The following is a 144,179-nucleotide window of genomic DNA, read 5'->3' as shown; positions in this document are numbered from 1 at the left end:
CAGTTGCAAGGGGCATCTTGGTTTTCCAAGATCGATTTGAGATCAGGGTACCATCAGGTAAGAGTACGGGATGAGGACGTTCAGAAGACAGCATTCAGGACGCGGTATGGGCATTATGAGTTCGTGGTGATGCCTTTCGGGCTCACTAATGCCCCGACAGTGTTCATGGACCTCATGAACAGGGTATGCAGGCCGATGCTGGATCGGTCTGTGATTGTATTTATCGACGACATCCTAGTGTATTCGCGAACTAGAGAGCAGCATGAGGGACATTTGAGAGAGGTCCTCGAGGTACTGAGGTCGGAGAAGCTATATGCAAAATTCTCCAAATGTGACTTCTGGTTGCGGGAGGTCCAATTTCTTGGACATGTTGTTAATCAGTCAGGGATATTGGTCGATCCGGCCAAGGTGGAAGCAGTGATGAGTTGGGAAGCACCGAAGTCACCTTCCGAGATCAAGAGTTTCCTTGGGTTGGCGGGGTACTATCGGAGGTTTATTAAGGACTTCTCCAAGATCGCAGTACCACTCACCAGATTGACCCGGAAGGGTGTTACATTCTCATGGGGACCCGAGCAACAGACTTCCTTCGAGACACTACGCCAGAGACTGTGTGAAGCCCCGGTATTAGCCCTCCCGGAAGGGATGGAAAATTTTGTTGTATATTGCGACGCATCGATTTCGGGACTGGGTGCAGTGTTGATGCAGAGGGGCCATGTGATAGCTTATGCATCGAGGCAATTAAAGCCTCACGAGGCGAGATATCCCACGCATGACTTGGAGTTGGGGGCAGTAGTGTTCGCTCTCAAGATTTGGCGTCACTACCTGTATGGGGTTCGTTGTACTATATACACGGACCATAAGAGTTTGAAGTACTTGATGGATCAACCCAACCTAAATATGCGTCAGAGGAGATGGTTGGACGTGGTTAAGGATTATGACTGTGAGATCCTATACCACCCAGGCAAGGCTAATGTGGTAGCCGATGCATTGAGTCGTAGGGCGGAGAGCACTCCGTTGCGAGATGTATGCCTGAGACTGACGGTGATGACTCCGTTATTGGATGCTATTCGTGGGGCGCAGGCCGAGGTTGTGAGATCCGAGATGCAGAAGAAAGAGCGGGTCGTTGGGTTAATTTCAGAGTTCGTTAAGGATGGACGAGGACTTCTGACGTTTCAGGGTCGGATTTGGGTACCATTCGTGGGCGGTACGCGTGCTACTTTGATGGAGGAGGCTCATAGATCAAAATTCTCGATGCATCCCGGTGCTACAAAGATGTATTTGGATTTGAGGAAGGAATATTGGTGGCCTTGTATGAAGAGAGACGTTGCTTGGTTCGTTGAGAGGTGTTTGACCTGCCGTAGGGTTAAGGCCGAGCACCAGAGACCGCATGGTAAGTTGCAGCCCTTGGAGATTCCTGAGTGGAAGTGGGAACAGATCACTATGGATTTCATCACCAAATTGCCGAGGACTGCCAGGGGAGTCGATGCAATTTGGGTGATTGTGGATAGATTGACGAAGAGCGCTCACTTCCTGGCCATTAGCGAGAGTTCATCAGCGGAGAAGTTGGCGGAGTTATACGTGAGAGAAGTGGTATCTCGGCATGGAGTGCCAATCTCGATTGTTTCAGACCGTGATGTACGTTTCACTTCCAGGTTCTGGAAGAAATTCCATGAGGAGCTGGGTACTAAACTGCATTTTAGTACCGCACACCATCCCCAGACAGACGGTCAGAGCGAGCGGACGATTCAGACATTGGAAGACATGCTTAGAGCGTGTGTGTTAGACTTCGGGGGTAGCTGGGATGCGCATTTACCCTTGGCTGAGTTTTCCTACAACAACAGCCATCATTCGAGCATTGGTATGCCACCTTTTGAGTTGTTGTATGGTAGGAGGTGTCGGACTCCCATTTGCTGGGGAGAGGTGGGACAGAGAGTGATGGGCAGTACAGAGATCGTACTCCAAACGACAGAGCAGATTCAGCAGGTTAGGCAGAGGTTATTGACCGCCCAGAGCCGACAGAAGAGTTATGCGGACAGACGCCGGTCCGAGCTTGAATTTCAGGTTGCCGACTTCGTTCTCCTGAAGGTCTCTCCTTGGAAAGGAGTGATCCAGTTCAGAAAGAGGGGCAAGTTGGGACCCCGGTTCATAGGTCCATTTCGGGTAATTACAAGAGTAGGTCGGGTAGCTTATCGGCTAGAGTTGCCAGCAGAGTTGGGTCAGATTCACAATACCTTTCACGTATCACAGTTGAGGAAGTGTATAGCCGATGAATCGGCAGTGGTTCCGTTAGAGGATATTAAGGTGGATGCGAGTCTGAATTACGCCGAGAGACCAGTAGCTATCAGAGATCGGAAGATCAAGGTTCTGCGAAACAAGGAGGTGCCTCTGGTGTTGGTTCAGTGGCAACACCGGAAGGGATCGGAGATGACTTGGGAGCCGGAACGTGAGATGCGGGTGCAGCATCCGGAGTTATTCGCAGAGTGAGACTTCGAGGGCGAAGTCTAGTTCTAGTGGGGGAGAGTTGTAACAGCCCGGAATTTCAGGTATTGCTTTAAAGCTATTTTTGGGGGCATTTTAGGAAGGGACTCGGCGAGTTGGAGCCAGACTCGCCGAGTAGGACCGCAGACTTGGTCACGGGTTCGCGACTGGACTCGACGAGTCCAGATATGGACTCGGCGAGTCGACGCTGTTCAGCAGAAACCCTATCCGTTTGGTTTTGGATCGTATATAACGTCCCATATGCCGTCATTGTCCGTCTTTTGGCCGATTGAGAAGAACCCTAAGCGTTTGTGGACATCTAGAGCAGGAGTGAAGGCTATTAGGACCTTGAAGAATTTGTTAGGCAAGAAGAAGAAGAGTTTTGGCCAAAGGAATATCAAGGGGATCGAGTTCTGAGGTTTGGGGACACAGAGAGGGTGCTATTCAGGTAATATTTCGGATCATTTCTGCTATATTGAGGTGTGCACGAATTTAGGGTTTATGAAACCCATTTGGTGATTAGATGGATTATTATATTGTTACCCAAACGTTTGTAACCCAGTAATAGGATGTTTAGAGGTCCAGAAGGTCCCATGATTGTGTATTTCGGGACCATACGTATTTCAGGAAGCAGTTTGATCGACTGCATGGCATGGACTCGCCGAGTCCAATGAACAGACTCGGCGAGTAGCTTGAAGATTGTCTGGGACTCGCCGAGTTGTTCTTCAGACTCGGCGAGTGGAGTCGGGGTGGCCCCGCGATTCTTCCACGAGGATCTCGTCGAGTCAAGAGGGATACTCGACGAGTAGAAATGGAACAACAGGGAAAGTTGGGGAGGACGTCTAGACTCGTCGAGTCGCCTTTGCACTCGACGAGTCCGGTCAAGTTGACCGTTGACCAGAGTTGACCTGCATGTAATTTCTTAGGGTCAGTTGTCTTGGATGATAAGAGTATTAATAAGGGTATATGGTATTATAGGGAGTCTGCGGATCGGCGGATCGAGTGCGAGTGGTTTCAAGAGTTGATAGTTTTCATTACCACGAGGTGAGTCTTCTCACTATACTACACCCGGAAGGGTTTGACTGTGTGACCGGAAGGTCGGATATGATATTCGTTATTTATGCTATAAATAGAAAGGTGGATGCTATGCATGTTATGTATGTTTATGGGCCGGAAGGCGATATGTTATGTGATAGAAAGGTCAGGTATGATGTATGATATATGTGCTATGTGTGCTAGATTAAATGTATTATGTTATGTAAATGTTATGTGCCGGAAGGCAATGTGTTACGGGCCGGAAGGCAATATGTTACGGGCCGGAAGGCGATTACGTTACGGGCCGGAAGGCAATGTATTGTGGACCGGAAGGTCAGGGCCTGGAAAGGCGTGTATGTGTAAGTCGTATACTGGGGAACTCACTAAGCATTTATTCTTACAAGTTGTTATGTATGTGTTTCAGGTACTAGCGAGGACCGTGGGAAGGCGCCGGCATGATGCATACACACTGCTGCTATTTGAGATCTTGGGGATTTTATATATGTATTTGATATGAAACACGAAATAAATGTTATTGGTTGAGTAAAATCACTTTATTTTAAATGAAAATTTTGTTTGAAAATTTGCGTTGTTACAGATATTCTTGGGCCGTAAACTCCCCAATTTTCATGCCAAATTGTCCCAAAACTCATCTTAAGGCCTTATAGGATTTATCTAAGGTGAATGAGAACATGTTGTACCATTTAAACAACTATTTGGATGGATTAAATGGAGTTTACGGCCTAAGAACAAGCCTTGGCCGTAAACTCCCCAAAATGTCACCAAAATAAGAGTTTAATCCCTCCATGTTGGTCCAAGACACATACCATTAAAGTAGGGAAGTGAAATAAGGCCTTAAACATACAATTAGGAGGACCACATGAGTTTACGGCCAAGCCTAGGGGGATTACGGCCGTAAACTCCCAAGGAGTGGCCTTTGGGCCGTAAACTCCAAGGGAGTGAGCTCATGGACCCTCCCGTAAATCATTCTTGGCCTTGTACCACTCCCGGGAACCCCTTCTAGGCCCTAAAACCCCGAAAACGATGCTAGAATGTCCAAATACTATAATGAAAAGCATAGGATGATTAACTTCTTGTAAAATACATATTTCATATGGAATTAGGGTCCTAAAAGGTGCTCAAGTGGTTATTTGGTACCAAACGCTCAACCGACACTTTTACCCGATTCACCCGAATTACGCGATTTCAGGTGAGTTCATACCCCTTTAATGAACCTTTCAAATGTTTTAAATGTTTTAGGGGGGAGATACAAGTTGCTTATAAATGTTTATGGAAAGTTTTACAAAACGATTTCCGCGTTACAAGGATTAATCACATGTGATTCACTATCCTTAGTTCAAATCACATGTGATTTATCACTATGCCTTATAAACAGGTTTTACATTTTTAAAACTATTTTTGGACAGCAAGCCAGATTTTAAATGTTCTTTTGGAAAATGCTTTTACTAAATCAATTTACTTATATAATGTAACCATTCTGATATAGTTATATAAGTAAGACTTGGAGGACTTAGGACCGATATCTCGCCTTATTTCCTGTTCTTGTTTGATTGTGGGCTTAGGGTAGTAGTTATCTGTCCGACTGTCGTTGATTTCTTAGTTATATAACTTGTATATTAGTATGGGATACGAATAATTCTCTTTTCACTAAAATACTAAAGTCACTAACATGCCAAGAACCATCCCCACTAAGATAACTATAATAGGTATAGTTACGGTTGCTACTGCTACTACTCGCTAAAGTCACTACTCTCTACACTATAATACTCACTATTACCAGACAATACACTAGTAAGAGAATACACTATGCTCAATACTATAGGATTTCTACACTATAACAAAAGAGAAACACTAAACAAACAATAATACACTAATACACCTACGAGATACTCTATTCGCTATCCACTACGCCCGAAGTTTTCCAGCAAGGAGACGACTCTACGTGTATAGATCTATACAGGGCAGACGCTATTACATCCCGACTGTTAATTTCAGTCCGCGCCGTGCAGGCCCAGGGATGCCACTACTTCACTATACTGTGCATGACTGGGAAGGTCATGGGATCCTCTATTATCCTCACTATTTGTAATATACAAGGAATACACTACAACTACTCTAAAATACTACACTAAATGCGAAAACTACATCCCGAAGTAAGTAAGTATCTATCACTAAAGGAAGCTTGCACCTCTATCACTGATTACAGGCTTAACCTATTCTATCACATTTACTATTTGGAGATTTGCTAATATACTTTTACAACAAACTGTTTCAAAAATGAAGAATGCATACTTTTCACAGATTTTCACTTACAATGTATTTTCTGGAAAATATGGGATTTTCTTGGGTTTCTACTACCTATGAATATAAATGACACATTTTTCGCACTAATGCTTTGTATACAAAAACTCACACTAAACTCTTATGAACTCACCAGCTTTATGCTGATATTCGTTTTCAAAATAACTTGTATCTTCAGGTCAAAGATAGACAGGTACAGACGCAGCATTTTTGGAGAAGGTGGAGCACACAAGACCCATCTCTTATTTTTGATTTACTTTTGGGTGATTGTTAAACATTACGAAACACACTTGTAATTAAATTCACTATGTAATGCAATGGTTGTATGTTTCTTGTTTTTACTATTATGCAATTGTGATGATACCGTACACTACGTCATCCACCCCGAAACGTATTCCGCCGTTATCGGTTTTGGGGTGTGACAGATATACACAATAATGTATAAAATCCGAAAAAAAGTCGTGAAAATTTGACGTTATCATGAAAAACGACTTTCCGAACCGCCAAGACTTGATGGAATCTTTATTTTTATGTTCACGAAAAAATGTGTGCGATAAAAAATTCAAAGCTGTTCATCAGCCCTCAAATTTGCAAACTATTCGAAAAATTGGTTGAAACTGTCACTTTATTGAAATTTAGGGGACAAAATTAATAATTCTGCACCATATTCCCCTTTATTTGTAAAAAAATCTGGAATGGTCCAAGAATGCCAAACTTTGAAAACAACAAAGATCCAAAGTGTCAAATCATTGAAGTTTCAGGGACCAAAAACGTAACTTGATATCTTTATACCCAATAAGACGTCTGATTAAAAAGAACCACAAGAACGGTGATTCAAATTATTGTTCACATATGAAACCTCAAGCCCGATTCCAATCAACCAATAACAACGATCGACCCTTTCGTTCTGTTCCTGATGTTCGTGCCTACTGGAACGTCTTGTAACTTCGAATACAACCACTTCAGTGCACTTTCGTTTCAAGCACAAGCAACCAAATCAAGTTTGTTCCAAGTTCATTGAACCGAAACCATGTTCGGTTCGGTCCGAGCACAGGTTCGATTTTTCTGATGTTTCGTTCCAGGACAAACAAACGAACCTAATCACAGGTTCGCTTTCGGTCCTCTCCTCTTTCATTCCAAGCACAATAACATGAACTCATTCATAGGTTCGTTTTACTTGGATTGGCAGTCGATTAAAGGTTGTGGTTGATTTTAATCCACGTGGCGGTATTTCTAAAAAAGATGCCGTTACAATTTAAGGGGATAAGATGAAGACTTGCTGACTCAGGCGGGAGTCTAATCGATTTGATTTCAAACGGCGAAAAAGGGAAAGCGTGCGAATTGGAACCGTCACATCTCCAAATGGCGCAGAAGGGGCGCGTGTGAATCTGAAACGCTTCATATCTAAACGGCGCTTGATGGGAGGCGTGTTCTTAGGGGTCTGACACTCTCTCTCATGCGTGATCATCGGCTACCCCAACTGTCACGCATCAGTCAACTCCGAAAAACCCTTCCATTCTCAATCGAAGATTTGGGAAGATCTTTCTCTCTCCTTACCCCACAGTATAAAAGGCAACATCCTCCACCGTTTACCTCTTTACTACAATTAAAATTCCCAGAGCGCAAGAAATCCCTGAACCTTCACTGTTCATCATCTTCTTCACTTTCTTCAAGCAATGGCAGATTCATCCTCTGTTCATGCCACATCCCACATACTGCCTATTCGTCCACAACAATGCCTCATCATCGATCTAACCCCTCATGTTTACGATTCCTACATGTTCCCCATTATTGAGTGTTTGAAGTTTTCGCCGATTGCACCTGCCCTTACAAGAGCTGAATCCGTTCCGATGGAGTTCTTGTCACAGATCTTTGCGACTGCTCACTACGACAAGGTCGTTGACAGAATATTCTTTGATATTCTTCAGCACAAGGCCTTGATTTCAAAGCAAAGATTTTGCTCGTTGTAAGGGTTTGAACCTGATTCCTCGAGGGTTAACCCAGAAACGGTTCCAATGGGGCATTTATTCAACATGTTTTACAACATGGGTTATACGGAGGTGCTTTCTTTAGTCGCGAAGTTCAAGAAGTCATGCCTGCCGCCACAGTGGAACGGGATGTTCACTGTGCTATTCAAAGGGTTATCTGAAAGAAGCTCTGGATCTGACGGGGCCAGTCGGTTATTTCTGTCAATAATGTATGGTGTCTAAAATGGCATCAACATGGATTATGGGTCTGTTCTGTGGCAACAACTCATCCAGAGTCTCTCCTCTACATCTAGGCATTCTGAAATTTCTTACGCCCGGTTCTGGACTTTGGTTACGAAATGGGTGATGGACAAGTACAACGTCCCCGTTATTGCTGGTGCTCCAATGTATTCGATTGGTACATTCCATACCACGAAGATTATTGTCTCGGACGCTTCCAAATTTCCCTTCAATGGTTCCATTCCGGAATCTATGTATGGTGACGTTCCAGCTGATAGCCAGATTATCAGAACTTACAAAGAATTTAAGCGTTCTGGTCCGAGGGATCTTACACCGGAGATGTTAAAGTCTATTCATGAAGCCGACAAGCCTGCTCCAAGAGGCAAGAAGGATGATAAAGGGAAACAGGTGGCGAAAGGGGCTAAAGGCCCTTCTCCTAAGAAGAGGAAACCCACAAAGGTTGCTCAGTCTCCGCAGCAAAAGAGGCGAAAAACACAACCCAGGAGAAAGCTGATTATCGCTTCCTCCTCCAGCGAGTCAGAGGGTGAGAGTTCGGATTCTGACGACTCTCCACGAGGCAACACTCCACCTAGATCTCCTACCCCTGAGATTCAAATCCCTCCTTCTCCAATTCCCTCTCCTCCTAAAACTATTCCTACTTCCATTCCCACCATAAACCCCTTTACACACATTCCAAACACTTCAATCCCAATGCCACCACCAATATTCACCGAAGCAACCACAACATCCACTGCAAATGTTAGAGCCAACGTATCTGATACGGGGGTTCATACTGATGCAACCGAACCTACACCAGCACCCGAAACCACAAACACAGCTGAAACCCCAAAAGCAACCTAACCTACCCCACACCTACACCCGAAACAACCTAACCCGAACCTACTCATACTACTATACCACCAGCTTCACCACCACCACCACTATCTTCCGGTCACGCCTCTGAGGGAGACGACACATTCCTTGGCGGGGAAAACATGACGTTTGACTCGGTCTACTATAGTCCGTTTCAAGTGCAGAGCGATGATGATGATGACGCTCCGGTAACAAAGAAACATCTCAAGGAGCTCCATGACAAGGTTGACTTGCTCATTGCCTCCTCTTCCACGTCTTAATCATCCCTTTCTGAAGCTGCTGTTCAGAAGATTGTTGATGCTTTCTCAAAGGCTCAGCAAGATTCTCTCGCTTCTGCAACCTCCGCCATTGATGCCTCAACAAAAGCCTGTCAGGCAGCGACCGAAAAAGTCGATAAACTATTTTCTGATGCCTCTGCCTTGTTAAAGTCTTTACAGGAGAGAGCAAATGCCAGCAAGACTACGTTGGAACCAATTGTTCAACAGTTGGCCACGTCTGTCTCCACTGAGTTGAAGTCATTCGCTTCATTTCGTCAAACGCTCTCAGACGACAACTCAGCATTTCGTGCTACTATTGACGAGCGTCTCTCAAAGCTCCAAGAAGATTTGGCTGCTGAGAACTCGTTGATGGATGTTTTAGCCAAGAAGACCACTGCCCTGAAGGTCAAGAGTGCTCAACTCTCCCATTCTCAACAGCAGATTGACTCTCTTCGATCCGAACGGGAGGTCATAAAGACGTGTGTTTCGGATGTCCACTCAGCAATCTCAAACATCCTCGAAGCACATGATCCTATCCTTAACCATTCTGTGAGGCGTACCCTTGCAGAGAAGCTTGCTCCTGCCCTTGACCTGTTAAGCAAAATCGAAGGGCTACCCGATTTCGTGTCCATTCCGAAACAAGGGGGAGAAAAGGAGTCTGTATCCCAACCACCTCATTCCTCAAAGGCAACTCACACTACCGAACCTCCTCCTGTAGGCCAAGCCTCCGGTTCGGGTGTGAAAGACAAAGGGAAAAATATTGCTGAGGAAGAAGAGGAAGAAGACAAAGAAACCATTGCCGACTTGTTGAAGCGTAGAAGTCGACGCAATGAGGCTGATGATAGTGCTCGTGTGGCAAAAGAGGCTGAAGAAGCTGAACGAAAACAGAAGGAAGCCCATGACCTTCTTGAGAGTAGGAAAACTCTTTTTCCTGCTTGGACTCTCGAGAGGATGATAAAGGAAGCCATCGACACTCCAAGCATCTTGTGGCTGGAACCCATAATTTCTTTTGATTGTTCCAATACTGTCGACTCTCAGTTCGACATGCCACTGACTCGAAAGGCGTTCATCTTTCACGCCTTCTCCAACGTTGCAGAGTTCCCTCATCCTCATCCACAGGTTGATCGGGACTTGATTGATTTTTATCTGAAAGCTGCTCAACCCCAATATCAAACTTGGAGCGCTCAGAAGATTATCAACGTTCGGGTCTTGAAACCGTACACTGAAGGGAAATTCATTAACGTTCGGTTCAAGGTGCTTCGGGGATCTGCCAAAACCGAACATGCCATTTCTTTAGCAGATCTTCTGAACCTCAATCCCCATGATTGGATTATCCTGCACAACATCCTTCTGACCAACGAAGCTGAATATGGTCCGATCATTGACCATCTCAAGAGGATGCTGGTGTGCTACATCATGGAAGTTGCACTGATGGATCAGGAGATAGCAAGCGTCTTCAAGAAGAAACCAACAATATCTCCTGTTGGCTCGGCCAGTGATCTGAACCAAATGCAGATGGGCGAGATTGACTCGAGGCGGAATTCAGTCATTTTCACTAGGAATGAAGGACATAAATGTCTTTTTGCCTTAGCTGATAAACATCTGTACACCACTACTTGCCTACAGCATGTGTTGGGGATCATCCACAGATGCAAGCAAAACACAGCGGATGATATCAAGTACTTTGATGACATGATACAATGGTACATTCGGTTCAGACAGACGATCCTTGCGCTTATCTCACGTTTGTTTGATACTGTAAAGAAGAAAGTTCCCGCTGCTGGCCCAAGCAAGAAGAAGAAGTAGTCTCGCTCCAATTTGACGCAAATGGGGAGATTGTTGGGTCGTGTTTTGTTATGTGTTGCGTCGATTGGGCTCGCTAATTAGTCCAGTTTTGTAACTCCGGTTTGGGCCTGTCCAACCGAGAGCTTGATAGGGTTTATTATAAATGTAGGTGCTTCCATGCATCTTAAGTTAACGATTAGAAACGATAGATCAGAGCATTATTCAGAAGTTTCATTATCGTTCTTGTAACCCTAAATCCTCTACAGCGGAAGTTCTTAGTCGAGCTCTGCTGAGGATTGTTTAAATCAATCATTCGACATATTGTGATTCAACTTTGTCTTGTTTACTATTTATGTTCTTCATATTACCTGTTACAAAGATCTAATCGATCTTCAAGTTTATTTATTAACTTATCACATTCCAATATGATGGTGAATATCAAACAATGTTCCAAAAATTCTATAGAGCTCAAAAATCCAAGTTTATAAACTTTAAAGCTTAAAAACATAATAAAAATTGCTATAAACTTCCTAATATAAAATTTTTATTAATCAAATTATGGATTATAATCAATTAAATAGAAATTTAAATTATCATACATTAATCATAATTTATTAGTTAAAAACAAGATTTTTAAATAAATCAAGAATTGCTTAAAGAAACACTTTTATAAAAATTAAGGTTTTATAAAAATTAAAGAGGGAAATGTATAAAATTTAAATTTAGGAGAGAGAGGGCCTTTAATAAACCCAAAAATCCGGCCACCCTCTCCCCCATGCTCTCTCTTCCCCAAACTTTAATCATTAAAACACAATCCCCACTCTTCCACTTCTTTCTTCACTCTCTCTCTCACACTCCACCCATTCAACTCTCAAAATCTCCTACTCTCTCTCTAAACTTACGAAAATATTCAGTCAAGAACACCTCTCCACACTCAAATCTTCATCTTCTAAGGCTATTCTTCAAGGTATTCACGAAAATCTTTCACCCTCCCTTACTTTTCCTTCTTGTTTTAAAGGGTTTTCTTGTACTTCTCTTCCTTCTACACCATTCTTTATGAACATTCATGAACATGTTCATGAATGTCGAGTTTGATGATGATGGTGGTAGGGTTTCACCCAAGAACAACATGCATGTTGTTTAATGGTGAAATCCAAGGACCAAAACTTATGTCAAACACTAAAGTTCGGATTTTTACAAGTTTTAAAGGTTCATACACCTTATGCATTCAAGTATTTCCTTTAAAAACATCACTATGACAAACATATGTCCATGCATGGTCTTCAAACCGTGATGCATGTGATGAACACCAAGCTAAAGGGCTTGATGATCAAAGTACATTGTTAATAGTGCATGTAAATGATTTTATTTATAAAAATATCTAAATTTTTTTTTCTGTTCTAAATAAAAACTTTCCATATTCCAATTAAGATAATATGAATATCTGGAAAATCCCAAGAGTTTTTATCACTTCCTTGATTTATTAAAATTGTTACAAGAAAACAAGGGCATAAATCACATAAAATACTTTCAGAGGTCTATAAATCCCGAATAAATTCATGGATGACCCCTATGGTGAATAATGACCTCTCATTAAGTTTCATCGATTTATGTTTCTGTTTAGTATGAATTTTGATTTTCTTTTTGTATGGATCCAATAAATCACAAAACCACTTTATAGAGTGTAAAAATTGTATCTAACAATTTTCACAGCTCTTATCTGAGGTGGGAGACGCAGAAAAGTAATTTCAGAATTTTTCATCATGCCTTTCTATTTTTACAATTTTTGGTAATTATAATGGCCTAAAAATAGGAAAAAAAGTTCTGATTACCCAAAATTCATGAACATTTACCAGAACATCATGTTGTACATTAGGAGGTTACATAAAATTTTGATGATTTTTCTCTTCTGTATACTATTTTTCTTCTATTTTCTAAGGTTAAATACACTTATATACCCAAAACCGGATTATACAATATGAAAACCACCTTTGGTATTTTTCCCAGATCACATACACTGTAAATGATGTTATAAAATTTTTTGGTATTTACTTTAACTGTTTATTATTTATTCTTCAATTAATGATTATTTAAGGGGATAAAAACAAAGAAAAATAGAGTGACCAACTGAAAAATATATTTTATATTTTCTCAGCTTCCATATTTACAAAAAAAGTGAAATAAGAAGTTTGGGTAATTTTGGAAACTGTTTTCTATTTATTTCAATTTTTATTGGAATAAATGTTTAAAAATCATAAAAATCGGTTAAACAGCTTGGAAATCCAGTTTTATATTTTTCCTAGCTTAGTAATCTTTAATAACAGTAATATAAAAAGTTTGAGAATTTTTATCCTTTGGATGCTATTTTTCATGAATTTATGTTATTATGAAGGCTTAGAAATTTGGAAAAATAGTTAACCATATAAAAAATTCAAAGGAAAATTTCTGGAAGACCTCTACTGTATTTAGAATGAAAATTCAAGGTTTGAAAATTTTTGGAAACTGTTTGATAATATTTTAAATTTTTAGGATTTTAAAACACCTTTAAATGTGTTGAAATACCCTCAATTTATATTACTAGATCTGGAAAATTAATATCCAAATATGTCTTAATCACATGACTTGTAGAATTTCATCATTTCAGAAAAATTGTAACCAATTAATATAAAACCGATATTAGAACATAAATTTGGCATTTCTCTATATGTAGAGTTTAGTATATTAGCATTAGATTTTGACATGGACACTCACTAGTGTGTGTTTGATGTCGTAGGATCCCGGTAGTAGGACGTTGGTGTATTCCGAGGCACCACTTGTACCTACTCGAAACATTGTGAGTATTCACGCACTCCCCTATTTTCAGTTTTTATGTTTTGGGGTGGAAAACCATGTCCAGAAAAACTATTATTTGCATGTTGTATTTAAATTGATTTGTATCAATCATGATTGCTATTGTATTTCTATGTCTCTCTATGTATGTCTATGCAACACGGAACATGAGAACTTATCGTACTAAGGCCCTTCCCTTATCTCTAACCATTAACTCTTTGAGCCAATGGTCATTATGGATAGCGCTATTAGGAAGTGACAACTCCTCACTCGCCCTATTGCTGGAGTGCATGATACCATATTCATCTATGGAACGATAAGCATAGATCTTGATAGGGCTTCAGTCATAGGTTTGGTTGAGACTCATTGTTTGCTCATACAGATACAAACTCGTTTCTCGTTATAGCAACAAACTTGTTATCAGTAATAACAATCAACTTGTTTCTCATTAAAGCAATGTACTTGTATTTATGAAAAGCCTTATTCCAAATCTTGATTTTATAAACTTGTGAACTCACCAACTATTTTCATAGTTGACGCTCGTTTTACATGCTTTTTCAGGAAATAATTAGTAAGTGGATATAAAGATTCATCATCATAGAGCATGCTGCATCGTGTGGAAGTTATTTTATGAAGTTATATTTTGAAAAATGTTATTTTGGGAAAACATGTACTTTGTTTTGTTTAAGCTATGGGTTGTAAACTTTTAAATATTGCTATGGTGATGTATCTTTATCTTTTGCAATGAAACCGTTATCGCTGTCATATCTTGCGTTTCCGCTTTAGCGGGGTGTGACAGAAGTGGTATTAGAGATAAAGTTATAGAGAACATCAGTTTTCCTTTAGGAAAACACAACCTATAACCAAAACTTATAAAAAAAATTTCTTTTTACATCAAACATATTACTAATATAATTAGGTCGGAATTGTATCGTTGGACCTCAATTAAACATAGCCTGATCACCTATGTTTAATTAAGGAAAGATTTATACAAAGCTTGAGCTAATTATAATGGGAATATGTTCAACAAAATTTTTGAGAAAACTTTGTTTCAAAAATTCAAAAAGGTTAATTTTGGTGTGTGTAAGCATTGCATATTATAGGCACGCATTGTCATTTATTTCATATCTCAATGAAACTATTTCTCAGTCCACTATGGCGACATTGTCATCTTCTCACGCTACCGCCTCAGCTGATGAGTCCGGCTACATCACTGTTATCCCTCAAAGTGATCCCCCCGCCTCGTTGGAGGAAGACCCCTCGGAAGACACGGAAGATACAGGAAACTCAATGCAGATCAGCAATGACAACACCCCGAGTCAGCAACACGAGGCATCTCCTACATCGGCGTTGCCACAGCCACCACTTTATTGGCTTAGTATTCGGAGGACGGCGAGGAAGAGTGTTCCTATTCCAGGAAGGATAGCAACTAGTACAACAGGACTTGGCACGGCAGGACCCAGTAGCGTAGGACCCAACAATACAGGACCGAGAGCACCACCACCACAGCGAGTCATAGGGATACCTGTCAGGCAGCCAGGTATGACCCCAGAGGAGTCCCGAAGATTGCAGTCGATGGCAGCGGGCCTACGTCACAGTCTCGCTGTGGTAGCTGGACATCGGGAAGTTTTGGATGAAGTGTTGACAAGGATGGAAATTATGTTTCAGCATTCGATGGAGGTTGCTGACACTGCTAGTGCTGCTAGACGAGTGGTAGGTCGTGCAATGACCGCATATTATGTGCTTGGAGGGCTATTACTGATTGTGGTGTTGATGTTTCTTGTTGGGATAACGATTAGTATTTGGTTCTAAATTCGGTATTTTATTTTATCTTGTCATGAATCGAAAACCCATGTTGGGTGTCTTTTGGGAAAAACATTTAAAACTTTATTTTGGGGATTGATGTATTGTTTTGGTTTTAAGACTATTTCAATGGTAATGAAGAAGTATATTTTTATGTTTGAAAACTTTTACAATGAGGTCAAACCCTAGAATTTATTTAGTCCATGGTTGAATAAAAAAAATATTTTTCTTTTTCTTTCCTTTCTCAAATCTATATGCATAGTATTAATGCAACCCATTAATTTGACAACAATTATGGTTTTCAAAATAGTAGTAAACTAAATATTATACATTATTTTATGTATTTATACGTATTTCTTCTCTTGTGTCTTAGAACCATGTCAGTAAGGCCTAATCGTGGGCGCCCATAGAACGAAACACCCGATGTTGCTCAAGTTGTAGCACAACAACTCATGGCAGCAATCCCAAACATTGTTACTCAAGTAACTGCGGGTCTTAATGCTAATAAAGGAACTAGAGGAACAAATCAGGGAAGCAATGAAAGAGAATGCAACTACAAGTCCTTTATGGCTTGTAAACTTAAGGAATTCCATGGAAAGGAAGGTGTGGTCGGGTTGCTAAAATGGATTGACCATATGGAGTCGGTCCTTCACATTAGCAAATGTCTCGAGCGCAACAAAGTTGAGTATGCAACTTGTCTACTCCAAGATAGGGCATTGAACTGGTGGAATACCCTAGTGCAAACCCGAGGCCGTGCAGCGGCATATCAGCTAACTTGGGAAGACTTGAAGAAGCTACTGATAGAGGAGCATTGTCCAAAGGATGAAATTCAGAAGCTTTAATCTGAATTCTGGAACCATTCTATGGTTGGAACACAAATAGAGAAGTACACAGTCCGATTTCATGAACTAGCAAAACTGGTACCTCACATGGTTACTCCAGAGGAGAAACAGATAGATCGTTACATCTGGGGTCTGGCAGCAGAGATTCGGGGAATGGTTATTTCAACAAACCCAACTACCATTCAAAGTGCAGTGAGTCTAGCAAATCGACTAACCAATTATGTGATAAGGATGGGAGCATCGACAAAGGAAAACTCTAGTAGCAAGAGGAAGCCAGCAGATCAGGGAGAGATGAAGTATGGAGGCAAGTCGGGGAGGAAGCAGAAAGTCTCAAGAAACTTTATGGTAAGAGCCCAGGAGCAAGAACCAGTGAAAACTCAGGAACCGGAAGTCATGGAAGTGCAGGAGCGAAAGCAGTACTAAGGACCGCTTCCGAAGTGCAATAAGTGTAACTACCATCAAAAGGGAGCTTGCCCAGTGTGCCAAAACTGTAAACAAACAGGCCATTACTCGAAGTATTGTAAGCTGAATAAGGATGGAAAAAGGGCATGTTACGAGTGCGGGAGTGCTGATCACCTCCGTAGAGCATGTCGCAAACTGAACAAGGGGCCTGGTATCAATGGACAAGGCCAAGCCAGGCAAAACTTCCAAGGAAATCAAGGTGGGCGGCCAAGAGGTGTAGCCTTTGTGATTGGTGCAGAAGAAGCTCGTCAAAACCCTAAGGTGATAACAGGTACGTTTCTCCTGAACAATCATTTTGCATCAATAATATTCGATGCGGGAGCAGATAGGAGTTTTGTTTCTTTAGCATTTAGACCGTTAATTGACTTGAAATCGAGAAAGATGAGGAATACTTATGCCATTGAACTTGCTGATGGGTATGAAATTAGGGCTAATGATATAATTTCTAGTTGTACTCTGAATTTAGCTGATAAACTTTTTAGCATTGACCTAATTCATATAGAGCTAGGTAGTTTTGATGTAATAGTAGGAATGGATTGGTTATCAAAAAATAGAGCGGACATTGGTTGTTACGAGAAAGTCATTAGGGTACCCCTCCCTAATGGAGAAACCCTTATCATACACGGTGAGAAGCCAGGAAGATGTTTAAACATTGTATCAAGCATGAAGATTCACAAGTACCTGAAAAAGGATTGTATTGCATTCATGGCCCACATGCTAGAAAGAGAACCTGAAGCTAAGCAACTCAAGGAGATTCCGGTGGTTCAAAACTATCCCGAAGTGTTTCCGGAGGAATTACCCGGTCTACCCCCTCACAGACAGGTCGAATTTCGGATAGACTTAATTCCCGGAGCAGCACCAGTAGCAATACACCATATCGCCTTGCACCATCCGATATGCAAGAACTGTCCGGACAACTTCAAGAACTTCTAGACAAAGGGTTTATTCGACCAAGCTCTTCACCTTGGGGAGCCCCAGTGTTATTCGTCAAAAAGAAAGACGGGTCGTTCCGAATGTGCATTGATTACAGAGAACTAAACAAGTTGACAATAAAGAATCGATATCCCCTTCCTCGAATAAATGATTTGTTCGATTAGTTGCAGGGCGCTTCATACTTCTCAAAGACCGACCTGCGATCAGGATATCATCAACTAAGAGTTCACGAAGGAGACATTCACAAAACATCATTTAGAACCCGTTATGGACATTATGAGTTCTTAGTCATGCCTTTTGGACTAACGAACGCACCCGCTGTTTTCATGGATTTAATGAATAGGGTCTGTAGACCATACCTTGACAAGTTTGTAATTGTATTTATCAATTACGTACTTGTTTAGTCGCAAACCAAAGAAGATCACAATAGACATCTGAAGCTAGTGTTGGAGCTGTTGAAGGAGCAGAAATTGTATGCCAAGTTCACTAAGTGCGAACTTTGGATTCGGGAAGTACATTTCCTTGGTCATGTGATCGGCGAAAGAGGAATTCATGTAGATCCAGCTAAGATTGAGGCAATCATGAAATGGGAAGCCCCCAAAACCCCGAAAAAAATACGACAGTTCCTAGGATTAGCTGGGTACTACAGACGCTTCATTGAAGATTTCTCTAGGATTGCTCAACCATTAACATCTTTGACTCAAAAGGACAAAAAATTTCTCCGGGAAGAGAAACACGAAGAGGCGTTTCCAAATCCTAAAAAACAAGTTGTGCAATGCACCAATTCTGGCCTTACTAGAAGGATCAGAGAACTTTGTAGTATATTGTGATGTGTCTCATCAAGGATTAGGATGTGTGTTAATGCAAAAAGATAAGGTCATTGCGTATGCTTCCAGACAACTCAAACCACATGAGAAAAAATATACCACCCATGATCTAGAACTAGGAGCAATATTTTTCGCTCTAAAGATATGGAGGTATTATTTGTACGGAACCAAGTGCACCATTTATACCGATCACAAAAGCCTTCAGCATATCCTAGATCAGAAAATGTTAAACATGCGGCATAGGAGATGGGTAGAGTTGTTTAGTGATTATGACTGTGAGATACGATATCACCTAGGGAAGGCTAACGTTGTAGCCGATGCTCTAAGTAGGAAAGAAAGAGTGAAACCTTCCCGTGTGAGAGCTTTGGGAATGGTAATTCAGACAAGCTTGAAATCTCAAATCATTGATGCCCAGGAGAAAGCTTTATTCAAGGAAAATCTTCCAAGTGAAACCTTACATGGTTTAGAAGTGAGATTTGAAACCAAACCCGATGGAGTTCGTTATTTTAAGGACAGGGTCTGGATTCCAAGGGTTAACGATCTGAGAGACATAGTACTAGAGGAGTCTCATCGATCTAAATACTCAATCCACCCTAGAGCGGATAAGATGTACAAGGATCTTAAAGAGTACTATTGGTGGCCTAGAATGAAAAGGGATATTGCCTTATATGTTGGGAAGTGTTTAACTTGCTCAATAGTCAAAGTTGAACATCAAAAACCATCCGGCTTATTGCAACAACCCAAAATTCTCCAATGGAAATGGGAGCAGATATCCATGGATTTCGTTACCAAACTTCCAAGAACTGCTAAAGGTCACGACTCAATTTGGGTCATAGTGGATCGACAGACAAAATCTGCTCACTTTCTCCCCATTCGGGAAGACTTCAAGATGGAAAAATTGGCCCAAATCTACATCAACAAAATTGTTTCTCTGCATGGTGTACCCCTATCTATCATTTCTGATAGAGATAGTCGTTTTACATCACGATTTTGGTGGATGTTACAGAAGGCACTAGGAACCAAGATAGATTTGAGCACAACTTACCACCCTCAGACAGATGGGCAAACAGAGAGAACAATACAAACATTGGAAGACATGTTACGGGCGTGTGTCATTAAGTTCAAAGGAAATTGGGATACTCATTTGCCCCTAATTGAGTTTTCCTACAATAACAGTTATCACACGAGTATCCAATGTGCTCCATATGAAGCATTGTATGGACGCAAGTGTCGTTCTCCATTGTGTTGGACAGAAATCGGAGACAGACAATTGACTAGACTCGACCTTATCCAGGAAGCAAGTGACAAGATTGCTATCATCAAAGATAGGCTTAAAGCCGCCAGAGATCGTCAGAAACGTTATGCGGATAATTGTCGAAAACCATTAGAATTCCAAGTTGGAGACAAGGTACTTCTAAAGGTGTCGCCTTCGAAAGGGCTTGTACGTTTTGGTAAGAAAGGAAAACTAAGCCCAAGATATGTTGGACCCTTTGAGATCATTGAAAGGATTGTTGCGGTGGCATATAAACTCCAATTACCCCAAGAGTTTAGCGCCATTCACGACACATTCCACATCTCCAATCTTAAGAAATGTTTAGCCGACGAAGCATTGATAGTACCCCTGGAGGAAATTAAGATCAATGATAAGCTAAACTTTGTTGAGGAACCCATAGAAATCCTTGACAGGGAGGTAAAACAACTTAAGCGGAGTAAGATTCCGATTGTGAAAGTTCGATGGAACTCAAAACGCAGGCCGGAGTACAACTAGAAGTGTGAGGACTTCATGAAGGAAAAGTATCCACAACTTTTCCCATGCGATGACAAACGATGACATATAATGAATTTCTGGATGAAATTCTTTTTAAGTGGGGGATACTGTGACAACTGTCAATTCAGGTCATTCTCGGACTCATGCATCTTTATAAAAACCATTCATGCACAACATGTCATGGCCTAGTAGTATAAATCAGGTCAAAATCTTGCATAAGCTGGGATCCAACTAAAATCTAGGACTAATATACTTGACTCTTACGATTCTAGTAAGTTGTTTAGCTACAATAGGAAATGCCAATACCATAATTAGAATAAAACTTCAAACATTGTTACAATTGAAAAAAGGGTATAAAAAAATAATAAATTAAAATATTCTAATTTCATTCCAATATGATGGTGAATATCAAACAATGTTCCAAAAATTCTATAGAGCTCAAAAATCCAAGTTTATAAACTTTAAAGCTTAAAAACTTTATAAAAATTTCTATAAACTTCCTAATATAAAATTTTTATTAATAAAATTATGGATTATAATCAATGAAATAGAAATTTAAATTATCATACATTAATCATAATTTATTAGTTAAAAACAAGATTTTTAAATAAATCAAGAATTGCTTAAAGAAACACTTTTATAAAAATTAAGCTTTTATAAAAATTAAAGAGGGAAATGTATAAAATTTAAATTTAGGAGAGAGAGGGCCTTTAATAAACTCAAAAATCCGGCCACCCTCTCCCTCATGCTCTCTCTTCCCAAAACTTCAATCATTAAAACACAATCCCCACTCTTCCACTTCTCTCTTCACACTCTCTCACACTCCACCCTTTCAACTCTCAAACTCTCCTCCTCTCTCTCTCTAAAATCACGAAAATATTCAGTCAAGGACACCTCTCCACACTCAAATCTTCATCTTCTAAGGCTATTCTTCAAGGTATTCACGAAAATCTTTCACCCTCCTTTACTTTTCCTTCTTGTTTTAAAGGGTTTTGTTGTACTTCTCTTCCTTCTACACCATTCTTTATGAACATTCATGAACATGTTCATGAATGTCGAGTTTGATGATGATGGTGGTAGGGTTTCACCCAAGAACAACATGCATGTTGTTAATGGTGAAATCCAAGGACCAAAACCTATGTCAAACACTAAAGTTCGGATTTTTACAAGTTTTAAAGGTTCATACACCTTATGCATTCAAGTATTTCCTTTAAAAACATCACTATGACAAACATATGTCCATGCATGGTCTTCAAACCGTGATGCATGTGATGAACACCAAGCTAAAGAGCTTGATGATCAAAGTACATTGTTAATAGTGCATGTAATTGATTTTATTTATAAAAATATCTAAAAGTTTTTTTTTTCTGTTCTAAATAAAAACTTTCCAGATTCCCATTAAGATGATATGAATATATGGAAAATCCCAAGAGTTTTTATCATTTCCTTGATTTATTAAAATTGTTACAAGAAAACAAGGGCATAAATCACATAAACTACTTTCAGAGGTCTATAAGTCCCGAATAAATTCGTGGATGACCCCTATGGTGAATAATGACCTCTCATTAAGTTTCATCGGTTTATGTTTCTGTTTAGTATGACTTTTGATTTTCTTTTTGTTTGGATCCAATAAATCACAAAACCACTTTAGAGAGTGTAAAAATTGTATCTAACAATTTTCCAGCTCTTATCTGAGGTGGGAGACTCAGAAAAATAATTTCAGAATTTTTCATCATGCCTTTCTATTTTTACCAATTTTTGGTAATTATAATGGCCTAAAAATAGGAAAAGTAGTTCTAATTACCCAAAATTGATTAACATTTACCAGAACATCATGTTGTACATTAGGAGGTTACATAAAATTTTGATGATTTTTCTCTTCTGTATAATATTTTTCTCCTATTTTCTAAGGTTAAACACACTTAAATACACTTAAATACCCAAAACCGGATTATACAATATGAAAACCACCTTTGGTATTTTTCTGAGATGACTTACACTGTAAATGATGTTACAAAGATTTTTGGTATTTACTTTAATTGTTTAATATTTATTCTTCAATTAATGATTATTTAAGGGGATAAAAACAAAGAAAAATAGAACGACCAACTGAAAAATATCTTTTTTATTTTTTCCATCTTCTATATGTACGAAAAAAGTAAAATAAAAAGTTTGAGAAATTTTGGACAATGTTTTCTATTTATTTCAATTTTTATTGGAATAAATGTTCAAAAATCATAAAATTGGGTTAAACAGCTTGGAAATCCATTTTTATATTTTTCCTAGCTTAGTAATCGGTAATAACAGTAATATAAAAAGTTTGAGAATTTTTATCCATTGGATGCTATTTTTCATGAATTTATGTTGTTATGAAGGCTTAGAAATTTGGAAAAATAGTTAACCATATCCAAAATTCAATGAAAATTTTCTGGAAGACCTCTACCATATTTAGAATGAAAATACAAGGTTTGAAAATTTTTGGAATCTTTTTGATAATATTTTACATTTTTAGGAATTTAAAACACCTTTAAATGTGTTGAAATACCCTCAAATTATATTACTACATCTGGAAAATTAATATCCAAAATTTTCTTAATCACATGACTTGTAGAATTTCATCATTTCAGAAAAATTGTAACCAATTAATATAAAACCAATATTAGAACATAAATTTGGCATTTCTCTATATGTAGAGTTTAGTATATTAGCATTAGATTTCGACATGGACACTCACTAGTGTGTGTTTGATGTCGTAGGATCCCGGTAGTAGGACGTTGGTGTATTCCGAGGCACCACTTGTACCTACTCGAAACATTGTGAGTATTCACACACTCCCCTATTTTCAGTTTTTACGTTTTGGGGTGGAAAAGCATGTCCATAAAAACTATTATTTGCATGTTGTATTTAAATTGATTTGTATCAATCATGATTGCTATTGTATTGCTATGTCTCTCTATGTATGTCTATGCAACACGAAACATGAGAACTTATCGTACTAAGGCCCTTCCCTTATCTCTAACCATTAACTCTTTGAGCCAATGGTCATTATGGACAACGCTATTAGGAATTGACAACTCCTCACTCGCCCTATTGCTGGAGTGCATGATACGATATTCATCTATGGAACGATAAGCATAGATCTTGATAGGGCTTCAGTCATAGGTTTGGTTGAGACTCATTGTTTGCTCATACACATACAAACTGGTTTCTCGTTATAGCAATAAACTTGTTATCAATAATAGCAATCAACTTGTTTCTCATTAAAGCAATGTACTTGTATTTATGAAAGGCCTTATTCCAAATCTTGATTTTATAAACTTGTGAACTCACCAACTATTTTCATAGTTGACGCTCGTTTTACATGCTTTTTCAGGAAATAATTAGTAAGTGGATATAAAGATTCATCATCATAGAGCATGATGCATCGTGTGGAAGTTATTTTATGAAGTTATATTTTGAAAAATGTTATTTTGGGAAAACTTGTACTTTGTTTAGTTTAAGCTATGGGTTGTAAACTTTTAAATATTGCTATGGTGATGTATCTTTATCTTTTGCAATGAAACTGTTATCACTGTCATATCTTGCGTTTCCGCTTTAGCGGGGTGTGACAGAAGTGGTATCAGAGATAAAGTTATAGAGAACATCAGTTTTCCTTTAAGAAAACACAACCTATAACCAAAACTTATAAAAAAAATTTCTTTTTACATCAAACATATTACTAATATAATTAGGTCGGAATTGTATCGTTGGACCTCAATTAAACATAGCCTGATCACCTATGTTTAATTAAGGAAAGATTTATACAAAGCTTGAGCTAATTATAATGGGAATATGTTCAACAGAATTTTTGAGAAAACTTTATTTGAAAAATTCAAAAAGCTAATTTTGGTGTGTGTAAGCATTGCATATTATAGGCACGCATTGTCATTTATTTCATATCTCATTGAAACTATGTCTCAGTCCACTATGGCGACATCGTCATCTTCTCACGCTACCGCCTCAGCTGATGAGTCCGGCTACGTCACTGTTATCGCTCAAAGTGATCCCCCCGCCTCGTTGGAGGAAGACCCCTCGGAAGACACGGAAGATACAGGAAACTCGGTGGAGATCAGCAATGACAACACCCTGAGTCAGCAACGCGAGGCATCGCCTACATCGGCATTGCCACAGCCACCAGTTTATGGGCTTAGTATTCGGAGGACGGCAAGGAAGAGTGTTCCTATTCTAGGAAGGATAGCAACTAGTATAGCAGGACTTGGCACGGTAGGACCCAGTAGGGTAGGACCCAGCAATACAGGACCGAGAGCACCCCCACCACAGCGAGTCATTGGGATACCTGTCAGGCAGCCAGGTATGACCCCGGAGGAGTCCCGGAGATTGCATTCGGTGGCAGCGGGCCTATGTCACAGTCTCGCTGTGATAGTTGGGCATCAGGAAGTTTTGGATGAAGTGTTGACATGGATGGAAATCCTGTTTCAGCATTCGATGGAGGCTGCTAACACTGCTAGTGCTGCTAGACGAGTGGCAGGTCGTGCGATGACCGCATATTATGTGCTTGGAGGGCTATTACTGATTGTGGTGTTGATGTTTCTTGTTGGGATAACGATTAGTATTTGGTTCTGAATTCGGTATTTTATTTTATCTTGTCATGAAACGAAAACCCATGTTGGGTGTCTTTTGGGAAAAACATTTAAAACTTTATTTTGGGGATTGATGTATTGTTTTGGTTTTAAGACTATTTCAATGGTAATGAAGAAGTATATTTTTATGTTTGAAAACTTTTACAATGAGGTCAAACCCTAGAATTTATTTAGTCAATGGTTGAATAAAAAAAAGATTTTTCTTTTTCTTTCGTTTCTCAAATCTATATGTATAGTATTAATGAAACCCATTAATTTGACAACACTTATGGTTTTCAAATTAGTAGTGAACTAAATATTATACATTATTTTATGTATTTATACGTATTTCTTCTCTTGTGTCTTAGAACCATGTCAGTAACGCATAATCGCGGGCGCCCACAAAACGAAACACCCGATGTTGCTCAAGTTGTAGCACAACAACTCATGGCAGCAATCCCAAACATTGTTACTCAAGTAACTGCGGGTCTTAATGCTAATAAAGGAACTAGAGGAACAAATCAGGGAAGCAATGAAAGAGAATGCAACTACAAGTCCTTTATGGCCTGTAAACTTAAGGAATTCCATGGAAAGGAAGGTGTGGTCGGGTTGCTAAAATGGATTGACAGTATGGAGTCGGTCCTTCACATTAGCAAATGTCTCGAGCGCAAAAAAGTTGAGTATGCAACTTGTCTACTCCAAGATAGGGCATTGAACTGGTGGAATACCCTAGTGCAATCCCCAGGCCGTGCAGCGGCATATCAGCTAACTTGGGAAGACTTGAAGAAGCTACTGATAGAGGATCATTGTCCAAAGGATGAAATTTAGAAGCTTTAATCTGAATTCTGGAACCATTCTATGGTTGGAACACAAATAGAGAAGTACACAGTCCGATTTCATGAACTAGCAAAACTGGTACCTCATATGGTTACTCCTGAGGAGAAACAGATAGATCGTTACATCTGGGGTCTGGCAGCAGAGATTCGGGGAATGGTTATTTCAACAAACCCAACTACCATTCAAAGTGCAGTGAGTCTAGCAAATCGACTAACCAATTATGTGATAAGGACGGGAGCATCGACAAAGGAAAACTCTAGTAGCAAGAGGATGCCAGCAGATCAGGGAGAGAAGAAGTATGTGTAACGCCCGTGTTTCTAGGCTTGCCATTTTTAGCAATGTAATAGTCTAGGTTAACCATTGTAACCCCAATTTTAAATAATAAAATGTATTATTTGTGAATTTGTGTATTATGTGAGTTATGTGTTTATTTGCTTAATTATGCGATGTAATTAAATTAAGAATAAAATAAGCGTTAAAATTAAAATGTGAGATAAGCCCGACATCTTTGCATAAAGTTGTAGTAGTTGAAACAAGGATTGCGGAGATATAAGGAATGCCAAAATCCGAGTTATAACAAAGAAGTTATGACCTGTCGAAGTTTTGCGGCAGAACCGGCACGACGCCGAGTGACGTAAAAATATGAATTTAAGATAGAGCGATATTTAGCCTTAGCGATCTAAACGAAAGTCGTAGATTTCGTTAAACCGAGAACGTGCATAAAAGGAACGCCCAAATCTGACATCGTATGAGGAAGTTATGATTTTTCTAAGTTTCGACGTGGCAGTATGCAGCCCGAATACTCGATTTGAGATCGAGCGATTTCTAGCCGAATCAATCTAAATGAGAATCGAAGATCCCGTTGTTAGTAGCGAAACGATGAAAAGATAGGCGAGAACGGACGTCGGACGAAGAAATTATGATTTTATAACGAAGTTTTCCTGTCCGAGCCTTCTAAAAATAATTAATGAAAATAAAAGTCAAAATTAGCCAACGGAGTCTAAACGAAAGTTGTAGAGCGTAGTCTCACCTTTGTGTGGATATAAAGAACGTCGAAAACGGAGTTCGTATGAAGGAGATATGAATTTTTGAAGTTTTAATAAATATTTAATATTTATTTTAATTTAAACTCCGATATTATCCGAAGAGAAGCGAGGCGGTCAGTGTTCTAAAAGGCGCGCCATGGCGCGCGCCAAGGCGCGTCATGGCGTGAGGCGTGGCTCCGCCGTTACGAAAAGCCTCATAACGTTGCTGTTAGGCGTGACGTGTGGCAAGGCGTGATATGGCGCGCCATGGCGCGTTATGGCGTGTTATGGCGCGTGTTTTTTCGTTTGAGACACAGTTTTTTGCTCTTTGTTATGTCTTTTCTAATCGCAGATACAGGTATTGTGGTTTTCGTTAAATTTTTGTTACTAGCTATTGATCTAACACTTCTAAAAAGTGGTTATATTGAATATAAATTTATATTTATGTGGGAATATAAATTTATATTTATGTGGGAATATAATTTTAAATTAATACAAAATCGCCGCCTTACATCACGCCTTGAAAAACGCCATGGCTCGCCATGGCTCGTTAAGCTTGAGGCTTGACCTTGCCGCCATACCACGCCTCACGCCATTTAGAACCTTGGAGGCGGTCTATCCGAAGTACGCAGCGCGTACTGCTGTACGCCCCGCGTATAGCGTAGGGCACTCGAGTTCTACGGAGTAGTGAGTCGTATGCAATGACGAAGATGGACCGATGACGTAAGCGCTGACGACCACCGAGGCGTACGCCCCGCGTAGCCTCGTACGCCCCGCGTACGTGCAAGGGTTCAGCACCTATAAAAGGAGATCCGAAGCAGCCGAGTTTCCTTTGCAAATTCCTCATTCTCTCTAGCCCTTTTGCCTCGATTTGCGTGCCGACTATACCCCGAAGCCCCGGTAATATTCCCGAGCCCCGAAGCGAGATCCGAAGCCCCGAGAATCCCGAAGAGCGTTATTCCCGAGTCGAAGCCCTGCCCGCAAGGAGCCGGTTTTTGTGAAGATCTTCCAGATCTACGGAGAGACGCTACTTCTATAAGCCGTAGTGTTGTCGGATCATCTTCTGATCAAGTGAGTGTGTAGTTATTTTCTCTCCAACGCAATACTATGAAGTATTTAATATAAAATACGTGCTACGTGTATATATTTTGTGGTTATATGTGTGAATGTATATTCTCTATGAAATACGTGTTATGTGTGTATGCCTCATCTGTTATGTGGAATATGTATTGACTAAAGCATGTTATACAGGTTTTTAAACAGTGTATAAAAATGTATATTTTTATCTACTAATATGTTGGGTAGAACATGGGTAGATAATTGGTGTGTAATAAACAGATGAGAGGCCTCGGTGTTATTGGTGTTATTCTAGTCATTCAGCAGAGTATGGATGACGACCATAGACTATTCTAGACTGTCCTGTGGAACACTAGCAGGCTCATTACCTATAGGTGTTGTGAACGGTGTGTTCACCGGTGTACTCTATCCCCCACATGGTTGCCTTTAGGACACTTATTATTGAGGAAGCCCCTCTGCAGTAATGTCCGTCCCGATGAAAATCCTGAAATAAGTTCCTTATAATAGACGTTATTTTTAGGAACGTAAGGTGAGGATAACGGGAATGGGTAATCGGGTTTATTGTTGATTGATGAAATTAAATATAATTATTGTGGGTTTGAAAACCCTATATGCTCACCAAGCTCCCAAGCCTGACCCACTCAGTTTAATTGTATTACAGGAAGTGGCGCAAGAGCTTAAGATGGGCGAATCATCAAGTCATTTTTTGTTTACAAGTCTGCATATGTATATATTTGTTGAACGACTTGTAATGTTATCGTTTATGCTTTATGATCTATATCGGAACATGACATCCCGACTTTTGATTATGAAATGAAATCATATTTCTATATGAAATGTTTTGATAAATATCTATTTTATCATGTTCTGTTTTTGGGAACAAATTCCGCAACTCTTTTAAAACTAAAAGGATTTACTCTGAAAATGTTTAAAAAGCATAAATGAAATCGGTCTTTTCTGGCCGAGATTTTGGGGATGTCACAGTATGGAGGTAAGTCGGGGAGGAAGCAGAAATTCTCAGGAACCAGAAGTCATGGAAGTGCAGGAGTGAAAGCAGTACTCAGGACCGCTTCCGAAGTGCAATAAGTGTAACTTCCATCACAAGGGAGCTTGCCCAGTGTGCCAAAACTGTCAACAAACAGGCCATTACTCGAAGTATTGTAAGCTGAATAAGGATGGAAAAAGGGCATGTTACGAGTGCGGGATTGCTGATCACCTCCGTAGAGCATGTCCCAAACTGAATAAGGGGCTTGGTATCAATGGACAAGGCCAAGCCTGGCAAAACTTCCAAGGAAATCAAGGTGGGCGGCCAAGAGGTGTAGCCTTTGTGATTGGTGCAGAAGAAGCTCGTCAGAATCCTGAGGTGATAATAGGTACGTTTTTCCTGAACAATCATCTTGCATCAGTAATATTCGATGCGGGAGCAGATAGGTGTTTTGTTTCTTTAGCATTTAGACCGTTAATTGACTTGAAATCGAGAAAGATGAGGAATACTTATGCCATTGAACTTGCTGATGGGTATGAAATTAGGGCTAATGATATAATTCCAAGCTGTACTCTGAATTTAGCTGATAAACTTTTTAGCATTGACCTAATTCATATAGAGCTAGGTAGTTTTGATGTAATAGTAGGAATGGATTGGTTATCCAAAAATAGAGCGGACATTAGTTGTTACGAGAAAGTCATTAGGGTACCCCTCCCTAATGGAGAAACCCTTATCATACACGGTGAGAAGCCAGGAAGATGTTTGAACATTGTATCAAGCATGAAGATTCACAAGTACCTGAAGAAGGATTGTATTGCATTCATGGCCCATGTGCTAGAAAGAGAACCTGAAGCTAACCAACTCAAGGAGATTCCGGTGGTTCAAAACTATCCCGAAGTGTTTCCGGAGGAATTACCCGGTCTACCCCCTCATAGACAGGTCGAATTTCGGATAGACTTAATTCCTGGAGCGGCACCGGTAGCAATACACCATATCGCCTCGCACCATCCGATATGCAAGAACTATCCGGACAACTTCAAGAAACTTCTAGACAAAGGTTTTATTCGACCAAGCTCTTCACCTTGGGCGCTTCATACTTCTCAAAGATGGTAATGAAGAAGTATATTTTTATGTTTGAAAACTTTTACAATGAGGTCAAACCCTAGAATTTATTTAGTCAATGGTTGAATAAAAAAAAGATTTTTCTTTTTCTTTCCTTTCTCAAATCTATATGCATAGTATTAATGCAACCCATTAATTTGACAACACTTATGGTTTTCAAAATAGTAGTGAACTAAATATTATATATTATTTTATGTATTTATACGTATTTCTTCTGTTGTATGTTAGAACCATGTCAGTAAGGCCTAATCGCGGGTGCCCACAGAACGAAACACCCGATGTTGCTTCAGTTGTAGCACAACAACTCATGGCAGCAATCCCAAACATTGTTACTCAAGTAACTGCGGGTCTTAATGCTAACAAAGGAACTAGAGGAACAAATCAGGGAAGCAGTGAAAGAGAATGCAACTACAAGTCCTTTATGGCCTGTAAACCTAAGGAATTCCATGGAAAGGAAGGTGCGGTCAAGTTGCTGAAATGGATTGACAGTATGGAGTCGGTCCTTCACATTAGCAAATGTCTCGAGCGCAACAAAGTTGAGTATGCAACTTGTCTACTCCAAGATAGGGCATTGAACTGGTGGAATACCCTAGTGCAATCCCCAGGCCGTGCAGTGGCATATCAGCTAACTTGGGAAGACCTGAAGAAGCTACTGATAGAGGAGTATTGTCCCAAGGATGAAATTCAGAAGCTTGAATCTGAATTCTGGAACCATTCTATGGTTGGAACACAAATAAAGAAGTACACAGTCCGATTTCATGAACTAGCAAAACTGGTACATCACATGGTTACTCCTGAGGAGAAACAGATAGATCGTTACATCTGGGGTCTGGCACCAGAGATTCGGGGAATGGTTACTTCAACAAACCCAACTACCATTCAAAGTGCAGTGAGTCTAGCAAATCGACTAACCAATGATGTGATAATGATGGGAGCATCGACAAAGGAAAACTCTAGTAGCAAGAGGAAGCCAGCAGATCAAGGAGAGAAGAAGTATGGAGGCAAGTCGGGGAGGAAGCAGAAAGTCTCAAGAAACTTTATGGTAAGAGCCCAGGAGCAAGAACCAGTGAAAAATCAGGAACCGAAAGTCATGGAAGTGCAGGAGCGAAAGCAGTACTCATGACCGCTTCCGAAGTGCAATAAGTGTAACTTCCATCACAAGGGAGCTTGCCCAGTGTGCCAAAACTGTAAACAAACAGGCCATTACTTGAAGTATTGTAAGTTGAAGAAGGATGGAAAAAGGGCATGTTACGAGTGCGGGAGTGCTAATCACCTCCGTAAAGCATGTCCCAAACTGAACAAGGGGCCTGGTATCAATGGACAAGGCCAAGCCACGCAAAACTTCCAAGGAAATCAAGGTGGGCGGCCAAGAGGTGTAGCCTTTGTGATTGGTGCGGAAGAAGCTCGTCAGAACCCTGAGGTGATAACAGGTACGTTTCTCCTGAACAATCATTTTGCATCAGTAATATTCGATGCGGGAGCAGATAGGAGTTTTGTTTCTTTAGCATTTAGACCGTTAATTGACTTGAAATCGAGAAAGATGAGGAATACTTATGCCATTGAACTTGCTGATGGGCATGAAATTAGGGCTAATGATATAATTCCTAGCTATACTCTGAATTTAGCTGATAAAATTTTTAGCATTGACCTAATTCCTATAGAGGTAGGTAGTTTTGATGTAATAGTAGGGATGGATTGGTTATCCAAAAATACAGCGGACATTGGTTGTTACGAGAAAGTCATTAGGGTACCCCTCCCTAATGGAGAAACCCTTATCATACACGGTGAGAAGCCAGGAAGATGTTTAAACATTGTATCAAGCATGAAGATTCATAAGTACCTGAAGAAGGATTGTAATGCATTCATGGCCCACGTGCTAGAAAGAGAACCTGAATCTAAGCAACTCAAGGAGATTCCAGTGGTTCAAAACTATCCCGAAGTGTTTCCGGAGGAATTACCGGTCTACCCCCTCACAGACAGGTCGAATTTCGGATAGACTTAATTCCCGGAACGGAACCGGTAGCAATACACCATATCGCCTCGCACCATCCGATATGCAAGAACTATCCGGACAACTTCAAGAACTTCTAGACAAAGGGTTTATTCGACCAAGCGCTTCACCTTGGGGAGCCCCAGTGTTATTCGTCAAAAAGAAAGACGGGTCGTTCCGAATGTGCATTGATTACAGAGAACTGAACAAGTTGACAATAAAGAATCGATATCCCCTTCCTCGAATAGATGACTTGTTTGATCAGTTGCTGGGCGCTTCATACTTCTCAAAGATCGACCTCCGATCAGGATATCATCAACTAAGAGTTCACGAAGGAGACATTCACAAAACAACATTTAGAACCCGTTATGGACATTATGAGTTCTTAGTCATGCCTTTTGGACTAACGAACGCACCCGTTGTTTTCATGGATTTAATGAATAGGGTCTGTAGACCATACCTTGACAAGTTTGTAATTGTATTTATCGATGACATACTTGTTTACTCGCAAACCAAAGAAGATCACAATAGACATCTGAAGCTAGTGTTGGAGCTGTTGAAGGAGCAGAAATTGTATGCCAAGTTCACTAAGTGCGAATTTTGGATTCGGGAAGTACATTTCCTTGGTCATGTGATCGGCGAAAGAGGAATTCATGTAGATCCAGCTAAGATTGAGGCAATCAAGAAATGGTCTAGGTCAATTATTGTAACTCTTTTTGAAGTAATAAAGATGAAATATTTGAGTACTATGTGAATTATGTGTGTTTATGTGTTTATTATTTAATTATAATTGTATAATTAATAAAGAATAAAAATAAGCGTCAAAATTAAAGTGTGAGATAAGCCCGATATCTTTATACAAAGTTGTATTGGCCGAAACAACGATTCCGGGGATATAAGGAACGCCGAAATTCGAGTTATAACGAAGAAGTTATGACCCGTCGAAGTTTCGTGACAGAACCGGCACGATACCAGGAAGCGTAAATAGTGAATTTACGATAGAGCGAGATTTAGCCTTAGCGATCTAAACGAAAGTCGTAGAATATGTTAAACTAAGAACATCGATAAAAAGAACGCCCAAATCTGACTTCATATGAAGAAGTTATGATTTTTCGAAGTTTCGGATTAGCAGTGTATAGCCCGAAATTTGAATATTAGATCGAGTGATTTTTAGCCGACATGACCTAAACGAGAATCGAAGATCTCGTTAAGAGTAGCGTAACGAGAAAAAGATGGGTGAAAACGGACGTCAAATGAAGAAGTTATGAGGATTTAACGGACCAATCCTGTCCCGGCCTGTTAATAATATAAAATTTAAAATTGAATCAAAGTTAGTCGACGGAGTCTAAACGGAAGTTGTAGAGTACGTTCCCACCTTCGCGTGGATATAAAGAACGTCGAAAACGGAGCTCGTATGCGAAAGTTATGATTTTTAGAAGTCGAGAGTGGAAATTGCGAAATCTGTTGCTTGACCGATGACGTGGCTCAATCCTGACCGTCAGTTGCTGATCATGGCTCGCTTCGGATGAAGGACACGTCGCTTCACATTACGCCCAGCGTCCAAAGTCTATACGCCCCACATACCCTCGCCCTTATCCATCCGACGTACGAAGACAGCTGGGTCCGAGCTGGTGGTCTTATCCGAGGAGTACGCCCAGCGTAAATCCGAGGCTTCGCGCCTATAAATAGCTGCGAGGGCAGCCTTCATTTTCCACACCATTCTCCTTCTCACTCTAAAATACTTTCTCTCTCTAGCTCCCTAACCACCCCTAAGCCCTAGATAAAACCCCTAGCTCCCGAGGGAAGCCCCAAGGCTCCCGGAGTCCCGAGAAAAAGAGCCTTTCGGTTTTGAAACGCTGCTCCAAATAAGTTCCGGTTTTCGATAAAATTCGCTGTAAGTGTGCTACGCTTACGTAGTTTTTAATATAGCTTTTAAATAATTATAGGAATGTTATTAGGTCCTTAAAATAATTATTTGGGCTATTATTATGAGTTATATTGAGTGATATTAAAGCTTATATAATAATAATAATAGTCAGACTAATTAATTTGTCACGGTTATCGTTAGACTAAACCCTAGTGGTATTGATACTAGGTTTTATCGAAGGAAAATTATTTTGAGAGTATCGAAGCGCTGTCCGAGTGCTGAGTCACCACCTTTCAGGTGAGTGCATAGTTACTTTCAGCTTACACATAGATATGAAGTATTTTATATAAATTACGTGCTATGTGTGCATATTATCTGAATACTTGCTATCTATGCTGAATGAACGTTTTATACATGTTTTCAATGATTTAAAATGTATATGTATTTTATATCTACAAAATGTGTTGGGTAAAACATGGGTAGATGTAATAGTTGTTGTGTGACAAAATAAAATAATGAGAGGCCTCGTTATAGATGTTATTGATGATCCAATCATCTAGCGGAGTATAGATGACGACCACGGACTATTCTAGACAGTCCAGTGGAACACTAGCAGGCTCACAACCTGTAGGTGTTTATTTGAACTGTGTGCTCACCAGATGTACTCCATCCCCCACATGGTTGCCTTAAGGACATTTATTGCTGAGGAATCCCCTTAGCAGTAGTGTCCATCCCGATGATAGTCCTTAGACTTGGTCCCTTGTGTTAGATGTTTTAGGGACGTAAAGTGAGGATAACGGGAACGGGTAATCGGGTTTGTTTGGTTTGATAAAGTTAATAAACTTATTTATTGTGGGTTGAAAACCCTATGTGCTCACCAGGTTCCCAAGCCTGACCCACTCAGTTTTATGTATTATAGGTAGTGGCGCTTGAGCATAGATATGATGTTTGGACGAGGGATTACAGATATAGGCCTGTAGATATGAAATAATGTAGTAAGGCTTATATTGTACTGTTTATGCTTTTGATCTGTATGAACATGACATCCCAAGTCTTTTAATGAAATACATTTCTATGGAAATGCTTTTGATAAATCTTTATCATATTTTGTTTTGGGACACATTCCACAACACTTTTATTTAAAATGTTACTCTGATTTTTAAACAAAGCATAAACAAAATCGGTCTTTTTTGGCCGTGATTTTGGGGATGTCACAGTATCTTGACTATTGGAGGGTCGTTAGCCGAACGGGTAGAATAGGACATTAAATTCTCATTAAAATTATAATGAAAATATAAGGTAACTAAATGTTTTATAAAAAAATTCCCAATCTTAGTTACCTTAGGAAAATGTGAATTTGATGCTAATCCATGAAATTGCACATTGCACTTTATAAAAGTCGTTAGTTGAGCGTTTGTGGTTAATCGGCACACTAATATGGACTCATAAAGGGTGGCAATGGGTAGCTCGTAAATTATCATAGATCAATGGAGCGTGTGTGGTTAACCAGCACATTGATTAGGTGGTAAATGACATTGAGACTACCAAGCTAATTTGCACGGTTATTCACACCTTGTTTATAATCATCGGTATCCCAGTCAAAAATGGAAATGGCATTATCGAGATTAAACATGACATTGAATAGTTCAATGAATCTCAAAAGATCTAGGGATTTCATTGAAAACCTAATTCATTTTAAATTTTGTTTTTCATGGTGGAATTGGTAAATCATCATTTACCTACCTTCAAATAATATGCAATTGGATTACGACATCCCGTTTCTGAATTGTGAATTATTGTGTTGGGTCCTAGCCTTAATATTTCATTTTGGGTGTATATTATGGATTCCTTATCTAATCAAAAACATTTCCTTCTTCTTTGTAGATGTCAACTTCCAACAATGTTTCTGGCTCAACCAACAACTCCTCGAACACTTTCTCGCTCTTGAGCGTTTGTGCCAAGGTGACATTCGATGGTTCCAATTTTAATGACTGGATCCGTAACATCAGAATGGCCTTGCGATTTGAGGACAAGGAATACGTCCTCGAAAAAGAGCTGAATGAGATAGATGAATCAATAGCTACTCCTGAAGAATTTGATGATTATATGGCCCACTGCAAAGATACTACTAAAGTGTCGTGCATTATGATGGCCGCTATGACTCGCGATCTATAGTGGTTTTATGAGGACTATTGGCCTTATGAGATGTGCAAGGACTTGATGGATAAGTACCATCAAAGATCGCGTAAAGAAAGGTATGAAATAGTCAGGTCACTCATAACCACCAAGATGAAGGACAGAGAGTCCGTCACGACCCACCTGCAATGCATGCAACCCTATATGGATCGTTTGTTGAAGCTTAATGTGAACCTTGATGAAGAGTTGGATATTGACATAGTCTTGAACTCTTTACCTACTTGTTATGATTAGTTCAAAATGAATTATCAATTGAATAAAGAGGAAGTCACGTTGAGTAAACTTCAAGGCTTGCTAAGAACTGATAAGAGTGGATTGAAGACAAAGAGCACTAACTCCACTCCTACGTTTGCTGCTCTAGTCCTGGAAATTAGACATGGGAAGGGTAAAAAGAGGAAAACTCCCTAGAAGCAAAACTATAAGGGGAAGTCCCATGAAAGGTCTTATAGTAATGGACCCAAAGGAAAAACCAATGCTAACGCCCCTCCTGCCACAGATGCAAAGGATGCAACATGCTTCGATTACCAAGACAAGGGTCATTGGAAAAGAAGTTGCCCTAAATACTTGCAAGACATTAAGGATGGCAAGATCAAGCCTACCTCGGCAGGTATTTACACTATTGTGTCTAAAAACTCATTACATTCTAATTCTTGGGTCTTTGATACAAGATGTGGTTTTCATATTTGCTCTGACATGCAGGGACTAAAAAGAAGTAAGGATGTGGAGCATGGGAAGATCAACCAGATAATGGGCAATAAGAGATCATCACATGTTACCAAGATCTGCGTTTATTCGTTAATGCTTAATAATAGGTTATGTTTATACTTAATTAATTGTTGCTACTCGTCAGAAATGACAAGAAATACTATTTATTTTCATGTTTTGTAGGGACAAGGTTTTAGATATTCTTTTGATAATGAGAATGTTTCTATTAATGCTTATTATAATGGTGTATTTTATTTTGAAGCATTTCCTTGTGATGGTGTATATGAAACTATGATGGTTGTAGACAATTTAGGAAATAGTATGTTACATATTGATGCGTCTAATAGTTTACACAAAACAAGCTTGTGGCATTGCCGTATTGGAAATGTCAACAAGAAGCCCATTGGCCCAACTCTAAAAGGATGGAGTGTTGGAATCATTTGACATAAGGTTAGAAGATAAATATGAGTCATGTTTTCTTAGAAAGATAACTAAATCACCTTTCACAGGTTCGTGTGAAAGAGGAGAGGGATTGTTGGATCTCATACACACCGATATGTGTGGGCCTTTCAGATCCACCACAAGGGATGCAAATCGATTTTATGTAAATTTTACCGATGATTATAGCAGATATGGCTATATCTACTTGATCAAGCATAAGTCAGAAACCTTTGAAAAGTTCAAAGAGTTTAAACAAGAAGTCACAAATCAATTGGGCAGGAAGATCAAGATGCTCAGGTCCGATAGGCGTGGAGGGTATCTTAGTATCGAGCTCCACGACTACCTCAAGGAATGTGGAATTATTTCACAATTGATACCTCCTAGGACACCACAACTTAATGGTGTGGCTGAGAGGTGTAATCAAACCTTGTTGGCCATGGTCCGCTCCATGATGAGTCGAGCATCGCTACCGATATCGTTCTGGGGGTATGCCTTGGATACTACCTCCCATATCCTTAATCTAGTCCCGACAAAGAAGGTTGCCAAAACACCTCATGAGATGTGGACAGGGAAGGTTCCCTCGTTGTCACATATCAAAGTTTGGGGTTGTGAAGCTTTCGTTAGACGAGAGATTCACAACAAGCTTGAACCTTGAAATGAGCGATGTATTTTCAGCGATTATCCACATAAGTCCTTTGGATACTTATTCTACAGACTTATTGAGAACGTGGTATTTATAGCATGAAGGGGAGTCTTTCGCGAGAGAGAGCTCATATGAAGAGAGGACAGTGGGAGTACAATTGATCTTGAAGAAATTCAAGAATCAAGCGATGAAGGAACATCTAACACTAGCGCTCAACCCGAGGAAGAAATTCCTGTTGAACCAATAGACGAATCGTTACCTCTTAGGCGTTCCACTCGAGTTAGATGACACCAGAGTTTTATGGATTTCATATTAATATGGATGGTGATACGTTTTTCAGTGATAGTACACTGGTAAATTTGGAGGAGGCTTCTAACTACAAGGAATCCATGACGGGCCCAGAGTCTGCTAAATGGAAAGAGGCAATGGACAGTGAGATCCAGTCCATGTATGACGATCAAGTTTGGAACTTGGTTGAAAATGTACCAGGTCGTAAGATAGTTGGGTGCAAATGGATCTTCAAGAAGAATACGAACATGGATTAAAGGGAACACACGTTCAAGGCACAACTGGTTGCAAAGGACTTTACTCAAACCCCAGGGGTTGACTATGATGAGACCTTCACACTGGTGGCTAAGATAAATCTATTATGATGTTGCTAGCCATAGCTGCTTTTCATGATTATGAAATATTGCAGATGGATGTCGAAACTACTTTCCTTAATGTAAAGTTGGATGAGGATGTTTACATGAATCAGCAAGGAGGTTTTGTGGATGCCAAATACCCCAATAGAGTGTGTAAGCTTGAGAAATCAATCTATGGATTGAAGCAAGCTTCTCGTAGATGGAATCTTTGCTTTGATGAGAAAGTCAAAGATTTTGGCTTCTCTAGGATTGAGGATTAGTCATGTTTATATGTCAAAGCTAGTGGGAGTATAGTGAGCTTTCTAGTATTGTATGCTGATTACATACTACTCATAGGATACGACATTCCAACCTTGCAGGAAGTTAACTCCTAGCTTGGAAAGTGTTTTGCTATGAAGGATCTAGGAGGGGCTGCTTATATTCTGGGAATAAGGATTTTGAGAAATAGGAGTAAAAGTCTAATTGGACATAGTCAAAGTACTTACTTGGATAGAGTGCTAAATCGTTTTATCATGGAGAATTCCAAGAACGGAGAATTACATATCCATAGCAACACCAAGTTGAGTAAGACTCAGAGTCTGAGTACTGATGCCGAGATAGCAGAAATGATTCAATTTTTATATGCTTCCACCGTTGGATCAATCATGTATGCTATGACATGTACCCGTCCTGATGTGGCTTTTTCTTTGAGCATGGTTATTCGATATCAGGGAAACCCGTGTAAGGCTCATTGGATAACGGTTAAGAACATTATTAAGTATCTGCGAAGGACTAAGGACTGGGTCCTTGTGCTTGGTGGCAATGATGACTTAAGAATTGTAGGCTATAGCGATGCCAACTTTCAGACTGATAGAGACAACTTCCATTCTCAGTCATGCTGGGTATTTACCCTTAATGGCGGAGCTGTAACATGGAAAAGTTCCAAGCAGGAGATAATGGTTGATTCAACCTATGAATTAGAATATATTGTCGCGAGTGAAGCGTCAAAGGACGCTATATGGTTGAAAAACTTCATCGAAGATCTTGGAATAGTGCCAACCACAAAGGAGCCTATGGAGATTTTCTGCGATAATAAAGGAGCGGTTGCCTTGACCAAGGAACCAAGGGATGATGGTAGATCTAGACATCTCGACAGAAAATACCATTTCATTAGACATCAGGTAGAAGAAGTATGCCTCGTCGTTAAGAGGGTATCATCAGAAGAGAATCATGCAAATGCCCTCACAAAGGGTCTGAGTAGGATCGAGCACGTTCAGCATCCAAGGAGCATTGTTCTGAAGGATGATATTAGTTTTAGTGATTAGATAGATAGATATTCAGAAACTTATAACAATATAAATGTAATTGACATTTGATGATTAAATAATGGAGATTTATTTATAAGTAATTGTTTACTATCTTTTTTCAATTGTTTATCTTGTGTTTCACTTTTGAATGTTTTACTTCCATAATAATTGGATTATTCAAAGCTTCGATAGTTGATCATACTTTGGAAGTAAGTAATGAAGTAAGACTGTCATCAATTGGCTTTAGATTGTCTAATTGTTTAGACATAGCAAATGTTTGCTGCAACGTTCATGAGTACACTTGAAATCGGTTTTGAGTATTGGATTAATCCCACACTCATTTGAATTACTTCGTGGAATTTATCACGAGTAATTGTGAGACGATAATATTGTATAATCTTTAAGCCAAGATATATGAGTTTTTTACGAGTTGGTTGTTGTCTGTGAAAACCCGAAACTTTCATCCTATGTAATTGGTCTACGTATTGTCTTTAAATCTTGAATTCATCACCCTTTGTAAATCTTGTGGTTCCGAATGCGTGTTTTGGACACAATATAGTCTAGTTATGGGTCTTAGGAGGTGTTGGAAAGTGTTTTGCATCATGAAATTGGATTAAACACACCAAAAGAGGTGTGTGCGGCCACACTTTTGTGAGTACAGCCACACACCCATGTGTGCGGCTGCACATCCAACCGCACACCCTCCAGCCTCACACCCAAACATATATATAGATGGATACCTTCTTCATTCGTTCATTTGGATACTCCTTACTCTCCCTCTACTTTCTCTCTCTAAAATCTTCAACCAAGAACACCTTGAAGGCCTCATATTTGTGATCTAGTTCATCTTCAAGCTTATTAGTGGTAAACACTTGAGTCCCAATCCTTAAAACTCATCTTGTTCATCATATTCATGGACCCTTGAAGGTGTATGGCCGCACACCTTCCTGAGGGGGGGCAGCACACATTCAAAAAGAGAAAACACTTCATTTGGACTCACAAGAAGAGTGTACGGCCGCACACTCCTGTGTACGGCCGCACACACACACTGAACGGCCGCACACACTTGTGTGCAGCCTCACACACTTCTGGCCGCACACCTCAGCCACACACTCAATTTCTAGGCCATGCACTCACTCAAATGCCCACTTTTGGCCCTAAACTTGCATGAATCATTAAGTATGGATCATGAGACACTTGTATTCAGTAATGTCGAACCCTAAGAATGTTTATCCATCATGTTTAAGTATGAAACATCCTAGTTCTAACCCAATTGTGTGTCATCACATGATTTATAGGAACCATTGGCATTCAGGGCATCCATTGACACTCGAACCTTGCGATAAACTGTGAGTTCATACCCCTTTAATGAACCTTTCAAATGCTTTTATATGTTTTAATGGGGGGGGGGGGATACAAGTCAAATAAACATGTTTATGAAAATTAATCACATGTGATTTACTATCCGTAACTCAAATCACATGTGATTTATCACTATGCCTTATAAAAAGAACTTTACGTTTTAAAAACTATTTTGGATAAATAAACTATTTTCTAAATGTTCCCTTTGACAAGATTTTCCTTAAATATATTTTCTTATAAAATGTAACCACACTAATATATTTATATAAGTAAGACTTGAAGGACTTAGGACCGATAGCTCGCCTTATTTCATGTTCTTGTTTGATTGTGGGCTTAGGGTAGTTGTTATCCATCCGACTGTCGTTGATTTCTTAGTTATATATCATGTATATTGGTGTTGGATACGGGCCTTTTCATTTCAATCAATGTCTACACTACATAATTGCCAAGAATTACACCCACTAAGTTAACTATAATGGGTATAGTTAAGGCCACTACTACTCGTTACTGCTACTATCTTACATACTATAATACACACTAACACGAGACGACTCACTAGTAAGAGAACTCATTATGAACTATACAAAAGACTACTTCACTATAATACAAGAGAAAGAACTACTCAGGGGATAACACACTAACTCACTATGAGATACGCTATTCGCTACATACTATGTTCAGAGTTTTCCGAAAGGAAGACGACGCTACATGTATAGATCTATACGGGGAAGACACTATTACATCCCGACTGGTAACTCCAGTCCGAGCCGTGCAAGCCCAGGGATACCGCTACTTCTCTACACTATGCATGACTGGGAAGGTCATGGGGTACTCTACTACTCACACTATCAGTAGCATACAGGGAATACACTACATTCACACTAAAATACTAATACTAAAGAATAACTTTAAAATCCCGAAGTAAATAAGTATCTAATACTAATGAGAGTTTGCACCACTATTACTGATATCAGGCATAACTTTCTTATTACACTACTTATTGGGGGTTCACTAATATACTTTTATTACAAATGATCTCTTTAAAATAATGAGACTTACATGCAAGTTACAGGTTTTTCAGTTACAATGTATTTCTGGAAAATATAGGATTTTCTAGAGTTTCCTATTACTTACGAATGTAAACTACAGCCCTCACACTATCTATACTAATGCATTTTATACTAAAACTCACACTAAACTCTTATGAACTCACCAGCTTTATGCTGATACTTGTTTTCAAAATAACTTCTATCCTCAAGTCAAAGATAGATAGGTACAGGTGCTACATTTTGGAGAAGGTGGAGCATACAAGATCCATCTCTTATTTTTGCATACTTTTGGTGTTTGTTGAACTTTACAGAACACACTTGTAATTACACTCACTATGTAAATGTAATGGTTGCATGTTTCTTGTTTTTACTATTATGCAATTGTGATGATACTGTAAATGAGGTCCTCCACCCCGAAACGTATTCCACCGTTATCGGTTTTGGGGTGTGACAGATTGGTATCAGAGCATTGTTTATAGTGAATCAAGTATATCAACCTATAAAAGATATACGAACTATAAACACTTCGGGACTAAAACACTCTGACCAAGAATATATACTGTTAAGTATCTAAAAGATTTAACTATGTATATATATACGCATAAAACACAGGAGCCAGTATCACCCTATAACAGAACAAAATTATTAAGATTGTTGGATAGCATAATTGGGCTTAGAGACATATAGTCACATTTGGGGGAATGTAGCCTGATCAACTACATTTTCATGAGAGTGACTTGCATGTGCCTAAGCTTGGTTGTGATGTTGCAACAACTCTAAAACTTACCAACACTACCATAATACCGCTAGCATAAGAATACTATATGAGTATCCTGCATCTCTAAAACATACATATGTGATAACTAAAAGGGTCGTTACTGGTAGGACAATAGTTGCTAAGTGAATACACCACGGTTACATGTGACTAGGGCGCTATAGACTCAGAATCTATAGCCTTTGCTTCATTTCCTGTTCTTGTTTGATTGGGGATCTAGAGTTAGGGTTGCTTATTCGAAGGACTATCTTGCTTCGGTTGCATGTAATTGGTATGCACTACGCAAGTATTGAGTCGACTAGTAACGATTCATCTTATAAGTAATTTAGGTTAGTACGTCTATTAATCTTCTTTTCCCCTTTTCTTCCATAGATAGCATGGCTGGCTTCCACCTACCCGGCGATCCGTACTATCCATACCAGGGCAATGAAGGATGGCTCGATGAGGAGTCAGACGATGATCACCCGATCCCTTTGGATGATCATCATGCTGAAGGCTTCTCGGATAGCTCGAGCTCCAAACCAAAAGTTAACAACCAACCTCCTGAAGCTCCGAACCCCAACCCCCATCCGACATTTCAGGGTCCCACTCCTATGTGGGCCATATCCTTGCATCGATGGAGCGAGGAGCAGGATCAGCCCTTACCTTACAATGGAGACTGAAGCTTCTACAACGTAAGCGAAGGAGGATCAGCGGATCGGGTTCTGCCCATCATGACCCGAAGGATTGCCAGAAATGTCGAGCAGGGTCAAGCTGCTATTGGTCGAGTTGTAGAAGTGGATGCCAACTCAAATCTCAACACGGTTCGCATCCGCCAACTCGAAGAAGCCATGGACAGGACAAGGAGGACCAACAAGGCTCTGCAGCATCAGCTGGCTGCATCCCGAGCCGAAGTTAGGGAACTCCGAGCACGTCAAAGGATTCATGATCGACACCTTCAGGAAATTATGTGTCGACTAGCGGATCTGAGGGTTCGCCCAACAAGTAACCGTCGCCAGTAGAAGACATCTAATTACCTCACTCTTTTGTCTAAAGGACTAGCCTTTTCTCTCAATGTACCGTAGATCTCTTGTCTGTAAATTATCCTAGCTCTAGAAAGCACTCTAACTAGATCTCTAAACTGCCAACATTTTTCCTATGGTTTGATGTGAGACCTTCTGTTAGGTCAATTTTTCCTGGACTTGTATTACATCATCAATACAGTATATTGGTAGCTAACTATTCTATTGCTATGACTCTCATTCTGATTTTTGGATTATGTCAAATTAATCCATGAAACACCCTATTCCGATTTCGCAATAGACTCTTACTATTGCTATCACTCCTGTGATCTTCCAGTAAAAGATGCCTCCACGAAAGCGTCCAAGCAGAGGAAGACCAGCAACTCAAACCTCTCCTCCACCACCTCCTCCTCCGCAGATCGACCCACTGCTGTTCCAAACAGCTGTGACCGCGGATGTGACAGCAGCCATGGCTCAAATGAACTCCGGGGACGCGAGCGGTGGTAACTCTAGATTTGGTGAAGTCCATCAAAGAGTGCAGGGATGCACTTATAAGGACTTGATGAACTGTAAACCTACCTTCTTCGATGGTACTGGAGGAATTCTAGCGTTATCCCAATGGTTCGAAAGAACCGAAGCTGTCTTTGAAATGTGCTCTTGTCCCGAAGAGAGAAAAATCAAGTTCGCTACTGCCACCCTCACTAACAGGGCCCTGACATGGTGGAACGGCCATGTCAGTGCACTCTCCTTGGTAACAGCCAATGTCATGGGCTGGGACACTCTAAAGGACCTCATGAGAAAGGAGTACTGCCCGAGGGGCAAAATTCAGAAACTTGAGGAGGAACTATGGAACCTCAAAATGGTAGGGACCGACATAATAGCTTACACGGCCAGGTTCTGCGACTTGGCGGCTATGTGTCCCAACATGATCCCTTCTGAAAGCAAGAAGATTGAACGATACATATGGGGTCTAATGCCTCCGTATCAAGGAAACGTTCTAGCCTCACGCCCTACCACATTCGACAGTGCCAAGGAATTGGCTTAGAGTCTGATCAACCATGAAGTCTCTTCCACTCCAGCAACACCAACCACAACTACGACTGCACCACCCGATTCATCTGATAGAAAGAGGAAGCGATGGGATAAAAAGAAAGGCAAGAAAACTCAAACCTCCTCCAAGGACCAGCAAATCGTGGCGGTCCATGCTGCCACTACTCCAGCCACTCATGCACCGCCAAAAGCTTATAGTGGGAATGTGCCTAAGTGTTCCAAGTGCCCTTTCCACCACAACGGCCCCTACCGTGAATTGCAGTGTTCCAACTGCGGTCGGAAGGGCCATACGGTGCGATTCTGCAAGGCCCCTCCCAAACCTATCTCACAAGTTTCTGGTTCGGGAGTGACCCCGACGTGTTATGGATGCGGTGAAGCTGGTCATTTCAAGAAGAACTGTCCGAAGACTGCAAATGCTGGGGGAACTGGTAGGCTACTCGCTATTGGTCACAACGAGGCGGTAGCGGATCCCACAGTAGTCACGGGTACGTTTCTTCTCAACAACTCTTATGCCTGTGTCTTATTCGATAGTGGTGCAGAAAGAAGCTTCATAGATCAAAACTTTAAACACTTACTCAAACAATCCCCTCAACCACTAAAAGAAACATTCGTCGTAGAAATGGCTAACGGGAAGACCGAAAGCTCTAACGAAATCTACATAGGTTGTACCCTCACCTTAGACGACCACTCATTTCCAATCGATCTCTTACCAGTCTCTATCAAAAATTTCGATGTCATTGTCGGTATGGACTGGTTGATTCTCCATCGTGCCGATATCCTATGCTCCGACAAAGCCATTCGCCTGAATCTTCCGAACCACGAAACTTTATTGATCTATGGAGATAAACCCGGTACGAGCCTACGTATCATCTCCAGTATTCAGGATCAGAAATACTTGCGTAAGGAATACCGCGCCTTTCTTGCTCACGTTGTCGACATTAGCCAGAAAACGAAAGATCCGAAGGACATTCCTGTTCTATGTGATTTCCCCGATGTCTTTCCGGAGGACCTTCCAGGTCTACCTCCCAAACGTCAGGTTGAGTTCAGAATTGACCTAGTCCCAGGAGCTACCCCCGTAGCAAAGTCTCCCTATCGGTTAGCGCCTGCCGAGATGCAAGAACTATCCGGTCAACTTAACGAGCTGCTCAGCAAGGGTTTTATAAGACCGAGTTTCTCACCTTGGGGAGCTCCGGTCTTGTTCGTGAAGAAGAAGGACGGATCGTTCCGTATGTGCATCGATTATAGGGAACTCAATAAACTCACGGTCAAAAACCACTACCCTCTCCATCCTATCGACGACCTATTCGATCAACTACAAGGATCGAGTTACTTCTCCAAGATTGATCTTCGGTCCGGGTATCACCAGTTACGGGTGCTTGAGGAAGATGTTCCGAAGACAGCTTTTCGAACCCATTATGGGCACTTCGAGTTCGTAGTGATGCCCTTTTGACTGACTAACGCTCCCGTAGTATTCATGGACTTAATGAATAGGGTATGTCGTCCGTATCTAGATCAATTCGTCATAGTCTTTATTGATGATATACTCGTCTACTCTCGGAGCGAGGAAGAACATAAGGATCACTTGCGACGAGTCCTGGACACACTGCGATCAGAGAAGTTATATGTGAAGTTCTCTAAGTGCGAGTTTTGGATCCGAAGAGTTGAATTCTTAGGACACGTGGTTAGTAAAGAAGGAATCCACGTGGACCCCTCCAAAATTAAAGCTATTGAGAACTGGTCAGCACCAAAGACGCCCACGGAGATTCGTCAATTTCTAGGCCTCGCTGGCTACTACCGCAGATTCATCCAAAACTTCTCTCGGATTACGAAACCTCTCACTATGTTGACACAGAAGGGCATATCCTTCAACTGGGAAGAGAAATAGGAGAAGGCATTCCAGACCCTGAAGCGAGCCGTATGCACCGCACCAGTATCATCCCTTCCCGAAGGAACCGAAGACTTCATGGTATACTGTGATGCATCGAATCAGGGAATCAGCTGTGTCTTGATGCAACGAGGTAAAGTCATCGCTTATGCCTCAAGACAGCTAAAGACACATGAGGTGAACTACACTACACATGACCTCGAACTAGGAGCGGTCGTCTTCGCACTAAAAATCTGGAGACACTACTTGTATGGGACGAAGAGTGTAGTGTATACTTACCATAAAAGCCTCCAACACATATTGAACCAGAAAGAACTCAACATGAGACAACGCCGATGGGTTGAGCTACTCAACGATTTCGACTGCGAAATTCGATATCACCCGGGGAAAGCCAACGTGGTAGCAGACGCCCTGAGTAGGAAAGAGTATTCAGGTCGAAGAACCAAGTCATTAACAATGACTATCCATTCGCTTCTATCCGCACAGATCAAGGAGGCTCAGCTTGAAGCATTAAAGCTGGAGAATGTGACGGGAGAATCCCTGCGCGGAATGGATAAAAGTTTGGAAATCAAAGGTGACGGAGCTTACTACCTTATGGACCGAATCTGGACTCCGCGCCACAGAGGTTTCAGAGAGGTAGTCATGAAGGAAGCTCACAACACTCGATACTCCGTCCACCCAGGTTCGGATAAGATGTATCTGGATCTCAAGAAGCTATACTGGTGGCCTAACATGAAAGCAGAGATCGCTAACTTCGTGAGTAAGTGCCTTACGTGCACGAAGGTCAAGGTCGAATATCACAAGCCATCGGGACTCCTCCAACAACCAGAGATACCTGAATGGAAGTGGGAGCGGATTACAATGGACTTTATAACCAAACTACCCAAGACAAAGGGTGGGTTGGATACCATTTGGGTCATCGTCGACAGATTGACCAAGTCTGCACACTTCCTACCCATCAAAGAAACGGACAAAATGGAGAAGCTCACGAGAACATATCTTAAGGAGATAGTACGGCTGCATGGCGTCCCTATATCTATTATCTCGGACAGAGATAGTAGATTTACCTCAAGATTTTGGCAATCACTACAAAAGGCTCTAGGGACGAGGCTGGACATGAGCACAACTTACCATCCGTAGACCGACGGACAAAGTGAGAGAACGATCGAAACTTTAGAAGATATGCTGCGAGCTTGTGTGATCGACTTTGGTAAATCATGGGATACAAACTTACCTCTTGTGGAATTTTCCTACAATAATAGTTATCATATGAGCATCAAGGCAGCTCCATTCGAAGCCCTCTACGGCCGAAAGTGCAGATCACCTCTGTTCTGGGCTGAGGTGGGTGACACTCAGTTGGCTAAAGGATTAGTTCCTGACAGCGCTCTCACTGGTCCGGAGATCATTCGAGAAACGACCGAGAAGATTGTGCAGATTCGTGAACGGTTAAAAGCCGCTAGGGATCAACAGAAAAGCTACGCGGACAAACGAAGGAAACCCTTGGAGTTTCAGGTAGGAGACCGAGTCCTTTTGAAGGTCTCCCCCTGGAAGGGAACAATACGCTTCGGAAGGCATGGAAAGCTGAACCCAAGGTACATACGACCATTTGAGATTCTTGCTAGAATCGGCCCTGTAGCTTACAAACTCAACTTACCCCATGAGCTAAGTAACATACATTCTACCTTCCACGTCTCGAACTTGAAGAAATGCCTATCTGACGAAACTCTCGTGATTCCCCTCGATGAGATTGAGGTCAATGAAAACCTCAACTTTGTGGAAGAGCCTGCGGAAATTATGGATCGAGAAGTGAAACGCACGAAACAAAGTCGCATCAAAATTGTGAAGGTTCGGTGGAACGCCAAGCGGGGACCGGAATTCACTTGGGAGCGTGAAGATCAAATGAAAATCAAATATCCCCATCTTTTTGCCTAATAGTTCTGTAACTACCCTCAGTAGGAATTCTAAATTTCGGGATGAAATTCCCTCTAACGGGGGGATAATGTGACAACCCGAAACTTTCATCCTATGTAATTGGTCCGCGTATTGTCTTTAAATCTTGAATTCATCACCCTTTGTAAATCTTGTGGTTCCGAATGCGTGTTTTGGACACAATATAGTCTAGTTATGGGTCTTAGGAGGTGTTGGAAAGTGTTTTGCATCATGAAATTGGATTAAACACACCAAAAGAGGTGTGTGTGGCCACACTTTTGTGAGTACAGCCACACACCCATGTGTGCGGCCGCACATCCAACCGCACACCCTCCAGCCTCACACCCAAACATATATATAGATGGATACCTTCTTCATTCGTTCATTTGGATACTCCTTACTCTCCCTCTACTTTCTCTCTCTAAAATCTTCAACCAAGAACACCTTGAAGGCCTCATATTTGTGATCTAGTTCATCTTCAAGCTTATTAGTGGTAAACACTTGAGTCCCAATCCTTAAAACTCATCTTGTTCATCATATTCATGGACCCTTGAAGGTGTATGGCCGCACACCTTCCTGAGGGGGGGGGGGGGCAGCACACATTCAAAAAGAGCAAACACTTCATTTGGACTCACAAGAGGAGTGTACGGCCGCACACTCCTATGTACGGCCGCACACACACACACTGAACGGCTGCACACACTTGTGTGCAGCCTCACACACACTTTTGGCCACACACCTCAGCCGCACACTCAATTTCTAGGCCATGCACTCACTCAAATTCCCACTTTTGGCCCTAAACTTGCATGAATCATTAAGTATGGATCATGAGACACTTGTATTCAGTAATGCCGAACCCTAAGAATGTTTGTCCATCATGTTTAAGCATGAAACATCCTAGTTCTAACCCAATTGTGTGTTATCACATGATTTATAGGAACCATTGGCATTCAGGGCATCTGTTGACACTCGAACCTTGCGATAAACTGTGAGTTCATACCCCTTTAATGAACCTTTCAAATGCTTTTATATGTTTTAATGGGGGGGATACAAGTCAAATAAACATGTTTATGAAAATTAATCACATGTGATTCACTATCCGTAACTCAAATCACATGTGATTTATCACTATGCCTTATAAAAAGAACTTTACGTTTTAAAAACTATTTTGGATAAATAAACTATTTTCTAAATGTTCCCTTTGACAAGATTTTCCTTAAATATATTTTCTTATAAAATGTAACGACACTAATATATTTATATAAGTAAGACTTGAAGGACTTAGGACCGATAGCTCGCCTTATTTCATGTTCTTGTTTGATTGTGGGCTTAGGGTAGTTGTTATCCGTCCGACTGTCGTTGATTTCTTAGTTATATATCATGTATATTGGTGTTGGATACGGGCCTTTTCATTTCAATCAATGTCTACACTACATAATTGCAAAGAATTACACCCACTAAGTTAACTATAATGGGTATAGTTAAGGCCACTACTACTCGTTACTACTACTATCTTACATACTATAATACACACTAACACGAGACGACTCACTAGTAAGAGAACTCACTATGAACTATACAAAAGAATACTTCACTATAATACAAGAGAAAGCACTAATCAGGGGATAACACACTAACTCACTATGAGATGCGCTATTCGCTACATACTATGCCCAGAGTTTTCCGACAGGAAGACGACGCTACATGTATAGATCTATACGGGGAAGACACTATTACATCCCGACTGTTAACTCCAGTCCGAGCCGTGCAGGCCTAGGGATACCGCTACTTCTCTACACTATGCATGACCGGGAAAGTCATGGGGTACTCTTCTACTCACACTATTAGTAGAATACAAGGAATACACTACATTCACACTAAAATATTAATACTAAAGAATAAGTTTAAAATCCCAATGTAAATAAGTATCTAATACTAATGAGAGTTTGCACCACTATTACTGATATCAGGCATAGCTTTCTTATTACACTACTTATTAGGGGTTCACTAATATACACTTATTACAAACGATCTCTGTAAAATAATGATACTTACATGCAAGTTACAGGTTTTTCAGTTACAATGTATTTCTGGAAAATATAGGATTTTCTAGAGTTTCCTATTACTTACGAATGTAAACTACAGCCCTCACACTATCTATACTAATGCATTTTATACTAAAACTCACACTAAACTCTTATGAACTCACCAGCTTTATGCTGATACTCGTTTTCGAAATAACTTGTATCCTCAGGTCAAAGATAGACAGGTACAGGTGCTATATTTTGGAGAAGGTGGAGCATACAAGATCCATCTCTTATTTTTGCATACTTTTGGTGTTTGTTGAACTTTACAGAACACACTTGTAATTACACTCACTACGTAAATGTAATGGTTGCAAGTTTCTTGTTTTTACTATTATGCAGTTGTGATGATACTGTACATGACGTCCTCCACCCTGAAACGTATTCCGCCGTTATCGGTTTTGGGGTGTGACATTGTCACACCCCAAAAGTAGTAAACAACAATGAAAAGTAGTAAACAAGCAACAACATCATCCATTGCATTGATAATATAATTTTAATACAAGTGTTCTGTCAAATTATAATAGACACTAAAGTATAATCAAAATGAAAGATGAGTCTTGAACGAGCTCCATCTTCTCTAAACCTTGCATCGGTACATGTCTACTATTGACCTGAGGATACAAGTTATTTTGAAAGAGAGTATCAGCTTTAAAGCTGGTGCGATCAAAAGTATTTTAGTGTCTTAATTTGTATGTAAGTATTTGTATGACATGTAATGAAAGACTTGAAAATGTTTTGAAAGATAGTTCGTGTAAGTATGAAAATGTTTGTAAAACAAATGTAAACGTTTGAAAAACCCTAGAAATCCCTATTATTCCTACTAGTATAAAAGGGAGTCTTCTACCAAGACCTAACTGTTCTAAATGTAGTCTTCTACCAAGACTTAACTGTTCTAAATGTAGTCTTCTACCAAAACTTAACTATTCTGAATGTAGTCTTCTACCAAGACTTAACTGTTCTGAATGTTGTCTTCTACCAAGACTTAACTATGCTACTATTATTATTATTATCACAAGAATTTGTATCCTTTGGTACTAGGATACTCAAATAATTCACCTCATTGGTTATGTGAATGAGTCACAAGATAGAGGTAATAATATAAATAACCGAAGTATTATCCTTTTGTACTAGGATAACTAACAGTGTCAACTGAAGACATCCGTAGATGTACATTTACCTCTGTTGCTAACAGCTGGGTGTAGGAATAGTTAGTCCCTTAAAGTATACCGGTAATGGTATCAACCGTTGACATCCGTGGATGTGCTTTTACCTCTGTAACTAACAGAGATTTTAGGAATGGTTAATCCCGCAAAGTATCCTTTGGTACTAGGATATTAAATCCAATCTATCTCGCCGATTATGTGATTGTATCACAAAGTGAAGATAAGAATGAGGATTGTATAACAGAATCTATATACATATATATATATATATATATATATATATATATATATATATATATAAAATGTACTACTAACTCATCGTATGTTATCTATATAAACGTACTCATCATATGTTATCTATGTAAACGTACTCATGTAAGTGTACTCATGTAGATGTATCTATGTAAATATACTCATGTAAGCGTATATATGTAAACGTATTCATGTAAATGTACTCATGTAGATTTATCTACGTAATAGTATAGTAATGTACTGTAATGTTCTGCGTGTGCTAGCTGTAAAGTGTGTTCTCTCTCTATCTAGCATGTATAATAATGTACTGTGTGTACTAGCTGTAATGTGTGTTCTCTCTCTATCTAGCAAGTATTGACTCATGAATGAACTGACTCATTGTATGATATCGCGTTCTAGTAATAGTTCTAGTATCTTCCTGAACTACCCAAATGGTAGCTTACTAGCAATGTAACTTGTACGTATGAACATGAAAGTATACCCTTGCTACCCAAGGGTATTGAATGAACTCGGAGAACCTTTATGACTATATATGTACACATAATATATAACTAACATTTAAACAACCTTCGGACGGATACCCGATGTCCCACCAGACCACAGCTCAAGCACGAAAAGGAAATAGGGCGGGCAGGCCATCCTAAGCCTTTTAAACATTTCTTATATAATTATACATACATAGGGATGCAATTGATAATATAAAAGCATAAAATAAGTTTTGTAAAACCTTTGAACATAATTATTATCTAAGAAAAGATCGACTTGATGTCAATCTATAAAACGGGTTGAAGGCATGGGTTTGATAAAACAATTTAAGTATAAAGAAACATTTGGTGGAGACACAATTGTAAATGAGTTAGAAATGAAACATACAGTGTATAATAAGGAGTTTTAAACATACAAAACATTTATGAAAATCATTTGAAGAAATCCATTTGGTAAAACGGCTAATGAGTAGCAATTCATTTGAATGCTGCTTAGTAATCACATGTGATTGATATAATAACTAGCATGATTCTACATGTATCCCCCCATAAAGCATTTAAAAACATTTAAAACACGGATTAAAGGGTATGAACTCACCTGTTGTGAGTGGTACGGATGAACTGAAGATGTAGGATTGCTAAGTGTCAAGTGAAGTCTTGAACACACTCTATGATCCAAGTTAACATATAATATCACATATATGTATCAACTTAGTCTATAAAGAACTAATAAACAAGTCAAGAAACTATAGGACATGATAAACACTTTGTATAAGTGTTATAAGTGCTAAGGAGTATATCTAAGTGTTGTAGGGCAAGCCTATTCGGTTTTAGGGTTCAAGGGAACCCTTAATATGAGTTTACTCCCTAAAGACCAACACCCCTTGACTTTACGGTCGTAAACCCTTGATTTTACGGTCGTAAACTCATGTCTTGTTGACCATGAGTTGTTTTGAAGTGTTGTCAGTCCCTTGAAGCATTCCTGCATTGGAGTATAAGCCTATGGAAGTGTTTGTGGCATCAAAACACCTCTAAATGGAGTTTACGCCCCATGGACAACTATTCCATGTGTTTACGGTCGTAACCACATATAATCTAAGGTCCTTTGACGTTTTCAAGTCCCAAACATATCAAGAAACAAATCTAGACTAGTTTCCTAAGCTTGTGAAGGGATTTGGGCCATTTTTACACACCTTTGGGGTGTTTACGGTTTTGGGAGATCCCCAAACCGTAAACACATATTCAAGGGGTCTTAAGGTGTTTTTCATGTGCCTAAAACATTAGGTAAGGGTTCCATGCAAGTTCCTAAGCATAAGGGAAGATTTGGGAGCACTTTGGCACCCAAAATGGAGTTTATGGTCCAAGAAGATCTTGGGCCGTGAACTCCTTCTAGTGATTTTTGAGTGATTTCAAACATAACTAAACATGTAGTAAGCTTTAAAACACTCTAGGGTAGAAGTACTTACAATCCGGAGCAAAAGATTGAAGATCCTTGGGAGAGAATTCAGGCTTTTCTCTAGATGAAAATGGAAAAATGAACTAAAATGGCTAAGTGTCCTTTATATAGATCGTTGAGTTTTTGGTCCAAAAATATTATTTGAGATATAAACTCTAAACTCGAGGAGTTTTGAAACTTTTAAGAAGCACAAAATACTCTAGGGTATCCTCTCCCCTGATATCTCCTAAAGTGCAAATCCTAAAATACTCAAACTTGCTCCAAAAAGTTTGAAACTTTGCAACAACTTTTCAGACTTCTCTTGACTTGATATGTTATACATAATTGAAATTTCAGGTTGTCACATCATCCCCCTGTTAGAGGGAATTTCGTCCCGAAATTAGTATTTAGGTAAGGAAGTTGGCATGAACGATCGAGTCATTGAGGTGGAAACTTCCTAATCGATTGGTTCTCGCGCTCATATGTCAATTTGAGTCCTCGGTTGGTATCCCCACAAACCTTCACTAACGGACGACGACGTTGCTTCTTCCGCTTGACCTCTCGGTCGAGGGTCACTACGGTTCTAATACGAAGGCGTGGATCTTGTCGAGTGGACTTACAAGAGTCCTAACGGGAAGGTACGGTAGCGGAGTAGGCCTAGCCTGTGAGATACATGACCAATTTTGGTAAGAATCTCGGAGGTCCTGACTATCTTGGATTTAGCTTTCCACGCTTTACGTAGCGTATTAAGCCATTCCCATTGTGAGACTTCCTAAAGAATTTGGTCTCTCACTTGGAATTCCAAAGGTTCTTTCTCTTGCTTAACTTCCCAGTCAAGGGCCACCCCCTACTGGGTCAAAGTCGTAAGGGTTTCTGTAATTTGCGAGGAGTTCAAGATGATCTATGACAGTAGGTCTGTAAGACCTAGAATTTGGCGAATTCCTGTCGGCGTCTCTGGTGTCGAAAAATTCTCAACGGTTTTCATAAATTGACATAGTACTCAAGAATTTCCACATCACTAATAGTGTGTCTTAGGAAACTTTGACTCTTCAATTCCAAAACTCGTGTTCAGAGATCTTTGCGAAAAGTTTCTCTGAGGGTAATGTTTCCATGGGTTCCTTCTTACTACGAGGGTAGATAAGTAAGTCATTACATGGAGAAATGACGAACTGATCCAAGTAAGAAAGACGTACCCTACCCATTTAGCTCTTGAATACTATGGGCGTATTGGTCCTATCCAAGGGGTATCACTACGGACTTGAAGTGTCCGCATCGAGCTCAGAAGGTAGTCTTCCAGAAATCCTTCCCTAACACTCAAACTGGTGATATTCGGATCTCAGGTCCATTTCTGAAAGTAATTATTTCCTTGCGTTTGCTCAACCAGTTCATCTATGCGAGGTACAGACAACGATTTCTAATGGAAAATCTGGACGGAGTCCTCGATAGCCGAGGTACATATGATGCAATCCGTCGACCTCTAGAAGAATAAGACCGGAGCACTCTAGGGTGAGAAGCCTAGTCTTCCAACTCTATTTATGTGTAGTTCGCTAAGTTGTCCGGACTGTTCTTGTATCTCCGTAGGTGTTCAGACTGTAGGGCGATCTGTTTACAGGAGTCATACTGGGTTCTAAGTTTGTTCACATCACGATGCGATTACTCGTAGTCTTGGGCAGTTCTCCGTCCTGAAGTTCATATTAGAATTCATACATGGTTCAACGATCACAATCTCGTGTATACGAGTCGTATATAATTAAGATTGAAAATATAGTCGAATAACTGATTCTTCTTTTCATTCACATCCTCATGAGGAAAGGAAGTTAAAGTGGAATCATCAATTCTAAACCTGTAGAACCTTGGTTATATATCACCCATATGTATACATTCTTTAGTGATAGATCAACCGTATGAATCCTTGGATTGAACTTGACGTACTGCACGAGTGGTACTTCGGGGATTTCTTCGGAAAGGAAAAGAACTATGAGGTACTCCATGCACGAGCACTTCGGTGTTCTGATATGACGGCTTCGCTGGAAAGGCGATTTCGAAGAAAGAGATGTATGTATGAAGCTGGTATTGAGCGGATCAAACTGAATCTAGTTGTAAGAAAATGTCGGCATCATAAGGAAACTTAAAGACATTAGATTTGAACATAAGGCGTTACAGACAAAACACAACCGTGCAACCATCAACAAAGTTACAGTACTTTAGGCTTACTACAAGACTATTGTTGCGAATAAGGTATACTACAAAAGACAAGCATACGCAACACGAGCATCCCTGTACTGACAGGATCTCGCAAAAGGTAAGACTCTAGTTGTACTAGTTTTGGATGGTTTATAAGTCTGTTACAACGAAACGCCTTAATTACATTAACGTGGTTCCGGAGTAGGTTCTCCTGCAGCTGTGATCCTAAGAATTATGTCGTTTGCGCCGGAGTTCTTTGTTATAGGACAGTCCTTCTTGAAGTGCCCTATCTCACCGCATTGGTGGCATGACTTGCTAGCACTAGCATCGGTGGTGGGAGTGAGGTGTTTAGCCAGAGTTATGTGGACACGAGTGCCTTCCTCATTACTCCACTTTGGAAATTGCTTCCTAAGGCGTTCTGCAGGAGTTTCCACTTGTTGTTGTGGCATGGCAAGTCTTTGGGATCTCTTGCTCTCTTTTAGGGCTTGACGATACCATCTCTTCTTTTTTATCTTATGGCTTCGCAAGTCCATGACTGTTGCCATTTGTTGGTTTCCCAGTTTGGTACTACCATTGGAATTTTCGACTCCTTTGCCAGTCTTGCTTGTGTTTCCTAAGTTGATGTGTGTAAGGAAAGTTGCTATAGCAGCTGCTACTGCAGCTTGTAATGTAGCAGCGTCGATATGGAGGATAAGGGTTTCGTTGCTCGGTTGATTGTTTCCGGATGACGACATGATTCTGTTTCACGGAAAGAAAATGAATTTGTGAGCCAACATGGTTGAACCTAGACGTAGTTCGACTGTCTATGTAAAGAATAGAAGTATGTTCTCGAAGGTTTGACCTACATCCCTATGATGCAGTCCTAGTACTGAGTGGAAGTAAGTTCGTAGAATGGTCTCAAGACGTTTGTCGTTCAAGACGAGGTATCGATGGTTATTGAATAACAGGATCCAACCACTAAAAGAGACTTGGAAATGTCTCTGGAGCTAAATTGATATAGTCCAATGACTTGACTAAAGCATGTTTCAGGTATACTCAAATGAAAGTATGATGAGAGTATTTGAATAGAGAAAATGACACAGAAGTTAGCCGACTGTCAATATCTTTGATATTCATGACGTAAAAGTTCGGGAGAATGACCTTGTAAAAGGTCTTACATCATATCCAGAGAAGATAGTCCTTGGCAGCATAAAAGACATAACCAAAAGTACTTACGGTACAAGATAATTTCATAGAAAATGCCACATCGGGCATAGACAGAAAGACGATTCCTTTTAACAAGGAAAATAAAGTAAAGCACCTACTACCGGCGACGGTCATCCCTCTGGTGAACTCTCAGTTCAGCCAGTTGACGTTCCACATCAAGTAGGTGTCTTTCGTACACCCTCTAGCATACTCAGAGTTCTATGAATTCGGCTCGTGATTCAGCTATTGCTTGCAGCAGGGCTTCATGATCTCTCTCAGATCTCTCACGAGCATCTTCTAGACGAATGGTGCGGAGGGTATGCATTCTCGCATCGGCGACAACTTCTGTGATTTGATGTAGGGCTGTCCTGCCTTGAATCTCATTTCGAGCCACTCTGCGGACCAAGATTGGCAAGGTTCTGTCTGCTGAGCCCCCATTGTTCAGGTCATAAAAGCTTCGGTCACCATTAAATGGCATGGGCTGATCTTGTCCTTGGCTCCATGTTTCCAAACATTCCACCGATGGAGGCGTCGGGCCATGAAAAGCCGGACGAGGGTTAGGAATTGGAACGGGAGCTGCCTGGGGTAGGTTCTCAACCTCGAGTTCAGAGTTAGCACCATCCGAAAGGTCGTCATCATGGTGATAATTCAAAAGGATAGGATGATCATTCTCTGGTTCTTCTCCAAACCAACCAGCAATGACTTCGTTCGGAAGGTACTGGTTGCCGTGGCGATGGAGTCCAACCATGTTATCTACGCAAGAATTGGGGTAAGAAAATAATTATTAGACGAACTATCTAGATAATTATTTAGAAAATCTTCATTAGTTACATCGCTATTTGTGAATTGCATACCAGTTATATGTAACCGAAACAGGATAGGCCTTCGAATAAGTGACCTTAACTCCAAATTCACACATAATAGGGGTAAAGTAAAATTTTCACAGATTCTAAGTCTATAACATCCTAATTACATATAGCCTTAGTGTATCCACTTAGCAACTATCAACTTAGTAATGAAGATCCCATTTTAGTTCTAAAGTATAAAGTACTTATAGTAACACCAAATACTCTTATAGTATTTTAAGTTTAATGTTATGTTCTACTGTTCTCATTGTGGTATTGTTGGTAAGATTTTAGACTTGTTGCAACCACACAACTACACTTAGGCACATGCTAGTCAACCCTCAGATAATATAGTTGATCAGGCTATATCTTCCCAATTTTGACTATATGTCTCTAAGTCCACCTATGTTGCCCAACAATCGTAATTCTTTTGTATTGTCCTAGTGACACTGATTTTAGTATGAATGCAGGCACGTATACTAAATTAAATATTTTACTATTTAAAGTATAAACTCTTGGTCAGAGTATGTTTAATCCCTATGTATTTATAGTTAGTATATCTTTTATGGGTTGATATACTTAATTCACTATAAACGATGCTCTGATACCAATCTGTCACACCCCAAAACCATGAACGACGGAAACGTTTTGGGGCGGAGGACGTCATGTACAGTATCACAACAATGAAAAGTAGTAAACAAGCGACAACATCATCTATTGCATTAATAATATAATTTTAATACAAGTGTTCTGTCAAATTATAATAGACACTAAAGTATAATCAAAATGAAAGATGAGTCTTGAACGAGCTCCATCTTCTCTAAACCTTGCATCGGTACATGTCTACTATTGACCTGAGGATACAAGTTATTTTGAAAGAGAGTATCAGCTTTAAAGCTGGTGCGATCAAAAGTATTTTAGTGTCTTAATTTGTATGTAAGTATTTGTATGACATGTAATGAAAGACTTGAAAATGTTTTGAAAGATAGTTCGTGTAAGTATGAAAATGTTTGTAAAACAAATGTAAACGTTTGAAAAACCCTAGAAATCCCTATTATTCCTACTAGTATAAAAGGGAGTCTTCTACCAAGACCTAACTGTTCTAAATGTAGTCTTCTACTAAGACTTAACTGTTCTGAATGTAGTCTTCTACCAAGACTTAACTGTTCTGAATGTAGTCTTCTACCAAGACTTAACTATGCTACTATTATTATTATTATCACAAGAATTTGTATCCTTTGGTACTAGGATACTCAAATAATTCACCTCATTGGTTATGTGAATGAGTCACAAGATAGAGGTAATAATATAAATAACCGAAGTATTATTCTTTTGTACTAGGATAACTAACAGTGTCAAATGAAGACATCCGTAGATGTACATTTACCTCTGTTGCTAACAGTTGGGTGTAGGAATAGTTAGTCCCTTAAAGTATACCGGTAATGGTATCAACCGTTGACATCCATGGATGTGCTTTTACCTCTGTAGCTAACAGAGATTTTAGGAATGGTTAATCCCGCAAAGTATCCTTTGGTACTAAGATATTAAATCCAATCTATCTCGCCGATTATGTGATTGTATCACAAAGTGAAGATAAGAATGAGGATTATATAACAGAATCTATACATATCAAATGTACTAGTAACTCATCATATGTTATCTATGTAAACGTACTCATGTAAGTGTACTCATGTAGATGTATCTATGTAAATGTACTCATGTAAGCGTATATATGTAAACGTATTCATGTAAATGTACTCATGTAGATTTATCTACGTAATAGTATAGTAATGTACTGTAATGTTCTGCGTGTGCTAGCTGTAAAGTGTGTTCTCTCTCTATCTAGCATGTATAATAATGTACTGTGTGTACTAGCTGTAATGTGTTTTCTCTATCTATCTAGCAAGTATTGACTCATGAATGAACTGAATCATTGTATGATATCGCGTTCTAGTAGTAGTTCTAGTATCTTCCTAAACTACCCAAATGGTAGCATACTAGCAATGTAACTTGTACGTATGAACATGGAAGTATACCCTTGCAACTCAAGGGTATTGAATGAACTGGGAGAACCTTTATGACTATATATGTACACATAATATATAACTAATATTTAAACAACCTTCGGACGGATACCCGATGTCCCACCAGACCACATCTCAAGCGCGAAAAGGAAATAGGGCGGGCAGGCCTTCCCAAGCCTTTTAAACATTTCTTATATAAGTATACATACATAGGCATGCAATTGATAATATAAAAAGCATAAAATAAGTTTTGTAAAACCTTTGAATATAATTATTATCTAAGAAAAGATCGACTTGATGTCAATCTATAAAACGGGTTGAAAGCATGGGTTTGATAAAACAGTTTAAGTATAAAGAAACATTTGGTGGAGACACAATTGTAAATGAGTTAGAAATGAAACATACAGTGTATAATAAGGAGTTTTAAACATATAAAACGTTTATGAAAATCATTTCAAGAAATCCGTTTGGTAAAACGGCTAATGAGTAGTAATTCATTTGAATGCTGATTATTAATCACATGTGATTGATACAATAACTAGCATGATTCTACTTGTATCCCCCCATAAAGCATTTAAAAACATTTAAAACATTGATTAAGGGGTATGAACTCACCTGTTGTGAGTGGTACGGATGAACTGAAGATGTAGGATTGCTAGGTGTCAAGTGAAGTCTTGAACACACTCTATGATCCTAGTTAACATATATTATCACACACACACACACACACACACACATATATATATATATATATATATATATATATATATATCAAATTAGTCTATAAACAACTAATAAACAAGTCAAGACACTCTAGGGCATGATAAACACTTTGTATAAGTGTCATAAGTGCTAAGGAGTGTATCTAAGTGTCGTAGGGCAAGGCTATTGGGTTTTAGGGTTCAAGGGAACCCTTAATATGAGTTTACTCCCTAAAGACCAACACCCTTGAGTTTACGGTCGTAAACCCTGGAGTTTACGACCGTAAACTCATGTCTTCTTGACCATGAGTTGTTTTGAAGTCTTGTGAGTCCCTTGAAGCATTCCTACCTTGGAGTATAAGCCTATGGAAGTGTTTACGCCCCATGGACAATTATTCCATGTGTTTACGGTCGTAAACACATATAATCTAAGGTCCTTTGACGTTTTCAAGTCTTAAACATATCAAGAAACAAATCTAGACTAGTTTCCTAAGCTTGTGAAGGGATTTGGGCCATTTTTACACACCTTTGGGGTGTTTACGGTTTTGGGAGATCCCCAAACCGTAAAAACATATTCAAGAAATCTTAAGGTGTTTTTCATGTGCCTAAAACATTAGGGAAGGGTTCCATGCAAGTTCCTAAGCATAAGGGAAGATTTGGGAACACTTTGGCACACAAAATGGAGTTTACGGTCCAAGAAGATCTTGGGTCGTGAACTCCTTCTTCTAGTGATTTTTGAGTGATTTCAAACATAAATAAACGTGTAGTAAGCTTTAAAACACTCTAGGGTAGAAGTACTTACAATCCGGAGCAAAAGATTGAAGATCCTTGGGAGAGAATTCGGGCTTTTCTCTAGATGAAAATGTAAAAATGAACTAAAATGGCTAAGTGTCCTTTATATAGTCCGTTGACTTTTTGGTCCAAAAATATTATTTGAGCCATAAACTCTAAACTCGAGGAGTTTTGAAACTTTTAAGAAGCACAAAATACTCTTGGGCATCCTCTCTCTTGATATCTCCTAAAGTGCAAATCCTAAAATACTCAAACTTGCTCCAAAAAGTTTGAAACTTAGCAGCAAATTTTCTGACTTCTCTTGACTTGATATGTTATACAAAATGGAAATTTCGGGTTGTCACAGTTGTGCATTGATAATGTGTAAACACATCAGTAACTTGATGTTATAAAACGTATTGTTGTGTATGATTTGATGAGTAAATGGTACAAGCATATAAGTCAAAGTTTATCTGCTCTTTTTGCCCTAAGGGGGAAAAGCGATATCTTGGGCCCCTCGATGATTTGGTGTTGACTTATGTGTAGGGCCCGTTCAGGAATGAATTGATGTGTTTAATTAAGATCCTTGTCATACATATTGGAAATCGGGAAACAAACTGTTAAACAATGAGAGTGATTCTATTACATGTCATTTGTCCACATGATATCTTGCAGAACGGAGGATTATATATTCCCTTATCTAAGGACACTCAACTGACTGGGCCAGAGTTCGTCAGCGGCTTTTGAAAGCTACAATGTGATGATCAAAATTTAAAGTTATAATTTCAATCATAATTATTAGACTTAGCCAAGTGGGAGACTGTTGGAATTTAGGGATGTAAATGGGGAGGGTTTGGGGCGGGGTTGACCATCCCTGTCCCCATCCCTAAGTGACTAACCTTGTCCCCATACCCATCCCCATCCCTGACGGATGCGGGAAATCAAATCTCCTACCCTTTGTATTTTGGGCCTTTCCCCAGCCCATCCCCGACCCATCCCCAATCTATCAACATAATAAACTCTAACTTACGCAAAACAAAAACCAAGCTTAATAAGCAATCAAAACCAGATGCCATAATCAGATTCTGTTTACATCAATAATAAAGTTTAACAAGCATCAAAACAAAAAGTGATGATTTGGTATACAATCATTGAACGAAGTGATGATTGACGAACTCTTGGAATTGGAAAAATAATTTGATATAAGGACTCTATCTGATGGTATAATATAAATCAATTCATTTTAGTGGACCTAATTCGAATTCAATAAATGGTCGATATATATATATATATATATATATATATATATAGTGAGGTTCAAATGTTTTCACTATCTATTGTGTGCATGTATGACTGATTCTGGACGAATCATTTTAGTTATTTTAAGAAAGTAATTAATGCATATTAAATGTTGAAGATCTAATTAATACCCATTATATCTTCAACATATAATATCCATTAATTACTTTCTTAAAATAACTAAAATGATTGGTCCAGAATCAGTCATACATGCACACAATAGATAGTGAAAACAAAATAACCTAACCCTATATATATATATATATATATATATATATAGTCATCAAAGCGGGGGTGGGGCGGGTTAGGGATTGTTATACCCAGCCCCAGTCCCATCCCCGGTTTTAGCATAATAGGGATCCCCTGCCCCGTACTCGTTTTTGCGGGGAATACCCATCCCCGATTGGGGGGGAGGGGGTCAACCGGGTTCCTAGGGATGTCAACGGGGGCAAACGGGACGGGGATTGCATCCCCCGCCCCCGCCCCCAAATTTTTCCTGTTCCTCCGCCCCCGCCCCCGTCCCCGGAATCTCCATCCTTTCCACCCCCGCTCCCGTCCCCGAATTCCCCTTCTGACCCCTGCCCCCGTCCCCGTTTCCCTGCCCCCGATTAATTTTGGGCTACCTTCTTTGGGCTAAAAGAAACTATTTTTTGGGTAACAAATAGATATTTATAACATAACTTAAATGTTACAAACAACTTAAAAACATGTTTTTTGTAGAATTTTTGTACGTAAAAATGATTTTATTGTTTATTATATTTATATAATTAATATATGTCAATTTATATAATTTATTAACGGGGCCCCCACGGGGGTTTCGGGACGGGACTACCAACCCCCGCTCCCGCCCCCAAAATCAAAACGGGGGTTAACCTTGCCCCCGCCCCCGCCCCCGTCCCCGAATTTTTTCAACAAATGCCCCCATACGGAACGGGGCCCCCACGGGATCGGGGTCCCACGGGACTTTTTGACATCCCTACGGGTTCCCCACGGGGTCGAGTGAAATTTTCATCCCTATGTTGGATTATGTGTCTAAGCCCATAACTATAATTGGTATATACTTGAATTGATAATAGCACAAGTTGTATTAGACTTCACTCGTGCCACTTGACAGGATGACTATTGGAGGGAGAGTTGAATTTATCATTTGGAATAATAAATTGGTATAAATGATGTATTAATATGTTATGAAAATAATATGTTAATTAGAAATTATATTGTTAATTAGTATTTAATCATAAATTGATTTGGAATTAATTTTGGGATTAAACAAACTTATTAATAATGCATGGGGTGTTTTTCAAATCGTTAATAGTATTGAAACTAGGCTCCATGACTCCATGGAAAGGGGTGGATGAAAATTAAAGGGAGGCCTTATAAGTTTTCGTCTAAGGCTCCTTAATAAGGGCATATGGGCTGCTTTGGCCTTCAATCAGGGTTTCCACATGCAAACCCTAACTTTAGGACTAAGAAACCACAAGTATATAAGGAGGGTTATCCTTGTGACTTTCGGCTACTACCTTTTAACCCTAGAAGAGTCGAAAAATTCTAGTGCATTCTCACCTCTCTCCTTCTCATCCTTTTGCATAGAGTGTTTGTAAGACATTAGAGGTGTCACACTTGAGGCACTTGCTTTCAAAAGTCAAAGATCTTCAAGGTATTCTTGGTATTACAACATAACGAGTAAGGTGAACATCTAAACCCTAATTTTGTGTAATCTTCGAGTTATATATGAGTTCCTAGGGTTTTTCTTTGGTATTCAAGTCTGCATGTTCAACTAGTGATAAACATAGATAAAAAGCAATAGGGTTGCATGAACACATAGGATTTGTATTTATGCTCAAAACCCATCAAAATGTACAATCACCAACAATACCCACAACCACCTTACCAACAACCTCCTAATTTCATGAAACAAAACCCCAATCTACCCAATCCCCCACAAGATTTTACACTTAGACAAATGATGGAGACAAATGCTACTCACACACTTTTTGGTCTTGTTTATCCTGTAAACACCCGAGTGATTGAATTGAAGTTAAGTTTCATACATCAACTCACCAAGTTCCATGGTTTGGATAGAGAAGATCCTCAAAGGAATTTGAAGTCCTTTCAAATGATATGTGTTAGCATGTTGCCTGACCATGTGACATTGGATAATTTCAAGCTAACCGCCTTCCCACTTACCTTGGAAGATAAAGCTATAGAGTGGTTATTCAAATTACCACCAGAATATATTCAGACATGGGAAGAGTTACTCAAAGCCTTCAATTAAAATTTCTATCCCACTTCCTGAATATCAAGTCAAAGGAGTGACATTTTGGGGATTCGTCAAAGGAAGAATGAGATTTTTCATGATTTTTGGGAGCGCTTCAACAACTTGTGTACAAGTTGTCCTCAACACACTATACCCAAATAACTACTTCTTCAACAATTTCATGAGGGTATAAATGAAAAAAGTCGAAGGATGATTGATGCTTCAAGTGGTGGTGACATATTCAACAAGACACCTCAAGAGATAACATCAATTTTTGGTACCATTTCTCAAAATAAAGAAACTTTAGGACTCGAAATGACATGAGGAGAAGTTCCCCGCAATTTTTTTTGGTGAAGCTAGCAACATCCAACACTTGGAATCAAAACTCTTGGATTGGACTAATGTGTTGAGTCAAATGGTGGTAGGAAGTGGTCAACACTTGATGGTTTGTGGTATTTGTGCAATGACGGGACACTATATAGATAAGTATCCCACACTTGGAAGTGAACCGAAGGATTTTAATGCAATGGGAGGATATAAGGTCAACCAAGACCAATTGGATTTCAGAATACCTAAAATTCCAATTGGAGGAATAACCCAAACAACCCATATCCACAACATACCCAACCACAATATGTCATTCCACAAACATCTCATCCCCCTCTACATTATCAATAACCTCAACAATAAGGCCAATCAAGTGGTAATCATCAAATGAGTCTTCAAGAAGTTGTTACTTCTCTTGCTCAAAGCCAACCCCAATTTCAACAAGAGAGAAAGAAAACCTTCTCCAACATTCAAGCACAAATAGAGAGTTAGCCACCGCTCTCAACAAGATGGAACAAAGGGGTAAGCTTCCATCTCAAACTGAGAAGAATCCCAATGTGAATGCAAGAACCTTTAAAAGTAGGAAAACGCTATGAGAAAGCAACCCCAAAATAGTTTCAAGAGAAGAAGAAGAAGAAGAAGAAGAAGAGGTTATTGTTGTTGAACCTTCGAAGGTGGTAGTTCCTCTAAATGAATCGGCTGTTCCAAACATTGAGCAACCCGAATCTACCAACAAGACCATCAAGCTGTTGGTCATACCACCACCTTCCCTTCTTGGTTAGCCCATTCAAAGAAAAAGGAGGAAGAGAAGGTGTTTCTTGAGACTTTTCGCAAGGTCCAAATAAACATTGCAATATTGGATGCTATTAAGAAAATTCCAAGCTATGCCAGATTTCTTAAGATTGTGCACGAAGAAGAGGAAATTCAAGGCAAATGAAAAGATTCAAGACAAAAGAAGTTACCTCCCAAATGCAAGGATCTGGGAATATTTTCTATCCATTGTACTATTGGTGATTTGCATGTCGAAAGTTCCATGTTAGATCTCAATCAATGTGATTCCATATTCGGTTTTTTAATCTCTCAATTTTGGACCTTTGGAAGAAACCAGAGTAATCATCCTATTAGCGGAAAGTCAAGTGTGTCTCTATGTCACACCCCAAAACCGGAACGGCGGAAACGTTCTGGGGTGGATGACGTCATGTCAAGTATCACAACACATGCATTATAGTAATCAAAGTACAACAAAACATTGCATTAATAGTAATAGTTTTACATGGTTTACATTACAATATATCAAAGTAATACAAGTAATAATATAGGTGCAGCTTGGTACTAAACTGTCTTCGATAGAAGCTCCTGGAATGTACTTGTCTAAAGCTGACCTGAGAATACAAGTTATTTGAAAAGCGAGTATCAGCATTTTTACAAATGCTGGTGAGTTCATAAGTATTTAGTGTCATTTTATCCAAATAACTTTAATAAAAGTGGTAGTTTTAGAGTGTCCATTACATTAGTGTCTTTTTCAGAAAATCCTATATTTTCTTTAATAAAAGCAGTCTTCTACCAAGACTGGACGGAGTTATGTGGTAAAAAGTAGTTTTCCCTTAATCGTTATCACTATCAAAATACAGAATTTGATTATTAAAGAAAGCAGGAGAAATCAGGGAAAATAACATATGCCTCAGCAGTGAAGACTGTTGACTAAGGCAAGAGGGATCATAGACTCCAGGAGAGTATCGAACGAACGACACGCCTGGCTCAGTCTAACAAAAGAGACACAGACCCCAGATGGTACCAAATGAAAGGTACGGGTAGCAAGGTCTAAAAACAGAGGATACAGACCCCAGACAGTATCAAATGAAAGATACAGCTAGTAAGGTCTAAAACAAGAATACAAACCCCATACAGTATCAAATGAAAGATACAGCTAGTAAGGTCTAAAACAGAGGATACAGACCCCAGACAGTATCTAATGAAAGATACAGATAATAAGGTCTAAAGCAGAGGATACAGACCCCAGACGGTATCGAATGAAAGATACGGCTAGCAAGGTCTAAAAACAGTGTGACTCTGATAATGGGTTTCCAACATACAGTGTAAAATATAGTGTGAAATACAGTGTAAAATACCGTTACCTTAAGCCCATGAATTATAAGGTAACCTGGGATACTCGTAACCATACTAACCGACACTAGAGTACCTGACGCCCTGCAAGCGTCTATAAAATGTGACATTTGTCACCCCTTGGATTGGTAGGCCGTGGACTGTAGCCAGCAGTCAGGGTGCGGGGGTGTCAATCCCGTATAGATCTATACACACAATGTCCGCTCTCCCTACAGGAGACTCTGGTTACCAACTAGACGATGGAGAAGGCTGTGTCCCGAAGATACATCCCAAATAGTGGGTAGTGGGTTTCCAATATAAGTGTTGAACTAGAGGTAGAGACTCATAACTGAACTGACTAATGCAAACCTATATGTCTATGCTTGTATACATTTAACTAATGAATCAAACGACCTTCGGATGGACATCCGATCCCACCAGACCACATCTCAATGAAGAAAAGGAAATAGGGTCGACAAGCCTTCCTAAGTCCTTCAATCATTATTTATATGCATCTATACAATCACAGGCATACATCTAACTACGTTTGAGTGTTTAACGAGTGGGAACGTATCGTGAAGTATAACCGAATCGTGATGTGTAAGCGAATCGTGAGGTATAACCGAACAGTGTGGAATAACTGAATCGTGAAGTGTAAACGAACAGTGTGAATAATCGAATCGTGAAGTGTAAACGAACAGTGTGAATAATCGAATCGTGAAGTATAAGCGTTACCAAATATAAGTGTATCACGAAGTGGAAACGTTATCAAGTAGGAGTTTTAAACTAAGTAAAACCGAAGCAGCGGTATCTAACAAGCAAGAGTATACGACATGAAAGAGAACTTTGATAAAAACCTTGGAAAAACCTTTATACTTAAGAAAATCACAACTAGGTATTCTTTGGTAAAATAAGTTTGAGGACCTTTAGAAATTCTTTGGAAACCTTTCATAAACCAGTTTAAAATGAACTTTGATAAAACAGTGTAAGTAAGAGTTTTGAACAAGTGAAAACATTTTAGAGAAACATTTATAGTATCCTACTCCGTAAAACAGTTTATAGTGTGGTAAATCCTTATGCATGCGGGTTATCAATCACATGTGATTGATATGATAACTAGCATGTTTAACTTGTATTCCCCCCCTATAAAACATGTAAAAACATTTAAAAGGTTCATTCAGGGGTATGAACTCACCTGGTGTAAGTGGATCCGACGAAGGTGCCGGTTGGGTGCTCGTTGTCAAGTAAAGACTTGCACACACTTAGTGACCTATTTAACATATGATAACATATGTTCACATACAATTAGTACATTTAATACTAATTAAACAAGTATACGCACTCTGAGGAGTGGAAAACACTTTGGTCAAGTGTTTAGGGTGTCCCAGGTAACATTTAAGGGTGTGAATGGCTTAGGAATGGAGTTTACTCTCCAAGAGTAAACTCTATACATAGTGTTTACGGCCCTGGGACAACTCCCCATGAGTTTACGGCCGTAAACTCATGGTGAGGGGGTTCTAGGATGTTTAAAGGCTTTATCTCGATCGTGGAATTTTGCTAGGTCCAAATCTAAAATGTATAAATGGGTTTAAGTCATTTAAAGGGACCAAATGGGAGTTTACAGCCCATGAACCACCCCTATGGGAGTTCACAGCCGTGAACTCCTACCCCTTGATTTTATGGAAGTTTAAGGCCCTTGTTTTAATCCTAGTGATTTATAATGAAGTATAAGGCCATTTGGGGGGATTAAAACTACCATTTGACATGGTTTTGAGGTGTTTACGGCCTAAGCATTTTCTGGGGCCATAAACTCCAATTTACCCCACAATTCTTTGTGTTTAAATGCTCCAAACCCGAAATAGTAAGTCCCTAATTTATGTATTAAGCCTAAGGGTGGTTTATGAGTGTTTGGAACTTGATTTTACAAGTTTAGAGGGTGTTTACGGCCTAAGCATATGCTTGGGCCATAAACCCTCTTTTATGCCCCAAAATTGATTGTTTTAAGGTGCAAACACTCCTAGGCTAAATCCCCAATTAGTTTCCAAGCTTTTAGGGACAAATTTGGGTCATTTTGGCCTCTTTTTAGGGGTTCACGGCCTAAGGAGGCTCTTAGGCCGTAAAATCCATTTCAACAGCTTATAAGGTCGATTTTTGGGGTTAAACCACAATCCATGATGTTTAACAAGCTAGGGTAATGGGACTTACGATTTGGAGGCGTTTGGTTGCGGATTTGCGGCGAAATCGGGCTTGTATGAGAGAGAGTATAGAGAGAGAGTGAAAAGGGGTGGAATGAAGTCCATTCCCCCTTATATATGGGTTGGAGTTGGAGCTCAGTGGAAATCTACCTAATACTGTCGTTAAACGGGGCTTTTGGTCGCACCCGATTTAGTGGTCGTAATAAAATTTAACTTTTTTCCCAAATTGATATGGAAAAGTAAAGTAATTGTTTTCTTTATTTTATTACGACTTTAACGACATAAAAATATAAATAAATAAAACATTTATTTATTTGGCGACCTCTAATTAACGGAACTTTTATAAAATCGAATATTCCATTAATGGTAACGAGGTAATGTAACGGAATAAACTTGGGTTGTCACAATCTAAGAGGAGTGTTAGAGGACGTGTTGGTACAAGTTAATCAACTTGTCTTTACCATGGATTTTTATGTCATTGATATTGAAGATAAGACTCCTTCCAAATCATCTATGATCCTCCTTGGAAGACCTTTCATGAATACCACTCACACAATCATTGATGTCCATAAAGGAAAGATCACTATGGAATTTGATGGAGAAACCATTGACTTCAACATCTTTGAAGCAATGAGGTACCCTAACAACATTTCTCCATTGTATCGAGTTGATGTGATTGACCCAATAACCTAAGAAGTATTTGATTTATCACATGGGTACATTTTGAATATGGTACTCAACATGAGCCTTGATTGTGAGAGTTTGAAGAAAACATTGGAAATGTATACATCAAACTCCGAAGTTAAAGAGACTATGAAGACTTTGGAAGTTAACAAGTCAACAAAGAATGATTTTTTTCAAGTTTCCTTACCTCATTCTCCAAAGAAGATGCTCCCTTCCATAATCCACCCACCCACACTTGAATTGAAATCTTACTTAGCCACTTTAAGTATTCTTATCTAGGTAAATACGCCTAGTATTTACGATTAAGCAATAACAACAACTATAAATAACAATGATAGAAATTAAAACGTTAAGAAAATAAATTTTAAAAAATTAATTAACAATAACAACAACTATAAATAACGTTAAACCATACATTATATTTAATTTTATTCATGAGTAACCCGTAGGTAGAGGTCATTCAAACACTTGAGATTATGCAGTTTTAATAGATGTATATATATTATCATATAATTCGAAATAATCAATATATTATATCAACTTAGTATACGGGTTATTCTATCAAATTTAACAACAATGTTATTGCTATATTTAAGAAAACATATATTGTAAATATTTCAACTATATAAGTGTTTCCGCGCAACACGCAGACATTCGCCTACTATAATATAAATTGTGCATTTTTCTTATCACCATATAAATTTTGAAACCTTCATGAATTTTCAAATTCTTTCTAATAATTATTATAAATTGGTTAATAATGTTAAATTAATTTAAAAACTAAATTGTAATAATAAATTAACTAAACTATAATATTTAAATATCATACTTACTTATATTTATAAAATTATGGCTTTAACTTTTTAACATATTATACTTAACTTATTAGTTTCAATATGTTGTCGTATATGAGGAATTTTTATTTTAAAGTCACAACTTTTGTATAATTTATGATTTTCTGCAAAATAGTTAAATTATTAATTTTAAGGTAATGTTAAACGATTAATTTAAATCAAAATTTCAGTTAAACTTAAAAAAACGAGAAACTATTTTATAAATAGTTAAAAGTTATAAATTATAGTGTTAAACCTAATTTGTAATCCTAAATTAACAAAAAAAAACATGAATGTATTTTTTATAATCATTAAGAATTTTCAAATAAACAACTTAAAAATAACTTATAATAAGAATAGTTAAAAGTAATATTATATATATATATATATATATATATATATATATATATATATATATATTGTTATCTTTAGATACAAAAACATTATTTTTTGTTTTAAATAATTAAAATCAAAGAAAATAAAAATATTCATCAAATAGATTTTAAAAAAGTTAAATTTCTGAAACCAAATTTAAATTATTAAGAGTTTCCGAATACGTTATTTTAAATAACTTACAACAATAATATTTAAAAGTAACATTATATATAAACATTATATTGTGACTTTTAAAAACAAAAATAATGTTTGATGTTCTAAATAATTACAATAGAAATTAAAATTTTAAGCAAATAAAGTTTTAAAATGAATTAATCATAACAACGACTATAAATATTATTACACTATATATTATATTTAATTTTATTCATGAGTAATTTGTAGGTAGAAGACAGTAAGACAATTAAGATTATAGAATTTTAAAAATTTCTATATTGTCATATAACTCAATACAAACAATATTGATACCAACTTATTATAAGATTTATTATATAAGATCTAACAACAACGTCATTCGTATATTTACAAAACTTTCATTTGTAAAGATTTCAAATATATTGTTGTATTTTGCACACTGTGTGGGTATTCGTCTACTTATTAAAATAACTTAGTGAAATTTCACTGAAATTGACTATTAAAATATGTTTACCATATATTTTCTTAAAACTCTTTTCATGATGAAAAAATATATTTTTTGAAGTTATAAAGTATTAATTTTATTTATTAATAAACCGATATAAATAATTCTACTATATATACGAATATGTTTTAATTATTTTGCCTATTATTTATTAAAATGCATCAAAAAAATCTATTTAACGTACTGTATTTTAAAACTGATTATACAACTTGTAAGATCTGTAAACTGTAATTACGAGAAAGTTTTAATGAAGATGTCATATAATATAATTAAAGTTTATGAGAATGTTTTAAAGAAGACATCATGTAATATAATAAAAGGTTATTATACAATTTGTAGGATCCTTAATTATGATAAAGTTTTAACAAAGACATCATTAAATATAATTTAATGATATAAGACATCAATAACCGCAAATAAATATAGTTGATTTGTTAATTTAAATATTTTTAATTTAGTAACAATGATATTTGTTACTCTCATATAACCTTAAAATACTATGTAAAACATATTTGATATTCATCTATAAATCTATAATAACATAGGCAAATTATGTGAACCAAATTCATCTGATAACTTAAGAGTTGTTATAATTTATGTGTTTTTATAATTTTAACTTTAAATTACTTAGTCACTACATGACAAACATTTTTTAACTTATAGTCATTAATTGGTAATAATTTTTTGGTTTCCTCTCATTTATTCATATTGTAGCTATATTAATATTATATATGTAACATCCCAAAAATTTCATTTTTTAATATAACGTTTCATAAAACAATTTATATAAAATATAAAGTTATTTTATTTCATAAAAACCATAGATCATATGTCTCAAAAGCATGTCATAATATAGTAACAATGTCAGAGTACAAATCCCAAGAATCTCATATGCGGAAAATCATGTATGTGATGCGCTGCTACCATGCCGACTCATTTCCCTTCGAGGAGTAAGTACCTAAAACCAAAACTAAAAACCGTAAGCGCAAAACATAGTGAGTTCCCCATCATACAGCATACCATACATAACACATATTGTCTAACATATATGGGTACTGGCTACCCCTTCGGTCTCTTTCAACTGGTAACTTGCCTAACATATCATGGTGCTAGCCTACCCTTTCGTTCCTTTCGATCAGTAACTTGCCTAACATATCAGGGTGATGGCCTACCCGTTTCGGTCCTGTCGATCGGTACCTTGCCTAGCATACCAGGGTGATGGCCTACCCCTTCAGTCATTTCGACCGGTACCAGGGACTATTTCACCCACTACTTCTACCACATAGCATCCTAGTGCGTAAATATATAAGTCATATACTGCCTAGATTATTCGGGTGCTGTCATACCCCTTCGGCCCCATCGACTAGTATTGGGGTCTATCATACCCCTCCTACCACTATCACATAACAGCATAACATACTAGCATATTAGCATAACAGATACTGACATATCATATAATTATCACAAAGACAATCATCTCTGCTATAGCTCTTACTAGTGGGCCGACATTGGTGCCTTCGACCCATTTCTACTGGATGGTAACTCACCTCAATGTCGCGTAGTAGCTGAACTGTCATCGGCTCTAGGATCAACTCCTCTCAAACTCCTACACATAACAATCTCCTTTAATTAATCTTTCATACTCATAACCTCTTTAAGGGTCAACTCTGGTCAATGGTCAAAGTCAAAGTCAACATCCTGGTTGACTCAACTCGCTAAGTTGGTCCATCAACTCGTCGAGTTCCATGATCCATAAAACCCTGAAATCTCGATCCTACTCGTCGAGTTCCTCATCATACATCGTTGGGAAATTTTGCTCACAACTCGTCGAGTTCTTCCTTTAACTCGTCGAGTTTCTCAATCTTCATAACACAGTCGCGACCTTTTACTCACAACTCGCATAGTCCTTCCTTGAACTCGTCGAGTTCCTCAATCTTCATAACATAATCGGGACCTTTCACTCACAACTTGTTGAGTCCTTCCTTGAACTCGTCGAGTTCCTCAATCTTCATAACCCAAAACCATGGCCAACTCGCTGAGTCATCTCCTCAACTCAACGAGTTTACTCAGTAACAGAAAAGGTTGGGGGACCACAACCCAACTCGTCGAGTTGTATGAACAACTCTCCGAGTCCCCCATAGTCTAAATCCATACGGTCATTTCTAGTCGGGCTTAATGCATCCAAGTCATAGATCTGGTTCCCTAGGGTCAATATATTATGTAAAGTTTCTAACTTTACGTCCATGCATGGGTTATTTAGCTCAAAAAGCCCTAAAAAGTGGTTTACAAGTTGCATGGGACTCCCATGGCCATAAAGTTGGCACCTTTATGCCATGGAGTCCTTCAAAGGCTTTAGATATGAAGTCATGACTCTAAAACATGCTTTCATCCATGAATGGTTCCATAATAGGCTCCTTAAGGCCCTAAACTACTCCATGAAGAGATCTAGTAAATGAATAGTCACGGTATAGACTTTATACCACAATAAGGCTGCTTTGACTACGAAATCTATGGATCCAAGGCTTCTTCCTTCAACCAAGCACTTATAGCTTCTACTCATTCAAGGAAATACCAAAGAATCACTCTCTTTTCACCCACACACACTCAAAAAGCTCAAGATTACGAATGAGGGTTTTGCTGGACTGTGGGAGGCGATGAGGGAGGCCACAATAAGGTGTTAAGGTCCTTAAATAATGTGCAAACCTTGTAAATTAGGGTTTCACTATGGCAGCTCTACTCGTCGAGTTGAGGCTTCTCAACTCATAGAATAGACTTCAAGTCCCACGTCCAAAAATCACATTCCTACTCGACGAGTTTGGGGCCTCCAACTTGTTGAGTCCTTTTGCAAAAATGAATAATTTTTATTAAAATACATAAATAGAACCGGACGTTACAATATACTTTGTGATTAAAATATGAAAAGTTGAAAAATGACTATTTATCGTACCAAAGGTTATTACAACACAAATTTTCTTTGGAATAATAATGTTTCTATATATCAAAAAACTCATCAATTAATGATAATATATAACTAATGATTTAAAATTATGATGTTTAATAAAACTAATAGGGTCACTATACGTTTATTTTGTTTTGGCTTACTTTTTCAAGTAGAAATATTAATTAATAATTTGTTAAGGAATATTATTTTAGTTATATTAATATATGATTGCGTAACACACCAAGATTCACCTGATCGTTGAATAATTCCACCTATTCCAATTAAACCAACTCAAGAATAACCAATTTTGGTACTAAGTCAACTACTTTGATCACAATCTTTATTACAGCCTTTAATTTTTTTAGTCAGTTAATTGCTATCTGAAAGTATGGATTATACCAAGAAGTAATCATTACAAATACAAGCATGTAACATATTTTCACTTTTAAATATTCATATAACTACCAAGGAATTTAAGGAACATTTAGTCATTTGTAGTAGATTTGTGAAGGTTTATAAAATGTCAACAGTTTTTTCTAATGAATGCCGTAGATAACCTAACGAATCGTTTGAAGATTTGACACTGTTTTGTTTGATCCTTAAGGATTTTTCGGGCAAAAAGAGTTAATAGATATGTTTAGATGCTAAATCATGTTATGATTAAGGGAAAGTTATTAGAAGTTGAAATTTTATCATCTAAGACACCTAACGAAATATTTGAAGTTTCATTAATTATTTTTTTAGACGGTTGATATGTACGTTTTCTTCAAGAACTCGTAACTTTTGTATACAAACTTCGTTTTTTTTTTAATGTCTATTTGATTATAATAACACATACTTTCTGGTTATGGTACTTTTTATACAAAACAACATTTAATACATATATTTATATCAATAGTGCGTTTTAATTCATTTTTTGTGTACACCATCGAGAATTCATACATCCATGTTTTTCGTAATTTAATGGTTTAGCTCATTTTTTAGATGTATTTCAATGTAATATTGTATTTTCATCATAAAAAGTCAAATAGTTTACAGGCCTACTACATTGACGTTTGTCATGTTTGTGGTTGACTATTGTAGTCAAATGAAACATAAAAATTTAGTACATAATTTGTGTATATTTGTATGTATGTGTGTATATTTATGTGTATTTCAAATTAGCCCATTATATGTATTTTTGTTTCTTGATTTTGCTCTATGATGTAACATTTTTATCATTCATTCATTCTTTATACATGACATAAAGAGAGATAGAGCTAGTCGTCTAGAGCTATTATGAACAAACGTTTTCTTGAAACATGTATACAATAACTAACAAATCAATAACCAAATGGATGCCAATGATCAACATTAAAAAATCATCTCTTCCGAGGAAAAAAAAAACACTTGATCGATTAAGAAAAATATAAAATACGAAGATCAATGAAAAAATATAATGAATTTTTTTACCATATATTTTAAATCATATATAAATTTATCAATAAATAATGAACTCACAAATAAGACGGTTCTTTTTCTTTAAAATCCGTGAGCATAATCTTGCCATAATGAGATCCACTAACAAGATCTTCCAATATCCATAAACTTTTCAATATCTAGGCAACCATATCCTGAGCAAGATATTGATTCTATAATATTGGTATCAATGGTGCGAGTCTAAAAGATTTATATAAGTATTACAAATTACATTTTCCATCCTTCAAGTTTTGATAATAAGCATAAAAGCTCTAACAAACCTAACAACTTATTTTCGAATATATTACGGCTTTATTCCATATTATTAAGCAGACGTAGTATTTCACAACATTTATCATCTCATCATCAGCAAACATGTCCACTGTCGGGCATTTCTATTTACAATTTCAACCACATCCTTACATTTAATTTAAATTTCAGAAAAACGTCATTTAATTATTTAAAAAAATAATCTAAATTAAATGTTTTAGTTAGCTTTTCTTTATATCTTTTTTTAGTGTAAAACATTTAATCCGAAAACTGCAGGTGTTACAAACGACTACCGCCTAACATGTCTAATTATATATTGAAAGCAAAACACCACTTGAAAAATACAATCGAAATGACTCATAATACAGTTGGATACTTAATGAGCATGCATACATTCTTTTAGCATGGGTAAAACAAATTTCAAAATAAGCAACTAATACAAAGAAAAAGCTTAAAGAGACAGAAAAGTAGATCGGAGGTGTGTGTATGCAGAGATTGACATGTTAATGACAGAATGAAACCGTCTTGCAAATGTTATTTAAATCATACAAGGTTTTAATAACCATGAAAAGGCAATCTATCACTTACAGTGGATGTGTAACCCAAAGTTAAGTTTGTTATCAATGTAATGACAATGTAACATGTTCGTAAGGTTCTTCTATTATTTTTTTCGTACTTGAAATTTAATGATATATAACTATTGGTTTTACGTTTGAATTTTCTATTTTATTGTTGTACATGATATTTAAAGTAATCATTGCAGATAAATATTACATATAAGTGTTATACATATAAATGTTAAACATCGTGTATCATAAAATGGGATTTGCACAAGATCTTTAAAAAATAGAAGCCATCATAAAATGAAAAGTCATAACTATTTCTCATGCTACAATCGCAATTACCAAAGGATGTTACATTGTTGTTGGAGCCATATGTGCATTCGGGTTGTAATTTTGAAAGCTCACGAATTTGTTTTCACTCGCAAGGAACTAAAAACGACTTCTACCACAAGATTATTGTATATATTGACAGTCATACCATTGAGTCATAACTCGCCTAACAACCACCGATGATCACATAGATTTATAGGAAAATATATCGGCGCAACATTAATAAATACAAAAATAAGATAATTGATAATCATAAAAGTGATATAAGTGTGAATTAAGTAAACTCACACCATCAATTTCACACCATAGTTTGAAATATCATGCCACTCAAGACCCCATAAGCATAATTAACCAAATCACTGCCTAACAAAAAAACAAAAAACAAGTGGCATGATAGTCCGTCGTGCACTTGTTGAACACATCCCGAACAATATATGTATCCATATTATAATGTGTTGTAATTAACTTTATAAGATAGTTCAACTTAATTAATAAGAATATTTTATAACTTAATTTTACAATTACTTTCCCACTCTTCCCTACTATGATAGCCAACCATTCTCCATCACGTACCAACCAAATAATAAATCCCAAAAGTCCAGATAACCCGATTCATCAGTTCAATGTAGAACGTGTGGGCAACTTATATGCCTGGAATATAGGTAAGTAGAAGCCTATAAAATTACAACCTAAATGCACATATGGCTCCAACAACAATGTAACATCTTAAAAGTTTTTTAAATCATCAATTTCATACATCAGATGTGTCAAAGTCAACCACGATACAAACTATCAAAATCATCAAAGTAAAAGTAATTATAAATGCGGAAACATGAGGGGGTGTTGTGATATCACATCGTATCCTTTCCCTTCAAACCAGATGTACCTGAAACAATAAACATAACTGTAAGCACAATGCTTACTGATTTTCCCAAAGTACCACATATACCATGCATATAGTTGGCATAGCCTTGGGTTTATTCCAATCCAATACACAATAATGGGCCAAACCTTGAGGTTTCTTTCAACCCATCATATACTTATGGGCCTAACTATGGATTTATTTCATCCGAATCATGCAATAATGGGCCTAACCCTGGGGTTTATTTCAACCCAATACAAACATGTGAGAGTCACAAAGAAAGTTAGCATCCTACATACATAATCCAGTGGGCCAACATTGGTGTCTTCGACCTGCAAGTACAGTGAGAAAACTCACCTCAAATTGAAAGTAACTGAATCGCACACGCGCTTGCTGCTACAAGGGCTCCTCACACTGAATACATCCAAAACCCACCCTAATTAATAATTAGGGTAAAACCCATAATCAAGGTCGAAATCATATTTTCTCTCACTAAGGGTAAAAGACCATTTTACCCTTTCCAAACTAGACCCAACTAAACATGGCCCAAGGCCGAAAAATGGCTCAAGTGCACTTCTGGAAGTACGCCATGCGTACTTCTTCATTACACCCTACATACTGGGTTACCACAAAAAAGAGATCGGGAAAAACTCGTTACGCGTTGTGTACCCCAATGTTACACCCTACGTAACCCCGCTCATGCCAAAATCTACTTTTAAGCTCTTAATACCTAAAGACTAAACGTCAAACTCACAGATGTTTATCTTGGGAAGTAGTGGCGAGTCTAGAATAATATACCATGTAGTTCACTAATCGAGTTTAATCGAGTCAGTTAAAAAATTAGGCTCAATTAGAACAGCTCGCCAAGAAAAATAATAGTTTTAGCATGTATAAAAATTTGTGTTAAAAAGACTAAGTCTAAATTAGTTATTATTTTTTTTTTTTACTAAAACAACTTATACTTGGAGTTAGTCGGTCTAAATAAGACATGAACAAATTTATGTTGTACAAAGAAGAAACATTTATTTAGAATAGAAAACACCATAACTAATTTTTTTCTTAGATTCGATGTGAAACTACTTAATCATACTTATGACATGTCTTCTATTGTCTGTAGTTTATATCTTTTTGTTTCTTTCATTTTTACTAAACACATTAGGCTATGTCCGTTAAAATATTTAAGGTAGGTACTAATATTTTTTGTATGTAATTTGTTATAAACATTTTAAGTTTAGGTGGGTCAAGTGACCCACATTCCCATAGCATAGCTCCACCACTGTTGGGAGGGTCTTAACTTATAAAGTCGTCAACTTTTTGATTTTGCATGGCTTAATAGAGCCCAAAACAAATCCTAATTCCATAACACTCTTTAATAACCTCAAACTCTTGCATAAGTGAGAAATAGCAACAAAGACTTCATTTTTATGACTTAATATACTCAGAAACAACATAAAACGAAAAACCTGAGCTCTGGAGTAGCTTTTACTCATAAGAACTACACCTTGGGACCAAAAGTTATGCAAAACTAGACCCTCTCCTAGATCTAAACCATAGAGCCATAAAGGTGGGAACCTTATACCTCTAGAAGTTGGCAAAAGAAATGGAAGCTCTGGATCTTCAAGCTTCAAGCCCACCAATCCTTAATGATGAACTTCTTCTTTTTCCACAATGCACCAAGAACACTCCAAGGTCCCAAACAAGCTCTCAAGGGTTAGGTTTTTGAAATGATAGAATAAGGGAATGGAATTTAAAGGTAAAGGAGGTCTCAAGGACTTAAGGTCCTTTAAATAGGGTCCAAACCCTAAAAATTTAGGTTTGGGATCTACATGAGTATGCCCTGAGTACTTCTTATGTACGCACAACATACTCAAATAAGTCCTCGACACTTTTTAGTGAACTACTCCCAGCGTACCCATAGGGTACGCCCCATGTAAGGACCAAAAATGAAATTATTTATACTTTAAGCCATAATTGAAAATACTTAGGAACACGGATGTTACAACTCTCCCCCACTTTAATCGGACTTCATCCTCGAAGTCTGCTACTACAAACAACTCTAGGTAATTCTCTCTCTTATCCTCAGGCTCCTACGTCCACACAGATCCTTTCCGGTGCTGCCATTACACCTTCATTAGTTTCACCACTTTGTTGCGTAGAGTCTTTGTCTTTTTGTTGAGAATCACAATCGGACGGTCTATATAGTTCAGGTACTCATCAACCTAAACGTCATCCAAAGGAATCACAACATAATCATTGGCTAAACACTTTCGTAACCAAGAGACATGGAAAGTTTTGTGGATTCGACCGAGCCCATCAAGCAAATCCAGCTGGTATGCAACCTTACCCACCTAGGCGATAATTCAGAAGGGACCGATAAACCGGGGGCCTAGCTTGCCCTGCACCCGAAACCATATGACACCTTTCCAAGGTGACACCTTCAGAAGCACAGAATCCCCCACCTTGAACTCAAGGTCCGATCGTCGAAGATCAACATAACTCTTTTGTCTTGAGTACTACTTCAGTATTCCCCATGAAATGATGCCTGACTTCGCCCAACAAACCGGGGTCCTACGCTTCCTTCCGTACAATATCTTGAAAGATGGTCGATTAATACATGGTATGATAGCTACTATTGTAGGAGAACTTGATTAGTGGAAGATAAGTGTCCCAACTCCCACCAAAATCTAGCACACACGCCTTGAGCATATCTTCAAGCGGATGAATCGTCCGGTCACTTTGTCCATCGGTCTGGGGGTGGTATGTTGTATTGAAATGCAGCTGAGTACCCAACTCCTCATGAAACTTCCTTTAAAACCTGGAGGTGAAACGCACATCTCAATCCGAAACAACCAAAACTAGAACCTCGTGTCGAACCACCACCTCCCAAGTGTAAATTTCAGCAAGTTTCCCAGAAGATATACTCTCAGTGATCGGTATGAAATGAGCACTCTTGGTCAATCTATCAATAATGACCCATTTAGAATCCACCCCATGTAACGTCCTCGGCAACTTGATGATAAATTTCATGTTGATCTCTTCCTATTGCCACATGGAAATGGGTAACGACTGCATCTTACCATGGGGTCTCTGATGTTCGTCCTTAACTTTCCGGAAAATAAGCACCGCTCCATAAACAAAGTTATCTCCATCTTCATACATGGCCACCAATAACTCAACTTTAAGTCCCTATACATCTTCGTGGCACCTGATTGGATCAAAAACTTCAACTTATGAGCCTCTTCTAGCACCGTCTACCTAACCCTACCAGTATTCGGGACCCAAACCCTACCACACTGGGTCAAGAAGCCCCAACTATCTCTGAAGAACAATGGAATATGTACCTTGATTTGATCTGCCCTCCAATCTTCCTTTTTCAAACCTTCCACTTCAGCTCTCTTGATCATATCTAAAAGATGACAAACAATAACCATACTTAGACATATATCTCTAATAGATGCATTTACTCCCTTAAGGATCAACGCATTTACCACAACATTGGCCCTCCCTATGTGATACAGAATCTCACAATCAGAATCTTTCACCACATCCAACCATCTTCGTTGCCTTATGCTCAAATCCGGCTAATCCATGAGTTATCTCAGGGTCTTATGGTTAGTGTAGATAGTACACCTTACCTCATACAAGTGGCGCCACCAAATCTTGAGGGAAAAAACCACATCCCCAACTCTAAATCGCGTGTAGGGTAATTCACCTAATGAGGATTCAACTACCTCAAGGCATAAGCAATCACGTGACCCATCTGCATGAGTACAACTACCAATCCTGAGATAGATGCATCACAGTAAACTATAAACTCATTCATCCCCTCAGGAAGTGTAAGAATTTGTGCATCACATAATCTCCGTCTTAATGTCTCAAAAGCTTTCTGCTGATAGTTGATAGAGATTATATTCGTATGGACCACATCATGCTTGTTAAACAGCGTGATATTTACTGTAATTCTGCTAAGAGGTTGTATGCTAAAATTACTGAACTTCACCATTTTGCTAAAATTTGTAGTGAACAACATCTTAAACTACTTCCTTTTTTTTTTGCTTACAAAAGAGAACAAATAGACGCAACTACTTATAACAGTGAAAGTAAGATAGCATATTACGATAAGGTTCCGAATGACTCTTATGCATATGAAATTGTAAATATTAATGAAAATTTGAATGTTGATGAACTTGTGCATATTTGAATGAGACTTTAACTAAAGATGAACAAGTTAAGATTTTAAACATGACTGAGAAGCCGAGACTTGACTCTCAACAGAATTTTGTGGATATCGAAGTTGAATATGACAATAGTAGTGAAACTGAGGTTGAGGAGTGTTTTGATTGCTCATGATTTTCTGTTATTAATATCACTTCTATGGATAAAGGCAAAGAAAAATGTAATGATTCAATATCGAAAGTAAACAGTGATCAACCTTCCACATCTAAAGTTTATGATCCTTTTGATCATGTTGTTTTGAATGAGAAATCTATTCCTAGAGTTGTATTCGAACAAGTCTTCGAAGCATCAAAGGGGTATATGAAATTTTTGAAAGATAAAGGAAAACATTATCTTAAATCAAAATTAGTGGTCTATGCTAGGTTCAATGATACTTATGAAGTTGTGTTTCCAAATCAAGTCTTTATCACCATAGGAAATGGTGATAATGTGGATCCAGAATTTAACAAACAGGTCAAGGAAGACAATAAATGAGGGAAAAAAGTAGGTTTTTATTTGAATCAAAACACCGTTGAAAATGGTTTGAACAAAAACTCAACAACTTTTCAATAACAAAAACCAAAATGCATTTAGGCAGTGAAAACTGAAAAGTTAGTTGTTGATAATAAAAATAAAGAAAAATGTGTTAACTTTTTACCTCATGATCCAAAACATCAAAAGGTAAAAACACAATTTTTCAAAGGAAAAGAAGAGAAATCGGCTTGTAAGGAAAGAGTTTCAACATCAAAAACACAAAACAAAGTCTATTGGGAGAATGTGAAAGCTTTACATAAACACAAGGTTTTTAAACAAAAATCTTCTGAAACCATTCATAAATTTTCACAAAATGCAACGAAATTTCAAAGCAAACAATCTTATAAGCAAAATGGTTTTCAAAAGAGTCGAACCAATGTTTGAAATCAATTTTCACCACATAATTTTCAAAATCATAGACTTGGAATCTATGTTCAAAATCCTAATCAAAGAAATTTTCATCAAGTTATGAAAATGGAAGTTTTGTTCAAAACATTGAACAAAGGAATTTTATTCAAATAATGAAAAATGAATATTAGTCTAAGTCATGTACAACGAAGTGTTGATCAAAATCAAAAAGTTTTTCAATAAAATGTGTTGGTTATCAAAACCAATATCAAAATCGTTTTCACAATCATCCAACAAGGTCATTTCCAAAAAGAGAATTTGAAAAATTAGGAGTTAAAGGAAAGCAAAATGAACCTTTCAAACCTAAAAATTCACATTTTCTAAATCTTGATTTGAAACAAAAGATGAACGCATTATTTGCAAAAGGTAGAAGTGATGTTAGGAACATCAATCATTGGCTTGAGGGAAGAAGGAAAACAATATCAATCAAGAAAGTATTCTCAAGAGAAAATCCAATATGCTTACGAGAAGTACTTGAATGATTCGATGTGTGGAAGTACATCATCTCAAGAATCTACTCCCGTAGTACGAAAGTGGGAAGAAATTCCAAAGAAGAAAGTTGATGGATTTAAGAAAAAGGATGAAAAGTGAAAGTTAATGTTGAACCTTTCCCATTGAATGAGTACATTATGATGCTTGAAGCCAATGAAATTGACTTAATTAATAACTTCAAGTCGAAAGTTTGTAGTTGCGTTATAGGTTCTTCATTGCATAATGTGTTCCAAACTAATGTCTACGGACCCAAAAGGTCTTGGGGACCTATATTCTTCTAATTGATCACAATTTCTTTGTGACGAGCAATATGAAGCAAATTGGTATATTTATAGTGGATGCTCGCGTCACATGACTGGAAGGAAGGAGAATTTGCATGATTTTCGAAAGCTAGACAATGCTTGAGTTGTAAAGTTTGAAAACAACAACAAGTGTAAATTCAAGGGATACGGAAAACTAACGAATGAGAAATTCTATATGAATCAAGTTGCATATGTTGAAGGCGTAAAGCTTAATCTGATTATTGTTTCACAACTAGTTGTTGGCAATGGAAATCAGGTTCTCTTTGATGATGAAAGAAGTATTATTTTCAACAAGGAAACGAAGGAAATCCTACTAAAGTTGAAAAAAAGGGAGATATGTTCACTCTTGACTTGAAACCAATTGTGAGTGTACCTGTAACATTCGGTTTCAGATTTGCTTCTTTATTCAGGGTTGTGTCCAATCTTCATTTATCATAAGGTTTAGGGCCTTGGGAAAGGAAGGATTTGGCCCAATTCGGATGTGGGTGTCATAGTGTAAGTGATCCAAGTGTTTGAGTGTGTCTTCAAAGGCCAAGGGTATAACCATAATTGGATATCTCGATCTTTTATGGATTTTTGGTTTTGTTCAGGATTTTTGGCTTCTCGCCAGCTTTTCGTGGATATAAGGTTCGTTGGAAACGATCCTGGGATGAGGGTGTTATGGTACTTTGAAGCTATTGGTAGAATTGGCCCCTTGATGGAAAAGCTTACATTCCGGTTCCATGCATGCAAGGATTCCATGCGCATGTTTGGTTGGGTACGCCCAACGTAAGCTGGGGTACACCTAGTGTATAAGGATAAGTGGTCACAGGTGGTTTGTGAGTATGTCAGGCGTACTAAGGGGTATGCGAGGCATAGTCCCTTAAGAGAAAAACCCTATATTCGGGGTTCCTAACCTATATAAGCAGCATTATACCACCCCTTTGGTCTTTTTAGGTCAGCCACCACCTATTTTGACATACATAAAACCCTAGAGTACCTTGGGTGAGGCTTGGAGCTTGAAAGAAGGTTCTTGGTGGTTTGTGCAAGAGAAGAAGAAGGTGAAAGACTCAACCGTTGGAGCAGAGCGTAGAGATCCAGTGTTGGCATCTACATTTCAAGACTTTAGATGCATAAAATCTATATCTTAGCTATTCATGGTATAGATTTACTTTAGTTTGGGTTTATGGCCATTTTAGTTCCATTTGCTAGGTCTTGGTGAGCTAGGGTTGTTTTAGGAGCTTAATCTAGTAGATCTAGACATTTTAAGGGTTCCTCATTCATAAAGGTGCAAGATTTATGGACTTTTTGAGTTCAAGCGTGAGTTAAGAACATCCATTAAGCTCTTTTAAGCTCTAGAGTCCCATTAAGCCATGCATGCTAGTAAAGTTGCCAACTTTACTTGAGTTTTCCAAACAATAAACTGACCCCACCAAAGAACCGAAACAACTGAATCCCGCTCAGCAAGATACGACCCTCTAATAATTCTTGGCATGTAAAAAAACGACATATAACAATTCTTGATGAAATAACTCAGACGATAACAAAGAACTGAAGAAAAGATAATGCATACCCATACCATTACAAGATTCCAAGGCAAAAATAAATCCTGAAAAAAGCATGAAGAAAGCTAAAGATAACATATCCACAATAACATCTAATGAAACTTTGGCATCTACTGAATGATATTGCAATGCTCGACTCTTCGTTTTTGGGGCTCCTAAGCGGAATACTCAAGCCTCTTCTAAATGTGGTCCACGGTATGCAATATGGCATATGACAGTTCTTTGAATGATGAGTCAATCAATAATAGATGAACTCTGAACCTTAGACGAGGTTATTGGAAACTTTACGATGTCACAGCTTCAAACCTAGCAAGAATGATCTACACCCTATGAAATATGAAACATATTGAGGACTGAACTCTAATTCGTTGAAATTATAGAAATTATGATATCGTGCTAACAGTCCTACTATACAAAAATTTCTCATCCGACTATACAACACTAAACAATAACATATTTCTTCTAGAGATTAATATAATTATAGAATTGGTGCTCAAAATACGTACCAATTATTTCTTGTGGCTTTATCTTGACCTCCTGAGGGATGATGAGTTGGGACCTGAAGTCCCTCCGCTACCCATGCAGGATAGCTGGACTTGAAATGACATGGCTGGTGACAATGAAAACATATATGATCCTTCTTACGATCCCGATGCACATGCCCTTTTTCCTTACACTTGAAACACTTAAACTTGTGACAAGAAAACCTATGAGTTCCATTTTCTACACATCTCATAGTTCTCCTGAATCATTCTGAGTTATGTGTCAGCCTTCTTTTTCCTAACCATGCTTCCACACCCAAATTTCATTCACTAGTAGCCTCCCGAGATTCTCTTGCAGCACGCAAGATTGTAGCCTGCTACTCGAATTTGACAATCATTATGTCAGTGATTCGATCACTAATACCGAGAAACTCTTCCAATAAGATTTGTGAAACCTCGGTGTTAATCCAGTCATTAAGTCCTGCTTTGTTTGTACCCATCTTAGAGGACTCTGCTACTCTTTTAGGCATCAACATCCTATACATCAAGACCAAATTGTCATCTCATAATCACAAGCTTCCTGGTTTCATTGCAGCTCTCCTCAACTCGAGTATGAATCCTATGCTTCTAGTAGTATGGGACCATACTACTTTCCACATATATTCGTACTTTGCTCAAGGATTGCCTTAAATCCTCCAAGTCAATCCTTAACTATGTAAATGACCCTTATCAAGATAAGGCTCCAAGCACTAAATCACTTCCTAGGTTTTCCTAGAGTAATCACCACGCCACTCTCTGCCACCAGCTGCTGAAAGAACTCCCCCTAGGTCCCTCTAACAAGTTCACGAATACTATCACATATCATCAAAACCAGATAATTCTTTGAATGAGAGGTTTTACTATAATACGGTTGGACTTAGACAAGAGCTACACAATATACTTAAAACTAACCTTCTAAAATTATTTAGTCTCAATGGTATGTAACTTAGCATATTCACTCACTAGTTAGCTGAAGTTAATGAGAACTCCTAAAAAGCACAAAGCAAACAACATTCAAGCACTGAGTAATCTGAATCAGGTATAACCCTAACATGCCATCCTATCATTGATTGATCCGTACTAGCATGCAAGTCTACAATCCCATGAAGTAGGCACACAAAGGTATCTCTCCTAGCATTCTATCATGCAAATACTAAGCAAACCCTTAGCCCTAACTAGCATACGATTCATAGATTCACATATCAAATCATATCATATAACATGTATGGGTATTTTGGGAAAACTTACTCGGATCGGTCGATTGCATGCACCATTCCCATTTATTGTATTAGAAAACCCTTTTATAAAAATTTCCTTTTTGAATTTTTTTTTACCAAATCCTCAGTTTGAGTTCAGACACACCCAAGAGTATGTCCAAATCCCTCAAACTAAGGCTCTAATACCAACTTGTAACGTCCCAAAAATAAGATAATTTTTTTTCAATTTTAAATAACTAAAACAATTATCCAAAACATCATAATCAAACCATAGTAGAATAATGTGTCTAATGCATCAAGAAACATCAGAATAATCAAAAATTGTGGAACGAGGTGGTGTGTGCACCGCAATCATCACGATCTCTTCCCTTTCAAACAAGAAGTACCTGAAACATAAACTGAAAATCGTAAGCACAAAGCTTAGTGAGTTCCCCAGAATACCACGTACCATACATATCAACATATATTAGGCCCACGACCATCCTCGGCCTCTGCGCGACATCGGGCGCCACCTGTCATCGAGCCCTGCTCGCTATACAGATCTGTAGGTCATCAGGCCCCGCCTGGCATCGGGCCTCATCCATTACACCCATAAGAATATAAAAATATAATCATACCAACACATGCGATAATCATAAAGACAATAGCATACAATATAGTCATCGGGCCCCAACCGACATCGGGATTTTCCCGGTAAGCATACCAACACATGACACATGCAAGAGTCACATAGACATCTAGCATCCTAACATAATAAACCATATGCCGATATTTGTGCTTTCGACCCTCTAAACACAGTGAGGACACTCATCTCAAGCTTTTGAATCACTCGAATGAATCTCTGGCTGCTGGTCTGGAAAATCCATGTGCTAGCAATATCAATAACATCCAATTATAAACTGGGTCTCAACTAATAACCAGAGTCTAAGATACTTAGCCTATAACTAGGGTAAAAGACCATTTTACCCATTATCTAACTTGGCCCAAAGCAAAATCCCAACTCAACTATTCAAAAGGCCCAAAACCTAAATGACAACTCAAGGCCTAAATATGGCCCAATCTTCCAAACTGGGCCTAAAACTGATCATGGGCCTAAAATCCAAGGAAGCCCAATATGCTAGTCCAAAGCCTAAAACAGAAGTCTAACGACCCAACCAGGCTCAAACTTACAAAACCAAACATTTTCCCAATACCGAAAACACCAATCCCAAGGCCCCGCATACTCAATTCATACTCTTAGTGTACTCTTCTGGGGCTAGTATGTGTAGTTTACCAGCTGGGTACGCCTAACGTACTCCCCAGTGTGCCATCCCACTCCATTAAGCTTAGTGTGCCATCCCACTCCATTAAGCACCTAATTGGTTAAACCTTTCCACCAAACTCACATATCTGATCCTTGGAGGTGACTTATCACGTAAAGTTGGAAACTTTACATACATGCATGGCTTAATGGGGCTCAATAGCTAAAAAAGTGCTTAAAAGTATCTTAATACATGCATGGGTCCAAACACTCCATAAAGTTAATATTTTTATGAACATGGGGACTGATTGGATCTAGGATCTAGCATCCATTGCCTATGGAGTAGATCAAAAGCTCACCTTTATCACAAGGACTAAAAAGTGCACAAAATGCTCCATAAATTAGATCTAACATATAAGAGCATAAAGATGTAAGGTTTTTACCTTAAAAAGCTTGCAAATGTGGAGATGATCCTGGATCCACATACTCAAGCAATCCCCTTAAGTGTTAATCTTCTTCTTCTACTTTACAAACCACCAACAGACACTCTTCAAGTTCAAAACTCACCAAAACACTTAAGGGTTTCGTTTTCTAGGACAAGGAGAGGTAGTGGCTGGTTAAACGTGTCCAAATGAGGCTATAATGAGGGTTAAATAGGGTGAAAACCTTAAAAATTAGGGTTTACCTCAGCCTCATGTACGCCCTGCGTACTCCACGTACGTCGTTAAGACCCGCGATCAAGAAATGAGTCAGTACACCCAGCGTACTCCAGCTTTTCTGAAGTTAGCAAATCTGCTCAGGGACCAATTCCTACAAAACATTAACAAACCAAGGGTCTAAACTAAAAATTACTTTGAATCGGGTGTTACAAGAATGTTCCTGATAACTTAATCATGTTAGGTAAACAATTCCAGATCCTTAACTTGAAAATCAGTTCTCTTGTAACAACCTAAATTTTAAAAAGAAATTTTTCATTTTTAGTTAATTAAACACATTTTCCATAAATCATGAAATCCTAACATAATTATTTTCAAATCCAGATTCATTACATCTTTATTTAAAACTATCAGAGTGTTCCACAAAATATTGATGAGAGAGTGCACGCCACATCATCATGCCTTGCCCTTGCCCTTGGGCTCAGAAGTAGCTGAAACAAATCCACAAACTATAAGCTAATGCTTAGTAAGTCCCCCAGAGCACACCCCACACACAGAAGCCACATAACACATATCATATTAGCTATGAAAACTATCTCTACCACATAACATATCATTTTAGCTATAAAGCTATCTTTACCATATAACATTAGCTATAAAATCTATCTCTACTAAATATCCCTGCATAAGGATTCCATCAGCTCCCCCACATGGTCTTATACCTAAGTGTCATGGGCTCCCCCATGGTCTTTCCCTATCGGACATCCATAGGCTCCCCCACATGGTCTTACATCCAAGTGCCATGGGCTTCCATATGGTATTTCATGAAAGAACCACATAATCACTAACATACAACTTAGCACAAAGCTAACTATCATACCACATATCTCTACTACAGCTAGTGTACCACATACCATAAAACAGGTCAGCCTTGGTGCCTTAGACCCATTGGTATGGTGAGAAGACTCACCTTTCAAATGTTGAACTGACAAGCTAGAATCAGGTATGTCCCATGCACTACTCCTCTTCAACTGCCTATAATCATTAACTTGTCATAATCGCATAATTACCCTCAAAGTCAACTCTGGTCAATCATGGTCAACAACCAAGGTCAACAATCCATGTTGACCTCGACTCGTCGAGTGCACCCATGAACTCGTCGAGTTCCTGTCGATTCCATCCCACTGAGTCCCGTCTCAACTCGCTGAGTCTCCCTATTGGCTCGTCGAGTTCATCATATGTCCAGAAAACTAAGATCTAAACAGATCAAAACCCTAATCATTCGCTGCACTTATTTAGAAACCCAAAAACGGGAAAACCCTACCCCGACTCGTTGAGTCGGCTAAGGGACTCGACGAGTTCCTTCAGTCCTTAACAACTTTAACTATTTTTAGTGGGATCTATGGTCCCAAACTCCAGATCCACACCCCCTTAGTGCAGATACCACGTAAAGTTGCAAACTTTACGTGCATGCAAGGCCCTACAAGTCCATAACCCCAAAACTAGGCTTTTTACAAGGTTTTTGTGCATGGAAAGGGTTAGGATGCATAAAGTGAGCAAACTTATTCCATTGGGGACCTTGAGAGGTCTAGATCTGGATCCATATTCTTGTGATAAGTCCAAATCCAAGCTTGACTCCATTTTGCACCAAGAATGGTCATTTACTACCAAGAAAATGTTGGATTTGGTGTCTAAGCCCATAAATATAATTGGTATGTACTTGACCTGATAGTCGCATGGTCCTTTTGGGTTGTCTTCACCGGTGCAATTTGATAGGATGGTTTTATGAGAATAAGGTTATTTACGATTTATTAATATATTATGAGTATAATATATTAATATGGTTATTTAATTAGTATTGACCAAGAATTAATTTGGAATTAATTTTGTGGTCAAAAGAGACTAATTAAATATGGAGGGATTAATTATGTAAATGAATGATACTTATTGTATGGGCTAAGTGATCCATGATTATGTAAGTGGGCTAAACCAATAATATAACCCATGGATAGTCCATGGAGGTTAAACCCATGGATCATAGGAATGTAGTAAGTCATGTATCATTAGGGTTTACACAGTGTAACCTTAGCACTTGCCACAACTATAAATAGCCCCCTCCATGCTCCAAAATCGGTTGCACCTTCAAGAAAGACATGTAACTTATTCTCTTAAAACCTCCTTTTGCGTATTGGTGTTTGTGAACTATATAGGCATCACACTTGAAGTGCTTAAGCTTTCAAAGGTCAAGAACTCTACCGTACTCATGAGGTAAGCATCCTAACCAAAGTTTTGTTATATAACTTCAATTGTATGCTAGTTAGGGTGAATGCTTTGGAAATAGAAAATGCATGTATAATTAGAGAAAACATAGATCCAAAACATTTAGGGTTGCATGTGCACTTAGGAGGTCTCATAATGCTCAAAACCCAACAGTGGTATCAGAGACTATGATTGTTTTCTATTATATTTGATGCTTGATTGTTTTCAAAGTTGAAAAAAAATCGAGTTTTCTGCATTCTGACTAATGACCTTGTCAAGTCCACTGGGGAACTCGACGAGTCCATGCATAAATGAAGCTACTCGACGAGTCCAGTTCATGGACTTGCCGAGTTGGCTGATTAGAGTGCAGAAATTTGTCTTTTTGGCCAAAATTGGATATATGATCATTACCCCCAAACTGTTTTGAATCATAAGAATATGTTTTTTTTAAAGATATGGTAGTGATCATACTCATCCAATTGAAATATAATTATCAAAGTTTTAAAAATAGTTGTTGTTTTATATGATAAACCAAATTGTTTTTTAAAATTGTTGATATGGAATTGTCTTGTTTACGAGTTTAGTTAGATCATGAATTATGTGATAATTTATTTGTTAGTAAAATGATCTAATTGATGTTTAATGACCTCCATAACTTGTCCTCAAGTTATGGAAAATGAAAGGTCTCATCATTAAAATCAAATTAAACTCATAGGTTATGAATGTGAAGAGTTTTGACAAGTTTCAAAACTTTCCCTCAAGTTTTGGAATTTGCAAAGTCTCATTAAATGAAAATTTAATTCCTAACTCTAGAGTTTTAAAAGTTAAAATTAAACCATTATACTTTATGATATTATAAGTTTAATAATATATATATATATATATATATATATATATATATATATATATATATATATAAGACAAGTCGCTCTTACCGTTAGTAGGACTCATTTACGAAGTCAGTCTATAAGGGGGTATAAGGTTACTACCTATAAAATAGTGGTTTAATGTGTGTCCACTCTTACTCACCGCTTCCTTGAATGGTGGAGGGTCGTTAGCCGAACGGGTAGGATAGGACACTAATTCTCTCTCATTAAAAGTATAATGATAATTATAAAGTAACTTAGGTGTTTATTTAATTCCAAATCTTAGTTACTTTAGGAATGATGTGAAAATGGTGCTAATCCATGAAATTACACTTTGCACCTTGTTAAGTCGTTAGTGGAGCGCGTGTGGTTAACCGACACACTAATATGGGACTGATAATGTGTGGCAAAGGGTAGCTTGATGTTAATCATAGATCAATGGAGCGCGAGTGTAACGCCCCGATCTTCAGGTATTAATTAACTAAGAATTTTTGGATAAAGCTCTACTTGACGAGTTGGTCGACCTACTTGTCGAGTAGCAGCAGGGTTAGAACGCGTGGTTAGTGACCTACTCGGCGAGTCCACTATTAGGACTCGACGAGTAGGAGCTGGCAGATGAAACCCTAAATCCCGGGATTTGCACCCCTATTTAAAGGAGCCTCAGCCTCCTTTGGGACTCCTTACAGTCTTTGAGAACCCTTGAAACCCTAATTTGTGTGTGTGTGTGTGCCTTGGTGTGGGTTTAGAGCTTAGAAAAGAGGGTGTTAGAGGAAGGAAGCTAAGAGTGCAAAGGAAATTGAAGCAAGAAAGGAGTGGGAAGCGGGTTTTGCCTCAGCTAGCATAGTTTGAATGTATCAAAGTACCATTCTTACTTCCTTTTCTTCCCTTTGGTTGATTCTAGGGCTTTTTATGGACTTTCAAGTTGGGATGTTGAATTATGGGCCAGATCTGAAGTTGTAACTTCAGATCTGGACCCTCCTTGGATGCTAAATTCATAAAGTTACTGTATTGGTTGTGGTTGGAGTCCCTCTTGGACTAGAAGCTCCATTAAGAACTTAAAATAGACATTTGGAGCCTTTATAACCATGCATGCAGGTAAAGTTTGCAACTTTACGTGGTAAGTATGCTCTAGAAGCTTGGATCTGTGATTTGGAGCCGCTGCGTCGCTGTGATTTGGAGCACTGGATGGACTCGGCGAGTCCCAAGGATGACTCGGCGAGTCACATGAAGATGGTCATTGAACTCGGCGAGTTGGATGAACAACTCGGCGAGTCCGATGAAAATCACCATAAAACTTGACGAGTTGAAGAACAACTCGGCGACTCGGATGGCTTTTCCTTTGGATAGGCATGCGTGTGTACCCATCGAGTTATAAGGAGGAAACTTGACGGGTGGCCCTTAAGGATTGATCGGGATTCGAAGGGACTCGACGAGTCACTCCGATGACTCGGCAAGTTGGAATGTGCTCCATGGACTCGGCGAGTGGCCGAGTGCACTCGGCGAGTTGAGGTCAACATGGAATATTGACCTTGACTGAGGACTCTGACCTTGATCATGAATTACTAAGAGGTTATGGGGTGTCTCATAAGAGTAAGAACTTATGAGTATATTGTGCCATGGTTATAGGTGGTGGTGCCGGTGTCAAATGATCCAATAGTCGGAGTTTGCATTTCAATCGACATCTGCGAGGTGAGTTATCCTCACTATATCGATAGGGTCTACGACACCAAGGCTGGCCCTCTATGATTTACATCATGATTTAGGATGGTTGCTTTGTTATTGCCATGCTAGATTTCATCCTGCTTTAGGATGGGTGTTATGTTATTGCTTTGTTTGAATTCATCCTGTTTAGGATGGTTGTTATATTAGAGATCGGTTAGATCGGTTGTTATGGTATGCTACATATGATTCTAATCTGTTAGATCGGAATCAGGATAGATAGTATGTTATTCTTTTATGATCCGTAAGGATTGGTATGTTAGTGACCTATTAGGTTGATACTCTAGTTACGAGTGAAACTCTATGATTGATGGTTAATGGGATAGATATGTTTTCTATGTGTATATGCTAGTATATGATAGTATGCGTACATGGTTAGTTGCTTGTTGGTTGGGTTGAGGCGGTCCTGCTTTGTGCTGAAGGCCAAAACACCCTCTGAGCGGCCCGGGGAGACTGTAGGCCCACGCGGCGGACCAGTCATGCCAAAGGCTCGGGATAGATTCAGATAGACCGTAGGCCAAGTAGGGCGGACCAGTCCGGTCGATGGCCCAGTATGTATGTTGTTTGATTGATCGTTATGGTTGTGGTTTTTGTCAGTATGGTGTTGGTATTTTGGGGGTAGCTCACTAAGCCCTCAGGCATACAGTTTTCAGTTATTGTTTCAGGTACTTCAGGAGAGTGAGGGAAGGAAAAGGTGTGACCGTACCGCTCCTCATCCTCATGATCTATTTTGGGACACTTTGATGATAAACGAATTAGAAATGTTTTGTAAAAACAAATACTATTTGACTCTTTTGTTAGTATTAAAAGTTTAAATTTGGCGTAAATTTTTGGGTGTTACAAGTTGGTATCAGAGCCTTGGTTTGAGTGAATTGAAGGAACACTCATGTGAACCCAGTCTCAAACCAAGGAGGTTTTCAGAAAATAAGTTTTTTAAAAATGGTTTTCAAAATAAAGGATGGAGGATGCAAAGGGTACGATCAACCGGAGCCTGTAAGTAAGCCCCAAAATACCATACAGTTATTTGATATTCTGAAATGTTAGAACAACATGCTAGTTCTAGGCTAGGTATTTTCAGGAATCGCATGATAGATTGGCCTGATTGTATGATACCTATTAGCCTAGGGTTTCTGGTATATGGGATTAACATCATAACTGTAGATGATTAGTGTATGCACCACGGCTGTGGATAGTCAAGAACTTATAGCCTGAGAATGTCCGATTCGAGCCTAGTGTGGGATTGGATATTCGAAAGTCTATCGGGTCCAGTGCTATGTGCAGCCAGTGTACACTAGCGCTGCAGGGGATGATGGAAGTTTAATGTATGTGTGAGTGGTGCAGAACTGCAGGATTAGTTACTAGTTAGGCAATGTCCCCTGTTAGTGAGGGTCGAGCGTATATTATGTTAAATACAGATTAGGGCGTTGTGGTGATACTTAAGACAAATATGGGTAGGTGTGGAAGGTAGTAGGGGCCCATACTACTGAAAGCATAGGACCCATACGAGTATCAAGGAAGTCACAACCCCTAGGGATTGAGGGTAATTGGTTTTCCGTCATTATATGATCTGTCTGAGGCATTGAGTGTGTTTGCAGTATGGTGGTGACGAGACGTGTTGCTTTGGGGTCCGGATCAGGATCAGGATCAGGGTCAGGAGATGGAGGATTGGAGGTGCCGGTAGCACCTGAGCCCGTGGTTCAGATAGGGACTGAGGAGTTGGATGCCCGGATTCGGGAGATCATGCACAATGAGATTGCTGCTATGTTTCGAGCGCAGCTGCCAGCGATGTTTGGGTCGATTAAGACCGTGATGGTCGAGTATTTTGATGAGCGGTATGCTGCTCTAGCAGAGACTGCTGTCGCTGCAGCCACTTCGGCTGTAACTGCTGCAGGGGTTGGAGGAGGAGGAGCCGGCAGGGCTTTCCAATACTGGGACTTCGACAATACGAAGCCCCCGACATTTGATGGTACATAGGATTCCATTCGGGCTATGAGGTGGTTATCTGACGTGGAGGGATGTTTCTTCACGTATTCATGCCCTGCTGACCAGAAGGTCAGGTGTGCCCTGAACCTGCTGAGGCTTGGGGCGAAGGACTGGTGGAGGCTAACGACGGGTTTGTATACTGATGATCAGAGGGCTGCTATTACCTGGGAGCAGTTCCGGGATATGTTTCGCAGCCGCTACGTTCCATGCGTGGAACGGGAGCGGCTTGCTCAGGAGTTTTTGACCTTGAGACAGGATGGGGAGTCTGTGATGGAGATTACACATATGTTCACGGAGAGGGCTATGTTTTGCCCGAAGTTTGCTTCAGAGCAGTCTCAGATGACTCGTTATCTGAGTATGCTCAAGACGGATATTCAACAGTTTGTGTCGACTCAGCGATGTGATACCCCCTGGACCTACAGGAAGCCGCGCGGCGGCATGAGTTAGAGATAGATCTGCAGCTGAAGGAGCAGCGTCAGGCACCAACACAGTCTCAGTCGACGCCTAAGCGGTCTAAAACCACTGATATACGGTTCGGGGGTCATCAGAGCCGCACTTGTGAAAAGTGTGGCAAGGCTCATTCAGGGGTTTGTCGAGCAGGAGGGGGTGCCACAAATGTGGCAAGGAGGGGCACTATGCCAGGGACTGCCGTCAGTCCGCCCCTCCAGCAGATATGAGGATTTGTTACCATTGTCATCAGGTTGGTCATGTGAAGACCAACTGTCCGCAGCTCACCGCCAAGACGACGCAGGGTTTCGCGCAAGCTACTGTGAGGATTGGAGATGGGAGGCCAGTCAAGATGGAGCCTCCGAAGGCTCAGGGTCGCACCTTCTAGCTCATGGCCGAGGAGGCCAAGGCAACACCGGATGTGGTTGCTGGTATGTTCCTATTCTCTATCTCAGTTATGGTATTTGTACTATGCTTATTGGTTGTGCCTATGATCAGGTACGTTTTTAGTAAATTCTTTGCCTGCTTTGGTATTATTTGACTCAGGGGGCGAGTCGGTCGTTCATATCTCAAACCTTCTCTAGAGGGTTCAGTGTGCTGATAGATGATCTTGAGTGTCTGTTGCGAGTTTCGATCGCCAACGAGCACGGGGTTTCTGCTTCTTCGGTCTACCGAGGATGCGAGTTGGAGATTTTCGGGGTATCTTTCCCGATATATTTGATTCCTATCCCCATGGGGGATGTATGCGTGATTGTAGGAATGGATTGGCTTAGCCACTTTGGCGCCATGATCGACTGTGAGGGACAGCGGGTAGTGGTTCGAACCCCATGTGGGGGAGAACTAGTAGTATATGGCGAGGGCACCAGGTCGGGATCAAGGTTTTGTTCGGCAGCCAGGGCTTGACAGTATATTCAGCACGGTTGTGCCAGTTATTTGGCGTATGTGGTAGATATGCGGGTTATGGAGCAACTCTCAGTTTCAGAGGTCCATGTGGTTAGAGTGTTTGCTGATGTGTTTCCAGAGGAGTTACCCGGAGTGCCTCTGGAGAGGCAGGTTGAGTTTAGGATTGATCTAGTGCCAGGTGCGGCCCCAATTGCCAAGGCGTCGTACCGTTTGGCACCACCAGAGATGCAGGAGCTATCATCTCAACTGCAGGAACTGCTGGGTAAGCAGTTCATTCGACTGAGTAGCTCACCCTAAGGAGCACCGATCCTCTTCATCAGGAAGAAGGATGGTTCGCACAGGATGTGCATTGACTATAGCGAGCTGAATAAGTTAACGGTGAAGAACCGTTATCCGCTCTCGAGGATAGATGATCTTTTCGACCAGTTGCAGGGTGCATATTGGTTTTCCAAGATCGATTTGAGATCAGGATACAACCAAGTCAGGGTGAGGGAGGAAGACGTAGAGAAGACTGCGTTCCGGACTCATTATGGTCATTACGAGTTCGTGGTGATGCCGTTTGGACTCACCAATGCGCCAGCAGTATTCATGGATCTGATGAACCGAGTTTGCAGACCGATGCTCGATCGCTCGGTCATTGTGTTTATAGATGACATCTTGGTGTATTCCAAGACCCGAGAGCAGAGTGAGGAGCACCTCAGGGAGCTGTTGGAGGTGTTGCAACGAGAACGGATTTATGCCAAGTTCTCGAAGTGTGAGTTCTGGTTGCGAGAGATTCAGTTCCTTGGACATCTCGTTAACCAGGATGGGATTTTGGTCGATCCGGCCAAGGTGGAGGTGGTTATGCAGTGGCAGACTCCGAGATCTCCCTCAGACATCAGGAGTTTTCTGGGATTAGCAGGGTATTATCAGAGATTCATTCGTGATTTCTCCAAGGTTGTCGTACCCCTCACTCGTCTAACGAGAAAGGGAGTGGATTTCTGGTGGGGCCCGGAGTAGCAGAGGGCATTTGAGACCCTCCGATAGCGGTTATGCGAGGCGCCAGTGTTGACACTCCCCGAGGGAGTGGAGGATTTCATGGTATATTGTGATGCGTCCATCACAGACTTAGGGGCTGTCCTCATGTAGAGGGGGCGAGTGATAGCTTATGCATCACGGCAGTTGAAGCCGCATGAGACGAGATACCCCACACATGATCTTGAGCTGGGAGCGTTGGTCTTCACTCTCAAGGTTTGGAGGCACTTATTGTATGGGGTCCGTTGTACCATATACACGGATCACAAGAGTTTGAGGCACATAATGGATCAGCCGAACTTGAATATGAGGCAGTGCTGGTGGCTGGATGTAGTCAGGGACTATGATTGCGAGATCCTTTACCATCCTGGTAAGCAAATGTGGTTGCGGACGCTCTGAGCCGCAAGTCAGCAGGGTCTTCTACCCCAGCCAGATGTATGAGGATAGCAGTGGATTCCCCACTGGTGGGTTGGTTAGGGATGCTCAGATCGAGGGTATGAAACCGGAAAACTGGAAATTTGAAAGGATTAAGGGCGAAAGCACCCGGTTTGTTTAGGATAACCGTAGGCTATTGACCCGATATGGTCGGGTTTGGGTTCCGATGACCGGAGGAGTTAGGCAGACAGTGATGGAGGAGGCTCATAAGTCTCGTCGGGTTTGGGTTCCGATGACCGGAGGAGTTAGGCAGACTGTGATGGAAGAGGCTACCAAGACGTACCGAGATTTGAGTTTGAGTTACTGGTGTCCTGGTATGAAGCGACATATCGCTTGGTACGTTGAGAGGTGCTTGACCTGCAGGATGGTCAAGGCCGAGCACCAGAGGCTGCATGGTCAACTGCAGCCTCTGGAGATTCCCATGTGGAAATGGGAACGGATCGCGATGGATTTCATCACGAAATTGCCAAGAAAGACAAGGGGATTCGATGCTATATGGTTCATCGTGGATCGATTGACCAAGAGTGCCCATTTCCTAGCTATACGGGAGAGTTCGTCGGCGGAGAAGTTGGCCGACCTATACGTCCGCGAGATTGTCTCTCGCCATGGGGTTCCAGTTTCCATAGTTTCCGATCAGGATGCCCAATTTACTTCCCATTTTTGGCAGAAGTTCCATGAGGAACTAGGTATGAGGCTGCATTTTAGTACAGCGTTCCATTCGCAGATGGATGGGCAGAGTGAGCGGAGCATTCAGACCCTCGAAGATATGTTGAGGGCATGCGTCATTGATTTCGGTGGAAGTTGGGATTCCCACCTACCGGTTGCAGAGTTCGCCTACAACAACAACTATCATTCCAGAATTGGCACCCTGCCTTTCGAGCTGTTGTATGGGCGGAAGTGTAGGACCCCAGACTGTTGGGGCGAGGTTGGGCACAGGGTGATGGGTCGGACAGAGGTAGTTCTGCAAACTACCGAGATGATACAGCAGATTAGATAGCGGCTGCAGACCGCTCAGAGTCGACAGAAGAGTTATATCGATCGACACCGATCTGAGTTGGAATTTCAGGTGGGTGACATGGTTCTCCTGAAGGTCTCACCCTAGAAGGGTGTGATCCGTTTCAGGAAGCGGGGAAAATTGGGTCCCCGATTCATTGGGCCATTCAGGATTGTTTCCAGGGTTGGCAAGGTGGCTTATAGGCTAGAGCTTCCGGAGGAACTTAGCCGGATCCACAACACATTTCATGTTTCGCAATTATGAAACTGCGTCATGGACCAGGAGGCAGTGGTATCGTTGGATGACATTCAGGTCGATGAGCGCCTGAACTATGTGGAGAGGCATGTAGGCATTTTGGAAAAGAAGAAGAAGATTCCGCGGAATAAGGAAATACCTTTAGTAAAGGTGCACTGGGAACATCGGAGGGGATCCGAGTGGACGTGGGAGCCGGAAGCAGAAATGCGCGAGCATTACCCGGCGTTGTTTTCTTCAGCGGACTTCGAGGACGAAGTCTAGTTCAAATGGGGGAGAATTGTAACGCCCCGATCTTCAGGTATTAATTAATTAAGAATTTCTGCATAAAGCTCTACTCGACGAGTTGGTCGACCTACTCGTCGAGTAGCAGCAGGGTGAGAACGCGTGGTTAGTGACCTACTCGGCGAGTCCACTATTGGGACTCGGTGAGTAGGAGCTGGCAGATGAAACCCTAAATCCCGGGGTTTGCACCCCTATTTAAAGGAGCCTCAGCCTCCTTTGGGACTCCTTATAGTCTTTGAGAACCCTTGAAACCCTAATTTGTGTGTGTGTGCCTTGGTGTGGGTTTCAAGCTTGGAAAAGAGGGTCTTGGAGGAAGGAAGCTAAGAGTGCAAAGAAAATTGAAGCAAGAAAGGAGTGGGAAGCGGGTTTTGCCTCAGCTAGCATCGTTTGAAGGTATCAAAATACCATTCTTACTTCCTTTTCTTCCCTTTGGTTGATTCTAGGGCTTTTTATGGACTTTCAAGTTGGGATGTTGAGCTATTGGCTAGATCTAAAGTTGTAACTTCAGTTCTGGACCCTCCTTGGATGCTAGAGTCATAAAGTTGTTGTATTTGTTGTGGTTGGAGTCCCTCTTGGACTAGAAGCTCCATTAAGAACTTAAAATAGACATTTGGAGCCTTTATAACCATGCATGCAGGTAAAGTTTGCAACTTTACGTGGTAAGTATGCTCTAGAAGCTTGGATCTGTGATTTGGAGCCGCTGCGTCGCTCCAAACAAGTCTGTATGGAAAGAGGACTGGATGGACTCGGCGAGTCTCAAGGATGACTCGGCGAGTCACATGAAGATGGTCATTGAACTTGGCGAGTTGGATGAACAACTCGGCGAGTCCGATGAAGATCACCATAAAACTCGACGAGTTGAAGAACAACTCGGCGAGTCGGATGGCTTTTCCCTAGGACAGGCATGCATGTGTACCCATCGAGTTACAAGGAGGAAACTCGACGGGTGGCCCTTAAGGATTGATCAGGATTCGAAGGGACTCAACGAGTTGGAATGTGCCCCACGGACTCGGCGAGTGGCCGAGTGCACTCGGCGAGTTGAGGTCAACATGGACTGTTGACCTTGACTGAGGACTCTGACCTTGATCAGGAATTACTAAGAGGTTATGGAGTGTCTCATAAGAGTAAGAACTTATGAGTATATTGTTCCATGGTTATAGGTGGTGGTGCTGGTGTCAAGTGATCCGATAGTTGGAGTTTGCATTTCAATCAACATCTGCGAGGTGAGTTATCCTCACTGTATCGATAGGGTCTACGGCACCAAGGTCAGCCCTCTATGATTTACATCCTGGTTTAGGATGGTTGCTTTGTTATTGCCATGCTAGATTTCATCTTGGTTTAGGATGGGTGTTATGATATTGCTTTGTTAGAATTCATCCTATTTAGGATGGTTGTTATAGTAGATGTGACAACCGTCAATATTCGGTCAAGTCAAAGTCAACTAGAGTCAACAAGTCAAACAGGTCAACTCAATTTGCCCGTAGGTACTAGAGTTACGTTATGTAATTTCTAAACAACTCTCTATTCTAATGAGAGATCATAAATCGAAAAGTGCGTACATCTAGATCTCCTTAACCTAAAACTGTGGTACGTGGCGAGCCAAACCGATAAAACAATGTTGCTTACTCATCGGGAGTATGCAAGATCCTTAAACAAGGCTTAACGGGGCTTACGGACCCTGCATTGCAAAGCCGAACACTCAAAAAGGTCACCAATGAAACCTCTCTCAATCGTTTTCACTTTATCTCTCTCTATGAGAAATCTCTCCCAAATCTCTCTAAGTATGTCAAATCTCTCCCAAATCTCTCTAAGTATGTGAAATCTCTCCTAAATCTCTCTTTGTATCAGAAATCTCTCCAAGTATGTCAAATCTCTCCCAAATCTCTCTAAGTATGTGAAATCTCTCCCAAATATCTCTCTGTATGTGAAATCTCTCCAAGTATGTCAAATCTCTCCCAAATCTCTCTAAGTATGTGAAATCTCTCCCAAATATCTCTCTGTATGTGAAATCTCTCCAAGTATGTCAAATCTCTCCCAAATCTCTCTAAGTATGTGAAATCTCTCCCAAATATCTCTCTGTATGTGAAATCTCTCCAAGTATGTCAAATCTCTCCCAAATCTCTCTAAGTATGTGAAATCTCTCCCAAATATCTCTTTGTATGTGAAATCTCTCCAAGTACGTCAAATCTCTCCCAAATCTCTCTGAGTATGTGGAATCTCTCTCAAATCTCTCTCGAAATCTCTCCCAACTTTCTATAATCACTCGGGGCATCCCGACCCTCGAATTTGGCGAAAACAGCTCAAAAACGGAAGTCTACGCGAAAAACGGACCTTAGGAACCGAAACCCCTCTTAGGAACCGAAACCCCTCTTAGGAACCGAACCCTCCTGATGAAGAAGGCTGCTGAACCGAACCGAAGGTACTGTTCACTAACCGAACCCGAAGGTACTGTTCACTACAGTTCATTCGGTTCTCGCCTTTTATCTCCAGATCGAGGACCGAAGCTTCCCTCCTGACCTTCGCTTCTGACTTCGGACCGAGCCTTCGGACGGACCCTCGCCCTTCGCCTCTCGCTTCTGGCTCGCGCCTTTCGTTTCCGACTCAGCATCAGCATGGACCGAGCCTCGGCCTAGGGACCGAACCTCGGCCTAGGACCGAGAGGTCTCGCTGGGAACTCATTTTCTCCCGGTTTTCGCATAGTTTTACGTTTAAGGCCCGTTTTTAATTATTTTAACGCGGGGTTTTCACCCAAAATCATATTTTAACATAATAAACCCTAAATATTCACAATTTAATCCTATTTTCATAAAAATCTTTATTTAAATAATAAAAGCAAGTGGGTAAAGTACAAAGAGGTGGAGTGTTGACTTTGTTTTACTTTATGACACAAGCAACCACTCCCACACCCACTCTATGACCAGCCACACCTCCCCACCTTACCTAGGTCACATCAATGTCCTTTCCACTCAATCATCACTCTTTCCCACGTTTTTGAGAGCTGAATATTCACCCTCTCTCCTCATTTCTCTCATTTCCTCTCTTTTCACCAAAAAGAGCAAACTCTTTTCTCTCTCATTTTCCATCTCTAGAACTCGAGATTTGAGGGCTGATATTGGGAGTTTCCTCCACATTTGGTAAGAATAATCCATTCTCTTTATGATTATCTCAATTATTTCCACTCAAATCATGGATATCTTACACAAACTCTCTCATAATTGTGTTAGATCTTCGAATCTTCAAGTGATTCTTCAAGTGTTCTTGGGTTGAACACTTCTCTTCTTCAACACTTACCTACTGAAATCACTTAAGGTGAGTTCATACCCCTCATATTTTCATGTTTTCTCAAGTTTTTAGGGGGGGGGGGGGGGAATACAAGTTAAAACACTAAGAACATAACTACACTTTTCTAACAGCCTTCATCAGAAAAGTTCAACTCCATTCACGGACTGTTTTGGACATCTTAAACATTTTTGTCTTCAAAACTGTTTTAGGTGCATGTAGTTCCACTTCTTAGCTTTAAAATGACTACTTGCACATCTCCATACGATTTTTCTACAATTTATGGTGATTTTTACAAAACTGCCTATCATTTCAAACATCAATCTGGACCAGTCTGTGATTATGGACTTTTTCACACAAGTAAGAAGTCATTAAAAATTATAATAAAAATTATGAACAAACTAGACTCGTTTTCCAAACTCTCAGAAGTTACAGAACTTGATTTGGACATTTTATGATTTTTCTACAATTTTTCCAATAACAGTTACAGAAAATGTTATTAACAGAAAAACACTATAAATTTCATTTCACCTTGTAACATGTTGAGCAAGGTATACATCATTATGTGATTATGTGTTGTTGCAATATATGACAATTTTGTGTTCTTATATAGACATACTTCAGAAAACAAATGGATTTATATCTCCACAAGTATGGAAAATATATAAATGATATTACAAGGCTATATCCATTAAAATATAAACATTGGTAAATTATGACAAGTAAGGCTTATGCTCTCTACCCACACAAATAATTAATAAAATATAATAGGTATAGTTTAGGGTTATTTTACATAACAAACACATTATTAAAGCTTTACACATACAAAAGAGTTATTACCACTATGGATAATTATGATAAACTATAATAAGTATAGTTAAGCCATTATACCCCCACAAACGAACACGCTAGTTATAATCGGTATAGTTATGGTAAATATATATTACAAACAAAGTGATAAACTATAATAGGTATAGTTTATGTTTCATCTACCCTATGAACTTAATTACAAGAAAGGAATTCACCATCACCACCACTTTTGATAAGCTATAATATGCATAGTTCATGTTCACTAATCCCTATTACTCTCCGATGAACTATGATATGTATAGGTTATATTCACCATCACCACCACTTTTGATAAGCTATAATATGCATAGTTCATGTTCACTAATCCCTATTACTCTCCGATGAACTATGATATGTATAGGTTATATTCACCATCACCACCATTTTTTGATAAGCTATAATATGCATAGTTCATGTTCACTAATCCCTATTACTCTCCGATGAACTATGATATGTATAGGTTATATTCACCATCACCACCACTTTTGGTAAACTATAGTATGCATAGGTTATGATCACAGTCACTATTACTATTTCCTGCACTACACCAGGATTGGTTCCGGTTTTTGGATTAAAGTCCACATTAAATTTTCGCATTGTTAGACTTCAACTATAATCGTTGAGCGTATATGCTTGAGTCATACAAGAATTTAGTCTGGATTGGCTTAGAATTGGTGGTGCCCGCCTCATCTCCTGTTCCTCGTTGGGTTGTGGACCTAGGGCAGACCCACTATATTCAACATTTTATCTAACTTAAATCTTTTATAACTTATATACGCTGGACGATCATAGGGGAAATCTACGGGTCAATCTAGGGTTCATCAACACATCATATAGGAATATTCTGTTTACACTTAACTAAGAAAATATTGGATTTTCTGGAGATCAAACTCTATCGATTTTAAAAAGGAAAACGGTTTCTACTCCAAACAAATCTCTTATGAACTCACCAACTTAATTGTTGACACTCCTTCAAAATTACTTGTATTCTCAGGAAATCAGTGAAACAGGAAAACTTCAGCGCTTTGAGGATGGGACGTTAAACCGTCAACAATTTAGTTTTGTCATCATAATGTAATTGATTTTGAAACATGTAAACATATACTTTGGTGTAACTTTTTCAATTATATTTATGATGGTTGTATTTACTTTGAGCACTATTATACACGTTGTTGTGATACTGTACATGAAGTCCTCCACCCCTGGACGTTTCCGCCATCCTTGGTTTGGGGGTGTGACAGTAGAGATCGGTTAGATCGGTTGTTATGGTATGCTACATACGATTCTGATCTGTTAGATCGGAATCAGGATAGATAGTATGTTATGCTTTTATGATCCGTAAGGATTGGTATGTTAGTGACCTGTTAGGTCGATACTCTAGTTACGAGTGAAACTCTATGATTGATGGTCAATGGGATAGATATGTTTGCTATGTGTATATGCCAATATATGATAGTATGCGTACATGGTTAGTTGCTTGTTGGTTGGGTTGAGGCAGTCTTGCTTTGTGCTGAAGGCCAATACACCCTCTGAGCGGCCCGGGGAGACTGTAGGCCCATGCGGCGGAGCAGTCATGCTGAAGGCTCGGGATAGATTCAGATAGACTGTAGGCCCAGTAAGGCGGACCATTCCGGCCGATGGCCTAGTACATATGTTGTTTGATTGATCGTTATGGCTTTGGTTTCTGTCAGTATGGTGTTGGTATTTTGGGGGTAGCTCACTAAGCCCTTGGGCTTACATTTTTCAGTTTATTGTTTCAGGTACTTCAGGAGAGCGAGGGAAGGCAAAGGCGTGACCGTACCGCTCCTCATCCTCATGATCTATTTTGGGACACTCTGATGATAAACGAATTGGAAATGTTTTGTAAAAACAATTACTATTTGACTATTTTGTTAGTGTTAAAAGTTTAAATTTGGCTTAAATTTTTGGGTGTTACAGTGAGTGGTTAACCGACACATTGATTAGGTGATTTGTAGCATTGGGTGTACCATGTTAATTTGCATGGTTATTCACACGTTGTTTGTGATCTTTGGCATCCCAGTTATAAACTTGAAGGGTACAATCGAGATTTAAAATGCCTTTGAAAAGTTCAATGAATCTCAAAGATCTAGGAATTTCAAACCAATTAAAACCTAATAATCTATTTTGTTTTTCATGATGGAAATTGGTAAATCGTCATTTACCTACCTTCAAATATTTTACAATTGGATTACGGCATCCTTGTTCACAATTGTAGAATATCGTGTTGGATCCTAGCCTAATATTTCATATTGGGTGTAATATTAAGGATTCTCATCTAATCTTAACTTTGTTCTTCTTCCTTTTCAGATGTCTACCCCAAACAGTGCTTCAACACCGATTCCTTCAGGCTCTTTCTCCCTCATGAACCTATGTGGGAGGGTCATTTTTGATGGATCGAATTTCAATGAATGCATTCGAAACATCAGAATGGCTATTCGTTATGAGGACAAAGAATATGTCATTGATAAAGATCTAAAGGAGATTGATGTCACCACTGCTACACCTGAACAAATCGTTGAACACACTACTCATGAGAGGGATGTGACAAAGGTGTCATGCCTTATGATTGCAACCATGACTACTGAGATGCAGAAGTCCTATGAGGACTACTATCCTTATGAAATGTATCATGATTTGATGGAAATATACCATGAAAGTGATTGGCAGGAAAGTTATGAGATCATTGCCTCCATGATCACAACCAAAATGAAGGATGGCGAACCCATCACGGCGCACTTGCAGAAGATATAGAGATATGTGGACCGCTTGCTAAAATTTAATGTCAATTTTGATGAAGAGTTGGCCATAGAAATAATTCTACACTATTTACCTTCTTGTTATGATCAGTTTCATATGACTTATCATATAAACAAGGAGGAGGTCACTCTTAGCAAGCTTCAAGGGCTTTTAAGGACTGCAGAAAGCAACCTTAAAGGCAAGTCGGTTGTGTCTACTCCTACTAGTACTTCAACCCCTGTTCTGGATATAGGACATCGAAAAGGAAAGAAGAGAACGACTCCTTCCAAGAATCTCAAAGGGAATGTCCCTTGATGGATCCTCCTCTAGTGGGGCCAAGGCTGGTTTTGTTAATCCTTCTTCCAATATGAAGGATGCTGACTGCTTCCATTGTCATGAAAAAGGGCACTGGAAACGAATTTGCCCTAAGTACTTGCAGGACATAAAGGATGGGAAGATTAAACCCTCCTTTGCAGGTATTTGCACTATTCAATCTAATAACTAATCACATGCTAATTCTTGGGTCCTTGATACAGATTGTGGATTTCACATTTGTTCTGATTTGCAGGGACTAAAAAGAAGTAAGGATGTGGAGCACGAGAAGATAAACTTAATCATGGGAATAAGGAAAATGTCGCTTGTGACCAAGATTGGAGTTTATTCTTTATTGCATAGAAGTGGTTTAAATTTGGATTTGAATAATTGTTGTTGCTCGACCGATATGGCGAGAAATATTATTTCCTTTCATAGTTTGTACAAACAAGGTTTTACATTTTTGTTTAATAATGAAGTTGGTGCTATTTATTCTTATTATAATGGTGTATTTTATTTTAAAGCATTACCTTGCAATGGTGTATATGAAACTGTGAATGTTGTAGACAACTTAGGAAAACTGTGTTGAATATTGATTCGGCCAATGCTTTGGACAAGGCATGCTTGTGGCATTGTCGTCTTGGACATGTCAAGAAGAAGCGCATAGCCCAACTGTAAAAGGATGGAGTTTTGGAGTCATTCGACTTAAAGTCGGATGACACTTGCGTATGTTGTTTACTTGGAAAGATGACCAAGTCACCCTTCACTGGTACTTGTGAAAAGGGTGAGGGTTTGTTGGACCTCATACACACTGATGTGTGTGAACCATTCAGAACCGCCACAAGGTATGCTAACCACTTTAATGTGACTTTTACTGATGATTACATCAGGTATGGCTATATCTACTTAATCAAGCATAAGTTAGAGACTTTTGAAAGGTTCAAAGAGTATAAGCAAGAAGTGGAAAATCAATTGGGCAGGAAGATAAAGATGCTACGATCTGATCGTGGATGAGAGTATCTTAGTATCGTGTTCCTTGACTATCTTAAGGAATGTGGAATTGTTTCACAATTGATGCTACCTAGGACACCATAGCTTAATGGTGTGGCTGAGAGGCGCAATAGGAGCTTGCTAGACATGGTTCGTTCCATGATGAGTCAAGCTTCATTACCAATCTCATTCAGGGGTATGCCTTAGAGACTGTCGCCCATATCCTTAATCTAGTCCCTACCAAAAAGGTTTCTAAAACAACTCATGACATGTGAACTGGGAAGGTTCCCACATTAGATCACATCAAAGTTTGGGGTTGTGAGGTGTTTGTGAGAAAAGAAACTCATGACAAGCTTGAACCTCGGAGTGAGCGATGTATTTTCATCGGCTACCTGCAGAACTCCTTTGGATATCTCTTCTATAGACCGAGTGACAATGTTTTCTTCGTTGCGAGGAGAGGAGTCTTTCGTGAGAGACTCATATGTGAAGAGGACAATGAGAGGCAAATTGACCTTGTAGAGCGTCAATAGTTTAGCCATGAAAGAACCTCAAACACTAGCACTCAACCCAAGGAGGAAACTCCGGTTGAACCAATTGACAATTCTGTAGCTTCGAGGCATTCAAGTAGAGTTAGTGTTCCACCTATGTTATATGGTTTTCATATAACAGCTAAAGGTGACACATTTATCAGTGATAACACACTGATAAATTTGGATGAACCTAACAACTACAAGGAAGCCATGGCAGGCACCGAGTCTGCTAAGTGGAAAGAGGCTATGGATAGCGAGATTCAATCCATATATGACAATCAAGTTTGGAACTTGGTTGATAATATACCGGGCCGTAAGACAGTCAGGTGCAAATAGATCTTCACGAAGAAGACTGACATGGATGGGAATGTACACACATATAAGGCACAACTGGTTGTGAAGGGCTTTACTCAAACTCTGGGAGTTGACTATGATGAGATCTTCTCACCAGTAAGGAAGATTAAATCTATAAGTGTTACGCTAGCCATAGATGCATTTCATGACTATGAAATATGGCAAATAGATGTCAAAACTGCTTTCATTGATGGAAAGTTGGTTGAGGATATTTACATGGGTCAACCAGAGGGTTTTGTCAGTACAGAGTACCCTTGTAGAGTGTGTAAACTTGAGAAATCCATATATGGATTGAAACCAACATCTCGCAGTTGGAATCTTTGTTTTGATGAGAAAGTCAAAGAGTTCGGATTTTTGAGAAGCGAGGATGAGTCATGTGTATATGTCAAAGCTAGTAGGAGTATAGTTATCTTTCTGGTGTTGTATGTGGATGACATACTACTCATAGGAAATGACATCCCAACCTTGCAAGAGGTCAAGTCCTGGATTGGGAAGTGTTTCAATATGAAGGACCTCGGAGAAGCTGCCTATGTCCTGGGGATAAGGATATTGAGAAACATAAGTAAAAGACTAATAGGACTAAGTTAAATTACTTACTTGGACAAGGTGTTGAAACGTTTTAGCATGGAGAACTCTAAGAAAGGTGACTTACCTATCCAAGAAAATACCAAACTGAGTAAGACTCAGAGTCCGAGTACAGAGGCTGAGATAGTAGAAATGAGTCACATACCATATCAAGGAAACCCTGGTAAAGCTCATTGGATTATGGTTAAGAACATTCTTAAGTACCAGCGGAGGACTAAGGATTGGGTCCTTACCCTCGGTGGGAGTGATGACTTGAGAATAACGGGGTATAGCAATGTGAGCTTTCAGACCGATAGAGATAGTTTCCGCTCTCAGTCGGGTTGGGTGTTTACCCTGAATGGAGGAGAAGTGACATGGAAAAGTTCCAAGCAGGAGACTGTAGTTGATTTAACGTGTGAATTAGAGTACATATCAGCAAACGAAGCAGCGAAGAAGGCAATATGGTTTAAAAACATCATTGGAGACCTTGGAGTTATTCGTTCCATAAAGGAACCTATGGAAATTTTCTGCGATAATGAAGGGGAGGCTTCCTTAACCAAGGAACCGAGAGATCATGGAAGATCCAAACATATCGAAAGAAAATACCACTTCATAATTCATCAATCAGAAGAAGGGCGCCTCGTGGTAAAGACGATATCGTCAGAGGACAACCTAGCAGATCCCCTCACAAAGGGACTAACTAGGGGTAGGCACTTGCAGCATGCTAGGGGCATTGGGCTAAAGGATGATATTAGTTTTAGTGATTAGATAAACCGAAACTTGTAATAGCTAAATTGTAATTGAAATTTGATGATGAATAAAAGGAGATTTATTTATAAGTAAAGTTACTGTCTTGTGTCAATTATTTACTATTGTTTCACTTTACATGTTTTGACTTCCAGAATAAATAAGATTTATTCAAACTATCCACAGTCGTTCATATTGTGGAAGTAGGTATGAAAGAAGACTGTCATGAGTTGGCTTCTAAGGAGTTAGGCATTACAACAGGTTTGCTACACCATTCATGAGTACTTCTAAAATAAGATTTGAGTATTGGATCAACCCGCACTCACTTGAATCACTTCATGGAAGTTATCATGAGTGATCGTGAGACAAAAATATCATATATATGTCTTCAAACCTAGATATATGAGTTGTTGACTATGAGTTAGTAATGCATTGATGACACGAAAACGCATCAATAACTTGATGTTATAAAACGTGTCGTTGTGCATGATTTAATGAGTAGTTAGTACAAGCATATAATGTCAAAGTTTATCTGTTCCTTTTATCCTGAGAGTATTAAAAGCGATATCTACGGCCCTTCGATGATTATGTTTTGACTTATGTGCCGGGACCGGTCAAAACTAAATTGATGTGTCCAATTATGTTCTATGTCAGACAAATCGGAAATCGAGAAAAAAACTGTTAGACATTAAGTATGACATTGTTTCATGTATTTATCCAGTTGATATCTTGAGAACAGAGGGGTATATGATCCCTTATCTAAAGGATGCGTCACTGACTGGGTCAGAGTTGACAATGGTTTTTGGAAGCTTACGATTGCTAAGTCGGATCTTGAAGTCACACAAGCATCTATAGTTATTAGACTTATCCAAGTGGGAAACTGTTGGCTTTGGTGTCTAAGCTCATAACTATAACTGGTATGTACTTGACCCGATAGTAGCATGGTCCTTTTGGGTTGCCTTCACCAGTGAAATTTGATAGGATGGTTTTATGAGAATAAGGTTATTTACGATTTATTAATATATTATAAGTATAAAATATTAATATGGTTATTAATATATTATAACTGGTATGTACTTGACTCGATAGTAGCATGGTCCTTTTGGGTTGTCTTCACTAGTGAAATTTGATAGGATGGTTTTATGAGAATAAGGTTATTTACGATTTATTAATATATTATAAGTATAAAATATTAATATGGTTATTTAATTAGTATTGTCCAAGAATTAATTTGGAATTAATTTTGTGGTCAAAAGAGACTAATTAAATATGGAGGTTTTGATTGTGTAAATCAATGATACTTATTGTATGGGCTAAGTGATCCATGATTATGTAAGTGGGCTAAACCAATAATATAACCCATGGATAGTATATGGAGGTTAAACCCATGGATCATAGGAATGTGGAAAGTCATGGATCATTAGGGTTTACAAAGTGTAACCCTAGCACTTGCCACAACTATAAATAGCCCCCTCCATGCTCCAAAATCAGTTGCACCTTCAAGAAGAGACAAGTAACTTATTCTCTTAGAACCTCCTTTTGCATATTGGTGTTTGTGAACCATTAGAGACATCACACTTGAGGTACTCAAGCTTTCAAAGGTCAAGAACTCTACCCTACTCAAGAGGTAAGCATCCTAACCAATTTTTGTTATACACCTTCAATTGTATGCTAGTTAGGGTGAATGCTTTGGAAATAGAAAATGCATGTATAATTAGAGAAAACATAGATCCAAATCATTTAGGGTTGCATGTGCACTTAGGAAGTGCTATAATGCTTAAAACCCAACAAAAAAGGGATAAAATTAACTAGAGATCAAGGTGACGACTTTATACCTCAAAGTGATGGCCAAGACAGAGTAGATGCTGGATCTACCGCTCCTCTCCTTGCTCCTTTCTCTTCAAGCTCTAGAATCTTTCACAAATGCCCCAAAATCAATCGCAAAGGCTCTTTCTCTCACTCAAGAAGGTTCAAGATCAGTCTAGGGTTTTCTCTTGATGTTAGGGTAATAAGGGAGGCTACAAGAGGCGCAATAAGTTCTTTAAATAGGGTGCAAACCCCAAAAATTAGGGTTTCTCTTCACAACTCCTACTCGTCGAGTCAGGGCCTTCCGAATCGTCGAGTAGGACCCAAACCCCGCGTCCACTAATAGTCTCTACACGAAGAGTTGGAGCACCCCAACTCGCCGAGTCCATGCACAAAACCCTAAAAATTATAAAAATAAATCAATACCTGGAATAGGTGTTACATCTCTTCTTCCGATACAAGCATATATAGGAGGAAAGAACTTTGTAACTGGCATCGAGATGGAATATTTTTTAAAAGCTCAAGAAAATCGCTTTCGAAACTTGATTAAGGGCATTGAGTAGAAACAAGAAGAAAGGTTAGCGTTTCATTCCAAGTGCTATGACAATCAGATTTAGAAGCTTCGTGATGTTGCAAAGGAACGACATTATCTCTTTGTTTAACAAGTGACTAAAATGAAGGAGTATATGGATCTTAAAATTGTTGAACTCAAATCCAAGTTGTCGAAAGAAGTTCCAAAAATGGAGCAAAACTACACCTTGTTGCATGGCAAAGTCAATGTCATTACGACTACTATCACTAAGTTGGTTGAGTTAAATTATGAGTATATGAATAAGCTTAAAGCCAATTCAAAAAAGGATACTCAGGTGTTTGAGAAGATGGAAGAATTTTTGTCAAGTATCAAGGAGTCTATTTCCAAGGTTGATCTTTTGAATCAATCAACACTCTCTTAAGAGTCCCTTTCTCAATTAATTTCGAATATTGAGTCCAATATCAAATCCGAGCTTGCTCTAATTCTTGAGTTAGGTCTTCATTTACCAACTAATGCTCCACGTGTAGTGCAAGTGTCACAAGGGGGAGAGAAAGGAATTAGAGTAGTTGGTTCTTCAAAGGATGCTGATAAAGAGAAAGGAGTTGTAGTTGGGAAAGTAAGTTCAACTCAAATTCCGACTTCACTTCCCATGTCTTTGACCACAACTTCCACAACAACAACAACCAGAGCATTGACAAAATGAATCTTAATAAATGGAGGATTTGGAGATACGAGTTCGAGTTCTATTCCTAACAAGCCAACTTCGAATGATGATCCAAGTGATAAAGATAAAGCTATCTCTACTGCTCCATCAGAAGAAGAGAAGAAAAAGCAACAATCTCTTAAAATCGAGAAACAAAGGCAGATCAACAACATCTTGAGGCGAAGAGAAAATTACCCACCTAGCTTAAACAAGGGTGATCATAAAAAGTTGTGCTATTATGAAATAATTGAAGATATTGTTTTGACTGGGTTGAATGATTAATTTTGAAAGGTCCTAAGAAGAACTACAACATTGAAAATTCTGATTTCAATAAGCTTGATATTCCGATCAACCACATGTTTTTCACTTCTTCTCAATTCAAGATTGTTGAGAATTTCAATGATAAAGAAGAATTCAAAAGACTGAAGATTCGTATTCACGAAGTCTTGGGGAAAATGAAGAAGAGATATGGTCGCCTGTGTAGACAGTAAAGGTGATGACCATCATTTGTGACAACTTGTTTGAAGGTCTGCTGCAAAACATTCGTTATGTTGTCTTAAGAGCAAATAATGTTGCTTTTGAGTTCACAATTACAGCTTTCTCATTAATGAACTTAAATGAATTGATCACGGTCACAAAGATTTTGAGTAATTTGGATATATCGAAGATAACAAAGACCAACAAGGATGATTTCATCATTGGTTTTGCTTATATCAAATTTTCATAGACAATTACTATGATTACTTGGCAATCACTAATATTTAGCTTACATCTGCTGTCAAGAAACCTTTAAAAGTCCCTCAATTTTTGCTAAGAAGAAAGCTGAACATCAATGATTATGAAGATGGTGAGATAATTCATCAACCTCTTCGTGTTGTGTTTTGACGAAAGAATAAGAATGGTCGAATGATAAAGTTTTTGTTCAAAGTGAGTGATCTTGAGAGGTATACGAATTCTCAGTATACAAATCTTCTTATTCTAATTAGCAACTACAAGAAGAATGAAAGTGAAGACAAGACAGAGATTCGAAAGACCATTTTATGGTATATGAAGATTCGAAGTGTTCTTCTTCAAACTCTAAAGTTGATTGCATAAATTCGACTTTTTTCACTAAGGGGGAGATTGTAGGGGACGAAACATTATTAGTGAGGAGTTGAATGGTTTGAGTCTGTAAGCAGTGCAAATCCAAAATGATTTCGACTCTCTATGTATTTACAAGGCACTGTTAGTTTTGATGCTAGAACGTTTAGTCCTTGTATTTTTTTTGTTGAGTCTATTGTACCCTATAAATAGGGTAAGTACTAGAGAAGATAGTAACTTTTGAGCACTCCTTATTCTAAAAACTCTCGATACTTTGTACTCATTTCAAACATAAATACGAACCAACCAGATTATCTTTAGATATTGTGTTATTAACAATTTTTCTTGTATCAATTGTGTTTGTAGTCAATCCTAACACACTTCAGAGTACGATGGCGGTGGGTTCCCAGTTGCTATGTTTAGGCTAAAATCATGAAAAGTTTAGACTTTTGTGTGACGAAAATGATAGAATTTGAATCAAATAATAGACTATATACTGATTTGTAAAATGCTGACAGTATTTTCCAACGATTCCCTTAGATAACCTAACGAATCGTTTGAAAAGTTGTTATGGGAAAGTTGGCACTGCTCTGTTCGATGCTTAAGGATTTTCGGGCAAAAAGAGTTAAAGATTGATTTAGAAGCTAAATCACGTTATGATCAAGGAAATTCATTAGAAGTTTAAAATTCATCATCTAAGGCACCTAACAAAGTGTTTGAAGTTTCTTTAATTACGTCTTTAGATAGCTGATTGTATTTTTTTTCTTCAAGAGTCTGTAACTTTTGCATACGAACTCCATTTTTCGACGTTTTTTATATCCATGTGTTCATAATAACACATACTTTCTGGTTAAGTTACTTTTTATACAAAATAACACTTAATACATGCACTTGTTTTAATAGTGCATTTTAACTCATTTTTTGTGTATACCGTCAAGAATTCATTCATCCAAATTTTTTGCAATTTGATGGTTTAACTCATTTTTTGGATGTATTTCAATGTATAATATTGTATTTTCACCACAAAGAGGAAAATATTATACATTAGGCCTATTACATTGACGTTTTTCACGTTTTCGGTTGACGATTGTTGACTTATTTTGACTGTCATCATATGAAACAGGAAAAATTAGTACATAATATGTGTATATTTGTGTGTATGTGTGTGTATTTATGCATATTCCAAATCAGCCCCTTATGTGTATGTTTGTTTCTTGATTTTGCTCTACAGTGTAACATTTATATCATTCATTTATTCCTTAAACGTGGCATAAAGAGAGATGGAGCTAGTTGGTCTTCGACTATTGTGGACAAAGATTTTCTTAAAGTATGTATAAAAAAAACTAACAAGTAACGACTGGGAGGGTAGTTGCTAGAAATGAACCTCATGGAATGTTGTAACTGAAAAACTAAAAAACAAACATGACTTTGTAGTTGATGAAAAACAAATGAAATATTGTTATGACTACTTGAAAAGCAAGTATGTTGTTTGGTTGAAATTGAAAAACAAAATTAGGAATATTTATAATCCTAATACAAACACGTTTCATATGATATAGGAAGAATGACAACCGGAGGCAATGATATTCTTTTATTTTGAAAACACGTCATTATTTTGTTTTAAAAGTTTAATAATACTAATATTTATTTTTTCAAACAGTTGAATAAGATGGTTGGCAAATTAAGAAATGTGACCCTACCTAGAAGTGAAGAATCCTCTAGCCGGTCAAAAAACAAGGGATGAAAATGAAATGCACCCAAGGACACCACACTAGATGATTAATTGAGAGAAGTTAGCAAGGAAATTTTCAAGGTTGCACAAACATTCACACAAGCAAATAATTTTGACACGGAGATTGATGAATGTATAGAGAAGTTGGAAGGCTAGGAGTGGGGAGATTTGATCCGAAATACACCACCACTCTTATGCTATTCGTTGCAAATGTTGGTGATAAGAAAATTTGGTTATGCCTCAAGTCGTAGACTTGTGAGTCATGGGTGATAATGAGGAAAGAAGTTTGGATTACTTGGTTGAATTTAGTATGACTTTAGGATCTTTTCGGATTTAATGTGTTATGCATTTATGTTATGAATTTTATATTTTATGGATTTTTAATTTTAGGATTGTTACGTGTTAAGGATGTTCATGTTTAGTATTGTTATGTGTTATGTATTTATATGTTATGGATTGTTATGTTATTGATTTTTATGTTATAGATTTAAGTTATGGTTCATGTTATGGATTCTAATGTAATTTATATTTATCATTTAAGAAGTCACATATGGATAAGGAAGGTGAATTTTTATCTTTCTTTATATTATCGTGGTATTGGTTGATGTTAGACAAAGAAGAATTGAAAGAATAAGCACTAAAGAACCTGTAGTAAGCGGGCATACGTATATGCAAGATATGATACATGAATGTCTTACACATTGTTACAATATGATGCGTATTTCACAAGATGCATTTATACTATTATGCAATCATTTTACATAAAGAAATTGGTTGCAATATAATAGGACAATAAACGTTGAAGAGAAAATGGACATATTTTTACATGTTATAGGACATAATGAACATTTTCGAGTGGTTAAAAGAAGATTTCAACACTCCACACAAACGATTCATTAATGTTTCCACGAGGTTTGTGTTTTGCAAAAGAAATTATAGTACCAACATCTTCTAATCCAAAAATAAATACATCAAAACGTCATAGATAGCTAAAACATATATTTCCCAAAACAATAGGTGCACTAGATGGAACACTTATACATGGAGTTGTGCATGTTGATCAACAAACTCACTATTAGGGAAGAGGAAAAAGTGAAGGTTGTAAAAATGTAATCGGAATTCTGTGATTTTGATATGATATTCACCTTCGTATGAGCTGGATGGGAGGACATAACAGATGATTCAAAAGTTTTGAAAGAAGCTGCATTTAATCCGATTTCTAGATTTTTATTTCCTCCACTAGGTCTGTAATATTTCTATAATTTTTATTATCTATATTATTTATATAATAAATATGGCACTCATCTACAACTAAATATACCTTTGTGACGTCGTATGCACTAGCATCCATGGATTTATGGTTTCCTGCCGCAATACTAAGCATTGGTTAGCCAATTTTCGAAGAAACAAATATTTAACTAAGAAGATATGTTCAATCATGGTCATGCACAACTTAGAAATGTTATTGAATGTGCTTATGATATATTGAAGGTCAAATTTTCAATCTTAAAACAAATGCCTCTTTATCTTTTTTTAATGCAAAAGAGATATAGTCATTTTTTGTGTCAAAGTGCATAATTTTATAAGGAAATACAATATTCAAGATGATTTATTTACGAACTTTGAATACAACACTATGGTTATTTCTGACGTGTAAAGTGGAGGAATTGATAGCCAAAGGCACAAGACATAAAATGAAGTTTAGACGCCGTTGATTATATGACTACTTTACATGACCAAATTGTTAATCAACTACTTTCAAATGGTTAACGTTAAATTTATATGCAAATTATTATGTACTTTTTGATTTTGTATGACAATTTGTATTTGGATTTTAAATGATGTATGTTTAATTTAGATTTTTTATGTGACTGTATTTTTTATAATAATTTTATCCGGCACAATAGACAATTCAAGAGTAATATGGTCATTTTTCACTATTATCACAGTCAATCAGAAAAGTAATCAAATAAAATGGTTTTAGTTATAAGTTTTAATTAAATTAGCACTAACTTAGTCAATATCAAACCCAACCAACAACCCCAAAAGTTTTTTCTACGACTCAAAACGAAAAACGATGATTTATCGGATCATTTATGAGTTTACAGCCCAAATGACGACTTCGCATGTATTACCTACGAAATTTATGACTAGTTGTGACATTTGCCTAATTTTTGACTGAAAAAATTATTATTTATAATATGACAAGGGATATTACATCACGTTAAGAAATTTTAGCGTTAAATGAAAGTATTCTTAAAACATAGAAGACAAAGTCACAAATATCATCGTGGCAAAAGAAATATCATGACTAGGAAGAAATTTATGTTGGTGGGGTCATAGGTATAAAAAAATATAAAACTGGTGGCTGTAAACAAATGTGACGTCATGTGTGTAGAAGGGACTATCAAATATTATCATATTAATTTTAATATTTACTCAATACATCTTCATCTCCAACCATATACATTTTTTCAATCTTCGGATGAAAAGTACTTCTTTTTCGTACTTCATTAAATTTTTCTCTGATCCAAACCGTTCGTATCAACTTTATTTATATAGACGGTATTATAATTTACTTATATTTTATAAATAAATAATTATCTATAACTAAAAACCAAAACAATTATTTATAGTTAACTTTTTAAAACAAACTAAAAATATTCAACATATGTAATTAATAATTAGTCAACAAACTTAATAAAACATTTTATTTTAATCTTGTTAAAATGGAGATTTTGATCAATAGTAAAATCGTACGATTCTATAAGCTAGAAAACTACCTCAGATGGAGATTTTAATCGATAGTAAAATCGTACGATTTTATATTAATTGGATCAAAGACGGACAAAGATTTTATTTTATATTTTGGTGGGTTTTTTTGAATGGTTAGACATTTTTTTCAAACCAAATTTTAACAATTATTTATTTGACATAAATTTAAACCATTTAGATTTATTAAATCTAAAAAAAAATATCTATACTCTTTAGCCTATTTAAAGAACATAAAAAAAATCTATAATCTTAAGCCTATTTAAAGAACATAAATGGAAAGTTGCAAAGAATTTATAAAGATTCACGATTTCCACTTCGACCAAGTAAATTTTTGTAGGTTTGGTAGGAATCTTAACTTTAAGTTTAAATGTATTATTTCTATCTTTAATAAATTTTGAACGGATAGTTTACAATCTTATTAATAAAAATATCTATTCTTCCGTGTAGATTTGCCCATGAATAAGATCGATTTTGTAGAACGATTGGACCTAAGTCATAGGATTGTAATATCTATACATTTTTAGTTTAATTTGGTATTTGGTGCTGTAAACTTTAAAGTTTTTCTTAATATTAGAAGATTAAGCTCATATATTAATTCAATAATTCAACATATAGCCTTAAAATATTCATATTTTTACTCGAAATTGGCCTCAAAATTCATTCATTGAACTTGAAACTGAACATCACATATCACCTAACCACACATAGCTTCACAATTAGGGCTGTTCACTATTCGGATAAAACCGAATTGCCTAATTGGACAATTTGGTTCGAATATTCGAATTTTTTGATTGGTTTTCAACAAAACCAAATAATTATTTTGGATTCTGGATTGGTTTTGGTTTATAAAATAAGAACCGAATAGTCCAAAAAAAAAAACAAAAAACAATTTATTATTTATTTACTTTTAATATATATGTAATTATTTATTAATTTTGTAATTTATTTTTCAAATAGGTTCAAAAGATTTCACCTAATAACAAACATTAATATTCACTTTCTCTTAAAAGTTTTTTATTTATAAAATATTAAACTATAATATACCTTCTTAGTAGTTGTTTACAAATTTCAAATCACAACAAAATAATTTGTTTTTGCTTATTGTTTAAAATTAGGTAAAATTATAATTATATGTCGATTTAAAATGTTTCGGTTGTTGAAAACCGAATTATTAAAATAGATCCAATCGAATTGTTATTAGATTGGATCAGATCGGATTTGAATTTTGTTTGGACTATTCAGATTCATGTTTTGAAAACCGAAATCAATTTGGATTCACTTGATTGGGTCGGATCAAACCGGTCCATCCAAACGAACATCCCTACTCACAATCCCGTGAGTTGTTATTTTTTATTCCATGACTCCATAATTGTTGATAAATATAAATTTTTTATGCATCATATTTTCCTTTACAACTAGTAAAAAGCATTATGAGATAAAAATAATTACACTATAGAAAAAGGAAAATAATAGAAGTGTATATTTTTCATGTATAATTATCTTAGATAGTTATATTTAAAGTTTCTATATTGATGTTAAGTTCATCACTAGATTACAAACTTTATACGGATAAAGTTAGTATTTTAAGTTTTAAACTTATAACTATTTCAATTTAGTGAGATCTTTCAATGGGTAAGATCTCAGTATGAACAACCTTGCTTTATCATTTATATTTTTATTGAAGTTTAACTTTTGATTCTTTAAATGGGTTAATGCTTTAAGATGGTAACCAAACTATAATCCATGTATTTATTCGGTCAATTATTATTCTTTTTTGAACATCATATATAATAAGCTCTATTTCTTTGTTCAAAAGACACTGTCGTAATCAGGTATTATAGTTTACCTACTTATTTAGTAACTATAGGACAATAGTTTTTAAACGTAAAGATTTGGGAGGTTAACCAAGTGTTTTTGTGTAAAAATTTTGACCATTTTCCTATTTTGTACACCGAATACTAGCTACTAAAAGTGACGAAATTTGTTCAGTAAAGACCATTATTATCGACAATAATTAGTATTGTTGGTTACAACTTTTATTTACAGATTAAGACCACTATGTTGATATTATATGCAAATGACATGGAAAAGTATATGAAGTCCATTCATATTTACCCATTTAACTTACAAAGATGGTTAGTAAAGAAACCAAACCATTCTTACACCCATTGATGCAATCGAAGGTTCATTTGAGATGATAAGTACATTTCTATATCAAACAATGCTGCAACAAATGCCCCTTGATCGTCTTTGAGATAGGATATACAAGTTGTTGAGAGAAGAACTTACAGATAAATAGATTATGGTGCAAAATCTAAGTTAATATCTCAGATCTTTGATAAAGCTAAACAATAAAAGATAGCGAAATTATAAGTAAACATAACAACAACATACATCTTTAAAGATAAACAAGTTAAAGAGATACTTGTTGAATCATAACTTGGTTTGCAACTAAACACAAGTTATTAAATGATGGGCAATAAAGTATAAACAAAGAGATATAAGTGATAAGGAGACTTGTATGTCGAATCGATAAGTATACAATGAAGATGGAATTCAGCTACACTCTTCAAACGATTACAAGACTGTCTATTTATAGAAGGAAATAGTATAAGTCTATAAATAAGATAATATAACTAAGACAACCATGCTTCTCATGCGTAGGACTGGCAACACCAACCTAACACACAAAGTCAGAAAATATGATGATTACTTTTTTGACATTACGTTATAACAAAAGACAAAAACTATCTTCAACACTTAGAACATCCTCGTTTATCTCCGGTCTTTAAGTCTTTAGTCAAGATGATACAACTCTTCGCTATCACTTCTAATCAAAACACTTTGCTACTCAACCAATAATAGATGCCATTTTATGCTTCTTTTAGGATAGTTTTTATTAACATTTTGCATCATATTTTATGTTATTTCATGTGCATTAGTTTAAATAATGTTCAACTTATGTCTTTCTTCAGAATTTCCATAGTACTCATGTTTTGATGTAATTTACAGATAATTCGAGTGGAGCAATACTTTGGGAGCAGTTGGATACATATTTGGAGTTTGATTGGAGTTGAAACCTAAAAAGGATGTTGAGGAATGACTTGGATTTCTTAAAAGGAGAAATCACGACCGAACTGCAGCGAAAAAGGAAAAATTCGATTGCATTTCTCCAAAAATGTGATCACATAAATGTGTTAAGATTTGTTGGGTCGAAAAATAATTTGAGGAAGAAAAGAAAGAAAACGCGATCACATTTTACCATCGAGGTTCCGAAAAGTACATAAATAGCAATGTACTTCATTAAACAAAGTTTTGGGCTTTTTTTTTTCCAAAAATGCGATCATAGATTCGATCTCATTTTCCAAAAAATGTGATCATATTTTTTTAATTTCTTGCTCCGGAAGTTGTTGGCTCGTATATAAAGGCTCCCACTGTGATCAGTTTGAACCCTAGACGTTCCAAGACAATGAAAACATTTTTCGAAGGTGATTTTATGCACTTTTTCATCACTTTCTAAAGATCTGAAGGTTGTGGATCATCTCAATCAGTTAGTTTAGAAAGATTAGTCATTTATTTTCTTATTTCATTAGTGTTGATCAGATTTCAACCATATCTAGCTACAACCCTAGTTTTCAGTTCTACATAGACTAGTATTTTTCATGTGATCAAACATCAAATTTTGTTTTCATTATGTGATTCTATTTAGTAATTTCAGTTTTCTGCTCAATGAATGTTTAGTTTTGATTCTTGTTAGTCTGATCACCTAATTAGGGTTTAATTAATCTAGTTAATCAGTTAATAGAATCTGTAATTGTTCTTGTCAACTAGAAATAAGTAAAAGTATCATATTGGTTCCGTGTTGGGATTTAACTCTGATATAAACTGTAAAATCATATCTTTACGCATCCGAGCTTATGAAAAGTATTGGATATTGTTGGGAATTTTACATAGATCTTAATGTAAATTTTTTGATTTATTAAGAGCTTGTTTAATTAGATAGTAAAAAGTTAGGGTTAATTGAAGAGTTTGTTTTGGTTAATTAATTAGGTAAAAGAGAATGTACTAGAGCTTATTAGTTGTTCTCAGTACTAACTTAGATAGAACACATCTTGAATAACCAGATCAATGTTGATTACATGATTAGGAAAGTTGCACCAGAACTGAATTCGATAATGTTGAGTTTTTATTCAAAATTAGTTTCAAAAAATAAGATTTAGCAATGGAAGACTTGATCATTTTTTTAATAACATAAACAAGTTAAACCCACCAATGATTATCTTGCAAGTTGTAGAAAGATTAAACACCAACGATAGTGCCTTTTAATCAAGTATCATTCATGATAGTGATCCATTATATGATCTTGATGCGGGTCAGTTCAATACCAGTTCTCTGACAAGTACCTATGAAACTTGGTTACAACCCATTTCCTACCTTCATCCGATGAAAGGTAACCAATCCAATTCATATTAGTCTTACTTCATAATTGCTCCAACAATTATAACCAACTCTGAACTTTTAGAATAATAAGATTATTCATGGATTAAATATATTGATATAGAACACAGCAAGTACTAATGTTATGACCATATCCAAGTACTTAAAAACATTATATAATAGTTGTTTTCATAGTGATACTAAATCCAAATCCAAGTAGAATAATAAGTCTCATAGCTGAAGTGTGGCCGTTCATACTTAGCTTAGAAGAATGATTTTATTAATGGGTTTGACTAAACTTAATTTGTGTGAATTTTGCAAATATTATCATCTCCATATTTGAATTTACTCTAGGTATAGTTAATGTCTTGGAGTATATGAATGGTGTTCTTTCATGATATAGAGTCTCTTAGCTTGATTAAGTATACTCTCAAAGTCACAAAGATTTCTATGTGATTCTTGAATGGCAGGGATTGACATAGTTTTTCATTGAACTCATTCATCCAATCATATTGGATTTCAACTTCTAAAGTAGTGTATTCTTATTTTGTAGTATATTGTGTCATTTTTTTGCTTGGACCTTATTCCAACTAAACTTACTCTTCATCCCTTAATGAAGTCATAATCAAATTATAATACATAATTACATACATTTGTTTAGAATCAGAATATTATGTAGCTCTTTACATGATGATTTTATTCTAAACTCTATGACTCATATACATTCTCGTAGTTCTTCCAAGGTACTGTTAGAATGTTTATATAGTCATCCGGTGACTTAACCATTATTAAATTGGTATATTATGATATGCTCATAACATGAGTATATATCAGGTCTTATGCATAATATGGCATAAATGATGGATTCATTTTCCAATCAAATCGAATATAAATCATTTTAGCTAGTTCAAACCTATGAGCTAGATCCTTTTGAGGCTGGCTCAAACTTAATGCCATGTGACAATACCAAAATTCCTCCAAAGGAATTTTGTGTCTTGATCCCTTTCAAGCTATTGTCCATATATGCATAAGGATATAAATTTTTTAACATTCATTTTATCCATCTCTATAGATTTTACATTCCAAGAATGTATCTTGTCCTTCCTAAGCCTTTCATTTTATAAATACATTCTAAGTCAATGTGAAGAAGGCTTGACATGGTTAGAATGTAATTTCTCATGATTCAGTATGTCTCACTCATACAAGATTAGGAATGTCACTATGCTCCCACTAGTTCTTATTAAACAAATATGTTCTATTCAGTTTGATATAAAAGCATGCCTTATGGTTTTACATTAAAATGATGATTGAAATATTGAGATCTTTGCTTGATATCCACAGGTGGATCTCAATCTTTACATATTTTGTTAGGATAACATGGATTAAGAAAACCTCTAGGCTAATCTATCTATCTTATAGTGGATGTCTATTAAGAAAAACGGTCTTTCTTGAAATCTATTTGCTATATCTCATATTGAGAATATGAATTTATAGTAAACAATATCCTTGTTGATATAATCATAGCCACTTGTGAAAAAGGTTTGATCACAGTCAATGTCATGAGTGTGATAATGACTATAGTCAATAACATAAGTATGAAAAATCCTTGTATAACAAGTCTTGCTTTAAATGTGTATCATTATCCATGTAATGTATTCTTTATAGAAGAATTACTTTCTCCTTATAGCTTTGCTATAAAGAGAAAGTTCAATCAAGACCATACATGATTATTTTACGTGGATTACATCCCATGTTCATGGCTCTAAGTCATTTATCAGATTCAAGATCTGACATAGCATCTTGGTATTTGATGGATTTGCTAGAGATCATCAAGAAAAGCTCATAAACGAAAGATTCCACATTTCTCAAGTCACAAATGATTTCAATCACTAATACGAACAATTTGTGTTTATGAATAGCTATTATTCAAGTTTAACAATCCTTTTTAAAACTAGTGCCAACTATAACTACATCAGGTTATGGCTCTTGAGTTGGTTCAAGTTCCTTGTACACCACACTTACTTTTTCATTACAAGCTTGCTTTCTATTAACTTAGCTTTCACAAGAATAAGAGAACTCATTCTTATTGGGTGTACATATAATAATTTAAGCCACATTTAGAGTATTATACAAATATGTATCTAGTAGATTTTAGGTTTAAAAGCTTTAGTCCAACATTAGCTTTAAATCCCTAAAACGTTTAACAAGATAGGGACACTACTGGAAAACAACCCTTTAATGACACGCGAACAATGACACATGGTGATTTAAGATACACATTTTTTGTGCGTCATAAAAATAGTGTTAGTTTTCCAAAATTTAAAGGATAGAGGACACGCATTTTTACGTGCCCTAAAAATAGTGTCCAACAAAAATAAATTAAAAACACGGAGGACACCTTCTCTTAAATGTGTGTCGTGTAGAGACATCGCTTTATATTTATTTCAAACGCGCATACCATTATTCATCTACTTCTCATTCTCATCACACATATACGTAAGCTAGAACTATTAGAAAGAGGGATTCTTGATCGAAAAAATAAAAACCCTGTTTATAATTTTTTAATTCAAACCTCGTATGGAACTGGAATCAATCAATCGGAACCAAGCTCATCTGTACTAAAATCGATCGACCATGTTACAAAATAATCCATCGATTGCTTCAAAGAGACCCTACTTTTTAGGATTTGCTTTAATTCTTTTGCATCTTAAAAAACGTTGAAATCGATTTAAGGTTTCCCGTATTCTATCGGTATGATGCTCACAAGATCTGTAAAGCCCCGCTTCAAGTTACCCGAAACTTTATATTTACCTATTTCTCCGATTGTTGTAGAGAATCACACGATAAGCCGTAGTCTACAATCATCTATCTTCCTCTCTCTCTCTGTCTCTCTCTTTCTCTCTCTCTCTCTCTCTCTATATATATATATATATATATATATATATATATATATATATAGAGAGAGAGAGAGAGAGATTTCATATAGATTTCTACTTTTAGTGTCTATAAATTATCAAGAGTCGATTATGCAACTAACAACAATGGCGAATTAGAGAGTGGTTCTGAAGGAAACAAGTGATGAAATGAACAATCAGGTTCATCTCCCTTACACGTTTCATGTATGTGGACCTCATAAAGTTTCTTCCCCAAATTGGTGAGATCTCATCAATTCCAATTGGTTAGTTTTTTATGTTTTTGTTTCCCTCTGTTTTTAATTTAACCTTTCTGTTCATTAATTCGAACTTTGTTAGGGTTTGATTCTAATTTGGGGATTATGTTGATTTTGGGTTGTTAAACTCAAATATCATTGGAATATAGCGATGCATAAACATAAAATCGTATGATATTCGTTCTTTATAGATTTATTGAGTCATTTTTCCAATTTCAATTGACTTCTAGATAATTGTTTTTAGATTGGACCTTTTTTTGCCCTTTCATGGTCAACCATGTACATTTCAAGAAATGAAGAGAGAATAGAGTAAGGAGAAAATGTTGAGCATATTATGTTTTCATTGGAGATATACAAAATGACTAAAGTATGCTTCCTATTCAAGTCATAAATGCTCCTATGATTCTAACAAATGGGAAATGGTTTTCATCAAAGTAAAGATGGAAGACCTTAGTTCTATTTTGAATAAGGATAAAAACTTGAACAAGTATTACTTTAATACCCTTTATAATATATCCAAATTATTATTTCTTAATTAATTAAAGTTATTGATGTTGGTAAGGGCCTGTCCACGTATTTTGGTTTCCCCTGTTTTATTTACTTGCTTGTCTCAACTTTTTTAAGATAATAGTTGTAGTGTATTTAGTTGTAGTGTCTTTATTTAATTATTATCTAAACTTGTTAAGAATATGAAATAAAAACTATTGAAAAGAAGTTATAGTTAAAAGTTAACTAAATTAACAGTCATAAATAATGATACATAGCTGCTGGGGGCAGGGGCAGAATGCGATTACTAGAACTAGAGGGGTCGAAAAAATAACTCGACACTGAAAAAAACTTTAAACTTTGAATACTAATTTGGTTTCTTTTATACAAGACTAAGCTAAAATATTTATTCCTTTATTGTCTAAAAAGATAAAATGAAAATTTAAAACAAAATAGACAGAAAAATCCTAATAAAATAGCATATTCAAATGAACAAGAAATGGACCGTTCCCCGACAATGGCGCCAAAAACTTGTTGCGGAAGTAATTATGCACTAGTTTTAACCTACTAATGTAACTAATTATTAGTCCTAAGGTAATGTACCTAGTTGAAAATAGAGTAGCACAATAGCCTGGTATTGAACACACGGAAGGGAACAATTAGCTAATTTTATCTACTAATTACCTAAATTACTATTTAATAAAGGCAAGGGGTTTTCTCTAGTTTTGCAAGACTATAAACTTGATTAATCAAATTAAACCGAACTATCAACTAATGAAATAAAAAGAAAAACTAAAGCAAGAAACACAAAAGACGATTTTAACCAAGATAATTGAGTGACTCTCATTTAGCTTCGATATACTTGCTATTATGGTTGATTCAATGGAAGTGCAATGAATTAATGCTTCGTTGGTTACCGATTCCTAAGATGACCAAGTTAATATTCACTAACCTAATCCTTTAGCAAATAAGTTCATTCATGCGGTGATCGGGCGGATAAACTAACAAATTTACCAGTGCTCGGTTCGAGTTAAATTAGACTTATAATGGATTGATCAATTTGGTTCATTAAATCAATTAAATATATTATTGATCGTCGTATATTAGCTCCTACAATTAGTTACCCACTTTTCTATTTAACCATAGATTTTGGTTAAAACACTAGTCCTACAATTTTGCAATTCAGAAAGATCATAAGATTTAAGTTCAATCAAGAGTGATGGTCATGCAAACTTAATTAAACTCCATAATAAACAAAAAAGTAGTTCTCATAAGTTGTTAGTGTCGAATATGTTGTAATGTGTCAAAGTTATTGATGTCTATTTCGAAAGTCATTTTATCTATTTACTAAGGCATATTATCTTTCGAAGTCTTGATGTTTAGCCCTTAGTATTTTTTGTATACTTTCTGATTCTCCTATAAATAGGAGTTGTACTCAGGGTTAGATAGAACCTTTTCTGAGTCTTTCTGCCTGATACTCTCTGTGTATGTGAAAGTATAATTGAGCTATAAAACCAGATCTTGTTTACTTTTTGTCTTCATATTACTTTGATTACTCTGATTACATTCATACTCGATTAAATCTCTTATACAATTAGTATCATATACTTTGAATTTGATGTTGCTTCTCCATTTCCGCCTCAATCTCTGCCTTTCTTTCTTCCTTTGACTTTTCAATTATCACATTTTTCCCCTATCTTGATTTGCTATTGTTTCTTTTGGTTTCGATGCAATACCGTCACCATTTGAACCAATTACAATACCTTTGGAAATTGGTCTTGTAGTTGTAACAGTATAAACCACAGGATCAGCTTTCGATATTATTGGTTTTGATGTTGGAATGTTTGTTGCAAACACTTTACCAACAACTTTTGCTTCATCTTCAGTTTTCCCAGAAGCAGCTTCACTTTTACCAACCGGCCTTCTCTCTCCCCCTTACACCCCTATAACAATAGGTGGGAATTCGTTGGTAGAAAACTGATAAGCTGTGACAATGAAGCTAACTCCTTTTGAATAACAATTTCAAATAGATAAAACTTCTGAGATAAGAACTTAGGAGTTGTCAGAGAAGATGACCCAGACTTCGAAACCAGCTCTTTTAATTCGTTTAACAACTTGTTAATTTCCGAAAAACTCTGAACTTCATCCTTAGACATTTTCTCAACCTTCGAACCAAAAACTTCATACAACTTAACAAATTTAGTAACTACATCAGCAATTATGTCAATCTTTTGATTTAGTGAAGCATAGTCTTGTTGAATAATAGCTATTTCCTTGCCCATATCTTCACAAAGCTCTTGAATTTTTAAATTTACATCCTCCCTGACCTTCTTGACATCTTGAATAAACAAGATATGATGATCCTTTGCAACATGCTTCAAGTCTTTGAGATCTAAAGCAAACATGGACAGCTGATTTAACACTTTTTTGTTATTTCTATCAATGTCTTGAATAACATCATGAAGACGACCTTCTTGACATTTGAGCATAAGATCAACTTCCAAACTCGATACTGAATGTGTCGCTCCTCCACCAGCTTGAATTTGTAACAGAGAATTAAGCTTTCGATTCAGGGTTTTAAACTGTTTGCCTATAAGAATCATATTATCTGGAATTTCCTGCTCTTCTTGATCAAATTGAATATCTTCAAAAGTCCCACTGAAGATATTCTCATCATCATCAAATGGAGCTGGAGGGTTTTCATGAGTAACGGGTGGGTTGGTAGATTGTGAAGAGAATATGGAAGTAATTGGTTGATTAAGAATAGTATCAAAAGTGGGTTAGTTGGGATCAACAGAAGTAGTAACAAATGAAGGTAATTTGGTGGAAGTGTCAATGGTTGAAGTTTTGAAGATAGAAGAAACAATAATAGGGGTACCTTGAGGGTGTGAAGTTTCGACATTTCACACCAAAGGTAGAGAAACAATAATTGGTTCTGGTGTAGACACATGCGAAGAAACAACAATCATTTTGACAGTTGATTTTTCTGGAGAGTTTGCCACCGGAGGATCCTTAACAACTTCTTCTTCCGTAGATTCGACATTAATTACCAACTTGGGAAGTTTCTTTTTCTGCTTATTTAAAATATGATTGGCCATATCTTCGGCCTTTCGTTTCTTTGTAGATGGAGAAACGGGAACAGGAACTTCACGAAGCACCACACCTTTTCGTGTAACATGTGGTTTGTGAATCATCGAAGGAGAAAAACTAGGAGACCTTTCAAAAGAACTTCTTGACTTATGAGCTATCTTCTTGATTTTCTTGAACCCCCTATTTTCGAAGGAACCACTTCGTTTGTAGGACCAACAGACACTGGTTCAATTGGTTTGTCCACAAGCTTCGAAACAAAATTTTCTTCAGTTTGTTTCTTCTTTGGAGACTTAGAGCTTTTCTTCTCCTGAATTAATTTTAATGAACTTTCCTCAACCTTCTTTGATCTTCGAGATCGTTTGGAAGAACCATCATCAGATCGAGATAATAGAACACTGTAACACCTGGTTTTGGAAGTGTTCGATTGTGTCTTTGGAGACCAAGGGTATAAGCGTAATCTGACGCTTCCATTTTTATGGGTCTCGGGTCTTATTTGAAAGGTTGTAGGGCTCGGGTGTGGAGCAGGGAGCGTAGGGTTTCTCATCACCTTTTCGTGGATATGAAGTTCGTAGGAGACGAACTTAGAATGAAGAAGTTATAGTACTTTGAGGGCATTGGCATTATTAGTCCTTGATAGAGAAAAGTGGAAAGGAAGGTGACCAACATGAGTACGCCCAGCGTAAGCTGGTGTATGCCCAGTGTAGAGGGGATGAGGAGTCATGGGTATTGGATACGTACACCCAACATACACCCAGAGTCTTTAAACCCTAATTTTTAGGGTGTGCCACTATATAAAGAACATTATACCCTCAAGGGTCAGCCTCCTTCTCACCCTTAGACAATTTTGATGAAACCCTAATCCTATTTGAGTGTTCTTCGAGCTTGGAAGGCTTTGTGTGAGCATTTTGGTGTTTTGGATCCACTCTTCAAGGAAGTAAAGGTCAAGGCAAGGTGTTGGTGCAAAAGAGGAAGTTCAGATCTAGGATTGTTGCTTCTTTATAGATCTTTTCTAGGTATAAAGTCATGAACTTGATGATTATCTCCTTAGATCTCTTAGATTGAGTTTTGGGACCATTTTGGTCCAAAGGTTGAAGCTTTGTGGTTCAATCCGATTTCTAGGACTTGGAGTTGCTACTCTCAGTTCTAAATGAGTCCCTAAGGCAGAAAGTTGCCACCTTTGAAGTCCTAATGGGTTCATGCATGAGTTAAGACCATTTGCATGGAAGTAGATTGTCATTTTTGGAGTTTGACCATATGTGGGTCATACAAAGCCATCAAGTAAGCAACTTTATGGTTTTAGACGTCAATAAGAACTTGGATCTGTAATTGTAGCTTTTGGAGTAGAGTATTAAGCACTTAATGGGAAAGTGACTTAACAGGGGGATTACGCTGAGCGTACATGTGGGTACGCCCAACGTACTCACCATTTGGCTTGTACGCTTAGCGTACATAGGAGTACGCCCAACGTACTCATCAGATATGGGTTTGGGCTGTTTTGGGCCTCAGTTTGGGCCATGCAAGGGATTTTGGTTCTTTGGACCTTAGTGGGCCATCAGAAGACAGATAATGTGTGCCAATGAGATGTTTGGGCTTAGGGTAAATCCCATTAGAGGATTTTGGTCCAATTTAGCAAATTGGGCCATTAATGGGCTTGGAAAGCCTACCTAGTGTTGGGCTTTTGTTTTAGAATTGGGCTTAAGTTTGGATCATACTGGGCCCGGGTAGAATGGTTATTTTACCCCCATGCATGTATTAAGGATTATGGTTTGGGATCCAATTGCTATTTGGGTATATTGTGTGGTTGAGGCAGATTAGGAATTTGGCGAGGCAGCAGCAAAGGGATTCATGTCGGAAGCTTCGTCAGTGTGAGGTGAGTCTTCTCACCATACCAATGGGTCTAAGGCACCAAGGCCTGCCCATTTTTATGATAGTTTGTATACTTTTTGTGTAGAGTTGTGTGGTGTATTTATGCAGTGATACATGGTAGAGATAGCTTTTACAGCTAATGGTAGAGATAGCATTTGTGGCTAACGGTAGAGACTGCCTTTGGGGCTAACGATACAGATAGTCTTTGGGCTAACAGTAGAGATAGCCTTTGGGCTAATGGTAGAGATAGCCTTTGGGGATAAGGGTAGGGATAGCCATTGTGGGTAATGGTAGAGATAGCTCGATAGCTAACTGATATGTGATACGTGGTAGAGGTAGCTTTTATAGCTAATGAATATGTGATATGTGGTATAGGTAGCCTTGTAGCTAATTGTTCTGTATTATGTGGTAGAGGTAGCTTTTATAGCTAATTGATATGTGGTATGCAGTAGAGATGGCTTTTTATAGCTGATATGATATGTGTTGTGTGAATTGTGTGTGGGGTATGCTCTGGGGGACTCACTAAGCTTCGTGCTTATAGGTTTTGCTTAGGATTCCTTTGGATGTTTGCGGATATGCTAACTTCGGCCATTTTTGGTGGATGTCGGGTATTTGCATTGCTTGGGGAATTATGATGAGTTGGATCTCGGGTTGGTTTTCTACTATTGTCTGGGTTAGCAAGGGTTTCCAAATTCCATTCAGCATGTCGAGGAATCTTTGAGGGATCTTCGGGCGAATGCGTCTTGTGGAGCGGATTCCGCGTGTTCCGTGATTGCTCTGAGTCGTTGTTGGAATTTGTTCAGTGATCTGGGTTACTACGGGTGTAGCAGGGTTGGCCAAGTCTTCAGGGATTGGCCACAGGGAGCAAGCCCGTTACTTTTTCGTTGTGTGGACGACAAGGAGTCGACCGTATGACGATCAGGGAGGAGCAACAAGTGTACCTACTCCAGCTATTCTCGGGGTTGGTTCAAGGGCTTGAACGAGGGAGTATGGCTAGTTTTCAGTAGCCTTAGTATTTATGTTTTGGAGGATCTATCGGGATTGTTGGAGGGAGAGAGAGTTGTCGCTAAGGTTTTGGTTGGACTATCCGTTCGTTGGACTCCGAGATCTAAGGGTGATTTCACTTTTAAACGTTTGAAGTCATTCATGTAGTTGGGATACAAGAAGTGTTAGCTGGATTTCAGGAAGTGTGCTGTTTGAGCAGGGTTATTCATGGTGTCTAGCTTTGGTAAGCATAGGTCGTCAGCAAGGTGAACATTGGAACATAATGAGGATTAGGAATCCTTCAATTCTCGTATGCCGAGCAGACTTAGTTGAACCTAAGTGGGGGAGAACCGTCCAGGTATCCAGGTCAGAAGCAAGGGTGAAAGCGATGTAAGACTACGGGGGAGCCATAGAATTCACTAATGGTCAGTTAGGGTATAGTGTTGTAAGACTACGGGAGAGCCTTAGTGTTCACTAGCAGTAGAGAGTGTTGTAAGACTACGGGGGTGCCGTAGCGTTCAAAGATTCTTTCGAGTGATTTGGACTAGGGCAGGCTAGTTCGCAAGGTTGTCGGGGAGCCACAACATAGGGAGGATCAGGACCAGAGGTGATTGACCAATTAGTTATCCGGGGGGGAGCCCGGGTGGTTATGGGAATCCAGGTTGGAACCGGTAGAGACTGTTGAGCCGAGGGTCGGGTCTTGAGATAAAGGGTCAAGTGGATGAATAGTGCATGTATCAGTAGGGTTACGGTTGGGTAGCCCTGATATTGGATCTCATAAGAACCTGGTGGTTGGACCGGGTGTGAGACTGGTAGTCTCAGGGAATCGGCTAAGGGTGTTGATTAATCGGTCGAGTAAGGGAGGATGGGAAGTCGAGGTGCATTATGCAAGTGCCAATTCGAGGATCTCGGTTTAGGAGCGGGGTAACAATTCAGATTTGGATTGGAACCCGAATCGGAATTTGTGTAGGATTTTGTTTCGGTGAGATGCGGTGTGGGGCGTTTATATGCCAAGGGCATCGAGGGCAGAATTCCAGGGCGATGTATGGGCTGGTTTGATGGTAGTCTAAGCCATTATGATGTGTATGTTGGGTTTTGAACATTCTAACACTCCTATGGTGTACATGCAACCCTATAAAACCTTGGATCTATGTTTTCTTTATTATACATGCAAATAAGAACTTTCCAAGGCTTTAACCCTAACTAGCATAATATGAGGCAACTATACTACAAAGACTAGTTAGATGACATATCTTTTGGTGTAGCTTGATGTCTTGAAGCTTTAAGAGCTTAGCCCCAATAGTGTGGAAGCCTCAAGTGGAATCACAAATCACCAAAACACCTTGGAAGACTTTGAGAATAAGAATACTTTGGTTCTCTCTAGTGAAATCGGCTAGCCCTCTTAGTGTATCCACACTAGTGCCAATTTCACCAACCAAGGACATCTTTATATAGTGTGGAGACTAGGGTTAAACCCATGACCTTTCATTTCATATGATCCATGGGATAAACACTCCATGGACTATCCATGAAAGCTTAGCCCACCCTAAATGAACTTAGCCCATCACACACATATATCTAAGAGTCCATATTTAATCAGTTCACTTTCATCACTGAATTAATTCTAAATTAATTCTTGATCAATACTAATTAAATAATATGATTCCATATTAATATATTAGAACTTATAATATATTAATATACTATTCTCAAAAGATTATCCATATAAATTGTGTCGGTGAAGTGCAACCCAAATGGACCATGTCGGGTCGGGTCATGTACATACCAAATATAGTTATGGACTTACATTAATCCAACAGTCTCCCACTTGGATAAGTCTAAAACTATTATTGAGTATGACTTCAAAAACCAACTGGCAATCATAGCTCTTAAAGCCGCTGTCGAACTCTGATCTTGTCAACGAACTCTGACCTTTGTCACTGACTTGTCCACTAGATAAGGGATCATATATTCCTCCATTCTAGATATCATATTGATTGAGACACGGATTATAATCATTCTCTCAGTCCATTTGTTGTTTCCCGATTTCCGACTTATGATGACTGACTGATTGAACAAATCAAATCAGTCCTAGCTTGGCCATGCACTCACATGTATCATCATTAAATCATCGAGGGGCCCACAAATATCGCTTTTATCCTGAAGGTAAAAGGAATGGATAAACTTCGACTCATATGGCTTGTTCTGCTACTTTTTGAATCATACACAAAGGCACGTTTTATAACATCGAGTTACCAATGCATTTTCATGCAATCAATGTATAACCAACTCATAGTAACAACTCATATCTCTAGGTTTGAAGAATATAAGATATTATCATCTCATGATCACTCGTGATAAAATCCATGAAGTGATTCAAATGAGCGCGGGTTGAATCCAATACTCAGAACTTATGAGCACTCATGAGTGTTGTAGCACAACTTTGTCCACCAACTTGGAGCTCTACAAGCCAACCCATGACAGTCTTGATTCATATCTACTTCCAACATATAATCGGCTGTGGATGGTTTGAATAACTTAGTGAATCCAGAAGAATAACCTAGTTATTATGGAAGTCAAAACATGCAAAGTGAAACACAAGAATAAATGAATCTAATATGGTATCAAAACCTATGAATATAAATAAAACACTTTCTATTTATCACCATACTGATTACTCATTATTCATTGTTTCGGTTTTATCAACTTTATACTTGAATTAAAACACTAGGTGGCCCATGCTCCAAGCATGTACACTATGTTTTCTAAACGATAGCTTTGCCATACACCAACTATGAACTCTATGTTTGTCTATGATCCTCTTCTATGTGAACTAGATCAATTGAACATAATTTCAATGATTCTCTTTTCACACTCCCAATTCCTTGTCTTAAATGTAAGAATTCCAAATTCCTATCATTTATCGAAATCTGTTTAGATTTTAAACTTATATGCACTATTCCTCTTGTAATGATTATGCACAAAGCCACAAAGGCTTGGCAACAATCATTACAGAGTATTCCAATAGAGAAGAATTCCATGGGAACGATGTCTCAAATTCAAAGCGCATTGCTTTGAACATGCTTCTTGCATTAAGTTTCTTTAACCTTACACAGATTGCTTCCACCTTCCCATATTCCCATTTTGACTATCACTTCTGAACAAGATTTGCCTCTTTTCAGACTATGTCAATATGGTCCTTCCAATATTAATAGTATACTTCCAACTGTCCTTGAGCAACCAATCTTTGGTAAACCTTAGAATGTCCTCGACAATTACTTAATCAGTTTAGTCATATCCAATTGTCGACATTTTCCTCCTTAATGCCCCAAGGCGTTTGGGAAATTTAGAAAGGATAAATATTATAGCACATGTAATCGATCTTGTACCCAAAGTAAATGGGACACGATTCATGATGTTTCACATAAAGACATGGTTCTAGACCAGTCTTTTGCCATAATAATTTTTGTTTGCCATATTCTCAAATTTTGACTAGAAAGGGGATGTCTTAATCATAATCGAATTTTGAGAACACAATACATAGAATTTTTATTAAGTTGAACCAATCCAACATGAAATTCATATATATATATATATATATATATATATATATATATATATATATATATATCTTGACTAAAGGTGATTAAAATCTCAATATAAGCTCTTTAGAATGATTATAAACTCAATCTAAGCTTTTCATAATTGAAATGAAGTATAATTTCCTCTCCCTTAATTATAGCAAAACAACTTTTCAACCCCTTCAACTCCACGAATTGAAACTTTTGTTTTTCTATAATTAACATTGCTAACTTGCAATACTTACCATAATTATCATGCTCCCACTAACATGATGATTATTAGCATAACACTTATGCTCCCACTAGCTTTGACATGTACCCACAAATCAACTGGACTTCTAGAAATCAATACTTTGTTGACTTTCTTATCAAAGTTCAGATTTCTGATACTAGATTGCCTTGATAAGACTTTATCAATATCATACACCTCTCTTAGATAACTGATATGGGCATATTTAGTTATAAAATTCATGCATTATCTTAATACTTTATGTTGTTGTTGTCTCATTTAATGAACAAAAGGTGCTTAATTAGTTTATAGTTTCATTTTTCAGCAACAATCACATGTTCGGATGGAAAAGGAAGCGGAACTAGCGATTGGAAGCTTGGATCTTGGATTTTGAAGAAATAAGGATGTTGCTGGACAACTTAACCCCTCGTCAGTGTTTTGGACATATCTCATGAACCGTAACTCTGATTGATGAGATTCAAAATGTTCTGAAAACTAGACACAATTTTGGACGACTTTAGTGTTTTGAGAAAATGCTGATTCCAAATGGACTCGACGAGTAGGACATCAACTCGACGAGTTTGTCAGAAGTTTCGCGATTCTTGACTTTGCCTTGCCGTACACGGGATTTTAAGTGATGGACTTGGCGAGTAGGCCATTGGAATCACCGAGTAGCCCTTGTTTTCATAATTTACATATAGAAATGCTTCTCATTTGAACCCTAATGAATGGGGGAAGTTTAGGACGATTTTTGGAGGCCAGAAGGGTTCTTAGAAGTTGTGGTTTTCGAGATTTCAACTTAGATATCAATTTGGAAGAAGATCAAAGGCAATAACACACTACTTTTATCTTAATCTTTTGCATAAACCATGTTTCAATCATTAGATTATGTTTTTAGTTTGTTATATGCTGTAGATATGAGCTAAAAACTCATAACTTCTGTTTAGGATAGATGATTTTGTGATTATGGTTTGATTTTATGGTAGGATTGATTTAATATTGGTGATTTTGTTGAATTTTAGCTTGTTAAAGAACCTTATGTGTGAATGATAACTATTTTTCTGTTAATAGGAAGATAATTAAGCTACATGAACATCTCTTAATTGTTTACCTCATATGATTTATGTGAACACTTTATTATATGACTAGGATTAGCGAATGTGAAACTAGATTTAATAAGAAAAATAGGTAAATTCATGTGTGAGCTTGTGTGATGACTATTAACAAGAGGTTAACTAAAGGACCAAATTAGTTAACCATTACAAGTCTAAATTAACCCGAATAAATAACCTAGTGTATTGAATTAAATTAGACAACTGCCAACTGTTTGAGTTAGTTTGTTCTCTAAGGATTAGTGCAGCGAACGTGAATCTAATGACTTGAATCGGTAGCCAATAGAAGAATTAATCCATTGCACTATTACCATAATATCAAACATAGGATCAATTGAGTTGAACTAAATAAAAGTTCCCTTCGTTATTGAATTTAGTTGAATCTTTGCTTATCTAGTTTTTAGTTAAGTAGTCTAAGTATTAGTTGGTAAGTTTCTAGTCTTGCAAAACTAGAGAAACCCCCTTTTTTTACTTGTTTTATTTAGACAATATTAGCATTTATTTTAATTGTTTACCGTTCCCTGTGTTTGATACCCTACTTGCTTGAACTATATTACTAATCGATAGGTACACTGCCTTTCGTGTGTTTATTTTGTGTCTAAGTTAGTAGGATTAAAACTAGTTGAGTTTACACACAAACGGCGCCAAAAACTTGATGTGTGTGAAACGAACTAGTTTTAATCCTACTAACTTAAACACAAAGACAAACACACGAAAGGCAGTGTACCTATCGATTAGGAGTTTAGTTCAGGTAGGTATCAAACACAGGAAACGGTAAACAATTAAAATAAATGCTAATACTATCTAATTAAAACAAGTAATAGAAAGGGAGTTTCTCTAGTTTTTCAAGACTAGAAACTTAAACAATTAACTAAAATTTAAACTAAGAAACTAAGAACTAAGCAAATAAAAATCAACTAAATTCAATAATAAAGAGGACTTCTGTTTAGGTTCAACTCATTTGTTCCCATGGATGATTTCAATGTATCGGATTAATTATTCATTGGCTACCGACTAAGATGATTAGTTTCACATTCGCTATTACTAATCCTTAGGAAACAAATTAACTCAAGCAGTGGCCAGTTTTCTAAATTAACGGATTTCCTAGTTATTGATTCGGGTTAAATAAGACTTGTAATGGTTAATTAAATTGGCCCTTCAATTAACCTCTTGTTGATGTTCATCAAACAAGCTCACACATTAACTTACTTATCGACTAGTTAATTCTAGTTTCACATTCGCTATTCCTAGACATACAACTATGTGGTCACAATAAATCATATGAAATTAATAACTAAGAGATGTTCATACAACTTAATTACTGATTTATTAATAGAAGAATAGTTATTGTTAACACATAAGGTTCTTTAACAAGCTAAAATCAATAAAATCACCAATATTAAATCAATACTACCATAAAATCAAACCATAATCACAAAATCATCTATCCTAAACAGAAGATATGAGTTTTTAGCTCATATCTACAACAAATAACAAACTAAAAACATAATCTAATGATTGAAACATGGTTTATGCAAAAGATTAAGATAAAAGTAGTGTGTTATTGCCTTTGATCTTCTTCCAAATTGATATCTAAGTTGAAATCTTGAAAACCACAGCTTCTAAGAACCCTTCTGGCCTCCAAAAATCGTCCTAAACTTCCCCCATTCGTTAGGGTTCGAATGAGAAGCGTTTCTATATATATATATATATATATATATATATATATATATATATATATATATATTATGAAAACAGGGGCTACTCGGCGAGTCCAGTGACCTACTCGCCGAGTCCATCACTTAAAATCCCGTGTACGGCAAGGCAAAGTCAAGAATCGCGAAACTTCTGACCAACTCGTCGAGTTGATGGCCTACTCGTCGAGTCCATTTGGAATCAGCATTTTCTCAAAACACTAAAGTCGTCCAAAATTGTGTCTAGTTTTTAGAACATTTTGAATCTCGTCAACCGGAGTTACGGTTCATGAGATATGGCCAAAACACTGACGAGGGATCAAGCTGTCCAGCAACATCCTTCTTTCTTCAAAATCCAAGATCCAAGCTTCCAATCGTTAGTTCCACTTCCTTTTCCATCCGAGCATGTCATTGTTGCTGAAAAATGAAACTATAAACTAATTAAGTACCTTTTGTTCATTAAATGAGACAACAACAACATAAAGTATTAAGATAATGCATGAATTTTATAACTAAATATGTCCATATCAATAGCTTACAGGTGTGTCTAAACAATTTCAGAACTATGAAAAGGGATGCCGTAATCATAGTCTCAATTTTTTAGATCTTTTTTACCATTTCTCATAAGTCAATGTTAGTGTGCCAGTTAACCACGCACGCTCCACTAAAGACTTTGAGAGCTGCAAATATCACAATTGCTATCTACTTAAAATCTACTTAGTGAAAGAGTTTCCTTACCATCATTTTCATGAATCGAAGAGAAACCTTATGACACTTAGATTTTATGGTATATATGTTCTTATCCACGTGAATTTGTCAAACCATAATCATAAGAATAGGTTAGTGACAAATCCTAAGTCATATGGATTGAACTTGTGCAATCTTTACTTCTTGCCATCTGGCAGTTCAAGGGCCTGCCATTGCTTCCAAGTTGTTGTGCAACCAATTGAGAACTCTAAGAGCTCATATGCAAAGCCAACTTTAATTGGAATAGGCACAAAATATGCCAACACGATGGGTTATAAACCTCAAGTCGTGTGCTAGTGAAGAACTTCAGGTTTTATTCGTGATTAGTTCTTGAGACTTTCAAGACCTTAAAGACTCCCACTGTCCTCTTGACATATAAGACTCTCTTGTCAAATATTCAAGAGATAGTGTGGTTTCTAATCAAGACAAACACTTCACACAATTGGCCTTAGTTGGTCTTTGTTTTATCCAAAACATCACAACTTACCAATTTCAAATGTACAAGAGTAGAAAACTTTTACTCTTACATTTGACAAGTGTTTTAAACCTTCTTTAAGACATGTCACTCAAGTTAAATTCTTAGAGTATAGCTCTAATAATTGTTTTTGGAACGAAGCATGAATCATCTTCTTGATTTAACCACTTCAACAATTCATAACCTCTTCTTAGCTATCAGAATGCACTTAGAGGATGAATTGTGATAAGGTATCTAAATCATTAAGATGATCATATAATAGGATACTAAAGTACTCTCCCATATTTTCAGATTTGTGAAACTTATATCCTCCTGCCTAATTTGATTCTTCTTGTTCGTTCTGTCATACATTGAAAATTTTTCAATATCTCAGAATTATACTTAAGCTTGTAAGTATAACCATATTTACTAAACTTTAGTAAATCATGACGAACAGTATTATCCATCTTTTGTGGTGGAGTTTGACAAGTGCACAAGAAAGTGTACTTGATCCCTTAGTCCTTCTCTTGAGTGACATATACATGTGAACCCAGAACTAGTCTTAATTTTTCCAAAGTTGAAAATTCTCATACATCACACTAAACACCTTGTATGATTCCAAGTTTCGGTCCAATTGAAACTTGGGTGATGAGAATCTTTCCTTACTTGGTAAATTTAGACACTACCACAAATGAAGAATCAAGTTCATTTTTGCAATGTTGCTAGAAACATACAAACATCAAGTTTTCATAAATGCCATTGTAAGGAGATATAAAATAAAGTAAAACAAATTTTTATTTATTTATCAAAATGCGGAAAAAATTTTCCCTTACAATGCAACTTTAAATGAAAACAATGCTATTACATGTTTCCTAGCAATCTATCATAACTCCTAAGAGTAGCTCAAGAATCCGATCTTCAATCAAGCGATAGAAATCCAACTTCACGATCAGATTCGGCATACTCTATCTTTAAGTTTCCTTCACTTTTCTTTTGATTCTTAAAACATCAACATGTGACCCAGTCACATCATGTAATAAGAATCTCAAAATAGAAACTTAATCGAGATAGATAGTGAACTTTACCTGAAGTAGAGTCAAACTTATTGACTTTACCAGCCTTATGATCTTTCAGGTAAATTTGGCAGCTTTGCAACCAATGCCCTTTCCTTTTGGCACTTTAACATATGGACACTTTGGTAATGGTACGTGGAACTATCAAATACTTAGGTTTTTCTCTTTACCATTTGGTCAACCGAGTTGACTATGGCCGATCCCTTTCCATTGGGAAGAGAATGCTTTTTCTGGATTTCCAGTGTCTTCATTGTCAATGTCCATAAAGTTTTGGGAAGTCGATCTTCTAATCAAATTTGCTTTACTAGCCTTCCAAATCATTGCTGATTTAGCAGCACCAAGAAAATAGATAAGATCATTAAGGGTCTTGTCATAGTCTGTTTCATAGGAATCCCAAAGGAACTCATTATGTGACTTAGAAAGTGATTGAACCACTAGCTTTCTCAAGACTTTGACACCCAACTCTCCCGGCTTGTCAATATGTGACTTCATCTCCAAGATGTGATCATACCTAGACCTTGCCTTGCCAATAGGGCTTGAGTGACCTTGAACTTGTGGGTAACGGAGAATAATTGGAGGAGGTGGAGGAGGTGAAGTTCCAAGAGGTTTAGGAAGATCATAAATGTCTAAACTAGACATCTTTTGGGAGATATTCAAGATAGTTGATTTAAAGTCCTTAATATAACACCCAATATGAAATATTAAGGCTAGGACCCAACACAATATTTTTTAACTTGGAAGAGGGATGTCGTAATCCAAGCT

This window comes from Lactuca serriola, chromosome 8, assembly GCF_051521515.1.
Source record: "Lactuca serriola cultivar US96UC23 chromosome 8, Lser_US96UC23_V15, whole genome shotgun sequence".
Classification (NCBI taxonomy): Eukaryota; Viridiplantae; Streptophyta; class Magnoliopsida; order Asterales; family Asteraceae; genus Lactuca; species Lactuca serriola.
This window is presented reverse-complemented; position numbering follows the sequence as displayed.